Consider the following 106,677-nt stretch of genomic DNA (forward strand, 5'->3'; position numbering starts at 1 on the left):
TCTTCTTCCTTTGCATTTGCCCAAGAAAACACTCCTTATTAAGGAGTAGAAATTAAAGGATTTGGGTTTTCTAACTTAGACGGATTTAGACTTTTAAAGGCTGAGCTCAAGCATGTGAAGATATTTGGTGGGGATTTTTTGGGGTTTGGTTTGTTGGGTTTTTTTCCTTAACTTCAAAGTAGTTTAGAAGCCTTAGATGCAAATCAAAGCCTTGCATGCCCTTCAGTGAACTAGACACGCTTGGCTACACTTGCAGCTGTGCAGCTTTATACTGTTTTTCTGGAAATTAAGTTCTTTTTGTTTTTCTTTCTTAATGAAGGGTCAAAATCCTACTTTTGCTGGCACATCAAAAGGTTTTTGGAACACATGGCACACAGCCCTCTGAATAGATCATTTATATTGCTTAGTGAAATTGGTTTCACAGGGCAACTTCTGCTTGTCTGGGGAGTTCTGCACTGCTAAGGGCTGAAGTAAGTCCTGTGCTGTGTCAGGTCTTGACTGGAAATAGATTAAAACAGCTTCCCTATTTGAAAGTTGCTCTGTTTTGAGGTGTACTGGTATTTGGGGATTTGTTCTTGCTATAGGGCTGCACAGTGCAATGCTGCAGCACATGGAGGGTGCAGATTTGGCCACAGCCAAGTCCTTGTCCTAAAATAGAGGTGAGTGACATGATCTTCATCTTAGTTCAGGCTGCCTGAGAAAGTTCACAGTAGGCAATAGCAAGGAAGATGGGAAAGGTGGTCCCTCTCAAGCATTGTGTAGTCACTGCTGTTTCAGCAACCCTAAGTTCAGGAGTCCTGTTCCCTTCTCTGAAATGGTGGTGTGCAGTTGTTTCCATTGCACTGCAAAGTGGTTGCTCAGCCTCATTCCTGAGCTGTCTGAGCAATGTGCAATCTGTGGCTGTGTCACTGCAAAACCAAGTGCTCTGTGACACTGTTGGAGATGAGAACAAATGCATGTCTGTATGTGCAGCAGGAGCACAAACTGTTTTCCCATGTCCTAGGCTACTGTATTTAAAGACTGGATCAGTCTATGTGGTTAAATTCTTGTTTTACTTCACCCAACACACTTGTTGCTTTCTGCCAAGTATATGGAGGCTGAAAAACATCATTGACCTCTAATTTTCCATTGAAATTACTTTGGCTCCCAATCTATTGTGAGTGATTCTTTCAGCCATCTGGAAACACGAGCTTGTCCAGCAGCATAAAACATACATAACCTCAGCTTCAGAATTCTTTTGTCATTGCCAAATGAAAGCGTCACTGCAGCATTCACTGTAAAATATTTATTGTGAAATGGATAACTGGAGCCTTAATTAGAACTTGAGTATATTGCTCCAGGTGCTTCATATTGCTGAGAAGTTGGACTTGATCATTGTTATCTTCAGGCCCTGAAAGAAATATGTTTCCTTGGCAGGAGGAGGAGGAGGAGGAGTAAAGATGCACCTGAATCATTAACAATAAGTGTGTGTGTGTGTGTATATATATTATATACATATCTATATACAGGAGAGGAGAGCCCAAGCCAACTGCTCCCCTTAGCAATACGACTGAACAGCAAAATGTGGGAGGAGAGGAAAGATTTCAAAGAAATCTCTTTTCAGTAAGGACAGTATGAAGACACCTGCTGAACCCTGGACTGTATAGAAATTCATTGCCACTATCCTGTTCTCCCCTGCCAGTGGAATGGGAGGTTGTTTGGATATGGGCTGTAGGTGATCTTCCTGCTGTCTTCTTGGGTGGAAAAGTCAACTTCACAGATGTTCTTTCTCATCTCATTTCTGGCCCATGAGCCCACTGCAGAGCATTAAACATCTTTCATTATTCCACACTCAGGACTGCGCTGAAGGTCTTGCCTTCGGTTCTCCCTTGCAGGAGAGCTGTTTCTCAAAATAGCAGGGCCCAAAGCAGTAGTTTTTTTACTTTAAGTTTTGTTCCAAACTACGAGCCTTGGCATGAGTTTTGTACTGTAAGGATCTTCCAGAGTGCAATTAAATCTTGCTGGTTGCTTTTGGCTGTTTCCCTCTTCCAGGCAGGACATGGTGTGAATAAGAAACCATGCTTGCCACCTGCTCTGCTGCCACGGTCTAGTAGCACTAACTAGTTGCTCAAGCAACTGGAAAATCACCACCCCACCCCCAGCAGCTGGATCTCCTACAGCAACACTATGGTTTAATTGTTAAATATGCAAAAAAAATCAGTCAAGATTGAATCTATTTCTGCAGGTCTCTGGCAACTCTGTTTTCTCCTAACACATGGATATAATTTAATTTCTGGAGATGCTTCTACACCCTCCCTCCTTCCTTTCAGTTCTGGAAAGGCAGAGCATACATAAGCTCAGTTTGGCCTTGCCATGTAAATGTCTTTGTGGTTGTCAAGTTCTCTTTGGACAAGTTCTCTACTAGAACGCCTCTGTGACTGATCTATAGCATTGCTCAGTGATGCCTCACTTTAAAATAGACCACAGCCTTGCAGTTTGGGTCTGGAGATTTCTTTGCAGAGCAGCACCACCTGCAGTGGGGGTGGCTGGCAGACCCTTCTGTAACCTCCTGCTGCCAAATTCCTGCTGTGTGCAAATTCCTGCAGCGTAAGGGAGGAGAAAGGAGCCAGGAATGAAATTTTTTTTTACAATTTGGAATAAATAAAGACTTCCTCCCTGATTAGAAAAGCAGCTAGAAACATCTAGTCTAAATTGTAGAGGCTGCTTTGTAGGCTCATAAGCTGTTGTGTGTTCTGGTTCATCATCCCTTGGAGAATTTAAATCTTTGCTAAACAGAAGTGATGAGATGCTCAAGGACGTGGCAGGTCTGTTGGAAGCTCATGGTGGAACTTTGTTTCTGTCTGAGGGAGTCAAGACTCAAGAAATCACTAATCCTGCAATGATGTTTAAACTGAATTACATTGAACTACATTGAATTAGCTGCTCCATGGAATGGAAGCCTGTTGCTGCTGAAGACTGGAGGTGCTTTTTAAGCACTCAGGCTGTGCCCTGAGACAGCAATAAACCACATGAAGGTTTTCACCACTGTTTTAGGAGTCTGTAGTGGTTCAAGGAAACTTATGCTCAGTGATAAATCCAGACCTCCTCTCAATAACCAGGAAAGCAATACCCTCCTGTGGCCTGTTGATTTAAGGCTTTGGTTTTGTTACCTGTTTGATGCTAGGGAGTCACTGCAGATGAATATCCACCCACCTCTTCTCTCTCTCTCTTCTTTCCCCATGGACCAAGTTTGGAGCAGGTGCTCCAAGTCACTTCTGTGCAAAGCAGATCACCTCAAAAGGCACTGTGCTGTATGACCTCTGCCTCTCATGGGGTGACTCACCAGCCTCTTGGGTGAATTGCACAGATCCCTGCATGGGTTTACTCAAAGGTCAGCAGCTCTCTGCTCTGTCCAATATGAGTGCTGGCCCATTTCTCCCTCCCTTCCCACTGGGAGATCACCAGTCGTGCCTTTAACCATGTCCTCAACCCTCCCCCCCAGCCTCCTTGTTCTTCAGGAATTTGATGAACAGTGTTCATCTAGCATGAAAAAGAGACAGCTGATTTCCAAAGGCAAAGTCCTTAGTTTCTTTGGCACCAAAAAGTAAAGAAATATTCATTAAGTGGCCTAGTAGAGGCATCAGAAGGGACCTGCTGTCACATATCCTGCTGCAATGCATTGTTAGGACTGGTCTTAAAGGCTGTTAGTTGTCCCAAAGCTGGTCCCTGTGTCGAAAGGGTGAGAAGCCAAATAGTCCTTATAGCTCCCATCAATCAGTTTTTCCGCATTGTTTTTGGCAAACCAGCATTCAACCTCCTGCTGGCCATTGTAGATCCTCCTCTGCTTCCACACCACAGGAATGAGCCGTCCCTTCACCTTCAGGGTATTTGTAAGATTTGGCTTTAACGCTTCAGTGTGATTCTGACCAACCTGCTGATGACTTGCGTTTAGAGATTCCTGAAGAAGTTTAACTTCGTGGTTCAAGAACTGACCTGCAAGGCAAGATAAAATAAGAGTCCATGACTGGCTGATTTGTGCCTGTTGTGGTTTGGTGGTTTGTTTTTTCAGTAGGCTGTGTTTGAGGGTTCTCAGCAAATGGGGTTCTAAAGGGCTTCTCTGCAACAGCAGGATGAATCTAGGTCCTGTGATTCTTTTCTAAATCCCACAAGTGTAGAGGTTAGAATAAACCCCTTTTTTTTTCACTGGTACATTGCCTGAGCTAAAGAGCTTTTTTAGCTGCTAGTAGTAAGTGCCCTTCTGTGGGACATGGTTGCTAGAGGTTAATAACCCATGCAGTGCCCATCAGCAAGCAGGAATATCTAGGCCTGAAGCTCCAGCTTCTCTTCCCTTGCCTTCTTGGGAGCAAGCTCTTTTAGGCCAAACAAGAGTGTGGATTTAGAGATTTGTGCATGAAAGTGGCCTGAATCCAAAACCTCACTCCTGAGGGATCATCTCCCGCTTAACCTGGGGGGACCTGAGAGGCACAGAAACTGTGGCATCAGTCTTGGAGTTCTGGGCCTGTACGTGACCATAAATATCAGTACATCTTGTTGGCTGAAAGAACCCAACCATCTGGTCATTCTCTGAGCCTACCTAAAGCCTAGTTCCTTCAAAATGTAGGGATGGTTCTTATTTCCCTTATGTTTGAAAGAAAGGGGCTACAAGAAGTTGTTCCGGAATATTTGGTTTCTGTCTCTGTACCGGGAGCATCAAGCATGTGTGTTCTAAGAGTAGCTGTATCAAACAATCATAAAAAGAGTAGAAAAGTAAAAAACAGGCACAGCCATATAGCTAGATAGTGGGAGATAGATCATACAGGAAAAGATGGGGAGAAGAGCTGGGGATACTAAAATAGAGAAGCTGTTTGAGAGTGGATGTAAAAGTCTCACCTGGGAACTTAATCCCCACCTTGTTCACCTTGTTCCTTACCCTCTGTCTCTCTTTGGAAGGACCATTTTTGTCTGGTTTACAGCTCTGAACCTGAGAACCTGTTACCTACCCAGTAGCCCGTGGGAGTCAGAAGAGAGGCCTTTGCTGTTGGAGATGTAGAACCCCAGGTGGTTCCTCTGATACGGGGCCGGCTTTTTGTAGCGGTGGATGAGGATGACGAAGCTGATGGTGTCTCGTATCGTCACGGTGACGTTGGAGTTGGCAGAGATGGACACCTCGAGGCTCCTGCTTCTCACAACAGCACTCCGACCACAGGACAGGACAAGCCTTTCCCCGTCATCCAGGATGATCCTTCTGGGTGTGATCTCCAGGTAGGATCTCTCTGGCTTGTTGCTGAGGATGGTGATGGTGCTGAAGTAAGTCCGATGCTTCTTGTGGCCATTGGGTGGTGCAGGAGCTCCAATCAGTTGCCCATTCACAGTGACACCTTGCAGGAAAACAATCAATAAATGAAAGCTGGAACCAAAATAGGTCTGATATCTCAAAACAAAAGCCCTGAGACCAAGAACATGCAGATTCACCACCTCGTGCTCAGTTATTTCACTTACCAGTATTCAGAAGAGCATAACCAGTCTGTTATAAAATTATTACCACATACAGAGCACGTGAATTTACCCAAGCTCAGAAATACTGGCCTTGCCTGGAAACAGGTGCCCCCAGGCCCATTAATCCTAACACAGTGTACACAGTGCTACCAGAAGAACCACTCTTGAGTGATCCAAGGTGCAGATGCCACAGAGTCAAATAAAGCCTTGATGTCCACAGGAAGATTCCCAACCATGATTTTTTTGATTTGCTGTCCATCAGATAGTGTCTCACTTCCCACAGGCCTCTGAACAGCTACTGGACAGTAACAATAAAGGAGGAGGCTTGTTGCTAACCCAAGCCAGACCCAACCCATCAACACTGAGATATCTCCACATCCCCTCATTCCTGGTGGGATCTCTCATTTCTATCTTTAAAGACTCAACTCGCAAGTGCTACAGAGTCTGTTTTCCTCAAGATCATTCTGCATTTGAGCCACAGAAGCATTCAAGCAGTAGCATAAACAATCTGTGAAAGAAGATGAAGGGAAACATTGCCAAGAACTGGATCTTGCTCACTAAGGCAGGCCTGGACACAGAAATATGGAGGTTAGACCATTGCCACACAGAACAGAATTCTTATAACTTTGTTGTGGTGTTTTGTAAAACCAGTCTGTGAATTGTCTCTGGTTTTGACACTCCTTTCTCCCACTGTTGCCCTGCTCAGGACATAATCTGATTATTAGCTGCCCTGCTTAGAATTCCAGATCGGATCAGACCACAATTTGGGCCCCTGAGGATCAGACTGGCTTGGGCAAAGCAGATCCTGAATCATGTGGGTTTTCTTGAGGCTGTCATGACTCAGTAACCAGTTTGGTCATTTCTTTACTGAAGTAGCCTCGGTGCTCGGTGAGTCTGTTCAGGTACTTTGCTCTGTCCTACACCAAGCAGTACTGTAAAGAGCAAACTTTCAATAACAGAGCAATTTTGGTGAATCCAAGTCTTTTATTTGCGTGTTGTGACTTTGTAACTAGAGGACTGATGAAATTGCACCAAAGACACTTTTCCTGATTTCCTGTCCCTTTCTTGCCCGTGAAGCACCTTGGTGCTTAGTCTTACTGCTGGAGAGCTGGCCTTGCACTTCAGGTTTCCCCTACAAGCAACTGCTGGACTTGGCTGCTTACCAGATTCCTTGTGATCAGAGACCAGCCGGAGAATGTCCCCTGGTTCTCCGTCAATATTGAAGCAGACAGAGAACTTGCTGGAGGGAAAGTCAATGACAAAGTGAGGGTCTCCATCCGCTGAGAAAGACATGGAAAAAATGTGAGAGGCTTACACAGAACTGCAACATCCAAGATCGTAACAAGACTGCTTTTTCAAGTGTGTTTGTCCCTGTTTTTTTCCAAGACCTCCTGGTTTGTTGTTTTTAGAGGGTCAGATGGAGTTTGCCAGGAAATGCCAAGTTTCGCTTTGTTGTTCCCAAAGATTGTTTTGTTTTGTTTCTCACAGAAGAGGTTGGTTTTTAAATGAAAACTCAAACCCCAAAACAATCTGGATGAAAATCAGCATACTTTCTTCCTGGAATATAATTTCAGTGATTTATGGGAGTTATCATGCAGGTGTTTTTAACTCCTCTTCTCTGTGTTTTCTTGGCAGGCTACATCCCTCACAGCATGAAAATTTTCTAACTGAAGACTGATGGGTGCACCTCACACTGAACCCTCCCAGCCCTCAATATCAGATTAGAGCAGTTGACAGCAGATATTGATCCCACAATCGTAATTTTTCAACAATCCTTCACCCCTCATCAACTACCATATAGGTGTCATTAATAAAGCAAGACAAAAACCTTATTTTTTAAACTAAACTTGACCTTATCAAGTGAAATTCAAGTAAAAATTCTTGATCTGGACTTCTTCTTCAATGTTTAATGTATGAAAAGAATGTAAAGTAGAGGTGCAGAACCAAGAGGAAAATAATAATATACTATAGGATATTCTTTTTTTTCCCCCTTCAGCAACATTTTTTATGTCTCAGCAACATTACTTTATAAAATGTTTTTGACTAGATCTAGTACAAAGGGAATGTGTTTCCTGTTCTCCCCTAATCTACAGAAATCTCAGACATGAGGATCAGTTGTTGCAGATCATCTGCCTTGCTATGTTTGTTCGGTCTCCTTCTCATTACTGATCCTCTCTGTATTTTGTTTTTGTTTTCATTTTCCTCCCTTCCCTGTTGGTCTAGCAAACAGGATTTTGGCTGTTCCTTGGGATGGTTATGCTACAGTGACATGCATCTGAGGTTTCCGTAAGTCGACCACTATTATTTTGCACTATTAAAGGCATAGAAACAAGCACTGACCTGAAGTTTTGGAAATTTTAATTCTTTGTTTATCTTGTACTTGTTTATCTTGCTCTCTGCGTATACCTAGAAGTGGGGGAAGGAAGGCTGTTATGATTATTTTTTCAGCAGCAAAAGGAGTCATAGTATAAAAGTGTTTTCAAAATATTAAATCAGGGACATTATGGGGCATTTAAGCTTCATTTAGAACACCAATTTTTCTTCAATAGTTTCTAGAGCAGCAAGTGCTTCAAGGGGGTGAGTCAGGTGCCTAAAAGGTTTACTTAAGTTTACCCAGCTCACAATTAGCAAAATTGATATGAAAATCTCAGCTTTACCCCTCAGTTCATTGGCGAGGATCATCCCTGTGCCAAAGTCAGCCATGAGACATCGCCTATGCAAAAAGATTTCTTACCAGCACAAGGGTATTTTTCTCTCGTACCTGGTGGTGCTCTGTGTCCCTGCAAGCTCTGCAGCTTCTCCCCGATTCCATCAGTAGAAGGCCTGATAAACTCCTCCTGAGGTGGTTCTGAATGGAGTCCAGCCTCTCTCATCTTCAGCACGGTGAAGGGAGTAACAAAATTGTAAGCCAGGGCCAGGGATTTGGCTTTCTCCATCAAATGGTCTTTTTCCTGACTGTCATCACTCTTCAACCGCGAGTTAAGCAATTCCTTGATGGTGAGGTAACTCCACGCCCTCTCGATGTAATTTTTGTCACCCTTGCCATCTTCCAGGCCGGGGACACCTCTGATGTCATTCCTGCTCGGCAGGTCAATGGCCACGTCTGTTTTGAGGAGGATGTACTTCTTGGAGTTGCTGGCAGTCACCTGCACGTGGAGCTTGTCTGAGGTGCGGTTGATGAGTTTGCCGGCGATTATAATCTCAGAGCCATTGAAGTAGTTGGGGAAGAAGTTCTGGGTGACCTGCTCCACATCATCTTCAGGGTAATCAACACGGATGTCAGAGAGGAGAGGTGTTCCTATTTCGTCATAGAACCTTAAACCAAGACACATTTCTCACTGTCAGTACCATTCATCCAAGTGTATAAACACACTCCTGTACATGGCCAAGGATGCTGTCAGGTTATCTACTATGGCTCCTAAGACACTCAGGGGCAGTTAGAGCTACCAGACATCAAATTTAACTATCACATCCACTGTAACTGGGCCCAGAGAAACAGGGGAGTCTCCACCCTTAGAGATTTTCAAAAATCTTTGTCTGAGTGGAGAGAGACCTCAGAAACCTCACCTAAATTTGAAGTTAGCTCTTCTCTGAGCAGGAGGTTGGATTACAGGATATCCAGAGGTTCCTTTCAAATAAAATTATTCTCCGCCTCATTTTAGTTTTCAGTGTTCCTTAGGCATCTAAACAAAATCTCCTAAGTATGCTCAGAAGGATCTCAGCATGGCCTGGCAGTCACTTCCCTTCCACTATGATTCCAGGTCTCTGCAGAGGTATTTGTGACCACTTCAGTTTGCTTAAGAAGACTTGTCCATTGAAAGTAACTTCTTGGCTCATGAAGCTCACAGAAAGCACCCCAGTTATTAAAAAATGCACTTCGAAGAGATGCTGTTACCCACAATTTTTTAGTGATATTATGTTTGGTATGCCAGAGCCAGAAACTGTAAGACCAAAATGTTAAGTCCCCCAAAGCTGGAGAGACTCTAAAGCTTCTGTATCTCTGGAAGACCCCACTAATGCCATATTTTCCATTTAAGCGCCAGACTGCTCATCTCTTGGCAAGTCATTTGAGTTTAATTTGGTAAATAAACAAAGAATTGGCCTCGGCCCTTTTTTTAGTTCAAGCTGCATTTATTTTACACATCTGGTTAAACAGATTGTCTGGAAGCTAAAGTCACACTTTGTGCTTTATTCTCTCTCCAAGGGAACCCAGAGCCTGAATTGCTTGACTTTGTTTTAAAGTCTGTCTGAGAACTCGGTGTCTTTCATGCAGAGACATCACCAGATTTAAAAACACAAGTGAATTAAACCCGAGAACTCTCTGAGAAGTGTCTTCCGGGTTGTAACAAATGGTGGAGAGATACAACCTGTCTCACAGTAAAATTCAAGGAAGTATCTGTATAAAAATACAATTCACTGGCCACAAAAATCAGAAATTACGTTGGCACCCATGGAGCTTTTCCCTCCAACAGAGGTTTGAATTGGCCTCCAGCAGTGACTGTGCTTTTATGTATAAACTTGGCACCTGATGCCAAATGGCTCTGCCATCACTGAGCTTAATAAACAGTGAGCTGTTTATCAGATAGAAGTGTTTGAACAAGTACCTTCTATGCTGGGTTACCGCAGCCCAGTCAATCAGAAACTCCTTTATTTGACAGGGAATGCCACTTGCTATCCAAAATACATGTTCTGAGGAGGAAATCACATGGCTGGAGTGGCAGATGGATCTACAGAATTCGGTTTAAAACGAACCCTTGTCCACACATAACCACCAGAGAAAGCAAAGCTCTAGTGGAAGCTGCGTGGTCTCATTGCTCCAGATGAATTAGGCACAAGATAGGACAGAGGTCTCTGCTCTGTGTCTGGGTTTGGTTTCTGAAGTTCAAAACACTAACAGTTTGGGAGTGAAAGCCAAACATTTTTGTTTGGAAGTGCTGACACACTGCCTGACATTTTAGTCAGAGCTGTGGTTCAGGTATCTTTCTGCTGTTCCTCACAGGGGTCTCCCCTTGGACTACAGCTCCCTGATCACAGAAGAGGAGCACAATCTCTGGTCCTGCTGGATAATGAGAATTACAGGAAACTTAGAAGGAGTTGGGTCATAAAGAATGAGGGAATTAAGTGACTTTATGATCATCCCAGGAATGACCTTTATGTGTTGTTCAAAGCTGAATATTTTGGAGTTCGGGTAAAAGGTTATAATTTTCAAATAATAAATAAATAATTTTCTGCCCTAAGTTGGGATCTTCATTCCTGATCCACTTCATGCTGTTTATGTTGTCAGTTTGAAGTGAGCAATGCAACCTTTCCTCCAACCATCTACCTGTGGAGAATTGGCCCTCATGCCTCTTGTCTCTCCAGGTTTACATACCCAAAACAATGATCTGAATTAAGGAAACAAATGCCTTGTTCTCAGGGGCTGGGAAGCTCCAGTACAACTGAGGGGATGTGCTAGGAAGGAGACAATTTCTCGGTAGGCATCCTCACTATCTGAGCATAATCAACCTCTCCCTAACAGAGTTGAGCCTGAGGGAAACTCTCATTTCTTGCTATGCCTCCTAAGGGGATTTTCCATCCCAAAACCCTTGCCAGAGGACTCAATGCAGATATAAGCTCAGAGAGAGCACAACAAACCCTTTGAGGTGGCTGGCTGCATCCTCATCCTCCTGGAAATGCCTCGTCATTCCGCAGTTCTCCAGTGCCATCCTCTCCAGCAGCTTGTGGTCCACGTCGTTGCCAATGCCGATGGTGAAGAGGCAGAATCTATCACGGACGGCGTCCTTGGTGTTGCTGAGGATTTTGGATGACTGTGTTTCCCCAACAGTTGGCCTCCCATCCGTGAGGAAGATGATCAGAGAGACACTCCTGGCATCGATGTCGTTCTGAGCAATGTAGTCATTGAGCAGCTTTGCACCAGTCTGGAGAGCTCCATTAATATTAGTCCCTAGGAAGGCACCAAAATTTTTAGGTCATTTCTCCTTCTAAGAGTGGTGAGAATAATTTTCCTAAGCTCCCTTTATTGTGGTGACAGCATCTCTGTACATCAGGATGTTTCTCTTCTCCACATGAGATTGCACTACCCCTTTAATTCAGCTCAGCTCTGTTACTCAGCACCAGTTTGGAACAGCTGTTTATGGTCTTATGAATTGAAATATGAATTTCAATTCATCATGTGAAATCACTGTATCCTTGAATGCTCAGTGTACAGAAACCAGCCATGGTAAACAGAGTCACAGCACATCTCGTGCCTGGCTGGTACAAACAAATATGGTTAAACTTAATTATGGGATTCTCCCAGATGACATCTGAACTAGGAAAACAAGTTCTTCTTGCTTTGTCTGAAGGGCACAATATTTGGAGACAGGGAAAATGCCTTCAAACGGGAAAAAAAGTGGTTGGGTTTGTTCTTCGCACCCCAGGGGATACAAAGTTTAAAGGAAAGAGAAATGGCTTGGTTAGCTGAGGAGTGTGTTTGCACAAAACAACTGGCTAGCGGAGAATAGAGCTGCCTGAAGTGGGGAGGGAGGGACAAAACAGAAAGTAAATGAGGAAACAGATGTATATTAGAAGAATAGCCATGAAAATGATCCAAGCCTACTGTGTATTCAAAAAAAAGCAAGAAAAATGAGTACAGTATCCCTTTCCTCCATGTATTTCTTGTGCGAGTCAATTGGTTGTGGGAGCTTTGCAGGTGAAATGGATTAAAAGCCAAAAAACAACAGACTCCTGGGAGTCAAGAAGGGGAAATCTAGAAAGGTTATTAGCAAGGCTATGCCAGCAGGTCTGACCATGCAAGACATACCTGGAATCTTAGTGTGCACAGCCCCAGTGACTGCAGAAACGGGAAAGGGGCAAAGACTTCTGAAAAGTCCTCAAAATCCTGACTGCATCTTTTGCAAAATGGTTTTGAACCAAAAATCTGCACCTGAGTATCCTAACACTCGCTCAGTCCCCATCCAGATCCAAAATTTCAGGAAGAATTTTTTCCCCAAACCAAAACCATTCCATGTAGCAGAGAGTGTCATTTCAAACTCAGTCATATCACAGAGCTGTCAAGCACTGAAAACTGCCTTTTGCCACATGATCAGGTATTTAGCAGCAGTATTTCCCCCCCCCATTTCTCTGGCATATAAGTACACAGGAGTGTAACCACACCACGTTCAGTGTGAGTGTGATCTGCGAGCTCAAGTGTGTTCATGTTCACTGGGAGATACCTGAGCAACAGCACCTTTATAGGGAAAATGCAGAGTTAGCCAAAACTAAAGTACCACTGGCCTGTGGTGGAGAATCACTGCACCTTCCTGTTGAACCAGAGTTAATCATTTCCCTTTACTTTTGTTCTCTGGCAGGTTCGTGGGCAAACTCAGCTGGTTCCTGCACAGCTCTTTTGGCACTTCAGGAGTAAAAGGCTTTGTTCTCTGAGTTTAGTCCCACTCTTGGTAATTGTTTAACTGGGCAGGTCCCTCGACCGCTTCCTAAACTCTTCCTCTCACAACACAAACAGCACGGCCAACCATCCTGTTTGCCACGTTTTTCCATCAGAGGGTTTCCTTTGCTAGGAGTGGTCACTGCTCAGGGTCAGCCATCAGAAGGCCCTGCCTGACCTCCAGCCAGGTGGGACTGCTGGCACAGGGAAGGGTTGTTTGATTACAAACCTCATTATAGTTTTTTTATGCTACTGTCCATAGCCTCGCAGGAGACCTCGGAATCAAATTAAAAATCATGCCTGCACTCTGCCACTGTTCTGGGATCTTCTCCTCTTCCCTCAGGCAACAAGACACAAGCAAAATGGGACAAGAAATTCTTAAACGTCACTTTGGCTGCTCCTTGGTAGAGACAAGAGGACAGTACTAGGTGAGACACTAAGTATTGCAGAAGGCAATTCCACAGTCCCTGCTGGGTACTCCGTCCCGGGAGTTTCCAGCCCTGACAAAACCGTGTGCCTGATTTTACACAGGCTTTCAGAAACTGCACAAGTACTGGCCCTGTGTATCCTTCACCAGGATATGGGGTTTTTTTCCTGTGTCCTCAAGAGATAACCTTGGAAGCTTTCCCAATTCAAGGGTCTCATCAGATAAAAAAAGAGAATGGAATCCACTTGGCTTTAATAAGTATATAGAATCATAGAATAATTTGGGTTGGAAGGTCATTTAGTCCCACACCCCTGCAGTGGCAAGATCTGAGGAAACCTTCCCACCATGTGCATTAATAAAGAGCACATAACCTCTGTCACATAACCCTGAGTGGAGGTGCAGAAGGGACACCCTTGTCCTATGACCTAAATCCCAATGTCTGTTTATTACTCCATGCTACAGGACCACACTGACCACTCTCCGTTCTCTTGTAGCTAATGGATAACAACATTAATCCTGTTCATATCTGGATCTTACCTCCAGTAGGTGACATGTTATGAATGTACTTTTTGGCATCTCTGATGTTGTTTGGAGTAACCGGCACCAGCCGGTCCTGCTGCCAAACCTTTATCCGGTTGGAAAAGCCAATGATGTTGAAGTGGTCTTCAGGCCTTAGGTCCTGGAGGATTGTGAAGAGAGCTTCTTTTGTCTAGAAAGAGAAAGAAAAGAGACCAGTAGACACAACTGTCAGTGTTTTAGTGGGCAGGAAGTGAATTTTAAGACGTTTACTGAACTTACAGATATTTCTACGCTGCCAGTTGAATGGTGAAGGAAACTGGGATGTCCTTCCCTGTCTCAAGGCCTGATATCTGTGGTGCCAGATGCTTGGCCAATATGAGATGAAAGAACACTTGCCCAAAAGGTCTTGCACAGCTGTGAGGCACATCTAGACCTAACTAAGCTTTAAAATCACTCATGACAATTAGGATAAAAGCTCCCAGTGACTGGGACAACCACGTTCTGTATTAAGGGATAATGACTAATAACAAAAACTCCTTAGAGCTTGTCTAAAGTCCTCTAGAGTTGCAGTAAGCTGCAAGTGGCATATAGTTAAAACAGGTTGCTTATAAGTTGAAATATCTCTAAATATGTCAAGGATGTACATGCTCTGTTCATAATTAGGGTACTGATCGCTATATACGTACTCTAATAAATAGTTTCAGCAATTAATAAATGTTTAAGGTAATATATTCAGATGAATTAGATAGAAAAAGAAGCCCTGACTAGGCATTGCAGATTCTACCTAAGCCAAGAGGAAAAGTGCAGAGTTCTCCAGTTCTCCCCAGTGTAACCAGCTCTGATTCAGCAGCCATGCAGCTGTGTTCACATGGAGACAGACCTCAGCTTAGTAAGACTGAGAGAAGATGCCCAAAAGCAGTCTCTGTCCATGCAAACATGCCCTATATTTGGATGCAAAACACATGGGAGGCATATGAGGCAATATCTGTAAGTAGAGGGATCAGCAGATTCTCGGCTCAGCCCCTTCTTGGCCACCATTAAGCCTTTTGAATTCCAAGGAAAGCTCTGCAGGAAATAATATGGTGGGCTCACCAGCATTTAAAGTTTTCTCTCATGCCTGTCAGGAAAATATGTGAAGGGCTTGTCCAGAAAAAATAGAAAACTAATCAGCAGTGCTGGAAATCAGATATTTCTAAGCCTGATGTTTCTATGTAAAGACAGTTTGGAAAGGAACTCAAAGGTCCAATCAGGCTGTGTCATCAGCATCCCTCTGGATTCTGCATGGAAGATGATGATGCAATGATGCAACTGCAAACAAACCTAATCCTCACAGCTGGTGACTTGGATTCCAGTCCCTCTGAAGTTAAGGGGAATATTTCCCATAGCTTCAAACATTCTGGAGCCAGGTCTGGAGTCCCTCCCTGCCTGTTTCTGTCCTCTGTACAAACCATTTTCCTCCGTAGGGATCTAAGGATTCATCCCTCCATTTGCTTAGCTGGAACATCCCTCCACGTCCCACTGCCCTTTCACAGATCAGGATACTAAAGCAAATGCTGGTGGAAGTGGCTCCTTCAAAGAGAAGGAGAAAAGCCCACTAGATTCACATCATGAGGTGCACCAAACAAACCTTCACAAAGATGAATACCTGCCCCAAAAATGGGTGCTGTCTCCAGTCTAACAGTCCAGGGAGAGCTGGCTAAGATGAGCTAAATAGCAGTTATTTGAAAAAGAAGGGAAAGTTTTATGCCCTCTCACCTCCTCTCTTAAAACAGCCTTTGTGTTGTAAAAATGCATCAGATAATACACAAACATCACCTTTCAGAGGGACCTTCAAACACTCACAGTCCCATTTTACAAAGAGAAAAAGCAAGGCACATATTACTTTAGTAATTGTGTCAAGGTCAAAAATTGAGGGCTTTCCAAAACTTGGGGTTTCCAGCTCTCAGTGCAGTCAGCCAAACCACCTCATACATGCGTAGAAAGGCAAAGCAGCAATCACACAGTGGAGGAAAGGACTCTTGGATTTATTCCATGATAACAAGTTTAGGCCATGCATTTGTCCCTCAAAAAATGGATTAAAGCAGAAGGTGAAAATGGAGAACCTTCTATCCTGTGTGAGTATGATCAGGCCTCCATGCCAACTTCTGCTGAAGGAAATTTGGGCAGGGCATTAAAGCAAGGAACAATGAGACCACAACAGCTCCCTACGTACAACACCCCCCCTCTTCTCCCACCAAGGGAGGTAAAGGAGAGAAACAGAGGTGCTTGGAAGCAATGATTTAGAAGAAAACCCCCCAAATCTCATTATCTATATTACAGCTCTGATTCTAATTAACACTGCTTGACCTTTCCCATTACAAAAACCCTCTTTTCTGCTTTTTTTGCAATTCTGTCAAATTGCACTTTTCTCAAAGGGATTTATTGAGCCCAAAAAGCTCTGCTGTTTATGAGAACAAGGCAAGAAGAAAAATAATCTTGCTTTGGCCTACTTGCAGAGAGGCTGCATCTCACGTCCCTGGTACTCACAAATTCCTTTTGACATGCTTGCCTGTGTTCAGCCAAAAGAAAATGAAAAGAAATGGTGAAACAACACAGAGCAGCAGCATAGTTTGATGTACACAGCATCCAAGCTAGAATTGCAAACAGGATCAGGAGGGAACTGTAGCAGACATTCCTAGAAACCCCAGCACTTCCACATACCCTCATACAGGGGCCAAATGTGGGGCTGGGACCACCTCTCTCTCCCCTTCTTTCATTCTCTCTTTCCTTTTCGTCTCATTTTTGTCACAGTTAAGTCACCTCCATAGAGTTTGTGTCAGTTTTTCCCTGGAAAAACTTCTGTCATATTTCAATGGACATGCACTGACAGCCTGGATTCTGGCATCTCTATCCTCTGCTTGCCTCAGCAACTTCAATAAAAAAATCTTTAAATTTATGTAATATACACACAAACATATGTACAAGTATGTGTGTGCACACATGGTTTTGCTCCAAAGCAAACAGAGTGAGGGAGGCCATATGGTTCATTCTTCTGTAGTTTTTACTTCATCCCCAGTAAAAATAAAGGGTGGGATTCAGCTTTCCCAACTCAGCCATCAGAAAGCTGGGCATCACATCTAATCCTGCTGTAGGCAGGGGAATTCACCTCCAGGGAATAATCCATCCCATCTGTTTTGGACAGGTTTTAGGATGGGCTGAGTCACTGTCTGGAAGTGTTGATCTCCCAGCATTGCCTCCAAGAACCTGAGTGGCTCAACACAGAGAAGGTGGGACTCGTCTCAAGACCTAATCCTGCCCACTTCTGAGCATTATATTGCTCACTGGACCCAAAAGGAGCTGAACTGGCTTGCCAGCTGTCTCAGAGTGCTTTGAATTCCCTGGCTCCTCCTGTTTCCCTCTCTCCTCCCAGCCCTTAAGGACTCCCAGGTATATCCTAAAGACTGCAGTCCTCACAGGGTGGTAACATCACACTTTGCTACCAATATTGCTCACCCACAGATGGTTTATGAGAGAGACGTGACTTCCCTTGGGAGTGCTGGATATGATTCAGGAGCTGGCAGGCAAAATTGACTTTTAATAAGGAGAATATCTTGGTAAAAGTGCACTGCTTGAAATCCTTAAGTTTGCAGCCATGACTGATTGCAGTGTCCAGCCCTCTCCTCCTGCCTCCACCAGACCCCAGCCTAGGATTTGCAAAGCTCTTCGTGCAGAGTGTGCCTGGCAGCAGCTCCAGTCAGGACACAGCAGCAGGTTTCTCGTTCTGGCCTTGTAAGGCCACAGCTGGAATTTCTCCTGGCTCTGAGGAGGCAAGGGCTGAGGCTGCTGTGGGATTCCCAAGCTACTCCGCTGACGATGGGGTCCTTGCACTTCCACTCCCCCCTGGCCCCAGTGAGTCATCCCACTGAAACTCCTGTCAAAGAAGCAGAAAATTAACCATTTCTTCCCTGCTGTGGGCCAGGTTGTTCCTCCACGGCTGTGCATATGACACTGGTTCATTTTGGAGATAAGCTGGGTACAGATCTAACCCAAGTACGCTGAGGAAAACAAGTTTAGGGGTCTAGTGCCCTTGTGCCAGGTGCTGCAAGGGGAAATACTTCTCCAAAGGAGTTTGCCTGCAGGGTGGAGCAAGGATTAAAAAAGAAGATGGTAAGAAGTAACAATACAGAACTGCTGAATAAAAAATCCATTTTTGCCAGTTGGGGATGGTTTGTAGCAGTCAGAGTCAAGTTTTAAATGAGGATTTAAAAGAGGATGACTTGATGGGGCAAGATTCCTGTGTTTCCCTCAAATTAGCACGGATGAAATTGAGTTAAGAGGTGGAGACTGAGTTGCCGCTGCATTTGAGCTGAGAAACCAGGCTGGTGAATGAGCTGTCAGCTCGGCTGGGATCTAGGGAGAGAAACAACCACCTCCAGGGCTACAAAATATCATCCCAAAACCTGGAGCAGAACAACCTGCCCCTGGGGACAGGTGATGATCACAGTTCATGTCTGTGCTTCATGGATGAAGAGAAGCTGAAGATCAGCTCACACTACCTAAACAACTGATGTGCAAACAGTGTCTATTCAAGCCTACAAGGTCAGAGACAAGCCAGCTCCCAGTCACCACGATGGGCTTTGTTGTCACCTCCACACCAACACCTGGACATGGAACACAACTGCTGCTTTTCTGCATCACAGCCAAGAAGATTTGGGATTGTACAACCCTCATCAAGAGCAGGAAGAGCAGAACTCCCTCAGCTACACTCTGGTTTGTCTGTGATTTGTCGCATTTGTACCTGGCCCTTGGAGTTAGCTCTGACAGACCTCACTTTGCTTGAACAGAAAGCACGAGAAGTTACACACTACCATGGGAGAGCTGAGAGCCTTCAGCCCTTTTTTGAGTCAAAGATCTGCCTCAGAGACATCTGGGATGATGTCAGACCGTCTGGGCACCTTTTAGGAGGAATCTGAGTCCTGGTGACATTTCTCTCACAGTCTCTTGTTTGTTTGGGGAGCAGGGTGAGGGTGAAGCCTGGATACCCTGAAAGCTGTGCAGCTCAAAGGGAGACAATATGTGGTTGTTAGAGGCTGTGGCACTGCCAGACATTGGCCCTGCTACGAAGCAAGGGGAGGATTCAAACACCTCATTAAAATGCATATCCCAGGCCCACATATTCACACTTTCCATTGCCTGGGAGCACTTGTGAGTGCTTCATCCATCCGCCCTCGCAACAGCTGGGTAGAGAGACATCAGCACCAGTGGCACAGCCCTTTCCAGCTTCAGCCAGCACCAGGGAGCCACGAGGGCTTGAGATCAGCCAGCCTAAAGAGCATGGCCAGCAGAGAGGAAAGCATTCCCAGCCATAGCCTTTGGAAAACAGTACCCATCGACTCAAAGAGATGCTTGAGCACAGCCTGCAGGTAGCAGACCTGGGACCTCCTGCATCCGTACGCTGAATGATCCCACAACAAGAGGACAAATTTCAGCAGCCTTTTCTTTGTGCTTCCAGATCCTCTGTGGGAGACCATATTTGACAAGAAAGGAGCTAAGGCACAAGACGTAAGCTCAAAGGGAATTAGGAATTCATAGATCTGTCCAGTTACTTGTCTGAGAGTGCAACAGTGCAGGGAAGGGCTCAGAAACAGGATCTCCTACAGCAAGAAGGAGAAGAGTACAAGTGATTATATTGCTTGGCAAAACACTGCAAGGAAGCACAGGGAGAAAAAAATAGAAGACCTCCTTCCTCCCCTTCAAGATCCTTTGTGTTTTGGTTCATATCTTTCCCTTTCCGAACATGCACAGGTATCTGATAGAGGTCCAGAGCTGTTTTTATCTAAGCTACAACAGCCATATTTCATCAAATCTTCCCCTGGTATGTCAGAGGGAGTAGTATTGTGGCTTAAGGAAAGGCAGGTATCACAGTCACACCTGAAATGGTGCTGCCATGGTCAGACTAGGTACTGCTGTAGATTTGGTTTGGGTCCAGAGCCGAGGGGAAGGCAGTGGGAGCACCAGTGCCATGTTACAGGGAGCAGCCAAGGTACAGAGAGAGCAAAGGTTTGAGCAGTGTCATTCCTCCTGAGGTTTGAAGCCACATTGTGTGAGTTTTGCTTTCCTCTATGTCCCACTTTCCTCTCTGCCCACACGATGCAGGTCACATGTCAGTTGCCAGTAACAGAGACTTTTGTACCCAAAAGAGGGTGTAACGCAGAAGTGTGTCCTTGGATTGTTTTACCTTCCCTCATCCCCCTCTCAGAGAGGACAGTTTGCCCTTTCTTCCTCTGCAGGGAAGGTTGTGCAGTTCAGGGAACTGCAACTACCCCTCTCCCTGTCAATGTATCTTTGTGCTTTCTCCCTGGAAGACACAAATAGCGTAACCAAGGAAAACTCCTTTGCAATTCTGGACAACAAGCATTTTGTTTTACACTGAAACTGGCCTGTGATGGGAGAAAGCTTGAATGTAGAGCTCTGGACAATAAAGATCTGTCTCCAGTCCATGGCCCAGTCTCTCATGCCTGAACATCACAGATCCCTTGCTAATAACCTGAACATTGCTGATTCCCTATATGGCCTTGGGAAAAGTTGCTTTGTAGTTTCCCAGTCTGCAAAAGAAATACTCCATCATTTAGAAGAATGTTTCTATTGCCTTTTCTGAAAGAGATTTTCCACTTAACATTGAGTAAAACAGCTCCACATTTGTCCAGAACACTTAAGCACTGAGTTTCTGCTCAGTGGAACATAGAAGTGTCTTTAAGGGTGTGATCAGCTGGGGTAACTCACTTCTCTAGCACCTAACAGCAGGGTGAGGATAATACATGAAAAACTGATCTGATGATCAAAAGTTGATCTGATTTCTCAGAAACCAGAGTTCCACAAGCCTGGGGCAGAGTAGATGCTCAGTCTTTGCAATCTCACTGCAGCACTGAGTGTTATATAAAATAAATGCCTACACAAAGATTTAATGAGGTATGTTCTAATCAGCAAAAAACATTGTTACTTCAAATCCCTATCAGCAGTGCAGTATGGATTACAGCTGGAGCAGTAAACATTGCTGTACACTAAATAAGTCAAAGGGAAAAGCCTAAGGGCTGTCCCAGAGTGCTACACTGAAATAACCCCACTGGAAACAATGGGGCTGCCCAGGCAGACAGCCAGCCTGACACAGCAGTGTCTGAAGGCCACATTCTTGTCTTGTGCTGTGCTTTTAAGTGGAATCAGATCCCATATTATGCCAGTCGGACACTCAAACCCCCACCCCATCAGCATGACAAAAAATTTCCATGGAGCTGGCAGCAAGAAGGTCGGCACCAAGGGAAAAGTGCCCCGTGCCCTCAATGCAGAGCTTGACATCTCTCCCTCTGCCCATCCTCAGAAGATGGAGTTAGTCCCAGGGCACAGAAACTGTTCCAGCAACTGGGGAGTTTCATTCTCTGTCACACAAATCAGCCCCAACACAGTGCTGGGAAGAGTTGACATGCCCAAGAGCTGCCCACAGCACATCCCCTCAGTTTCAGCAATCACTGGCTGCTGTGTTACACAGCAGGAAATGAGCTGAGACACAGGTCACTGTGCCCTTTACATTGATTATCCTCCATTCCTCATCACATACTCACTCTCACAGAGTGGGTGTCTCAACAGCCAAAAGCCTGCCAGGTTGGAAGCTTTTTATCCCCTACTTTTACAAGAGCATCCTGGTAATGGGACAAAGGAGAATGACTCTAAACTGAAAGAGGGCAGGGTTAGATTGGACATAAGGAATAAATTCTTCCCTGTGAGGGTGGTGAGGTTGCCCAGAGAAGCTGTGGCTGCCACATCCCTGGAAGTGTTCAAGACCAGGTGGATGGGGCTTGGAGCAACCTTGTCTAATGGAAGGTGTCCCTGCCCATGGCAGGGGGTTCAGGGGGTTTGAAATTAAATGGTCTTTAAGGTCCCTTCCAATCAAACCATTCTAGGATTCTAAGATCTCTGGTGAATGGGGGATGGTGATGATGGTTTGTTGCTTGGAGCAAAGACCCAGCATTTTTGCTCAGATTTAACACTAAGCAATGCAAGAGCATAAGTTGTTCCTTTAAAAAACAAATATGCCAGTGGTCTGCAACAGGACTCTCACAGTCTTCCAACACCTGCTCCCCTTCGAATTTTCCCTATTTCCAAACCCCCTGAGCATCTCCACTCCCTTCTGCACATCTTTGCCTCCAACACTTCCCCTGCCCGCTTCCATCCTAAGCCACTGCCTCAGACATGAGAAGAATCCAATTCTTTGTCCAAAACCCTGCAGAGAAGAGAGCAGATGTTTTGGAGATGACGTCACTACATCAGGGTAACTATCCAAGCAAAAGCTCTCTCCTCATGACACAATACCGTATCCCTCATTCCTAAGGGACCTCGAATTACATCACGTGGACCTCAGAGTCAGAAGTGCCTGTGAACACTGTTTGATGGCTTCATACAGCAATATATCATGGGAGACCTCACTCCAGCAGGCTTCTACACAAGGTCCCACAAGCTCTTCTGAGCTTCAGATGCTCTCCACAGTCAGAAACAGACTGTCCCAGTTGAGTAATGTGTAGGACACACCCTGCTTTGGGGTGAAGGGGTATTTGCTTGGAAATAGCAGTGTTGCTGCAAGCAGTGTTAATCTATTAGCTTAAGTCTTGGCAAAGAACTGGTGTCTTTTAGACTTGGGGGATCTTTGTACAGCTGTAAGTCCAGACATGAGCTTGCCAGCTAAGGAGACAAGACACTGCAAAGAGACAAGCACAGACAAAGAAAATAACCTACCTAAATTCAAATAACAGATCCATGATGAAAACACAAATACCAGCCAGGTCTGGCTTCCAGGTGTTGCACCCGCAACCGGGAAAAAAAACTAATTCCAGCTTGGAGAGGACTACTAAAGAAAGATCTTTCACTTCACAGGCTTTTATTCATTTGCCAGAGCCTTGAGGATACCAACAGGCTTTAATGGCTCTGCCCAGCCCCACCTGAGGCCTCCACTCACACTCCTGCCCATTTAAGCTCCAGCCTGAGCCCTCAGTCTCTCTGAGTCTGAGACCAGGAGCTGTGCTGTAGCTGTCTCTAACTGTTACAGCTCTGCCTGGCCATAGACCTCAATGATCCTGACCCATGGACTGACTTCCCAGCTTGATTTAGCCCCTTACCTGTCTGATTATCACTTGGCTGTGTGTGACACTTCCACAGCATCTGTTTTCAGTTCACCCTTTGATGAACTCAGCAAAGGTCCAATTGAAATCTTTGGGAGAGCTCTCAGTGGCTTCACGGGTTTCCAGTTCGAGCAGCATTTCCACTCCAACTTCTTCACTTGCCTTTTGCAGCTTATTTACTCTGAACCCAATTAAGGGACTTGCTATTTATAGGTGGGCTGGATCTTTCTGGGAAATTCTGTCTCTGCTTTTACTGCCTCAGCCTGGAGCAGATCAGCTGGGGTGTGTTCGCTGTTAGTCCTGAGAGCAGAAGCAGGTGCTCCTTGTCCTGAATACCCAAGGGCATCTTGCTCTGAAGGTTACTGGTTTCTCTGTATGACTCTGTCATTATTTAATAGTTTTAGGATCAGACAGATTATTTTGCTGCATGACAAGTACTTACTCTTCTCTGGGATTTTGAGTTATTAAAGTCTATATGGATCTGACATCTTATTTACTGTAGTAGTTCTTATATTCCATATTCACATCTCCAGAGAGGACTGATATAATGCTGTTGTTGTGTATTCCTAAGTAGGAAGCAGCTGCATGGAGTTGGTGCTGGAAACACTTTGCATTCTCTCAGGTTGTTGCTCTCCAACAGAAGTGGAAAAGCTGACAAAACTTTCCTCTTCACAGTAGCTTTAAACTCTCTAAAGGCTGTAATTAGAATTAGCATTTTTTCCGAAGTTCCCTGGTGATTTAAGGTAGTTCTCCTGGGCAGCAGTCATTATTTGGGCTAATAGTCAACAGCCAGCTTTGCAGCAACCAGCACAAGTCAGTGGAGTGAGTTTGGAAGGAAAATATCGAGTGTTCATGTGCTTGTCTGCTCCCTCACCACCCTCAGAGTACTGGGGGGGGAGGTGTCAGTGTGCTGAGACACAGAGGTTTGGGGATATGTGTTTATAAGACACCTGGGCATTCAGAATGGCTCAGGTACTGTGAGTGATTCAAGGTACAGTGTCCCTTGGATGGACACAGGCGAATAAAGTGAAGCACGTGCAAATCCCCCGCAGGTCCCAGTTTCAGCTGAGTTCCTCCCCGAGCAATTAACCTCAGAGAAAATTACAGTCTGGCAAGGCACCATTGACAAGTTGCCAGGCTTGAGGTGTAGCCAACTGCTCAACTGAGTGTGTGGCATTTATTGCCTGTGGGAAAGGTGAAGTGAAATGAATCCATGGTTGAAACCACTGTGTGTTACTATATGCCTGCAAAGTACCTGCAAATCCATCCTCTTGTGGACACATTCATAGCTTGGAACATGCTAGTTTTATAATACTGCATTGCAGGTGAAAAAGGTCCTTTTTCACCATGTTTAGTAAAGCTGGGCATAGTCATGGTAATCACAAGGTGGTGAACCTATAACTGGCCCCTCTTTCTCCTGATTATACCAATGTAAAAATGCTATGTCCTCTTCTACCTGGCCAAATGTACCATAAAATCAGCAGGGCAGACTGTTCAAAGGGCAAATCATTTTGCTTCTCAGTAAACCCTGCAGATATAACCTGTTCCCCAGGCTCCCTTGGCTGTTGAAAGCAACTATTCCACACAGAGCTTGTTGTCTCCTTGCAAATGAAGGAACAAAGCTCACGGGGATAAAACCAGTATTTTCCTTGACAGTGGGACAGCTGTTATGATGTACAAAGCCTTGAACACGTGAAGAATGTTTTTATCATCATGCTAGGGAGTTTTCTCTTCCTGAACTTTATTCCCTGCCAGTGCAAGAAGGTGACTGTCACAAGGGCCCAGATTCTCAGTGGGCTTTGACTGCTGCAACACCTCTGAGTCTGCTGGACATCACCAGAGTTCAGAGGCTGTGAAACTGAGGAGAAAAATCTTCCCTTAAAAGCTGATATATCAGTGATGTGAGTGGGATGCCTCAAGGGTCTTAATCATGGAAACCAATCTCACACTGGGTTGAGATGTGGGAGGGGGCTAGGACTAGGGAATTGGATTTTTGGGACTCTCAAACCATGACATCCATAGAATCCTTAAAGTTAGAAACAACCTCTAAGATCATCAGGTACAAACATTAATCCACCACTGCCAAGTTCACCACTAAACCATGTCCCCAAGTGCCACGTCCACGTGTTTTTTGAACACCTCCAATGATTTGATTCAAGTTGATCAACCAGTCTCACTGTATGTGTTTGCAGCTGGGTCTGGACATCTGATGCTTCAAACACTGAGATATCTTAGGGAGAAAGGGATGGCACAAAGAGGCAAAAATTCATGTTGGAAAAGGAAAAATCTTGAGAGAGGAAATGAGAAATGACTCACAATTAGATTGTGGGAACTGCAGGATGCCTGAAATCCTGGCCACACTTGAGTCACTTTGCCATTTATTTCATGAAGGCAGGTGACAGAGGAGTACAAAATCTCCTCAAGTTACTACAGAACAGGGTGCCAAGCAGAAGTTTCTTATCCTTGCTTATACAACCCTAAAAACTGTCCTTTGCCATAGTCACTGCAGCTGACCTGAAGGAGCAGTTGATACAATTACTGACTGTATTTTTAGCTGATCTTGCATGTGACTCAGTAGAGAGAAATGAGGAAAGACAGTCCCATGGGAATTCCCAGCTCTCCACACACCACTATAGATCACCACAGCTGTGAGAGTCCAAGAGAAAAGACAAAAAGGAGGCATTTCCTCTGCTCAGATGTATCCTGCCACCAGGGAATGTTTCTGTAATTTAATAAACATCTTAATAATAACAAAAATAGGGTAAAAAGAACACTGAGCAGACACAGACCATGGCTGCAACTAATTGTGCTTTCCTAGAGTACCAAAAGAGCTTTATTTTTCAGCCAGTCCTCCATTTTGGTATTTTCTTGATTAATCTGTGAGGTTTTTATGATTTGGGTCATAACTCCATAGAGTTCTATTTTTTGGAGCAGTTGGAATCAGAGGAATGTAAGTGCTTCCTGCACCATAATGTACTACTGGTTCTCCATAGAAAGTGTATACTGAGATAACAGGCAAGAAGTTGGGTACATCCTCATCAAAGGTTCTGAATAGACACTTCTGGCTCAAGAGGAACCTCTTTGTAGCTAACCTACCTGAGATTCATGCATGTTTAGCACTAGGAGCTGGCTAGGCTACCAAGTAGACCTTCAAGGGTTAATGGCCACGTTGTTTCTAGTAGGTGTAATGAAAAGAAACACTAATATGTTCAGGAGAAGAATAAAAGCTTTCACAGTGCAAGGATAATCTGCTGACCCAAGGCACTACTTGTGTTGCTCACGAAAGCACCAAAGCCCTTCGGAGTCTTAATCTCCCTGGTTCAGCTCTGGATCACTGACTGCTTTCAGCATGAAGGACTGGGTGCATTTGTGCAAGTGTCTGTCTATTCTGAGAGGCAAGGTGGACATTTTGCAGCAGAAGGATAACAAAAAGCCAAGAGGCAGGCTCTGTCCATGGGACTTTGTACAGATTCAGAGGCATCTTGATTCAAGACCTCACTCAGCAGAAGACTAGACATGTTTAACAACTCTCTGCTACTGCAGTCACTCCAGAAGATAATTAGGATCCACAGAATCCATATTCCATTTTATCTCACAGTGGAGATAATTTGATTTAATAGGGGACAATTAAATTAAGATTTGTGATCACCAGTGAAAACAGATAGTAAAGTTTTTAGCAGAGACAGAAAGGCATATGTACCCCCCATGTCCTGTTCAAAGGCAGAGAAGTGTCAGAGATTGACCATGGTCTGTGTTTGTCAAAGACATTTGTGCTAGTGTTGGTGGCCAAAAAAACCCAACAAACAAAGTTCACAAATAACCACACTTTCCAGAAATATCACCATGTTCCAGGGGGGCAACCAAGGAACCTCCCATACCTGGAGGTGCTCAAGACAGTCTGGATGGGGCTCTGAGCAACCTGGTCTAGTGGAAGGTATCCCTGCCCATGGCAGAGGGTTGGAACTGGATGATCTTTAAGGTCCCTTCCAACCCAAACCATTCTGTGATTCTGTGATTCTATGAACCTTAATGAACAATTAAAGCTCCTTAACTGGTCAAGATACAAGTACAAACCCTTGATCTTCAGCTATTTGTACAGTTAAAACATCATACTGTCCAAACGAGTGAAACTGCCCCATACTGGAGTCAGTCTGTGTGGAAAGTGTCACTTTCCACTGTCATCAATTAGGTGATACAAGAAAGAAGAAGATAAAAATGTGACCATCAACCAGAAAGAAGACCACTAACTTCTCCTTATCTCATGCCTGTGGGACAGGTCTTCAAATTGAAGGAAATAATACTAACCCAACTAGGACTCTTCTCCTTTTCTGCACAAGATACTCAAGATGGAAACTGGAGTAACCTCTGAAGGTGAGTGTAGCCCTGAGATACATCTGTCCATTCCGAATGGAATTGAAGAATTAATTCATCTCTGCTTCTGTTTTACACTGACAATACTGTGTTGAGAGACAGATAGTGTATTCCCCCAGGCATGGTGCCCTTCCAAGCCAACTACCTGGCTCCTGAAACTGGAGATTCTTTTCATCTGTCCAACTCAAAGAACTGAAGAAACAAAAACATTGAGGCACCAGCCTGAACCCTCCACGTTAAAGGTCAGTTTTAAGCATTGGTGGTGAGCCCTTCAGCTTGGTGTGTTGGCTCATGTTCAGATCTGTGCCCTGCAATAATATCTGAGATCTGTGCTGGAAGAGTCAAATTCTCAAATAGGACAAATTCACTTTTCTTTCAGCAGAACCCTTTGAGTTGTACAATGCTAAGGGTTTTGCCAAGCTGATTTGAAGACAGCAATGTCTACTCTCTGCTGTTAGGTTGGATACTAAATAGTCTACTAAATGCACTTTGCTGGGAATTCTCACTAATCTGCATCTCCTCCATCTGCTCAGAACAGAAGGTTGCCCAGGACAACCTTATCTGTAGCATCCTAGCTCAGTTTTGTCAGCACTGACCTTTAAGAGTGATTCAATCTTCTGCACTTCTTGTTCCCATCCCATTCCCTCTACCATGATCATTTCCCATTGCAGGCAAATCGTCTCACCTCGAGGTGTCCATTCGGAGCCACCTCTCACCTCAGACACAGCAAACATTTTGCAGAAGGAAAACAGTGAGACAAAGTCTGAACCAACCTTTGCAACCTCACAGCCAAACAGTCCATAATAAACACAAGGACCTCACCTGTTTCAGCTTTGTTCCCACCATGGAAGCACTGCTGTCGAGCACAAACACAACGTTCTTGGGCAGAGGAGGGAGATCTGTGGGGGCGAAGTAGTGCACGAAATACCCATTAAGAATCTGTGGAAGAGCAAGGAAGTCGGGAATCAAAGGCAGATCACAATGCAATGTTCCACACACATCATTATGGGATATTTGGCTGGGCCAAATGCAATAAGGATATAACATATGTAGGCAGAGATCAGAGCCACAATATGCACTTGGGGAACTGGCCTTGTATCCAGATATATACAGCCTATTTCTACTGAGAAACTGAGAAGCAGATACAAAAAAGAAACTCAATTAAATAGATACCTGTGATTTTTTAAATCCATCTTGTGGCTGCTGATTGACTGGTTTTATTTTGAGTAGTTCTTACAAGACGGAGAAGTAGCTTTCACTTAGAAAACATTTTCTAGGAATTTGGAGCATGCAAGACAATTGGACTATCTCAGGTATAGTTAATAAAACAGAAAAGATGAGTCCTGTATACAGTACCTGAACATCCCCAACACTCAGCTCCCTGTTGACATCATATCTAATTATGAAGTCTCCCAAAATTCCGTTTCGGGCTATCCTGGTTTGCTCGACAACACTGGGATTGAAAGTAACTTTAGCTAAAGTTTTGGTGTGTCCAACTACAGTAGAAGGAGGAGGAGACACATCACCTGTTGAGATAAAATTACAATATTAAAGGTTTTCCCATTGTCTCAGAGATGTCAAAGCACAGCACACGTGGTATTGCCATGGAGTCAGGTCAACCAGGACAGTTACATGCTGAGATTAAATATTCAGCTCACCAGTGATAAAACAAGAACCTAATAATCTCTCTTCTCTAATTCTAAACTGAAAACAGCATTGCAGTGCCATCAGGGGTATAAATGTTTAGGCAAAATTCCTGTGCTCAGTTCTGTTTGGAGGTCACTGAACTCAAGGGTCAGACATTTTCTGTATGGCTGTTCATGGCTTTCTGTAAATAATGAACACACAGCTTCAGACACGTACGTGCTGTTCATTCCAGCCAACTCCAGACATCCAGAATGCAGGTCCTACACCTGAGATCCTGCCAGTCAGCACAAGTATGATTCATTTGACCTGCTTAAACATTTCCTCCAGGATTAGATTAATCACGCTGCAGATTTCTCCCTATTGATTATAAAGAGTTCTTGAGGTGGCATGTTCAGATGTACTGTGGGCATGTGAGGTGGGATTGATCTGACTGATCCCTTATGTGTAATGTCTACATTTTAACAAGTCATCTTAGCTGCCTTTATGTTCAACAAAAGTTATCATTATAGTTGCCACAATTTCTCAGATTGAGATAAAATCCAGCACATGCTAGTGCGGTCACCCAAACTGCATCCCTGAGGTGTAACTCTCCCTAATCTCCAAAAACCCTTCCTGAGCCAATGAAAAGGGATGTGCCTGGCAGAGGACATCTCAGACAAAGACAATAATTTAGGTCTGAGTCACCCTGCAGGAAACCTCTCCTTGTCTTGTTAGATGTGTTCATTTTCTAAAGCTGAGGGATGTGGAGATTCCTTGTTGTGTCTTTGTGCAGGCAAAATCTTGCCTTACTCTCTTTTGGTGTGCCAACTGTTCATTCCCTCTGAACTCCATTGTGACCCTTATATGACACTGGCCAAAAGTCAGATTTGGCCCTGAACTTCCCCAGATTTTGAGTTCTTTCCCCCTTAACCCAACTAGGAATTGAAAGCACCAAAATAGATTCTCAGCTGATGTTGTTCTTGGGTGCTTCAGCTCTCACAGTGACTATTCCAACACTCCTCCGAGGCACAGAAATTCTATTATATCTGCTCATGTGCTGGTTAGAATTGGTGGGAATGAGCTGCTTAGTTGTGAGGGGAGGTCTCAAATCTTTGCCAAAGGGGGCCCAAGAAGTCTGTAGTAAGGCAGGGAAAATAGGGGATGGGTGAGATTCAGTTCCAGTTTAGGTGTTCACAATGCAAATACCTACATCTAAGCTTATTTTCTAGGCTCCCACTATGCAAGTAAAGATCAGGTCAAGAGTGTCAGAGATTAGGGTATGATACATCTGGCCAGACAAATACGTATGCTTTAGGATAATTTTAATTACGTGCTATAGCTCATTAACAATTGTGATCCCAATGACAAGGTACAGGCAGCTCCTCTCCAGGGGTTTCTATAATTCTGTTTACATAATGAGAAGTACCCTTTGTAAAGGGCTTTGAGCAGTATTAGGGAAAGGCAATGTGACATCTGTATGCAACAGTGAACACAACCTCACATCCAGATCCCCACAGTGATTTACAAAATCAGAAATGTGTGATTATGACCATTTAACAAGCAGAAAAATGAGGCGTGGAGTGGTTACCTAACTCACCAGACTTCCCACAGGTCAAAGGCCATGGAAATGCCAGGACTAGAGTTCTTGAGGGTTTACAAAATGATTAGTCAAATCTGTGACTTTTACTCTAAAGTTCTATGTACAATCTAGGCTCCTCTGGGCAAAGGAATGAAAGCAAGATTCATAAATCAATAGCACTCTAGGATGTTACTTCAATTATGACTTGGCTTTACTTTTATGGCTGTCCTGTGAGTGCATTTGAACAGACAAGGCACAAGACTGTACCAGTGAGATAGGGAAGGGTTTTATCATAGACCCAATTTTACACAAGTAAATTGTAGTTGGAGCACCTGGAATATGAAACAAACTCCCCAACAAAAGACTTGACCAAGGAGACTGAATGACAGATATTACTTAATTTCAGTAAAGTTAAGAATTGACTCTGCATCATTTCTCCTACTGTGTCAATTCCAATCCATCCATCCTGATGGAAACAGAGATACCCGTCCAATACATTGAAATCACTTAAGGACACTAGTGTTGGATCTTAAAGGGGGCTTATAAAATGATTATGAAGAACTTTGACATTTTTTCTAAAACCTGTGTCCAGTTCAGATTTCTCCTGACACAGAAAAGTCATAAATCAATATCTCTATAAGATTTTACCTCTGTCTTGATTTGATTTTACTGTTATAGCTGCCCTTTGGTCTCATAAATCAAGAGATCCAATATGTTTTTAATACACAGTGCATCAGATCTGCTTGTATTGGCCTCCCTGGATTTTCCATCTGTCTCCTATCGCTTCCAAAATCCCATTTAACTGCCAGTGTGTGAGAAATGCCCAGACTTCATATAAATGGCTTAACAGTTCATTTATATTTTCTGATCTGAGGGTTTCACGTTATTTCTCCTCAGCTGCTGAAAGGAAAACTTTGTTGTGGGTTAGGCTGCTTGGCTGTATCACGGCAGGGTCAGTGAGAGTCAGTCCCATGCTGGAAACAGAAGCTCCCTTCTTATTCCTACTGCAAATACACATCTGTGGCCTTTGGACAGCTCTTCTGTGTTTCTCTGCCACAAGTACAATGATGGGTGAGGACAATTTGCTGTGCCACAACAGCGTGAGTTCCAGTCTTACCATTTCTATGGACCATCAGAAATTAGATGAGTTTGGTAGCAACTCCATGGCTCAGTTTCCCCTCTGTTAAATAGGCATAATCACATTTATCCAGTGATCACAATTATAATCACATGTATCCAGTTTTGTAAAGCAATGTGGAATCTGGATGGATCATGTGGATCACATTGCACCCTTTTATTACTCCTTGAAACACTCCATGGAGGTGATAAATACCATCCCTTGTAATACAGGCAGTGCTTTAGGAATCTTTGGAGAGGAATTTTCCAAGGCTGCCTCATTTAGCCATTGCAAGTGAGAAGACTTGCTGAGGAATCTCTCCCATCTTCTCTTCATATCCACTCATCTCCACCCCCAGGAGAGAGATCAAAAACCAAAAAACGGTATGCTAGAAAGAGTCCAAAATATATTTATACATACATATATACATACATATGTATATGTACACACACACACACACACACACACATATATAATTAATTTTTTTTTTCCTGTGTAATAACAGAAATCATGTCTGGAAGGCAAATTATCTAATTCATCCCATGTTCCCAGACTGAATCCCTTCCTACTTAGTTTTATGTCACGGTCAGGAAACACTCTAGACCTCCAGTAACGGAAACTCAGTGCCTGCCCTTGCCAGTCCATTCCAGAGCTTCACTTTGTTCACTGATAGACATTTTCAATGTCTAACTTACATTTTTCCTTCTGGATTATAAACCCATGACTTCTTACTGACATAGAAAGCACAATAACCTTTTCCTCCTTGCAGCAGCCTTTTATATATTTGAATACAGTTCTTATGTCTTCCCCAGGTTTCTTTTTTAGGCAGTACTTGATAGCTGGATCACAAATACTCTCCTCTGTTTATTGGCCTTGTTCTTCTTAAACAAGTGACAGAGAGAGGAAAATTATGAGATATTTCAGAGTCCAGAGCATGGATGAGCTCCAAAGACTTGAGCTGATCTGTGCTCACACTGAAGTAGTTAGTAGGGCCTTCAGACAAACTTTCCACCAAATTCAGCTAAAGAAGTAAGCAGAGCAGGAAAAAACATTTTTCATAGGAAACTCTCGTCCTCACAGGATGAACAGTTAAATCTAAATTATTTTGGAGACTGGCAGGATCAGGATTAGAACTCAAATGCAAAGTTCATTCTCTGCTAACAGATGGAAATTTCCAGATAGCTGTGATAAGAAACAAAAACTTTTCTGAGACCTTTAACTTTGGAAAGAAACAGTCATTCTCGAGCAGCCCAGTGTCTCCTGCCCGAGTCCATGACTAGTTCTCCCACTGCTACACGGGAGGAAAAGGATGAGGACAGCATCCCTGAGAATGCTGAGTAGGACATCACTCAGAAAACGGCTCTGTTCTGAGGTCACCAGAGAAGGTCAGGATCATTGGCCTCAATGCCTCCTGTTTTGGGGTTTGTGTGTGACAGAAGATGACACCTGCAACATGCCAAAAGATCCTTTTCCAAAACTCACATGCCTAATACCTTCCTTTGGGAAAAATACGAATCCCAGATGGAGCCATGTGCGCTTGAGTTTCTGTCAAAGGAAATATCCTAGAAAGACCTGTCATCACTTTGTTTTCTCTCCATATTCAGAGAGAACTTATGCAGGACTTTCCAAGAACCCCTGTTAAGAGCAGAGCACAGCTTTACTTTTCATATATCCCTGGAATTCTGTGGAGCCAATCATTGTATCTTTTGCCCCTACAACCAAAACCAGGCAGAATTGGGCTATTTTTTTCCACTATGCTTCCTGTATGGTGCATTGGCTCTATGGATAGCTTGTGGAAAGCACCACAGATGTAAGAAGATTGGTCTGTGAAATAAAGGCAGATCAGTCATTACTCCACTTTTGGTCATCTAAACAATTGTTATTACTTTTTCATTAGTTTTTCTAACAACAGTTATGACCACAACAAGTTGTCATTTCAGTTATGAACATCCATCACTGCTGGTGCTCATCATTTGATGAGTCCAAAGCCAAACTTATTTGATTTTTAACTTAATTTGCCTATCCTACACCGGATCCTCAGGACCTGTACTCAGAACCAGCATAATAAAAAGCATTTCTTACCCAGGTCAGTCAGAGTCAAATGTACCTAAATGACTTGGGAAAGCTGCATCCCATCCTAAATAGTGGCTTCACATTGGTTTGAACATATTACTCAAAATGTCATTTAACTGATGGCTGATGGCTCAATACATTTTTCACCCAGTACTCTCAAGGTAATTTATTAATACTTATCAAAATCTCATATTTTATCGTTAAATGTGAGATAAGAGAGACATGTTTGTAGACATAGGAAGTTGAGGAAGAGAGTTTTCATGACATATTCAAACTCAAACCAGTCAGGCAGCACCATTTTCCAATGTTCAGGCCTCCATTCCTTATTTGGTCTTTTTTTTTTTAAGTCACAGCCTCTAAATTTGGGCACCACAGGTAACACAGCATAACAGCTTTTGATGTGGCATCTTTTGCTGGCCACCTGCTTATTAGATTGCTTCCATGCTCTCCAATCAAGGGGCACAGAATTTTTTTAAGCCACAGGAATTCAAGAAGAGACCAGACAATGTCTTTTTCCTCATTTACTCACAGTTTGCAGCCTGTCTGCCAAGCAGCCACTCTTTAAATATAAGACCTGCAGTTCACCTTTATGCAATTTGTCTTTCACTTCAGAACCCACAACCTTCCCTGGAGGTCTCACTGGATGAGCAAGGATTTGGAGGGAGGATCTAATGACTCAGGTGGTTTGCTTTTTGGATCCAGCTTGAGAGATGACAGCTGGTTGGAATACAGTGGACTTCCAAGTAAAATGCTTCTTGCCTTGGCCTTGCCCTCCCTGAGTGTGTTCTTGTGGTTTCCATTTGTGTTCAGAAAGAAAGGAAGTTCCTGTTGTCTGCTCCAAGTGCAATTGAACTTGTTGGCCAGAAGACATCACAAGCAATAAATCCCTCCTATCCGAAACAATCTATCCTTCTCTGTGACCTATATGAGACCCTTCTGACATCCTCTGCCAATTCTTTTTTCGGTCTGGCTGCTGGTAATGTCCTCTTCTCCTCCTCATGTATTCTTAAATCATAAAGAAGCTCAGCCAACCTACCAAATCCATTAACCCTGTACACTCTGAGTGGCACTCCCTGAGCACTGGTGAAGGCTTGAGCTGGCAGACACACAACCCACTCCTGACTGCCCATGGTGGATCCCAAAAAAATGCTTTCAGCATTTCAATGGCTTCTATAGCAGTGATTTCACCAACAGCTCAGGGTGATTCCAGACAGAAAGGACCTGTAATTGAAATCTGAGCACGGATAAAGCACAGGGAATCTCAGCTTCAGCTGCATTGCCCATCCTGCAATGGGACATCTGTTTTACATACATTTTACTGGCTAGGGAGAATCCTAGAGCGTGGGCCCATTTTTGTAGGAACTGTTTGAAATCTGAAGCACGGTGCCAAGAAGGATCAGTGCTCCTGGATTGCCATTTGGACAGCAGGTTACGTGAGTTTTCCCTGTATGTCATTTCCATACAGGAATTTCCATACAGCACTGGACCAACAGCTTGTCTGCTCTGTTTAGTTCTGTCTCTAACCTTGATCAATGCCAGATGTTTTGCAGGAAACCACATTCCACAGTGCAGTCTGATATTCCCTGATAGGTGAAAAAGGCTCCCTGGCCCTCCTGATGAGGAGCAGGGCGCATTCATCACACGGCACGTGGATGTACGACACAGAGGTTAATTGAGGCTTGACCTGAAGTTAGTCCAAGTCACTGAGAGCCTTGATTTCAATGTGATTTGGATTAAATCAGTAGGTTCCCACTGAGCAGCCAGTTTAACTCCAATTCATATGCTTTAGAATCCTCACCTGGCAGGCATGAACAGCTCCTCTGATTTTGCTGGTGCTGCATCACTTGGAGTAACTGAGGATCAAGGCCAACAACACTCTACATCCTGCTTCCAGACTCACTCTCTTTTTTTGGTGTTTTTTGTCAACATGTAGCAATCACAATATCCTGTGTCCCTCACTGTTGGTTTACACCAGAAAAATTACCTTTACACCGTCTGAATAGTGAGCAGGGACAGTTGGGGGTAAGAGGAGATACTCAGATCACCCTGAGTGCTTTGGCAAAACATGGATTTTCCTCTTCGAACTTCCCATATTCTAAAGTGCAGGATTTCCTATCTGCCTTGGCATGGATGGATGGAAAAAACAATTCACTTAAAATAAACAGTTCCCAGGAGATGTGGAGCCAGAGAAGGGACTGCCCCAATGCTGAGCACAAGGCCTGAAGGCCCAGTTCAAAGCTCTTAAAAGACAATAGCAAAAAAAAAGTCCTATTGAGATGAATGGGATCAGCCCTGTATTCATTAAGCTTCAAAGTTCTCACATGCTTGTGCACAGATACCACACAGACACAATCATCCACAGAAAATAGATTCAGCTCTGCCAGGCCACTCCTTGCGAAGTGATTAGGGCCCCACAAGTAACAAAACTATGGGCTATAAAATCTCTCCTTACCTTCAGCTTTCCCATTGCCTTTCTGCTTGCTGTTTCGGAGGGGAGGCACTTCCAGTGAAACTATTCCTGAGTTCTCCAGGATGTTCACCTCCACTCGCAACCTCCCCACCAGCTGCTGGGGCCGGATGCTCACCGTGTACTCGTATTTTCCCAGTCTTCTTTGCAAAAGTTCTTCGTAGTGCAGTACAAACCTGGCCTGCATCTTGCGAGGAATGAACACAGAAGCTCTGAATGTCTCGTAGCCATTCTCCCTGGAAGGAAAATCCAAAGACACCTTCACAGCCCATACACGTGACACATTACATCCTCCAGTGAATGACGAATTTTGTTGGTTCAATAATAATATTTCTTCTCACTGAACATGTGAAACCATCAAGAAAGAAAACATTGTAATGCTTCACAAAGATTTGGGCATGTATGAGGCTTCCACAGACGGAAAGGTCTTAAAAGACAAGATGACTTCCTATGGGGAGGACTATGACTGATATATATAAAAGGTAGAAAGGCCAGAGGAAAGGTTGTCTCTTTCACAGAATATCTGAGTTGGAAGGGATGCACAAGGATCATCAAGTCCAGCTCTTAAGTGCATTCACCTCCCATGCAGGGATCAAATCCACAACGTTGGTGTTATTATCACTATGCTCTAACCAACTGAGATTTGCAAGACCTATATTTCATAGAATTACAGAATATTTTGAGTGGGAAGGGAACTTTAAAAATCATCTAGTTCAACCCTCCTGCAATGAGTAGGAACATCTTCAAGCAGATCACATTGCTCATAGTTCCATCCAACCTGTCCTTGACTGTTTCCAGGGATGGGGCATCCACCACCTCTCTGGGAAACCTGTTTTTTTAATGTATTAATGCATTTAATTCTTGACTTTGCCACTGCTAACACACTGCTTTTAAGATAGCAAGGCATAAATGAATCCTTCTTCCCTAATATTGTGGTTTATAGCTACAAACTCAATGGGGAGAAATAGGACCCTTAAGAAAATTCCAGCAGTGGACATTTCTCTAAAAGAATTCTTCCAGCTGACCAGAGTGTGCCAGCAAGTTTCCCAGCATAAAACTGTCATCTTTCTGTTCTTTAGTGGTGCAACCATGACTGGTAGTAATTGCCTATACAAGAGGGTGCAACAGGGCAGGACAAGAGAAATCTAGTGTTTACTCTTCTCTCTTTCAGGTTCTGCCAGTCTCTGTCTGGATACTGAGACAGCATCCTTTGGTAAAGGTTCAGGACAGATTTTTCCTACCACAATTTTTTCTAGTCACTCTTTGAAACCATATTAAATTTAGCATCTACAAAATTTCCAGTTGCGAGAAACACAATTTATGGGAGGAATACTTTAATTTGTATGGTTTGAACCTGTCATCCACTCAATTGAGTTTCTCTAGTTTTTCTATGGAAGAGAGAAAATAAAGATTCCTTAATTTTTTTTTCTACGTGTTACTCATTAGTAACAGATCTCTCTCTCCCTCTCCACAGCTAAACGTTTTTCTGATCTGAAAATCATGGCCTATTTAGCTGTTTCTGAATATGTGCTGATGTTGGAATAGTGCTACTATCCCAGATAACTGGGAATAATGCAGGATTTTCCAGAGCAGCAAAATCCAAAAATCTCTTTGCGAGACGTTTGGGGGAATTTGGGCACCTGGGAAAACAGCCCACAGTGCTGCTGATGTGTGTTCAGGTGAACACACAGGCTTTTGGATCCCTAAAGGGATGGGGTTTTCTGCCAGTGCTTGGCTGAGAGGACTAAACACAGTCAAGCACTGAGAACAGGGCAAGTAAACACAACTGCAAAGGGCTTCCTGTGGTTCTACCACTGACTCACTTCATGGTATTGAAATTGTAACTCATGGAATTTCTGTGTGCTCCCTCCTGCTTAAGCCATAACCACCAGTAGGGATTGCAATGGCCACATCCAGCTTATTCTGGGTTTTGGGGGATGGATGCCAACAGGTTGGCAAGGGCTACCTGGAACAGTGACCCAGATGTCTTACTGGAATGCAAATATCACTAACTTATTTTATAATTAGTGGGCAGCCCAGGGCCTGTTGAGCTCTCCTGAGCACCAGGGTCTCCCCCTGGGTAGGAGAGACCTCCTAAGGTTACTCCTCAAGGCTGAGAGTACCCTTGTTGCAAGAGATTCTTGGTAAGTGATTAATTGCATCCCAAACTTTGAAATCTTAAGTGTTGTAAAGGACTGATTGCACATTTATAATCCTTTAGACATAAATCACTGACCAAGTCTGGGACTAGGAGTGGATCTGGCCACACCTGGGCTCCTCTCTGAGAAGGAGTTCAGAAAGAAAAGGAGTTCTTTCTGAACTTCATGGTTCAATGGGAGGATCTCCCTGACAGTTCTGTCTGACCCTGCTCTCTATGCAGTAAATAATCAAGTGTACCTTGCCACTGAGTCTTGTTGAACCACCATCACATTTATCATTGAACTTTGTTAACTTACTGCTTTATATAAATAAGGTGCATTGTTGCTTCTATCTTGAAGCAAAGCGGGTGACTCCATCCACGACAGCACCTTCATTTTCCTGCCTGCCATTCAGGAAGTAACAAGAAATCCTTCCCTCAGTAGAACATCCTGGAGCATCTTGGAGGTGAAAATGTTGTGTGACAGGGTGAGAAAAGGCCATGTGCAGTTTTACATGACTTGGAGTGTGGGAATGACAGCAGGCGGTGCAGATAACATTCTGTTTAGCTGCCTCTCCCTATAAATCCACGCATGGGGATGCCAAAGCAGCCAAGACAGATGGCAGGAGAGTATATAACTTTCCAGAACACAGCCAAATGCGCAACACTTACCTTCCATCTGTGGGGCTGGAAGGTTTCTTATCCCTTGTTTTGTCATCACTGCTGTTTTTCTTTTCTTTCCCTGTGACCTCTCCATAGTAAGTCTTGTTTCCGATGCTCCTGGAGAGACCAGAGGTGTCAGCATGATCACTCTGCACCCAGGTACAGTGACAGCTCTACAGATTGCTGTAGATGAGTTCACAGACTGTGCACAGTGAACAGTCTAAGTGTGCTGCTGGTGTAACTCTCCTGGAGTCACTCGAGTCGCTGAGTCAGAAGCTGACTTAGAAGTTCCCTGGCTGGTAATACCAGCACAGTACATTTTTAGCCCAGGAGTTTACCTCTAAAATGCCAGTCTGGTAGGTAATCTCTGAAGCGTAAGGATGCAGCAGAAAGCAAAACAATTGCCAAGAATCCCAACAAGAACTTTTTATGTCTGTTCTGGGATCCACCATCTGTGTGAAGGCACATGGAGATATTCAGGATGGCTGCTCTCAAGAAGCTGCCTCCCTGACTAAGTGTTTCTCCCTTGGAATGAGTTACAGAGCAATGCAATCCACAAGGAAACAACCCTTAACATATATTTTGTGTGGCCAACAGCAAAAGTCTGTTATTCCTCCTACTCAGTCCAAAAGCCTCTCTAAAAGAATGAGTCTCCTATCTGCTATGGTCAGATCTGAAGCTGTGGCTTCAATATCTACCCACAGAGAGGATCTGAGCATGACCAAACCAAACACATTTTTGATACAAGAGCTTAATTTATTCCTTAATAAGTCATTTCAGTATGAACTTGGTTGCCCTCTACATGACTTATTATCCACAGAGAATTCCTGGCACCTCCAGCAGCCGATGAACCTGTTTGATGGTTGGAGTTGATTCCTGCTCCACTGACACTGTAGAGTAACGAACAATGGAACAAGAAGTTTCTTAGGCACCAGAGTCAGTCAGGCAAGATAAATATTATGTGCCAGTGTTGCTGAAACTTTAGCTTGAAAGGTTTCTGTGGTCTTGGAGAGATTTTTCTGGTTCAGATCAGAGACAGAGGAGGAGAAGGAATTTGTTAAAAGACACTCAGATGGGAAATAGAATAGCTTCCTTCCACATTTACACTGAGGACTTGAATTTAGTATCCTGTAATCCAAGGGACTTACTCTGTGCTTTGGGGCCATGCCCAATCTCAGGTGGAGTATAAAGTGTGTGTGTGTTTCTATTTTCCCCAAAGAAATGCAAAAAGGCCTTGATACAGTCCTGCTGAAGACTTGCTAGCTTTGGAAATCCCAGAGAACCATCTGTGGGATGGGAGAACCATTGCCCACCCAGCTGCCAGCATTACTTACTCACATGGTAAAGTTGGAGATGAAGGCTGCAGCTGGGATCTGCATCTCAAACACTGCTTCCCGTGCCTCGGATCCGCTGTTCACCATCGTGCAGGACACCGTGGTGAAGGCATAGCGGGAAATTATCGTGGATCTCACGTTGAACTCAGACATCCGAGGCCTGGTTTCCTGTGGAGATCAAAAGGTTAGCACTGGCAGCTGGATAACACACCCCTTCAGTGTTTCAATGGATTTAATGCTTAATATGCTCAAGCAAATTTCCACCCTATGAATATTAGACACCTCTGCGAAAACCAGTTGACAACAGGCAAGGTGGGCTTGCCCTCAGCATTTCAGATGAGCTTTAAAAGGTAAACCAGGGACATGGCACTGCCTTTGTTCATGCACAGAGGCCACAGTCGGTTTCCAATGCTTGGGAAGATTCTGAGAGCTCTGATTATGCCAGCCTGTATGTTGTGAAACACACTGATAAAATCCATCTGTGTCCTAAACTGCAGCCTTCAACTCTGACTGTGTGAGAGGAATAGGATTAGTCCCTTATGGCCTGGGAAGAAAAGACCAAAATATATTCCCATGGGGTCCAGAACTGTGTCACAGAACCTGGCCTCTGTACTGTGCACAAGAGCAGATGGAAGGTTTCCTGAAAGGCTGAGATCACTGTGTGTGAAGCAGCATCTTCAAATTCATACGGTCAGATCCATAAGTTGTGTAAGCAGAAAAACTTCTGTCAGTGGAGTCAACTGAGTCCTCCTCTGCTGAGAATCCATGCTGGAAGTCTCAGCCAATAGATGGAAGAGACTTAATAAAAAACACTGACACTGTGACATCTCAAGCAAAGTATTTTAAGCTTTTTAGCCCACACTGGATTCCTTCCAGCAGAGAAGCAGCAAAGACAGCAATGAATGACACACGATGTAGCAATGGAAGCTAAAAGCCAATTTCTGCTTCTTGGGAATGTGTTTTTGTGCACAAGTCTAGGGTTGGAGCATTTCTCCAGTCTAATGTGTTTTTTCTGACAGCAACATCTCCATGGAGCTCAAATGTTTTCTTCCTGGAAGACTTCAGTGTATTTGACTGTAAGCAGCCCTTACAAAAAAAACCCCTGTGCGTTGACTTAAACAATCAAAGACCAAACCTCCAAAAGCAGAAGGGAGCTAAAGGGTAAAATACACTGCAAATACAGAGGAACTTCACTTAGACAAATACAGAGAGACTCTTCCTACTGAGGTTGATAAAAAGTCATAGTCACGTAAGACTTGTGAGGACAAGAATGTACTCTTCAGCTGCATGGCCAGACCTTTTTTCAGAACAAAAATAATTTTGGCAAATGGCTCAAGAAAGGGAGCAAGTGTTTGTATGAGTATGAAACAAGCACATTTCTTCAGTAGCTGATGGCATCAGAAGTGATTGAGCATCCAATTAACCAAGCCGCCGGGCTAGTGAATTCCAGGCAAATGGAAGAATGAGGATCCACTGGAAACAAACACAAATCTGCCAGCAGACTTGGCATAAAGCCCCTCCTGCCTACACTTTCAAGGCTTGGAAAGACTGAAAAACGTGTCTCAGATGAACCCAATCATGATGGATATCTTTAACAGCTGGAGAACGTGTGATGAGCTCTGTGTCCACGATCATCCTGCTCAGCTCACATGGAGCACACCGACAAGAGATTAGGACTTCCAGGGTGGGATTTGTCTCACTGATTTCAGGCAGCTCAGCGTGATACATCTAGACTGGAACACCCCTGCTCAGATCTAATGTCCCACCCTCAGGCCATTGGTGGCTTTTACTCAATTGCTGATGATTAGAACTAGATCCTGCTGTTCTTAGGACGTTCCCTGATGTTATAGGCATGGTTTTCCACCCTCATTATCCTGAAGCTGGAGAGGATGGGGAGTTTTGATTGGAAGTAGGCTTGTAGGAATGTTTTCACATACAGTGAGGTGATGCTTCATTCAGTCTTCTACACCCCTAATTGCCTGTGGCATAGCAAGAGATACAGAGGATTTAATAACAGTAGAAATAGGAAGAATCTGAAAGTACAGTAAATTCTTTGGTTTCAGGCCTTCTGCATCCACTCCTGTGTGCTGCAGTCAGTCATAAGCTGTGGGTTCAGACATGGATGACAGCTCAGCAGCAAAAGAAGATCAAGACCTTTGCCTTTCACTTGAGATACAAGGGGCTCTGCAGTGACATGTTTGGCACTGTGAATGCACTTAAACTGCAGAAAGTCTTTTGAATGTGGCAGAGAACATGAACTTGCCCTTGTTATGACAACAGCACGAGAATGGTTCTGTTGGGTGAGAACAAAAGCAGTGCTAACCCTGTAGCCTGTCACTGGCAGAGACCAACAGTATGTGCTTAGAGTATAAAATCAGCTCAACCTGCACTAATTCTACTCAGAAATATTCTCTCTGTTTTCAGTAATCTGTGGTTGAAGGAACTCCTGGGTCAAGGGTGATATTTTTGTGCTTTATAAACCTTTGTGGATTTTTTTCTATTATTTTACACGGCTGCTTTTTCAATCCATGTAAAATTTTAGCATCTGCAACATCTTGTAGCAAGGAGTTCCACAGCTTAAGAATATTTTATATGAAAACCTGCATCATTTAGAGTTTTTTTGCTAAATCTACTCTTTGCTGGCTTCAGCTGATCTCTGTCATAGAATCACAGAATGGTTAGAGTTGGAAGCGACCTCAAAGACCATCTTATTCCAACCCCCCTGCCAGGGGCACAGGCACCTTCCACTAGAGCAGGCTGCTCAAAGCCCCATCCAGCCTGGCCTTGAACTCTTCCAGGGATGGGGCATGTCTCTATCCCACTGAACAACTCCAGTTCTGACACCCTCACAGACTGAGGAGTGGCAAAAGCAAATGAAATGAACACCCTTCCCTTTTCCTGGTGGACAGGAGTTGCTGTTAGAGGGATCAAATGCTGAATAAGGGCATCACATACAACTGAGGATGAGAGATCTGGTTCATCTTCCCATCCCTGCAAGGGATCTGCTATTCCTTGTATATAGAGAATATAAACGGTGGGGGCAGAGGCAGCTTCCAAACAGGTTGCTCAGTCAGGCTTGGCGGGCAGCCCAAGTTCCACTCTGCGATTCCTGTGCATTCCCTGGAGCTCTTGCACAATACATCAGTGTCTGATGCTCTGACTTACAGCTGTGCAAATGCCTGTTTGTTTTCTGCCCTTTTTATCAAGGCCTTCAGAAGATGAGAGGCAGCACAAAGGAAAAAAAAGGCAAAACAAACCATTTGTTTAATATTATTACTACTGTGATTTATCATCCCTATTAAAAATAAAGTGAAGGAATGCCAAGGCAGCAGATTCACTGCTATGAGGCAGGTTGGCTGGATGCTTTATGGAGGTGTCCTGGTTATTATGATGAAATGGGAGCTGAAATTTTTTTGCCAAACAAATTGTTTTATGCTTGTTTACATCAAATATTTGGAAAGACAGAAAAGAGCTGAAGATAAATGAAACCCATTCCATAATTTTGCCTTTATCAGTTGCTTTCATCAAAACAAACTGCCTGTGTCTCAGATTAGAAGTAATAAACTGGTAATAAGTCTGAGAGGTGTTCTCCTCTAGGCTGCTGATTCTAATCTGTCAAAGATCAAAGGGACTAGAAGCTATTAAGGTGATGGTTGTTCAGTGTGAAATGAGTTTCACCAATTCTCAACTGGGAGGTCCCTAGAAAAGCCAGAAAAATAACTGGCTGTGAACAGTAATTCCACTGACTGCCTAACTACAGCTAACTCTTAGATTCCCATGCTGAAAGAAGGATATTGGCTTCCTTGTTTTCTTCCTTTCCTCAATAGATTTTGACGAACAGCAGAGATCTCCAAATTTCAAAGCAAACTCTGCCTTTCTCTTGAAATTCGGTGAGATTTCATCAGGCTTCTGTTCACTGTGCGGTTAAGGTTTGTAACATCAGATGTTCTTTCTCCAAGTGTGAGGGTGAGAAGACAGATTGGGAAGCATTAGAAGAACCTGTAGCTGTTGCATTGATCAAAATGAAAAGATTTCTTTTGCCTCTTAGAATCTCATTCTACCGGTTCTACCATCACCCGCTGACATCCTGGGCACAGGGATGCACACACAGACACATACAGGGAAAGTGTGATTGCCCTGAGGTAAAATAAAGACAGGGTGTGATACCTACCAGCCTCTGCAGGAATTTGGCCTGTCTTGGGACACGGCGAGCGACCTGCAAAGAGTTAAGGGAGTTAGTGGAGCCTTCTCAGCTTACAGCAGACATGGCACTTGTTTGAACCCAGACACGGGTGTGTGCGACTGATCACCCATGGCCAGGTTCAAATGCTCCTCTGGTTAAAATTAAAACCTGAGTCTCTTCCACATTAACAGACACATTGATCAAAGCTCAAGCAGTGGAATGCAGCTCTCTCAGGCAAGGAGGTACGGGGTGTTTTGAAAATGGTACTTGGCAAGAGACCTCCTATATGTGATGACAGGAACCTCAGCCTTTAGCCCTGGTCCTAGGTGATGTGTCTCAGCTCTGGAAGTGTATTCCCTTATGGCTTCCTATGGAGTCACACAAAGCCTCTGTGTCTTTGCCCCTTTGCATGGTATATGGCACACTTCAATCCCTGGAAGTATTGAAGGCCAGGCTGGATGGGGCTCTGAGCAACCTGCTTCAGGAGAAGGTGTCCCTGCCCATGGGAAGGGTTTGGAACTAAATGATCTTTAAGGTCCCTTCCAACCCAAATCATTCCATGATTCTATGATTAGTTTAAATTAATGTTAAAGCTTCAGTTGTATTAATATTACCTCAAGAGCAGATCTGTTGCCTTAATAGTCTCCACAGGTGCTGTGGATTTATTATGCAGTGACAGAAAAGCACTCTTTATGTGCAAAAAGGGAATAAAGATATTTAAACTGAGACACAGACCTTATTATGAAATGAAGTACTTCACTTATGACAGTACAATCATACTCACTGCATCACCCTTCACAACTCCTCTGACTTCCCTGCACATGGTGTCTCAGCTCAGCAACATCTCCAAATCAAATCTCTCCCCAAAGCAGAGAGTACAAGTCTCTTGTCAATGAGGGAAGCCAAGTGCCTTCTTAAAATGTCAGTGGAACTCCAGAGAGCAGAGGAATGCGATGATATCTTTTTACCTGATTTGCCCTTTCTGTTGATTTACACTGAAATAACATCAGCCCTTGCCAAAGAGATGATTTTATGTCTGTTTATATCATGCCTTGAAAAGCTCAGGAAAGCCCAATGGGGAAATTAAAGTCTCATCCACTAGAATCCTTATTATTTCCTGCTGCATTATTTAAGCCAACATCTTGTAAAATTAGAACCAAGGGAAAACAGCTCCCTTGGGAAATTGTCAATGGAGAGGAGAATTATCTGCACTTTAAATTTTGGAAGAAACTTTCTGTCTGGGTCTGTTATATCAGGGAAGTAAAGCCCCTCGGGACCCTGTTGTGCCAGGCTGCAGAGTCTCCATCACCGTAGGTTCTTCAGAACAAGCCAGATAAATGTCTGTGAAGTCGGTCCTGCTTGGAGCAGGGGCAGGGATGAAGAGCCAATAGTCCTCAGTACTCTTTTACTAAAGGTTTACCTTTTGAAACAAATCCACCTTTTTCTGCATGGCATGGTCACAGTAATATTTAATGACTAATTGGTGAAACTGAAACCTTGGTTACTGGTTTTATCTTTGCCCACCACACACCCGTTTTGTTTGCTTGCTTATTTGCACAAGAAGGCTTTGTATGACTTGGTCCCTTCAAGAGGTACCTTCTAAAGTCTTGGGGATAACAAACGGACATCAGTGAGGAGCTAAGGAGCCCCAGATAGCAGTATCCTGTTTGGATAGGGCTTCATGACTGCTGCCAAAGCACTGGTGCAGGGTTTATGATCAGTCCATCGGACTATGCTAATCAGGCAGCTTCACTAACATCATCTAACTGGAACAATTTCCGAATTACCATCAACCTTTAGCTTTACAGCCTTCCAAAACATTCATTAATGACAAGTAATTGCTAGTAGTGACCCCATAACTTGTTGCCATCTGCTAGTCCTAGCATAGTATATGTAATACAAGCTGTGCAGTGGATTTGCTTATAGTGTAGTATCTTGACCTAGGGGAGTACCTGCCTGTTCTTAACCTGGCTCAGGTGTTCAGTGAAGACAGACAGATGCCTTCTTCTAGACCTGGCTGTCCCAGGGGACTAGATCACCACTATCACTGCTGTTCTGGTGGGAGTTACTGCTGCCCTTGCTCTGCCAGCAACATAGCTCCTGCGAAAACAAGGAGCCTCAAGCCACATCAGCCACGTTATTTCAACACTGTGAGCCAGTCGTTGAGCTTTGCAACTGATTTTCCCCCTAAAGGAGGTATGTGAGTGTTTCCAGGTCCCACTCCACTGGCAGCACACTGGTGGAGATATTCCCTCACCCACTTGGATGGGTGGGTCTGTAAGACAATGCTGGTTTGTGGCTGAATTCCCCAAAAAGGAATATGTGTTCATAGTAATCAGGATTTACAACAAAGTTGCTCAGGTCCTTGTAGTGGAGAGAGGTGAACATTTCTGGGGAGAGATTCTTCCCATTCCAGGTGGGACGAGCAACTGAATAACCAACTCTGAGACAGGTACAGGTGTATATATATGGAAAGTCTCACTCTTCCCACTTTTCCCTACTGCATGGCAGAAGATGCCAAATACAGAGAAATACTGACACTTTAAACACATTGGAGTATCCCACCTGACCTCCAGCAAGGCACAGGTATTCCACAGGTCCTGTCAGACCCACATGGGTGTCTCAGATGCTACAGAGCCTCTCTCAGATCTGATCAAATTTGGATAACAGATTGATGCTTTAAGTGACCCAAAGTCATGAGTGGTATCTGTTACAGACCTGAAGGATGTGAACACAGACCTGAAGCTCAGCCTTTTATAGAATCATAGAATGGTTTGTATTGAAAGGGATTGTAATGTCATCTAGTTCCAAGCCACCTACTATGGGCAGGGACACCTTCCACTAGAAATGGATCACAGCCTCCCAAACCACCACCCAAACTCTCTTGCTAACTTGCAAAAAGTTCATTGCCCTTTCAGCACCATTTCCTCAGAAAATCTAAGCCACAGAATAACACAACATAGCAGCCCTCACTTGCAGAATAATGGATTTGTTTTCATTGTCAATAAGTATTTTAGAAGCTGAAATTTGTACGATTTGTTTCATCCAGCGCGAGTTAAAAATCCAGTACAGTAAAACCATAGGCAGAAAAACTTTCCTTCGAGCCTGAAATACTCTGAATTACTCAGACTGGCGTGTGGCCAGGACACTGCGTTAACTCCCTTGTCCCTGTGAAATGCCTCGTTAGCACAGCCGTGGGGATGTCGGAGTGAGCTGTGGCACCCACTGCGGGAGGGTGATCTCCTGGTTTAGCACCTCCAGCACCTCCGACAACTTCCATGCTCCTTAAGAGCAGCCTCCCACGGAGCTGAGACGCAGGGACAGGTGGAATAAATGTGTTTTTATCAGATTGCCCTACATCTCGACGCTGATGGTTAAGAAGGGACAAGCCAAGCCCCGGCCACCTGCTGCTCCCGAACAACCACCGCCTTAAAACCTACCTGCTCCACGATGCTGGAGTCTGCCAGCAGCTGCTCCTCCAGATACCTGGCCATCAGCTCCGAGTCGGGCTGCCCCGCCGAGGTGGGGAAGCCCCAGCAGAGCCACAGCCAAAGGATCATGTTGGAGGGGAGCGCCGGGGGCTCCTGCCCCGCAGGTGAGAGGAGAAGCCCCGCTGCTGCCGCTGCTGCGCTGCCGGACCGGCTGCGGGGAGGCTGACAGGACACAACGACCCACCCTCTTCTCCTCCTTCCCGGCTCGGGACCGGCCCCTTTTCCACTTAGGGCGCTGCAGGGAATCCTTTCAGGGTTTCTATCCCTCAGCCAGGGATCCTGTGGGAAGGAGGCACCGCCGTGCCCCTCTCGATGCTACTCTCACCCATCTTGCCCCATGCAGCGGAAAGGGGCGATGCTGGGGCTCCCTGAGGTGCTGCCACTTGTCATTTTGGCACCAGCAGCAACCCATGGTGGCCCTCAGCAAGGGGAAGGCTAAGGGGACATTTCCTACACCTGGCTGGGTGCTGAGGAAGGGACAAGGTGGTGCCCAGTGCCTCCAACCCACCCCCTTAGGGAGCACAACCACAGGATGTGCTTCAAGGCTGGGGCTTTCCCAAGGGGTGGCAAAACCCTCTATGAAGGAAAAGCTTCTCCTACTCCCCATCTGGAGAGCGCTGGTTGGTTCGGGAAAGCTGCTCCAAGGGCAGGGCAGAGCCCTCTCCACACCCTCACCTTGGCACCCTACTGGGTATCCAGGTGCCTCCCCTTGGGAAAGATGGCCAAGAGCCCTATGTTCGCCCCTCTTTCTTTCCTATGCGAACTCCATTTCTCAGCTGAGCAAAGCTGGGGTGCTTTTTCAGGTCCTGCTCTTCTTCTCTCCATTTCCCAGAGCCTTCTTTTCCCAGAGCCTTCTTTTCCCAGAGCCTTCTTTTCCCAGAGCCTTCTTCTCCCAGACTAACCCTGGGGTGAAGGTGGAACCTGCAGGGGAGGCTGGGTTCTACCTGGCAGCTGCCAGGGACATTCCTGCCAGCTGGCACTGACTGGGCACTGTGTCATCCCCAGGCATTTAGAAACTTGTATCTGCAGCATCCACCTCACCCTAAATTTGCTACTTTGTTTATCTATGCCAGCAGTAACTTCTCAAATCCAGCAGAACCAAATTTCCTCTCTTTTGGTTTGATTGCCTTTTTTTTTTTTTTTTTTTTTTTATATTTGACAGGTGCAAGGTACTGCACGCACAAACCTGGCATGACTTAACCACTGTATTTTCTTTTTCCTTTCCAGCTCTGACTCATCAGGGACTGAAGCTGTTGTGGTTCATCTCCCAACCATGGCAGTGACAGTCCAATGAGTGGCTCAATGTCTCTGTGGCCCTGCTGTCCTCCAAATCTAGCATGCGTTTTGGAGGAGTAGGAATGTGCTTGCCCCCCTTGCAGAAGGGATGAGGGAAGCTGAAGATGGAGCCAAGGGAATGGCAGCACGGTCAACACCTTGGAAACTCCGTGTCAGCAAATTGATGGCTCAGACTTAGGCTGAGCCTAAGTGACACCGTGTTCACACGCAAGCCCCTTCTGGCATTGCCAGTAGGAGGGAAACAGTCAAGGGCCTGGCCAGTCCCTTTCCCACTGGGACCAGTCCACCACTTGCAGGTACAAAGGCCTCTGGAGTAGCCACATCCCCAGTGGGAGCTGCTAAGCAGCACTGCAGAAATGATAAAGGACTGATGTGGCTGGAGAAGAGGAGATGGTGGGAGAAAGCCAGAGAGAGGTGGTGGCAGGATACTTCAGGCCTCCAGAGACACCCTAAATGTTACTCTATTGTCCTGATCCCTGCCAGGAGACAACTGAGGCACTATCTTCATCTCCTCAGCATTTCAAAGTGAGATGGAAGAGGTCTCAACCATCCTCTGGGGAATCAGTGAAGACTCAAAGCTGGTTCAGGTTGAGGCCTTTTTTAAGGACATCTAAAAAATGGTTTGAAGTATTTTTCATCTGGTTCCAGTTTGTTTCAGCTCCTGCATTCTTGTCTGGCTCAGAGAGAGAAGAGCACTGGAACAGCATGGCAAGTAGGGCTGCAGCCTCCTGTGCCCTCACTGGTGACATTAGGTTGGGCTGCTCCTTGGCCTGCCCTGTCCATGTTTCACTACCCTGGGACACAGATGAATAAGAATCTTGCAGTGTATGCTTAGAAATGCTGGAAACAGGCATTTAAACCATGATTTTCCTACTGTTCTGGAAAACCTAGAGGAAACCAAGGTACCTCTGTAAAAGCAAGTCAAAACTAGCCCTAAAAGTAACATTAGTTTCTGACCAGTTTGAAATAACCATTGCACAGTCAAGAGGCATTTGGAATAACATCCAAATTTTACCAGCTGTTCCTCTTTGCCTCCTGACCAGCATTCAGCTACTCTGCTTCTCCCGCTGCACAGGTGAGGAGCTGAGGGCTGGAGTGAACCAAAACAGTGAGACCATGTGAAGATGCTGTGATAGAGCTGATCCTGAGCACACCTGGAGAAAGGAGGATGTTCAAGCCAGAACAGGATCCTCGAGCAGGTACGGGATAACCAACGGGCATGAGAGAGAGAGCTGGGAAAGGCACTGCCCTTCCTGAAGGGATTAGGAGCAGCCAATACTGCTTATGTTCCCCTCAGCAAGGGCACGTGAGGACACAACACGTAGCTAAGTAAGACTGAGGTGTGTTTTAATGTGAGTTTTGGTGAGTGAACATTCAGCCTGGGGTCTTGATTGTTCACATTATCCCCTCTTCTGCCTCCTTGGAATACAGCCTCCTGATTTCGGGGGCAAATATGGCAGGCACTGTGCTGGGGATGCCCCTGGAGTCCAGGACAAGCAGTTATTCAAGTGTGTTCACATCAGACATGTTTGAGGCTGACTTTTGCCGATTTAGCAGGATGAACAGCTGTTCTTTGGATGGGGGGGCTCAGCAAATCAAATTGCCTGGCAGGCCTGGGGCCAGCACGAGCAGAGACACCAGGGAGAGGCATGATCCAACAGCTGGGCTTCCACACACATTTCCCCTGGAACAGATCATGTTAAATCAAGGAATCTCTCTGAGTTGACACACAAACACAGGTGATGCTGACCTCATGGAGGGGCAGCTATGTTAAATGTCCAACTAGAAATATCTGAACCATGAACTAAATCTACCCAAAGCACTAACAAACTACAATTTTGTGACATTCAAAGCCAGCAACTGGATAAAGAAATTGGCAAGAATCCCAAAGGGTAAAACAGGTGCAGTCTTAGATAAATGTCCACAGGTAAAATTAATTACCATGGAGTTCAGGGAATTGCGTTCCATATTTTTCTTCAGGTCTGAATCTAAGCAATCTCCACTGAAACATCTGGATAGGGCCTGATGGTCCCCAGTTCTGACGCTACTGAACGGTGCCTGTTTTCCTGAAAGAATCATAGAATGGTTTGGGTTGGAAGAGTAAAGATTATTTACTTCCAACCCCCCTGCCATAAGCAGGGATGCCACCCAGTAGATGAGGGTGCTCAGGACCCCATCCAACCTGGGCTTGCACACTTTCAGGGATGGGGCATCCACAGCTTCTCTGGCCAACCCGTGCCAGTGCCTCACCACCCTCTGCATAAAGAATTTCTTCCCAATATCTAATCTAAATCTCTCCTGTTTTAGTTTAAAACCATTCCCCCTTGTCCTGTCACTTTCTGCCCATGTAAAAAGTCAGTCTGCCTCTTTTTTATAAGTTCCCTCTAAATACTGAAAGGCTGCAATAAGGTCTCCCCAGAGCCTTTTCTTCTCCAGGTTGAACATTCCCAGCTCTCCCAACCTCTGTCCATAGCAGAGGGGCTCCAGCCCTTGCAGCATCTTTGTGGCCTTCTTTGGACTTGCTCCAACAGGTCCACATTTTCCTTGTGCTGAGGACTTTAAACTTGGATGCAGTACTCCAGGTAGGGTCCCACAAGGGCAGAGAAGAGTATAAAGGTATTTTCTGGAGTCCCAGTGGCTGCTGATCTCCTGTTGCCATTAATTGTGTACACCTTGGCCCAGCAGAGCATTCCAGAACTTCCAAATCTGGTGTTATTCTGGTGAAAAATTCCCAAAGTCTCTGACAAAGGTGCCTTGGTGATGGGGATGTCTGACTCTGTCTGGGGGACACCTTGAAGAGGTCACCAGAGCAGACAGGCAGGTTACTGAGTACTTGGTACATCTCTGATGAGGGGCAGTACAAAGAGAAGAAAGTTGAAACAAGAAACCCTTTTCTCTATGTCCATATACCATTTCTCACACTGACTGGTGTGTGGTGGGATGAATGTCAGGGCAGCAGCACCCTGGAAAAGTGTGTTGCCTTGCAGGTACTGCCTGTTCTTACCTGGATCACTGGAAATTTCCAGATATGAAATTTAAGATGGGAAAGCGAAGCTGGCTATCTCATAAGACACAGAAATGGTGACATTTCTCCTTGGGTGCAAGGCAAGTTAACACAATTTAATTATTATGAAGGACAGAAATGCCCAACAGTAACTCCAGGTGGTTCAGGGAGGACAGTGCATGAAAAATCCCAGAGGAATCCCAGTCATGAGTGGACAGTTCATGAAACAACCCAATGGACACATAGCACAAAACATCCTACTGAGCTCCTGTTCTCCCCGCAAAATTCTGAGGAGGTTTACAGAAACTGATGGTAAAGGCTCTGAGCATCCTCAGTTCTTATATTTTCTGTACCGTCTTGGGAAATTTCATCTTTTTGGACTCTTTTGAACAGTATATTTGAGCAGTTCGTGCCATCTAGTGGTCACACTGATTTCCCAATCTTGGAATTTTTACAGAAAAAAAAATAAAACCATACATAGTGGTTGTGGAGGACTGAAATAAAGGATTACAAAATCAATTTTTAAAACAAACTTTGTTCTAAAGGGACTTTTTCATCTCTTCAGAGCATCAGTGCTTTCCTTCCTCATCCAGGGGCCCAGATAACTCCAGAACAGCTTCAAGTTTCTGATGAGAAAGACTGGTCACTCTAAACTAAGGACATATGTGTGAACAGAACTCAGCTTACACACAAAATTCAAGCTATACGAGATGTCATCAACACAGCAAAGACTGGGTGTTCCCTCCTGCTGCTCCTGCAGCCCTTTCATAGCCAAAGCTCCCATGGCACTCATGGAGGGTTTTCCTGAGTTAGTTTTAAGGTGTTAACTCAAATACTGCTGGATTGTGTCACAAATAGTGTAACCAGCTGGACGAGGGATTGTCTCCCTGTACTTGGCAGTGGTGAAGCCGCAGCTTGAATCTTGTGTTAAGTTTTGGGTCCCTCATGACAAGAAAGTCATTGAGGTGCTGGAGCAAGTCCAGAGAAGCGAACGGAGCTGGGAAAGGGTCTGGAGCACAAGTCTGATGAGGAGCAGCTGAGGGGGCTGGGGGGGCTCAACGTGGAGAAAAGGAGGCTGAGGGAGGACCTTCTCAGTTTCTACAACTCCCTGACAGGATAGTGGAGCCAGATGGAGGTCTATCTCTTCTCCCGAGTAAAAAAATGATAGGATGAGAGGAAATGGCTCCAAGTTGCACCAGAGGAGGTTTAGGCTGAATAATATGGAAAATTTCTTCACCAAAAGTGGGGTCAAGCACTGTAACAAGCTGCCCAGGAACCTCCCTGAAGGTAACTAAAAAACATGTAGATGTGGCAGCTGGGGACATAGTTTAGTGGTGGCCCTGGCAGTGCTGGGTTGATGGTTGGACTCAATGACCTTAGAGGTCTTTTACAACCTAATTGATTCTATGGTTCTAAAATGAGTGTCATTCAAAGGCTGTGTGCTAGTTTGAATTCAGCCTACAGGCTCCTAAGTTTCCTGGCAAAACTGGAGCTATGTCGTCTCCAAGTTCAAGCTCCAGGATTGCTCAAATAAATTGTGGGAGAGAGCAAATAAGGACTAATTATTCAATACCTCTTCCGGCATAACATCTGTGAAACAGTATATGGAGCTATCATAAATATAAAATAATAAAATTTTGTCTGCTGTTTTGTCCCTGGGTTCACATAGTAATTCAATCTTTTCCTTTGAAGTTGCTCAGATGTCTGCAAATATCCTTTTTCCCTGGAAGAATGGAAGAGACAGCCATGCCCTCTTGCCAGAAGCCTGCTTCCTCCCTTCTTTCTCCCCTTTGCTTTGCTGTCTTATTTTGTCCCATCTCTTGAAGCACCCAAAGAGCCAGAGAGGCCAAAAAACAGTTTCAAAAGCTTTCAGGGGCTTTGGCACGCCCAGGGTACAACGTGCATCTGAAAATATCATCAGATGTTTTCACATGCTAATTTTGAAAAACTAGAACTGTTCCATCAGCAGCCACGATGCTTTCACAGCAGAATGGAAAAAAAAAGGGTGTTTGTGTGGGTCGGGATCCAACCCAAAGGTCCCTGCCAACCCCTGTGGGTTGGCTGGGTGGGAGGACCCCTGGAGAAGCACAGCGTTGCTGCCTCCATCGTGCTGAGAACCAGTCTGCACCTCGCTTACTACAAACAAACAAGCCAAGAGAGACTCCTTGCTGAGATCTTTTGAAGTTTTGGATGCCCCAAGGTCTGTGCCTAGCAGGAAGTTAGTCAAACATCACGGGAAGCTACAAAAGCAAGGAGCAAGCCTATCCAGGCCAGAGCTGTTATCGAGGGCAGGGGCGACTGAAGACACTATTTGGATAACCCTTGCTCAGGCACCACTGCTCGGACTTGTGTTGCAAGGCAAATATTTACCTATGGCCTAAACAAAGTCAGAACTTTGTTCAAAATACTGCATAACTTGAGCTGTTTCCTTGAACTTGTCTCAGAGAAGGGAAGGACTTGTGTCTGGTACCTGCGCAGGCCGTTCTTAGGAGACAAACTGGAGGAAAATGAAGGATCTGATCTGCTTCCTGGTTTTGTTCCTCGTTTCTGGAGTAGGAAGCTTTGATCTTGTCATCGACGAAATCCCAGATGTGAGTATTCAAAGGCAGGGCCTAGATCTTCCTTCCTTGCTGAAGTCCAGATGGAAGCAGCAGTGGGAGCAGAAGTCACTGCTTCGCCTCTCTGCTTGTGCCTCATGAATTCTCCTCTACTTTTATCTGTAACTGGGATTGTTCTGATAATTGATTTTCACCTACCATTCATAGTGTTGCTTTTTTAATATTACTGAAGTGTATGAGCACAACTCCAACTTTCTTTTCAAGCGGGTTTCATATTTTTACTCCAATGTTACCTTTAAACATGCAACTGCGCTTCTATAATCAGACCTTCAGCATATTTTATATCCTGTTTCCATGGAATAAATAGAAAAAAAACACCTAGACAGCTTTGTGGACAGGGTGTCCTGTATGGACCACTATGAACTTCAGCAAAGGTTCATATGGAATTGAGTTTTTGTTAACAGTAATTCAAATATGAAGACCCTATTGACTGTACATTCCTCAGCAGAGGGATGAGATAGTTTATAGAAGAGCTTAATTGGGTTAATACAATGATGAACAGAATTAGTTATTAGCTTTGACTCCGAAACTGAGTCCAAACCTAAACCCCTGGACTCAAGTGAACTTAGATTTGGGTATCTACACCAATTTCCATGTTGCTGTGTTACATTATTTCTGTGAAGTCAGCAAGGATGATGTGAAGCTTTCTTTTCCTTTGCAGGACTAATAAAAATCCCTAGTGAGCTGGGATATATTATTTTTCTTTCTTCTTACAGCACTTTTCATGACACAGCAACATTTTTTTTTCAGAGTTTTTAATTCTGAGGAAAAATATTCCAGACCTGCAGTCCTTTCTAACCATAGATGCCATATCAGTTTAACATCAATGTGCTTAGACAATTTAAGTTAATTTTGTGGAAACCTTTGTGTGTATATTATCATGTAAGTTGGAAAGGAACTAATGTACTGGAACTTACTTTATTGCCATAAATTAAACTCACAACAAAATTTAATTAAGAGTATTGCTGTGGTGTAAGACCTGCACTTCTAATTGAATCAGAACAGTTTTGCATTTGGAAAAGATCTGATGTTCTTTTGCTGTCAACAGGATAAGTTTAGTTCTTAGGTGTATTAGTGTAAAACCAGAGACAATTTCTACTGGTCTGAGCAGAAATTCTCAGAAGTCCTCTGAACTTGTTGATTTAAGCTAGATCAGAGTCTGAAATGCTGTAGTCACCATGGCTAGACCCATCCTAACAGTAATCATCTGCCTCTTGCTCTTTATGGTCATTTCATGTTAAATATTACTCCTCGTTTTAGAAGGAAAGGCCATAAAATGATGGTAAAGGTCATGATCTCATCAGAATTTATAGAGCTGGTTGGCTTCTGAGGGAAGTTGAATGTGTGAGGTTGAAGGATTTTGTCTGAGATGGTTTGTGCATCTGCTCCTCACTTGCACCAAGGGGAGGTTAATTCCCTTTGGAACTCTACTAAAGAGCTAATCAATAATAAATCAAGTGATAAGTCAAACACCAAGGCTGCAGCAACAACTTTTTCTTTCTTCCTCTTTTTCCTTTAGGAAGTGGAAAACTTGATTGACCTAGAAATTGATGGATTTCCTTCAAGCTCCAAGACGAGAAATGGCAGGTACCAGGTACAGTACCCAGAAATGCTCCCAGAAAAGAGAATCAAGAATACCTGGGAGCTCCTTCCAGGAGGCTTGTTCCATGTCAAGGGTTGTGAGTGTGCAATCAGGTGGGACCAGCAGGTCCTTATAGGCATTGAGACTTCCATATCTCTTGTTGGAACTGCTACTATTCTTTAAGCACAGCAAGGCTTTGTTTCATACCTGTTCCTAAGGAACATAGTTCAGAGGATAAGCAATGGAGATGCTCGTCTAACTTCATGTGTGGTGAAAATCCCATTGATACTGGTGAGGCTTTTCCATGAGAAAACAGAGAAGGACTTCAGACACTGGCAGCAGAGACTGAAACCTTTCACTCCCATGGATACTAAGTTCATTCCTATTTAACTCTGGTAAAAAATGTGACACTGTGCTCCAGTGCAACATAGTGTCACCTGGGTGATGAGCTGGTGGAGACTGAGACCAGGAAAGAAAATTTGTTTCCAGCCCACTGATGGGATGCAGATCATTATAGTCTGTTAGTTTGGGAAACAGAAACATTTGAAACAGCATTGCAGGACTTTTCCCGTGTTTTACACAGTAGAAATTAATGATAATAATCATGAAATCAGTTGTTTGAAGGTATTAACTTTTATTACACTGCATGAAAGAAATGATGATCAGAGTGGACCTCCAGCTCTGGTGCTGCCTTTCTTTAGCTTGTTCAATATAGGGAAAACAAAAGATCCTCTTGAGTGAAGTTGGATTTCCCAGAATCTTTGAAGTTACACACAGGCAAACCTGATTCTTCTTTATGCTGAGGCTTTTCCAAAGGAGCTTCACACAGAGTGTAAATGGAACTTATTGACACCTGAAGACCCCAATTACAGTGGCAGAAAGTGGCAGACTTTAACATGAATATGAGCCAAGCCCACTCACATATGCCAGGCCAGTATTTAAGTAATTTAATCATGATCCAAGGAGAAATCCTCTCTAGCTGCACTTCTTCAGGGTGTCATCTCTTCCCAACATGTCTGTATTAATACCATATGCATTATGTTGCATCTTTTCCCAAAAATTCCAGATACACACAGGTATAGACATATGCATGCAGTAATTTGCAATTCTACTGGTGGTTTTATTACATCAGTTACTGCTTATATTCCCATATAGAACTAAGATCTCATCTACCTTTATATTAGTTGAGTCACAATAAAATATAATCAATGAGATTAAATTGAACTATGCAAAAAATATCTTGAGACATCAGCTCTTGACCAACAACAAGCACACAGTTATTTACTGTTTATCACTAGAAGAAGATTGTCTCCCAAATTTTTGTTTCATAATTATGTTTTTCTACAATGAGGTAGACTCAGTAAAGTCACTAGCCCATGGGCAACAGGACAAGAGAGCTCCTCTGCAGACCCTATTGATTATCTGTAAATAGACAGAATAAGTTTTTAGGTCCAGATCAGGTATTCTGGTGAAAAATATTTGTTCCTGAGTAATTCCAAAAATGCTGTGTCTCAGGTGTGTGGATGGTCCTCGTGACCACAGCAGCAGAGTGTCCCATGGGCTGGATGCAGGTGACCTTGTGAACCTCTATGTGGTGGTGCAGAGGTGTTATCTCTGTTGTAGAGATAGATAATGGAGCTTGTGTCTAGACTGTGAGGCAGGATGTTCTTCCCCTGTGTTGGTCCTGATATCTGGCTGTTGAGAGCCAGGTGAAATCACACCTATTTCCTCAGTGCTCTGCCTGCCTGGTTTCCTCCCCAAGAGAACCAGCACAGGAAGGAAAAATGAAGAGAGAGGTTGGAATCACAGAACGGTTTGGGTTGGAAGGGGCCTTAAAAACCATCTAGTTCCAAGTCCTCTGCCATAGGCAGGGACACCTTCCACTATACCAGATTGCTTGGAGTCCCAGCCAGCCTGACCTTGAACACTTCCAGATCTCATCTTCCTTTTAGTTTCTTAAGTTAATTTCTGTCTAATGCAGCAGAATATCTCTGAATCTGCTTTCCTTATTTTACCAGGTAGCTGCAATATTCATGCCCAGTGATTTGAGCAACGATCAGTGTGAGGGGCTAAATACCCATAAGCCTGCACAGGTGTCAGGAGAAGACAATTCCCAGTACCTGAAGACAGGGTATCTGTCAGACCAGATCCTTCAGACGGTTCCTGAGGAACTTGTTGTCTCCATCCTAATTAGCAATTTGAGACACACTAGATATGGCACAAGATCCTCTTTTTGTCCAGTGCCATCATCAGCAGGTCTGGATGTGGTTTAGATGGTCAGCCATGAATCCTCACACCAGAAGTAGCACGAATTTCATGTGCCACAGAGGCCCATGTTCTCAGCAACAACATCAGCACTCGGATTTGAGGTGTTGGTATCTTCAAGGCCAGGTTGGATGGGGCTTGGGGCAACCTAGTCTAGTGAAAGGTGTCCCTCCCTTCCAACCCACATTATTCTGTGACTCTGTGTTTCTATAATTCTAGGATTCAGGGACCTGAAGATGTAGGGTACAGCTCTGTCCTCCTGACCTGTTGGAGTGGCTGCCCTCTGCAGCCTCTGAGATCCTAAGGGGTATGGTTGGCCCACCCCATGTCTGGCCTCTAACAACAGCTGTGGGAGTCACCATGTGAGCAAGTGATAAACTCCTGTCTCCATCAGCACCTCCCTCTTCTCTTCCACCCATCAAAAACAATCAGGAAGGAAACCTGGACATCTTGAAAGCTTTAAGCACCATTCCTAAAGCGGGTCAGGAACCCTAAGCTGAGAACTGGAAAGGTACCCCAATAAATAAAATCCTCTCTGTACTAAGGTCTTAACCTTCATCTTTTCAAAATTAAATTTGTTTCAGTTAAGGTTGGTTTAATCTTAATTTGTATTCCATCTGGTGATGCTCCCTATGCCAATAGTATGTGTGGGGAAATACATACCATGAGCAGTCACTCTTCATGGTCTGGTTCTTTATCAGATGTGAAGGTCCATCACACCGTACAGGGAAGTTTATGGGGTGTTAGGATGGACTGAGCAAGAATCAGTCCATTGGGCTTTGCAGAGGGTTTTGAGAGCCATAAACTTCCAGATCTTGAAATCCCAGTCTGAATGGTTCAGGTAGAGCTTGTATAGCTAGAAAATAAAAACCTGCATTTGTTCTCAGGCAGGTGGAAGTCATGTCTCTCTATCTGGCTTTAAAGGATCCTTAAAATCTTCTCCTTAAAATGATCTTATTATGACATCATCATTTCTTATACTGCACAAGATTTCTCTAGAAACACTATATTAATTAGCATCAGGTGAACTTAACAACTGTAGGTCAAGCTTTATGTGCACCATGTGACTAATGCCATTTCCATGAGCATCTGCTGTTGAGATCTGTATATTTTGGTATGTTTTTATAATTTAGCCATAGGCACCTGAACTAGTCTCCCTAAGTTTTTGTTGCAGTCTGTGGAGCTGAATGGCTCAGCTCTGTTGCCTGCAGGTATGGATCTGTGTCCAAGACACCTTGCTGGGTGTCAGATATCATGGAAAACCTACAGGAGCCTCGTGATCTGCTGGATCTCAAGATGACAGCCAGGACAGTGTCTTTGGGTACTGCCAGCAGCACTGGGTGCCCACTCCTCTAATCCCTACAGCCAGCATGGTTTGGGGTAGGACTCATTCAACCAAACCAGAGCATTTATTTTCAGATGAGGGATATCACACCATCGACCTTGAAAAGCTGAGCTTGCCTAATTGTGATGATAACATCAATGTAGATCTCTGCATCAAACGATTGCATCTCCCCCTAGAACTCGGTGAGCCAAATCCCACCCCAGGACTGTTTGTGTGAGGTTTTTTTAGGGAATTAAACAGAATTATTCAAATGGCCACAAGATGTCACCACCTCTTCATAGAAATTTCCAAACGGAACGATTCATTAGGTAGGGGGAAAGAACACAACCATTAATGGGCAATTTCAGATCTTCTAAGCAGTGCATACATAACTAACTTTCATATGGACAAGAATATAAATGTAATATCAATTATACAAAAAGTTTTGTAATACATACACGTTGTGTATAATACATAAATATTCTATAATATAAGTGAAAATGAGTTAAAATTATCTAGAGTTTAAGGTTTTTCCACTTTTCCTAAAAAAAAAAAAAAAAAAAAAAAAAAAAAGAATTTTTCTGTTAATAGATCAGGTGTCGGAGGATGACTTTCTGCCAGTATATTTTGCTTTCAGGAAGAACGTTTTTGTTCTCTGTTTTCTATAAAAAAAAAATAAAATAAAAGACAGAGGAAGAGAGATGTCCTGGTTTTGAGAGGCTCTGAGTCACAGCTGGGAGATTGCGTGTTCCAACATTTCATGTATAAATGCATAAAATAAGACAAAAGGAATATTGACACTAAATCAGAGAACTCAAACCAATTCTCATTCATGTCCAGAGAAGGGTAATTAAACTGGGGAAGGGTCTGAAGCACAAGTCGGATGAGGAGCAGCTGAGGCAGTTGGAGGTGTTCAATCTGGAGAAAAGGAGGCTCAGGAGGGACCTTCTCACTCTCTATAACTCCCTGACAGGAGCTTGTAGCCAGATGGGGGTCAGTCCCTTCTCCCGGGTAGTAAGTGACAAGACAAGAGGAAACAGCCTCGAGTTACACCAAGGGAGGATTAGATTGGATATTAAAGAAAATTTCTTAACTGAAAAGGTTGTCAAGCACTGGAGCAGGCTTCCCATGGAAGTGGTGGAATCACTGTCTCTGGAAGTATTCAAAAAAGTGTGCAGATGTGGTGCTTAGAGACATGGTTCGTTGGTGGACCTGGGAGCGTTCGGTTAATGGTTGGACTCGCTTATCTCAGAGGTCTTTTTCAGCCTTAACGATTCTGTGATTCTCTGTGATTCCGCAATTCATGTTCTTAGAAAACAGCTTTTAGACACTCTGATCCCTGTTTTGAAACAGCCAGTCTGTGTTCTCGGTTTTGCTAAAATACCTCCTCCATCTTTTCCTTTTCCAGAGAAGCACATCCGACTGGGGGTATGTTGGAGATCTGGTGAGTTCTTTTCTTCCTCTGCGGAAAATAATACGGAACAAAGTGATTTTCTAGTTAACCATTTTTTTGGAAATCAATCCTTCTGTTTGTTCAGTTCCTTGTTTTTAGTGCCAGTTGGGTATTAACCTATTTTCTTTAAACAGAGCACTGTTTGCACAATGATGTTGATACATCTGCTCTTGGAGGGAGAAGGGTATGGTAAATATGAAGAAATAAGCATCAAAAGTGATTAGACAATGTCTTAATAGACCAGTTTAATACTGTTCTCCCACTGCTGTGATTTAACCATTTACAACACTAGGTCAGTAACCAATGCTTCAGGTATCCTTTGTTTAGGACTTTTGTTGAAAATGTGAGCTCTCTCCTTCTCAATATATGATGTTGAGGATTACTGCATAGCTTTCCATGCTGCATTGCATCAATAGAGTGATTCCAAGGACTGGTTGCATGGTGAAAAGCAAGGAACATTCCCTCTTTCAGCTGGAGTGTTATAATGAACTATATTCACATGAGTATCCTGCCACAATTGCCAGGTAAAATATGGAGATATCTGGAACTTGAACTCATGTCCCACCTAGCTGCCATTTTTAACAGCAATTAAAAAATAGGTACTGAGACTATAGTAAAAAAAGGTTGATATTGCCCTTAAGGGCATTTTTTCTATTGATGTCCTAAATTTATAGAGTAATTTTATCAATTGCAGGTGGAGGACGACGACAAGATAGGTCTGTACAGCTACAAAGTTCAATCCACCATAACATCTCGGTTGGCCAACACAATGATCCAAGCCAAAATGGTGAATAATGCAAAACGGCCCCAGCCCATAGTGTTTGATGTGCAAGTCCCCAAAGGAGCTTTTATTGACAACTTTACTATGTAAGTAGTGGGCAGGTATCAGCCTTGTGCTCTGGCAGCGTTCAGTGGGGCGGGAAGGAAGTATTTGCAAAAGCAAAACACCTCACTATTTTACTGGTTCATTGTAATTTTAGCAGGCCTTCTCAAAGAAAAAAGGCTCATGTCATCAGTCTGTTTGTCTGTCCAGCTCTTCCTCCCCAGTAATTGTTGGGCCGTTGGGCAATATCAATAAAATTGGACAAGAAGTCTCAAATGGAATAAGCTTCCACATGTCTTGTGCAAGTTGGCATCAGAACAAATGAGAGACTCCCAAATTAGAGCCTTCACTGAACAGAAACTATCCTGGTTCATTATCAATTCAGAGAGGCAGCAGCCAGCTTGCTGGTCGGAGACGTGTCCTGATCCATGTTCCAAACCAGCCATGGCACCAGTAACTTCCTGCCCTGCCCAAAGCATGGGGAAAGTGTGAAGGAGGTGGAGGAGAACAGATCATCCTCAGAGCACAATAGTGCTCTGAAATAAAAAAAAAAAAAAAGCAGGTAGGGAAAAAGATAGAGATCTAGTGAAAATCAGATTTCATTACTTTGAGGTTAAATAAGAACCTTCTTATTTCATTTCCCACCAGCTTAGATTTCACTGATGTGAAGTGAAGAAACAGTCGATTGTAAAGTTGTTTTTTTTCAATCTGACTGTGCTTCTCTCTCCTAGGGATATCAATGGGATAACATTTACCAGCCATATTCGAGAAAAATCTGAAGCCAGAAGAATGTACTCCCAAGCAAAAGCCAAAGGCAAAGCTGCTGGAATAGTCAGGTATAAACACTTTGGCATATGGATTTTGTACTGGACTTGTTCACAGGAGAACTGAGGTGATCCATCCCAGGAGGAGATAGATGAGGGGGGATCCTGGGAAGGAAAATTCTTACTTAGAGCAGCTCTGATATTTAATTGTCATGGAATTAAACTGTCTGCTTCCATCTTGCTAAAACATACCTTGCTAAGAGACCACTGCAGCTCCCTGATATAGGCCACAGTTAGAATCAGACTCAGCAAATGCATCAATCTAAACCAAAATGCAGAGAAGCTTTCTTTCTCCTTGTATTTCCTCGAAATAACCCCACAGCTGACTTTTCAGGAGCAATGCCTTGGATATGGAAAACTTCCAAACTGAAGTGAATGTGCCCCCGGGAATGAAGATCCAGTTCCAGCTTCACTATCACGAAATGATTCGAAGGAGACTAAGCTCCTACGAGCACCTCATCTCTGTGAAGCCAGGACGCCTGGCCAAGCACATGGAGGTAAAGCAGAGCTGGTGTGTGGAGGCAGAACCCCACAGGTGAACCCTTGCTGAGAAAGCAGCCATGGCTCCTATGAGCCCCATAGCAGGACACTTCGTCTGTAGATCAGGGAGATGTCCCTCCCCGTGGCAGGGGGGTTGGAACTAAATGATCTTTAAGGTCCATTCCAACTCGATTCTATGACTCTAAGAGAAATCATCTTCTGGTCGTGGAGGGACAGTCTTTCAGAGATCATCAGCTCTCATAGGACAACGTCTCATGAAGTTGGGATTATTGTGAAAAGCACAGTTCCAAATAAATATCAATATTGTTTGTTTTCCTTCAGTCAAGGCAAGTTCACACAAGCACATATATATGACAAAGCTTGTTTGCAAGTGGTTCTGATGTGAGTCAGTCATGATTCAGGAGATGCCCAGATGTGCTAGTGGGAGAGGAGGCAGGACACATTTGCTCCTCACTAGACTGGGTTGCCCAAAGCCCCATCCAATCTGACCTTGAACACTCCCTGGGATGGGGCACCCCCAATGTTCCAGTATCTCACCACCCCCACAGTAAAGAATTTCTTTTGTATAACTAACCTAAATTTCCCCTCTTTCAGTTTGAACCCATTACTCCGTGTCCTGCCACTACAGTTCCTGATGGGGAATCCCTCTTCGACTTCCCTGTAGCCCCTTCAGATTCTGGAAGGTTGTTGTGAGGTCTCCACAAAACCTTCTCTTCTCCAGGCTAAACAGCCCCAACTTTTTCAGCCTGCCTTCATAGGGCAGGTGCTCCAGTTTCATTATCAATTTCATGGCCCTCCTCTGGACTTGCTCCAGCAGTTCCATGTCCTTCTTGTGTTGGGGGCACAGAACTTATGTGCAGTATTGTTACTTATTCTTACTCGGTTTTAATCTTACCCTCTTTCTTACACTCATCCAGAGGTCTCCTCTGTCCTCCATCAACAGACACAGGATGCAGGGCTTGTTGCACAATTCCATCTGACCATTCTTTGTTCCCATTTCATAAATGTTTTCTTCAGCTTTCCATGATTTCAGCACAAACTGTATACCAAAGTTTGCTGCTCACATTTCCTTGGTGCAGGCTGTGATCTGCTTCAAGCTGTCCAAAGGCCTGAGTTAGTCCTGCTGAAAAGGATGTGTTCTGCCTCCTGGTTGTCTTATTAACTATTCAGAAACACAACCAGAAAAAAGGCCTTATCTCAGGCTGACAGGATAAAAAAATCTATTTTCGAAATCACCTTGGCCATCCGAACAAAAGAAAAAGTACTCTCTGCACTGTCAATAGCATGAGTAGACGGGGAGACAACTCATCACAGAGAGTTCCTACTAGCTTCCTAACCCAAAGTAGCACTGAGGCAGAGCCACTTTGTGCTTCCTTTGTGCCTTTTCCCCCAGATTCTTTCTGTTCTTTGGACACTTTCGTTTTACCTTTCCTCCATGGTCAATATTAAGCACTGTGTGGATCCCCGCCATGAATGGGGTTGGCCCTACTGGAACATTCTCAAGGGGAACCCACCCCCTCGCTGGAGTTTGTCTGTGGAGAGTTCCCAAGATCCTGGTTCCACACTGGCACTGCTCCGTGCTGAATGTCCTCCTTTCCTGCCTTTAGGTGGACGTTCGCATTATTGAGCCGCAGGGACTTCGCTATGTCCACGTTCCCAACTCACTTGGAGATCATTTTGATGGAATCACCACCATCTCCAAGGGAGAGAAAAAGGTAACCAGTCACAGGCTGGAAATAGCATGAAAGCTTCAATTTTCCACTTGGCCCTACGCGGTCCTGGCATTTTTATTTTGTACCTGCTGGGAGCATGCAAAAATATGGCAAAAGTCTGTCTTTACTTCCATAATTATCTTCCAGGTAGTATTGTTTCTTGGTATACAGGCTCAAATTTATGTCTCTTTCACCCACATTCACAGTTTAGCAAATTATTTCAGAGGTACTATAGGGCTATATTATGTCTTACCTTCTCAGGAAATTTCAAGTTATCCAGTTAAAACAGAGGAAAAAAACCCATAAAGTCTGTGTGACTAAAACATGTGACTAATTAAAATGTTTCCTAGTGCTCAATTTACAGAAAAAAGAGCTCTTGTTTTTTTTGGGGGCAAAAAAATCTATTAAAAACAGTTAAAATCTATTAAAAATATTGATAAAATGACGGATAGTTTCAACCAGGAAAATGTTAAATAAGTCGATGCGTTGCTTACTAGAAATGGTTTGCACAGCTCTAATTGAAATATTTGCTGCTCTAGACTGGTCATGTTATTTGCATCATAGTTGCTACTACTGAATCAACATGTCCAGGCAAACCTTGGTGCTGTTTTTCTCTGGAGTCCATTTTCCGCTTAAACTGAGAGTGCAAATAATGAAAACAGAAAAGCGTTCAGCGAAATTCAGGTGTTTCACGAAGAGCTGGACTCTTCGTGTTTTCGATCGTCCACCTTTCGCACATCACCTGATTGACTGATGATCTCTTCTCATTTCAAGGCTCATGTTTCCTTCAAGCCAACGATGGCCCAACAACGAAAATGCCCCACGTGCTCATCCACAGCAGTGGACGGAAACTTTGTGGTGCAATACGACGTGAACAGAGAAACCACGGGTGGGGAACTGGAAGTGAGTGTTGCTGTCCCACTGGGGAGAGAGATCTGGGAGTACAAGAATTGCCGTCATTAAGTAAATTGTGCTAAACTTCATCCTTCGGGAGAATAAGCACGAGAACAAGCTCTGTATCCAATTAAAAGAACAGAGAGATTTTTAGTGGGCAGAATGGATTTACTTAATTTATGACTAAGAGATGGGCTTACGTATAGTCAGGAGCAGACTCCTGTCATGTCCAAAATCCAGTGTCTTTATACATAACAGCACTCTGGTGATTTAATGTTGAATCAGAGTCATTGGATGTTGTACCAATACATCACAGGGAGACAACCAGAACATCACTATTTTTATGTTAACATGAAGCTGAGTTATGAGGTTGAATTATTACAGGCAGAACAGTCTTTTTTTAAAATGTTTTTCATTTCTCCCTGTGCTAGTGCATGGCAGTTGTCTGAGAATCAGACTTTAATTCATGAGAAGTAAAGACTGTGGAGTATAAATGGTGTAAGGCTGCAGAGACTTGCAGAGCTGAAAGTTAGAATTGGCCAATAAAGAAGAATAGTAAAAGAAAATAGGGAAATAATTGGCTCATTAAGAAAATAAGAATTTTCTACTCTCCTGTTGTCTTGAGTGTCCTGAAATCTTTTCTATAGCTCACTTCACTGTGATATTTTTATTTTATTTTGCAGATTTTTAATGGATATTTCATTCACTTCTTTGCTCCAGAAAATCTTGATCCACTGCCCAAAAACATTTTATTTGTAATAGATGTCAGTGGCTCAATGTGGGGACTGAAAATGAAACAAGTAAGTGTTTGACTTCTATTGCAAAATGAGCCTCCTGCCAACTTTTCCCATGTGCTTTACTGTGCAATCCTGTAACACACTGGCACACAAAATACCAGCTTAATTCTTTACTCTTTACTCCACTGAAAATCTCAGTGAACCTGGAGAATATTCGGTGAATCAAAGACTCCACAATTTTACTCTTTATTTGTAATACACCTTCTATGTTGCAAGGAAGAGGTGGTGCCATCATAATACAGATTTTAGCTCCAAATTAAAATTTTAATTGACATCACAAAACATTTTGCAAAGGTTCTGACCCCTTTTTCTCTAATCTTCCCTATTGAATCTTGGGAAAGTCTCAGTGGGGGTACTACATCCCTGCTTTCAAAATGTGGACAAATTGTTGACAACCCTCTGAAGAGCAGTAAGAATTCTTTAGACAACATAACCCATAGAGGGGGAAAGAAATATGAAAAATAAAAACCTTTAATCTGCAAAGGGAAATACTTGGAGATACATAATCAGCCTCCAAACATGCAAACAATTGTTCTAAAAGGGAAAATCATCAACTGACAATCATGCCCACCCAGGGTAAAATAAGATGGAATCAGATGGATTTACAGCAGGAGAGATTTGTATTATATGTTAGGAAAAACCCTGTAGTTCTGAAAGAGGAGTTCAGGAGATTGCATATCATGTGTCACTGAAGGGTTTTAAGGACTGACTAGACAAACATTAGCCAGGGATGATCCAGGTATATTTGAATTTGCTTTGGAGCACGATAGTGAGTCTTGGCAGATTGCTTCCGTGGGGAAATCAGTGCTGCAAAACTGGGATACAGGTTAATTGTCACTTGTTTAAATCACACATCTTCAAAAAGATGTTACCCAGCCTGAAACAACTGCATTGCAGACAGAGCTAAAACTCCTGAGCTGATCTGAGCAGTTGCTCTCTCCAGAACCTCCAGTGCTGTTCCCTCTCACTTCAGTCAGGGTTACCAGAAGTTTAGCAAGGCTGGGTTGAGTCACATGAGCCTAATCTTCCTAATTGCATTTTTCCTGTGTTTGTTTGGTGGAAAGTCCAACTTTATGCAAGAAGTGTAAAAAAAAAGGGAGATATTTGGACAGCAAATTCCATTTTGGATTTCAGTGCTCACATGGCTATTCCTCAGAGGCAACCATTTGCCTGCAGTCACGAGTTAAGAAGATGCTTTTAGCAACAGGAAATACAAACTTACCTTCTCTCAAATTTCTCCTCAGACCATCGAGGCCATGAAGGCAATCCTGAGTGAGCTCCGTGCTGCTGATCAGTTCTCCCTCATCGACTTCAACCACAACGTCCGATGCTGGAGAGACAATCTGGTCTCAGCCACCCCAGCGCAGGTTGAAGATGCCAAGAAGTACATCCAGACAATCCATCCCAATGGGGGTATGGGGTTTTGATTGCAAGGTGCTCGTGGAAGTTAGAGATCACAGGAATGGGTGCCTCAGGCAGCCTTCAGATTGGTAGAGTATTCCTAACAAAAAGTCTGATTCCCAAGGTAGGAAAAGCATGCCTTGGGATTAAATGAGAGCAAGAATTGCATTTTATTGTGCTAGGGGTTGGGATGGCATTTCCTTTTACTGAAAGAGGTAGGGCAGATAGACCACAGACCATAGAACAGCTGCCTACCTCCACCCTCATAGATCCCAAAGTTCTTTGAAAGGTCAAGTCCATCCCATGCCTTTGTAAAGCACATCCTAAGTAGCCCAGCTCCAGGTTCCCCACTGGCTCTAAATTGTAGACTAGACCCTGACTGATGGAGATCCATGTGGTAGCAAAGAAACAAAGGGCGATTGATATGTTAGAAACCACAGAAGCACCTGAGAATGGTCACGTGGGAATTAGGGCTTCTCCCCCCAAAATGGTGGGGTCAGTAGCCCAACTGAAGTGCACCTCAGTTTGGTAACAAACAGGAGTAGTTGGAAGTTTTCACTGGTAACATGAAGTTACAGACTTGTCCAAAATCACATCTGTGTTGGGAACAGAAAACCATGCTCTCTGACTTTGTTACTCTTTAAGAATCAAGAGGTAAGCTTAGACACCTGTTCCCATCCGGAAAAGCCATTTTCAATGCAGCATTTTATTGTCGTCTCTGGATTCACTGATTTTTTTCTTTCTTGACAAAGAAAATACCTATTCTCTGACTGTTCAGCCATCAGATTCCTGTTACCCTCACACTAATTTCTTCCTCTGCCCCTTCCGTGCCACAAATCAAACCTTTAGATAAACTCGGCAAACATACACCTCTTCTTGTCCAAGGAATGGGCTGATGGCCAGAAAAGTTTGTTTTCTTCATGCTCTCATTCAATCACCTGCCTGCAAACCCACTAACTCTCCCCACCGCAAATACTTTCCAACACCTCAAACGTTCCCGCCGGAATTAGTGAGGGGGAATGGGAGGGCCCACATGAAGATGACAGCCTGGGATGATACAGGGAGCCAGAGTGCAGGCAGGTGTACCATAAGCATTACAGAGGAGGGGTTTTGCTGCCTTGATCTCAGGTCTTGTCCGTGTTAATTCCACTATAATCTTAGAACTGATCTGGACTCAGCAAGAATCAAACTCGTTTTCTTCACTCTGTCTTTGACAGGCACAAATATCAACGAAGCTCTTCTCCGAGCCACTTTCATCCTGAATGAAGCCCAAAATTTAGGCATGTTGGACCCTAACTCAGTCTCCATGATCGTTTTGGTGTCTGACGGAGACCCGACAGTAGGTAAGGATCCTGCTTTGGGTGGGAAGAAAGGTTGGTGGGATTTGCCTGAGAAAATGCATCAGGTACCAAAAAAAAAGAGTCCAAACAGATTGTCTTCGGTGAAAACAATTTGTTGATCTCCATCCAGGAGAAGCTCAAATGTTGCTGCAGGCACTGCAAAATGGAAATTTGGCATTGTTGTCTAGATTTCCCTAATATTAAGAGAGAGCCAGAGACACTGGAAGAGCACGAATGTGCTCACCTTGAAGGAGACTCCTCTCTTGCTCAGGGCAATGTCCCCCTCTCTGTGTCTCCAAGGTGAGCTGAAGCTGACGACGATCCAGAAGAATGTGAAGCAGAGCATAAAGGATGAATTCTCTCTCTTCTGCCTCGGGATTGGGTTTGATGTGGATTACGATTTCCTGCAGAGAATCGCAACTGACAACCGTGGCATGGCCCAGAGGATTTTTGGAAATCAGGAGACTTCTGCCCAAATGAAGGTGTGTTTCTGACCCACCGCCTCTGAAATTCCCCTGTCCTGTTCACAGCTGTGGAGCTGGGTAATTTCACTGTAAAGAGGGTCACAAAAAGCATAATTTCTCCTGGAGAGTCCTGCAAGATGTCAATTGTATTTCAGCTTAAGTGCTCCTAGTTACGGTTACTGTAGTATCTATAGTACATCCTTTACTTCATTGTAGGATTAATATTTTATAAAACAACTTTAACTATTAAAAAAAATATTTTTCTGAATTAAAATTAAGGCCTGGATTTTACTTTAGGCCATTTCAGCACTAATAAAAGGCCTGGATATAAACACAAAATGACAATCCAGGCCTTACCAGTGTAAGAAAAAGCTCAATTCAAGGAGGCTCTGGCTCCAAGTCTGTGAGCAACAACTGCTGCTGACCAAACTCTGACATCCTTATACTGTTACTATCCAGTGATTTCAACATGTATACAGGCTTCTCATACTTCCTTCCCACAGAGGTGTGCCAGGACACACTACCTGGTGTTCTGCCAAACAGAACAGCCCTGAGAGTGCAGTCCCTGTGTATGAGACAGCCCCCACCCACAGCACTGCATGGGTACCTCTTTTCCCTCTCTGGTCCCATGTGCTAGGCCCAAATGTGCACACATCCCAGTTCATATCAGTCAGGTACAACAGGGGCAGAAAGGGGTACACAGTCTACAGCACAGAAGTGAGTAAAAAGGAGATATAGGTCTATATTTTGACAAGAATTAGATGGGAAGCAGTTGTGTGTCTTACCTAAGAGCTGACCAACCTGAGAGTGGATTCAGGCCCATATACACCTGTGCTCAAGCCTTTTAGGTCTAGGAAAAGCACAGCCCATGAGCTTCTGATCATCCTTTGACTTTCACAAGACTTGGACTAGATATTCTTGCTGTACCCCCTTACAAGTGTACTAAGGTGTAAGTATGAAGAAGTCTGCAATCTCTGAGACAAGGAGAGTCCCTCTTGCTCATTAGGGCTCCAGGTTTTGTCACCTGCTGTCCTTTCAGTAAGAGTGGCATGTGTGGGAGGGTCACTTTAGGTACAACAAACTCACTTCTCTGTCTCCTTCCATCTCAGAATTTCTACAACCAGGTCTCCACCCCACTCCTGAAGAAGATTCAGTTCAACTACCCCCAGGAGTCAGTGTCAGACGTCACCCAGAGCAGCTTCCACAACTACTTTGGTGGCTCAGAGATTGTAGTGGCTGGGAAGGTGGACTCGGAAAACCTTCAGCACTTGGAGAGCGTCGTCACAGCGACTGCAGTGAGTGAAGGTGTCCCTGGGATACCTGCTCGGAGAATTTGGGGAGGTTCACTCACTCATGTGTACAGGCTCCCTGCTGAAGGTTATTGCCAGTGGAGTGGGTTTTTCCACTTAGGTTTTGAGCGGGAGTGTGAGAAAACTCATGGGGGGTTTGTCCAACAGTGTTTCACAAAAACTTCAAGTACAGCCAGGAATAGTCAAGACCTGCAGCCTGCCAGAGGAACTTCCTTCTGATTTTTGTACCATCAAGATTCAAACCAGACTAAGACTATGGATTTTCCTTCATGCTTTGTAAAGATGTGGGGAAGATCCCCTAAGGCAGCTCCTTTCATGCCTGAACCTCCCACTATTGGGGAGTTCAAGCTGATGGATCTACAAATGTCTGAAGTCCTAGCACTGCCCTTTGGTGTTCTGCCTGGATGAGACTTTCCCCATGTTTTCAGGGCTGCTCTTCCAGGTGGACTGGGATGGAGTGGGAATTTTACTATATCCAGATTCTTCTTTCTGAGGAGGAGCTGAAATATCTGCACTCATACGGAGCTTAGGAGTTGTCATTTGTTAGTTGCAGAGAAAAAAAATAAAGCATCTTCAACATTCTTTCCCGCCAAAACACAGTGCAGTCCAAGGGTCTGTGGGAGAAAGTAGAGTTTGGTTCCTGTTCCTCAGTGGAATTGGATGTGAAAAAGCCTGAGGGGAGGATTACAAAGCTCTGTTAAGAGCCTCTACTTTTGGCACGTGGTAGTACCCTCTTTGGATACTGTTAACAGCTTCCTAAACTACTTAATCCACTGTCACAAAAGTGTCTTTAACAGAAGACTGTTACATCTCCCCTCCCCATGGCAGCCAAGCCAATGGCTCTGGGACTTTCTCACCTAGAAGTGTCCATGGGCAGAGCCAGAATGGGTCCTTAACCCCAACCATGCTAAGAGGGGAGCTCAAAAGCACCTCATTCTCCTGGCTCACCTGTCCTTACCTTTATCTCTCATTGGCTGCATAGGCAAACGCAGAGCTGGTCATGGAAACCCTGAAAGATGTTGAGGAACTGGATGGGTTCATGAAGAAAGACAGATACGCCGATCCCGAGTTCACCAGGAAGCTGTGGGCCTATCTGACTGTCAACCAGATGATGGCAGAGAGGTGAGGAGAGGTGTGGTCAAACAGACCTGGCTGTGGGGCTGAGGAATTGATTACAGAGCCTGAGTGAAAGCCACGAAGCAGTTCAGTATCAATCTCCTCTGAAGCAGAAACAAGTCTCCTACTGAGACCAGCAGATGGACTGGGCTTCTTTGAGCCCAAGCCAAAGCCCACAGAAGCCAAAAACAGTCTCCTTATGCAGAGTGCATGCACACAAGCCCTTAGCCTTTCCCTCTCACACCACCTCCCAGTTTGGCTCTATGACAACTCCATGGTGGAATTGCCATAGCAGCTGCCCTCTGGAGCTGCTAACCATGCCTTCTGCTTCTTTTTCCACCCAGAAACGCAGCCCCCACTGCAGCTTTGAAGAGGAACATCACCAAATCCATCCTACAGATGTCTCTGGACCATCATATCGTCACCCCCTTCACAGCCATGCTGATAGAGAATGCCGAAAAGGATGAGATAATGCTGGCAGACCAACCCAAAGACCCCAGGAAGGGCTGCTGCTCAGGTCAGTGTCTCACTCTGCACATTACTGTGTTACTCATTTTGGCTTTGTTCTCCTGGCGTTGGAAGAACAGCTGTGTTCATTGTTCACACCAGGTGTTTCCACTTAAAGGATAATCTGTATTTTCAGTGAAAACTGACCAAATCTTCAGCCACTTTGAGAGTATCTTGCTACACAGGTGCTCCTTGGAGCCATTGGCTTCAGTGAGGACTGACTGTGCAGTGATGATTTTTCCAATAAGTGCACAATTTCACAGATTGAACATCTTCTCACTGGGACAGACACCTCTAGTTCCCTGCCCTGAAGCTGTAGAATTGACTTAACCATATTTTATCACCACTTTTAAACTTTGGAAGCTTCCTAAATTGTTTTCAATCAGTCACAAGCTGTCATGGAACCTGAGTTGCTGTAACAACTGAGTCCCTCATTAATTAAACTTCTGGATTTAAATCCATTATTTCCATAAATGTTCCAAAGACCTTGTTATTTACAGCAACCTTACATCCAGCCAAATGATGTGGAGCTGGCTTGTTCTAGTATTATACACCAGAGTCAATCTCACAGCAGTAGCTCTTGACATCCCTGGATGTCCAGCGCATCCAGAGTCATCCCTGCACAGCCATGTGCTTCCAATGAAACTCAACAGCAGCTGTTTTGCACCTTCATCAGTCAGCGATTTGGAAAAGCACAGCTGTGGCTGTCGGGAAAACACCACCAGTGTTACAGAACCACTGAGAGTAGGAGATTAACCCCTCGAACAACTGATTCTGTTGATTTAAAACCTTATTCATAAATGTGAGAATTCATAGTTGGTTGTGAAGGAAGGAAATAACCCACATTACACCAACAGACAGCATCATCCATCTGGCATTTCACACTGAACAGGATTGTCACTGAAATTCCGAGCACATGTCCTGCATGCTCAGCTCTCGTGCTTCTGGATAACTATAAAAATGTTCTGGCTCAATTACATGGGGTTCTTATGTCTGTCAATTGTTATATTTAGATTCATTTACTGTTCTTGTCTACAGCTGAGACCAAAAGAGAAATTAAGTGTTACTTATACTGCCTACTCCAGCTGACAGCCACCAAACAGTCCAGCCCAGAAATAGCATGTATTGCATTCACATGTAATCAACTCATTATACATGGCACCAGCTGACTAATTCAGAGCATAATTATCTTGATTTAGATGATACAGAGGATTTAAGTGATTTTAATAGGAGATCTCATGTCTCTGTGTTTAATGGAATAGTCAAAACTTCACAGCACTGAAAGCAGGGTCAAGGCATCCATGGATTTCAGGGGCAGTGGGACAAGACTCTTGAACCTTAGCAGAGGGTAGAGCTTGTAAAAATAATATCAAAGTAAATCTGTGCTAAGGGTTGTGCAACACATGGGCTGTACCAAAAAGTTGACATGTGTAAGGCATGGAATGGGTAATCTGAAATAGAATTTACTGTCAGTTGTTATACAACTCCAACTGGAGCAGCACTGTGTGTCTTCACGGACAGAGACTGTGTTTTACAGTGAAATCTCTCACTTTTCAAAGGATTGACAAGACAGACTTGTTGCAAAACTGGACTGTCAATGGGACAGCTTCTCCACACATAAGAGTCTGTGAAATTAATATGACCTGGGAACTCAGAAGTTTTTTGTCCACTTTTTCGTTCCTGTCCTATCTGGATTGACTTCACACGTAACTGCCTGTGTAAAAGCAGCCTCTGGTCTGAATTAGGGATACAAGGAAGAAGATGCTGACAGAGATTTAGAAGATTCAGCTGTGCACTTTTTTGTCCTTCTGTTGTCCTTCAGCTCTTGTTTCCCCTTATTCCTCTTCACAGCAGTCAATATCAGCCAAGATGTCAAAACAAATTGATCATTTAAGATCATGTTGCTTTATGAACTAAGTGGGAGAGACTGGACACTTTCTCCTGCTTCCATCATGGCAAAGGGAGATAGAGTTCAAGTAGAAGGGAATAGAAAGGATGTTATATTAAATCCTTACACTTTGCAACCTTTATGTATGTGGGACATCCCAGGGCATGCAGGAAGAGTCCTACTTTTTGTCAGGCACCTCAAACTCAGGCCCCAAGCCAGCAAAGCTTTTACCACACGCTAAATTTTTAAAAGTCAGCTTTTTATTTGGCAAAACACTTAGGCCCTTACACTGGGGGCTTTGATAAAGGGAGGGCTGCTCACATAAATAAGGATTAAAAAGTCAGGCTCCATTTTTCACCGATAGCTTATGGTTTGTTCAGCTGCCCTGGTAAGTCATAATCCACTGGTGGAGATACTGGAGTAAATCCATCTTGGCTTCATTACACAAATCTGTCTGTTGTAAATGGTGTGGAAACCTGCTTTACATTGATATAAAGACATCAGGCTCTGATCTACTGCAATGTTCTGAAAATTACGCTATTAATATGTCAGCACTTACAGAACCCTAATTATGGCTGTCATCTGACAGGTACTCTAGGATTAACTCCAAATGCACCTAATAACAACAAAGGTATTCCAGCCTGGGCCAATGTCACAGCTGTGCCAGTCAGCTACATGCCTGAGCAAAGGAGTCCTCCTGTGTCCTCTCTGAGCATCAACAGAGGTAAATATACAATATTTCTCCTCAAAGAAACACCAGACAGCAACACCCATCACCTAACAACTCATCACCATCACTGAAAGTGTTCCAGGCCACATTGGACAGTGATTTGAGCAATCTGGTCTAGTGGAAGGTGTTTCTGCCCCTGGCAGGCAGGTCTTTCAGGTCTCTTCCAAACCAAGCTTTTTCTTTATAAAATCAAGCTTTTTCTCTATAAAATATGCAGCAATTTTGGCTTTGAATTGATGAACCTGTAAAAAATACACTGTCAGTTGCAAGGATGAAACTATTTTGGATCCTAATAGTACCTAAAGCATCTCAGTGACCCCATGTGCTGCTGTATGCTTCCCTGAGGCTGGGGCTGCTCCCTCAGCTTAACTTCAGCTTCTCTGCAGTAGCAAAGCCAGTGTACAGTTACTGCCATTGTAAAATGACAGATGAAAGCTATTGTAAAGTTACTGCTGTTGTAAATGACAGATGAGTGTTCTGTGTTAGATAAAAATCTCCGAGTGCACTGATGACTGATGGATCCTGTTAATTCTTGGGCCTTTGCCACAGTTTAGTGCCTACTTAAACAAGCCAGCTGTGAGAACCACTGCCTATAAACACGGTGTAACTGCAATAACTCTGTGTGAAATGTGTGTATTTACGTAGTGATCAAACAAAGAGCTCTCAAACTCCTTCTCGCACAGCTCAAGGGTTAAACTGAGAGTTTAGATAGTGAAGAAAGTGCTTGGAAAAGAAGATGAGCAAGGCAACATTACCTGTCCAACTTATCCGAGCATTTTGCACTGGGAGTTCTTTTTGTTCCTTGAAATGTTGATCAGAACAGGCCTTGGCATCAAGTTGAGGAAGACCAAGCAGTTGGTGAGAATAAGGAAAAATGTTTGAGGGCTTTATTCAAGAGACTCTATATATTCAAAATATTCAAGACATTCAAAAGCTCCTTGGAGGGTACCTACTCCACTGCTTCCTGTGAAGACATTCTTGGTCAAGGGTCTGGGATCTGTTTAGTCCACTAGGAAGAGTTAAATACTTCCAAAAGACGAGGGAAACCAGCAAATCAAAGGAAACTGGCCTGTTTCACTGTGTGTCTGAGTGGTGACAGGGAGATGTAGGTAGGCAGGGTGTATCTTTACCCAGCATCAAAATGATGATGTGGACTTGTAACATGTCTAAGAGCTTCTTAATTTGAGAAATGGATGTCCTGGGAGCATGTCATTTCTGGAAACAGGATGGTCATGGGGGGGCTGGATACTAGTTTTGAACAGACCTGTCACCCAAAACCTGCTTTTTGTGCCCTAGGTCCTATCCTGGACCTAGACCTCAAAGACATGTGCCTGTCTGGTGTCTAACTGGGTCCTTGGTCCCACCTGGAGGCTGGCTTCCATCATGGAGAAATAAAATTCTGCTTCTAAAACTCCAGGTTGAGCCTTCCCTTTAACAGGGAAAATATATGAGGAGGAAATGTCTGAGGGGCTTTTGTCAGGAGCATCTATGACCTTCCTTAGCTACTTTAGGAGTGGAAAGGTCCTTTGTCCTCCTGTGAGGAATCCCAAAAAGTGCTTCAAAATCCCCTGAGCAAAGTGTCTCAGCCTCTGTGTCCCTCCCCTGGCCAGGTGCTGACCTGCTTCTCACACCTGTCTGCTTTCTGTGTTTCAGTTGACAACGACCCACATTTTATCATCCACCTGCCCAAGAGCCAAAGGAACATCTGCTTCAATATCAACTCAGAGCCTGGGAAGATCCTAAACTTGGTTTCTGATCCTGGTACTGGTAAGGGAGTAAAACATGTTTTATTTTACCGCACAGATTTCTTGTCTTGGGTCTGAAAGATATTCTGAGGGGGCAGGGGAATTGTCTACAGGGGGGACTGTGCTGACAGGAGTGTGGTCAGAGGCTCTGGTTATTTTCTTCCATATCTGGAGTTTGAGCTTTGCAGTACAAGAAAGATGCTGACAAACTGGATCAAATTAAGTGGTGCCAACCAAGGTGATTACGGGGCTGGAGCAGAGGGCACAGAGGGAGAGGCTGAGGCAGCTGAATTTGATAAAGCTTGTGAAAAGAAGAGCCACGGGGAGTCTTGTTGCTGTTCTCAACCACCTAAGGAGAAGGTGGAGCATGGCACATCTCCAAGATGCACAGCTAAAGGATAAGAGGCTACAGAAATGAGCTGCAACAGGTGAAATTCAGAGTAGGAGTGAGGATGGCCAAACACTGGGAAAGGAGCCAAAATCATAGAATCATTTAGTTTGGAAAAGACCATAAAGATCATTGAGTCTAACCATTAACCCAACACTGTCATGTTCATCGCTGAACCATGTTCCCAAGTGCCACATGCACATGTTTTTTGAACATTTCCAGGGATGGTGACTCCAACATTTCCCTAGGAAACCTATTCCAATACCTGACCACCCTTTCAGTGAAGAAATTTTTTCTAATATCCAATTTAAACCTTCCCCGGCACAACTTTAGCCTGTTTGCTCTTGTCCTATATGAAAAGCAATGAGCATATGGGGGCAGGTGAAGCTAGGCTGGATTTTGGTACCATTCCTCCACTGCCCTTTCTGCTCCATGCTTTTCATAGAGTGAGGGACTGAAGGGCTTATGAATCAGCTCATACTCCCAGCAAGACCTAACAGCAATTCCCACCAGATTATTTTGCTAAGGCGTGAACAGTAGCATCAGGAGGCGGTTTAATAAATAATTCTCTTCTCTTAGCTGGCAAAATGAGAAAAACATGGAGTCAGAGGAGTTCCTGTTTCTGTTGATCCCATGGTGCTTCCTCTTGAGATCAGAACTCCAGGTCTCTAGGCAGTGCTCCAAGATTCAAGATTCCTCCTCTTCTGTTCACAGGAGTTGCGGTCAATGGGCAGCTCGTCGGGGCCAAGAAAATGGAGAATAAGAAACTCAACACATACTTTGGCAAAATTGGTTTTTATTTCAAAAACAAAGGACTGAAAGTGGAGATCACCACAGAAACTATAACGCTGAAAGATGGATCTCATGCCATCACACTGACCTGGTCTGACACGGGGCACATCATTAGGAAACAGTAAGTTGAGCAGTAGTTTTTACCTGCTCCCACAAGCCCATAAAGCTATTTGAGATACCTTCAGGGTTCCTGCCATGACATGACTCACAACACCAGGAGACCTTCACCTGCAGATTAACAGTGTTGGACATGTTGGACACCCTACAACACTGTTTAGGTGATGGGATCACCTCCAAAATCTCCATTCATTGTAGCAAGAGCTTAAATTTGTAGGGCAAGATTTGGTTGCTTAAACACTGGCATGAAGTGTCTGTCCTATTAGGCACTGTCCTGCCAGACCTCTGGGTACCAGTCTAAAGGCTCTGATGGATTCTCTGGCATATCTGCCACCTCTGTGTGGGTGTTCTGGATACCTGAGAGCATCTCAAGGGGTCTGAGAGCCTTTGTTTGAGCAGCTGAACTGAGCCTGTCCTTTGGTTCCTCTCTGCCAGGCTTCTCGTTTCTGTGAAGAAGGAAAGCAACGTTACCATCACTGTGGGGCAGGAGATGTCCTTCATGGTTCTGCTGCACCGTGTGTGGAAGAAACACCCAGTGAATGTTGATTTCCTGGGAATCTACATTCCCCCTGAAAACCAGTTCTCTTCTTCAGCCCATGGGCTGATAGGTAAGGGCTGGGGGTCGGGTAATGGGAGCAGCAGTGCACTAGGAAGGGGTTTTTCTAGGTCTTTGAGTGGATTTCAAAATCCTGAGTTGGAAGGGACCCATAAGGATAACTGAGTCCAACTCTTGCACAGGACAAACCCAAGAATCACACCACGTGCCTGACAGCATTGTCCAAATGCAGGCTTGGTGCCATACCCCTTCCTTGAGAAGCTTATTCCGGTGCCCAGCCACCCTCTGCACGAAGAACCTTTTCCTAATGTCCAAGCTAAACCTCTCCTGGCACATCTTCATGCCGTTAATTTGTTGGTGTCTGTATCCCAGTGGGGAAGATGTGAAAATTATTCAAGAAGAGAATGGGGAAAATTTCAATGTCCTGAAATGCCCAAGGACACTGTAGAACATCAGGGACCAGGAGATTATTCTTTGTCCCAGGTGGAGAGGATGTTTTCAGAACAGACCTAACTAGACTTGGTGACACTGTGACAGGGCTTTCCCCATCTGGCTAAACTGCTGCGAGCTGAAAATAAAAAGACTTAAACAAACCCCTCAAACCTTCCTTCTGAGAAGATTTCTGTGCAAACACCTGTAATTCAGCTCTCCCCTGAATGACAGCCCTTTCTGGCAGTGGCATAAAACAAAAGCATAGGCTCAGTTCATAGGGAAAATCAGCCCTATAAGCCATGGACCCACTCAAGGCTCCTTTTAAAGTGTGGGAATCCTGAGGAGCAGAGGAGATTGTTTTCCCAAATAGTCTTTGCAGCTCCAGTCTGCTTTCTTAGAACAAGTGTGTTGGCTCAGCAGCAGAGCTCTTTATTCTCCTGGTGTGGGTGATCCCATAGCACTGGAGACACAGTGCCCTGTGATCCATGAGGGGTTTTCCTGCTGGAACTAGTCTGATTTTCCAAAAAGGCCCAGCAGCAGCTGACATGGAGCCTCAAAGATCTCAAATTAAAAAGGTCCTAAAGCCTTAAAAGATCAGGATGCACAAAGAGCTTTAAACCTCTCTCTGATCAGGTCAGTTTGCCTCTGAACCAGAAGTGTCCATCCACCACCAAACACCTGGGCAACCTCCAGAGAAACCACAAGCCATTATGGAAGTGAAGGGCAACAAGTTCACTGTCACCAGGTAGGAATCACGTGCTTTATTGCTCTCTAAATCTGCTTTTTAAGGATGTCAGTCTGCAGGCTTATTGAGTCTCAAGGATCTTGGGGGGAAAATCCCTGTTTTCTCTCTGCTAATAATCTGGGTTTAGCAGTTGTTAAGACACTTGAAACAAGTTGGTTCTTTCATATTTCACAGATTCATTAAGATTGGAAAAGCCCTCTAAGATCATCAAGTCCAACTGTTAACCCAACACAGGTCTGCCACTAAAATCATGTCTCTAAGCACCACAGCTACATGTTTTTTTGAACACTTCCCTGTGCAGCCTGTTCCAGTGATTGACAACGCTTTCAGTGAAGAAATTTTTCCTAATAGCTGGTCTAAACCTCCCCCGGTGCAGTTTGAGACCGTTTCCTCTTGTCCTATTGCTTATTACCTGGGAGAAGAGCCTGATCCCCACCTGGCTCCACCCTCCTGTCAGGGAGTTGTAGAGATCAGGAGGGTCCCCTCAAGCCTCCTGTTCTCCTGGTTGAGACCCCCCCACCTCTCTCAGCTGCTCCTCACAGGATTTGTGCTCCAGACCCTTCCCCAGCTCCATTGCCCTTCTCTGGACATGCTCCAGCACCGAAATGTCTTTCTTGGAGTGAGGGGCCCAAAACAGAACACAAGATTTGAGCATGAACTGTTCTGTCCTTAGAGCTGCCCAGCACCTGACTTTGGACAGTCTGTCTGTGTATAAGTGCCTGGAATCCCCACAAGGCCCACGAGGTCATAGAACTGTAAAATTAATTGCCTTCTGTGGCTGTTTCCACTTTTTGCTGGTGGAAGACACACAATTCACCACTTAGGCTGAACAGTGCCATGACTGAGCAGGATTATCAATGTCTTCTTGCCTCCTTGCCATGCTGTGACTCTCATTTTGGGTGTCCTCTCCCTCCCAGGGGTGTGCAGAAGGACTACAGGACAGACCGTGTGCTTGGGACCGACGTGCCGTGCTGGTTTGTGCACAACAGCGGGAAAGGGTTCATAGACGGCCACTACAGAGATTACCTCGTCCCCCACCTCTACAGCTTCATGAAGAGACCCTGAATGCTCCACCACAAAGCCAGTTTAGCACAAAAAAAGTCTTATCTGCTCCTTCATGCCCAAACAACTCCTCTGAACAGCAGCTGTCAGCCTGTCATGCCACATCGACTGGAGGCGACTCCACCACTGTTTGCTTTGTAACTGCTCAGTGTTTCAAAGCCCTGTAACTCCCTTTTCTGCTAAGAAATGAAATCTGTAATAAAGTGACGTGCTGGGTTGTAGGAGGTGTCTTGCTCTTGGTGTTGTACGACTTAATGGGTTGTAAACTCCACTAAAAATTTCAAGTGTTCTGTAAAATCCATTTCATAGCGGAGCTGTAACAGTGTTGTGGCTCCTGGAGTGTGGGTAACACTCAACCAGGTTTAATAGTTATTTAATACTTTAATTTAAGCAGGTTTAATATACCTTTGTGTTTTCAGACTGCTGGGAAAATATAAGTTCATACCATGCTAGACTGGGCAAAAAGGAAGTGCATGAAGTAAAGGAAATGTGAAAGAAAAGGAACATGGGTTCTGGAATGGGTATCATGGGGAGGCTCCTGGATTTAAGGATGAGTTAACCAGTGGTGAAAAAACTGATGCTGCTATATTGCAGAAAAATTATTTAGACCAGTTAGACAGCCTCCAGCCTGTTTTTTGTGAGAATTTCAAGACGAGAACAGAGTTCATGCACAGATACAAATCCATGAAAGCAGAAAATGTTCAGACTATAAAAATAATCATCAATACTAAAAGTTTTCCTTCTGGTGGGCTTCGCTGCCAGAGGATCGCTTGTTCTTCAGGAGCATTTAGCAATGAATGAGATCAGTAGTGGAACAAATATGCCTGTCTGTGTACTGAGAGCTGGATTTAAAACTCTTCTTTTCTGGTAACCTTAGAAAAAAACATTGGCCATATCCTTTTCAGCAGCCCTAATCCAGGAAAGGGACTCAAGCAGTCTCCTTGCCCTTCTGAACTTTGGTTTCCTTCACTTAGGCACTCTAAGCTGGCATGGGATCTTTGTTGCAGCTGTGTCAGGAGTGAGAGAATCAATACGGTTTTAAAGTCTCTTCAAAGTTACTCTCAGAACTGTCAGCAACTTCTTACAAACCATTTATCACTTCTTTGAACTCATCCATCAGCTTTGGCCTCTCCAACATCCCATAGCAGCCAGTGCCCCAGTTTAACAAGGCTCTAGGTGAGGAGAGGAAAAACCCCTGTGTTTTTAAATCCCCAAATCAGTAATTCCACCATTTCCTAGCCTGTATGTGAACACAGTGAGTAACCATTCTCTGATCTTCTCCACACAATTTATGACTTGTCTACTATATTCACTCTGTCAGGTTCCAGAATGTCAAGTGTAATTATTTTCAGTGATACAGAAGCTCTCCTGTTCATCATTCTCCTACACATCTCCTCTCCCTCAGTACCTGTCTTTTGAGAAAGGGCAGAGCTGTTCACACAGGTTGTACAAAGAGCCTGAATTTACAGACAAGTGTATTTTCTGCCTCCAGTTCTCATAACTCTCCATTCTTCATGCCCAGGAACCCTGAAAAGCCACCTGATGTCCTGTGTGAGGTTGGTTTGGGCTACTTCAGACAGCAGCTGTTTCATTAAACTTCTGCAGACTTCCAGTTTCCCGTAGGGTCCCCTGGAAACCACACATCAACAAGACAGTGACCTTCCGAGGCAAGGAAAGGGAAGAGGTTCCAGAGTCACACAACCTTCAGACTGGACCTTCAGGTGATGGGTTTTATTTTGTTCAGGACAACCTGCATCTTTTTTTCACCCAAATAATGTGGTGCACCAACTGTGCACTTTGCTGTGCTCCTTGGTGGATTTAAACCAAGAGCTGCCTCATGCATTTGAAAGGCTGATAAGAAAGACACTGGCCTAAGAAAAGGTTTATGTTTATTCCTGAAGTGCCTTAAAAATTAAACATTGTATAAAATGTGACTTTTTAAAAAAATAAAACAAGTAATGTTGTATCATTTAGCACAAGTAATGTTACTCATGTAGCAGAGCAACAGTAGAAGCATGAACAAAGGAAAAGGCTCTGGAAAACCAGGAGAGCAACCATCAGCTCCTACATGCACACGCTTTACCTGGCATCCTAGAAACCCCACAAGTAACATCCATGGAGTAACTCCATACAGAGTTCATATGGACATAAACTGCATATTAATATTATCAGGAACCCTGACAAACATGTTGGAGCAATGACTTGCATTCCACTACCACCCGTGTGCTAATCAAAAATAAACTGGTGACAGCACTTAACAAACCAGACCATTCTCTCAGCATCCAGGGAATAATCTCTTGCAGCAGTGGTACCTTCCTGCTATTCTCCCAATCCCTTCCCTTGTTCCTACAGCCAGAGCTCCGTTTTGGCTGTGGATTGAGAAGGGTGTTGTTTAAACTCCACTGGCTCCGACACACTCTGCCTACCTGTAGCTAATTCTCTCTTCTGGACCTGCTCACAGACTTCAGTAAATAAAATACTCCAGCTTGCAGCTCTCTCCTATATTTTACAACAGGAAATTGAAGTAAATATTATAACTTTGATAGAGAATCAGATGAAAAATCTCCACTGATAATATTTCCACAAACATTTCATGTAACAAATCCATAGCTATCTTTAAATAGATCAAGTTTGCTTCTGTTAATTTCTATATACAATATAAATACACACACAATTAAAACCCTGACATGGTAGAGTCTTGTGTCTGCCTGAAAGATGTCAGAAAGATGGTTTTGGGAACCAAAATCTTCTCTGATCCATGATTAGCACCTCAGGCGAGCTTGGAAACATCTTCATACTGGATATCTTCGACCCGGCGTCCTTTTAAAGGTCCCTGGAGAATGACAGAGTAGAAGAAATAAGGTCACAATATAAAATTATTTGATTCTTGAATTCTCAATGGAGAATTTATAGTAAGAGAGCTAAAGGGGATCTGTCCAAGACACAATATTCCCTGTTCCATTATTTTCAACCTGACCAGAGAATGTGACAGGGCCCTGACACTGTCCCAGAAATCCTTTCACTTTCAGGACAGTTTTTGTGTCAGTTAAAGTCCTTGCAATTTTGGGGCAAACATTATCAGCTGTTTTGAATTAATTCACTGCTATGAATTTATAAGTAGTAAAAGATTTAATTTTGAATACAAACTTATATATAAAGAAACCTAAAAAACTGTTCTCCCTACAATCAGTGAGAAAATCCTCACAGACTTCACTGGTTTCCAGGAGTAGTTTCACCCATTTTTAATTTACATTTCAGAGTTCATGAAGGAAGAGGAAACATCAACACCTACAAGCGTCAGAGCTACAGAAAAATAACCTTTGCTTTCTGAGACCAACATTAACATGATCCTTAGGTCCAATCAAAGCTCCTTCTATCATTGGGGCATCTGCGCAGTCTTTTCCCAAGCAAATTCTCCAGAATCCAATCTGGGTTGAGTTTCTGCAGCCCTTCTTTGAATGGGATCTAACAGAGTCTCCCTCTTGCAAAGGTATGTCTAAGAAGTTTGACTTTTGAGCCTCTCTGCTTTATCAATGAGTTTAAACATTTGTTTTGCAGAGGGGAACAAAGAAGGAGCCACACAGACATGATCACATGGCCTGAGTTTAGCTCAGAGAAAAGTGATACATAAAAAACCCCAAACAAACAAACAAGCCTGAAACAAAAAACCCAAACATAATTGCTAACCATGAACAAGACAACAACTCAGCACACAAAGCCCCATGTTCAGGCTGGAAAAGGCAGGAGAAGATTCACCTCCTGTTTGCATATTTCACATTTTTTACCTTCTCACAAAATAGTACAACAGCCATGTTCAAAATAAACATACAAAATATTTTCCAAGTCTCTTTCAAGTTCAAAATTTGCTAAAATCAGCATCCTGGCATCTTTTTAAAGGCAAACAGCAGAGAATTAGTCTGTGATGGGGGATATGTGGCTGTTTTCCTACTGGTTGGGAATAGGTGGGGGGTGACCACAGCACTTTGCACACCATTAATCCCACCTGTAAAACAGGATTAAGGATAACATGGTTCTTTGTAAAAGCTCTCCATGTACAGATGGAAAGATCTACACAAATGAGAGCTTGCAGTGTTTGATACTTACAGAGTCAATGGTTATTGTCACTGAGAACCTCTTTTCATTGATGGATTCCAAGATGCCTTCATTTCCCCTGTACCCACCATTTAATACCATCACTTTCTTGCCTGAAATAAAAATAGGAAAAGAGTTACACAACTTCTTCTATGTGTTGTGTCCAACTCCACTGACAGCTGAGAGAGAGGTTTCTCCCAGCAGCTTCAGGAAGCAACACCAGTTTTGTCTCACAGCCTCCCCATTTCCAAAGGGCACCTCAGTGTGAATCCCAAAATCCTAAATCCTGTTTTCATGTATGCTGACAGTGCTCTGCTTACTGCTGCCCTCAGATGCTCCACACAAGCAGTAGTGTGTACCGACCGAAGAAACACCAGTGACCCAGACAGGAGGCGAGGTCAGCTTTGCCAAGTGCTGTTATTCCTCAGATGCTCCACACAAGCAGTAGTGTGTACCGACCGAAGAAACACCAGTGACCCAGACAGGAGGCGAGGTCAGCTTTGCCAAGTATCCACTGTTATTCCAGGCATGACTTTGGAGGGAAGTTACAGGATAAACATGACCAAGGGCTCTGCAGGGTTCCCAGATGTTCTTCCTGGCAGCTGAAGAGAGATGCTTTCATCTCTTCAACTGAACTGCTGGTCTTCTCAGAAAAGACTCCAATTCTGACAGAAAAGGACTGCGAAGACTGGAAGTGATCTTTAAAGGTTGTCTACTCCAACCCCTCTGCAATGATCTGAGACATCTTCAATGAGACCAGGTTGCTCAGAGCCCCCTCCAACCTGGCCTTGAATGTCTCCAGGGATGGAGCATCCATAGCTTCCCTGGGTAACCTGTTGCAGGGTTTCACCACCCTCATCTTAAAAAAATTCATCCTTATACCTAGCCTAAATCTACTCTCTTTTAGTTTAAAGCCATTACCATTTGGCCACTGTCCTGTTGCTACAGGCCCTGCTAAAAAGTTTGTTCCCATCTTTCTTATAATCTCCCTTTAAGTACGGGAAGGGCCTCTAAGGTCTTCCCAGAGCCTTCTCTTTTCCAGGTTGAACAACCCCAGCTCTCTCAGCCTGTCTTCTCAGGAGAGGTTATGGTACTTTCAGGTGGGGGAATTTTAATTAGGCTGAGAACACAAGCAAACAACCGTACCTGGTGCAGGTATTACAGTTTCTAGATGTGTCTGATCAAGCTTCAGTTTGTCTCCAGAGTCAATCACCTTCACGACCGCTGTGTATTTGTCAATCACTTCCTGTTGTGAAAGCCAGAGGCCAGTCAGAGAAATAAAACATTTTTCTCTAAATTTACATTTCAAAGTTAACAAACTTGGCATCACGAGTCTGCAATTCTTCATTGTCAACAGCAGCAGGGCCTTCTGAGCTGTGCCAAAAGCCTCCAGCTTCTATAAACTGCTGATTGGCTCCACCCTGAAGTCAAGGCCAGATTAAAAGGGCTCCTCTTGAGCATCAATGCCTGGTCTAATTGGTCACTAATTCTGTAAGCCCTGTCTGAAGGTATTATCAAATTTTGGGTCAGCTACCTTAGCTAGTCTCTTAAAGATGGAGAGTAAAATAGAAGCTTCTTTTCCCCATGGGAGGCTAAGCTGGCTTGAAACTACACTGGGATCCTATCTCTTAATAAGGCAAAATGTTACTGATCATCCCCATGCCTGGCATAAACCCTGTTCCACTTCTCCTATCCAGAGCTCAGTGGAAGCCATTGGGACACACAAGTGCTCCAAGATGTCCACCCAAGAAGCTGTAATTTTCAGCTCTGTGCCCTCTAGTCAATCATTCAAAACACATCTGGGTGTAATTTTTGGGGCTCTTGCCAGAGACTGTTGAGCCTTGGACTACCTAATACACATCATTTCACTGGCAGTGGCTAAAAGAAAGGCAAGATTACCAGCCTGGAGATTCTGCATGCAAATGAGATCCTGCAAAGCTTAAATATCAGTGCAAAAGTGACTAGTTTCAGCCTAAAATCGAACTGCACTGCTCTTGGTTGGATGTGTCAATAGGGACAAACCACACAGGACAAAACAACACTTAAAAAAGAATCTCTGAGAAAATGACATTAAACCAATTCAGAGATTCCCTCCCTGCCCAGAATAAGTCCTAATACAGGTAAGGTGACATTTCAGCCCCTAACAGTGTTGACTTCAGGCTGAACAACCTGCACAGTGAAACAAAATTTCCGAAGTCACAGCAGAAAAGCCAAACTATCTTACCTTAACAACTGCCTTCTTCTTGTGATACTTCTCTCCAAGCTTTTTTGTTACAATTTTTACAATGATTTCCTGAGACATTTGAAAGGAGAGAAAAAATAAAATTAAATGCCAAAATATACAAACAACTCCACAGTCTAAACTAATTGTAAGTTCCAGTTGCTCTGAGTCCAAGCCCAGACTGAGTAGCTCAGTGTAGGAAGCAGGGTTAGTAACGATGTGGCTCTCAGGAATCTGTCTTTATTCTCAAATTATTGTCTCAAAGTAGCATCTCTCAAGACTTTTTTGGGGTTTTTTTTACAATTACAATTACACTTGAATTCAGGATATAAAGTGACACACCACAATGGGTCAAGAGCAGGAAAGGGAAAAGAAGAGTGATTTTAGTTTGGAATCTGCTTTTGGATCTCTACACAAATCAATAGTGGCTTTAGAGATGCAGAATTGACTGTATTTGCTCTAATAATAATTTTTAAGACACTTACAGGCTGCAACCAGTAGTCTCTTCGAGCTGTTCTCTTCTTCTCCTCTTCAAGCTACAGAACAACAACAAATAATCACCATTTACTTCCTCATTCCACTGCAGCTTTCCCAGGCCTTTCAAAAGCTGAACCAATTCTCCAGCCCCACATCAAGTGGGGAATAAAAAAAATCCCCAAACCCTAAATAAGGGTAAGTTAGTGTGTACTTGCTGCATAAAAATCAATCTCGTGACAGCCAGGAACCCTTGATAAAATGATGGTGATTCATTTTTTTTTTTGGTCAAGTGTTTCTAGATATTTTCTTCTCTTGCAAAATCTGTATTCTTTTACTTCCAATACCACAGTCGTCTGGGGAACAGGCACAGCTGAGCAGCAGAAACCAATTCTCATGGGGAAATGAAATTATTTTGCCTGGTAAGATGTGAAAGTCTGAATTTCACATGCACTGAAGGGCTGAGGTCACTTCAAAGGGACACCCTGCTAAAGTGGACACTGCCATAGGCATGGGGACACACAGACACAGATTCTACATGGTTATTACCTCCATGATCTCATCCAGTGCAGATTTCTTCTTCTTCTCTTTGGGCTGACTAGAGCTATGAGCTGATTCTTTTCTTTTAACTGCCCCCTCCACCATCTGCAGTGCATTCTGTCCAAGGACACTGCTGGAAGAGTAAGATGGTGTTTTCACAGCAGATCTTACAATCTTTCCTCTACCAAGACACATTTGAAGAACTGGTTGTGCAAAAAGGCCTAATCTGCCTAATTTCATTTGTGCCAGTCACCTTCCAGACCCTGCATGATCAGTTCCTCTAGAACTGATCTCCTCGGGGTGCAAACTCCATGTCCAGTCAGGGTTACTGCTGGCAGTCCAGCAGAATGGACACAACTTAATGATCAGCTCACCACTGCACAAGCAAAGAGTTGATTGAGAAGTTGAGTTCAATGGAGAAGACAGAAGCCAGTCTGTAAATAAGGTTTTCAAATTTGAAAGGACAAGTGTGTGGCTTTAGAGAAGTCACCTGGACAGAGGAACTCTGAGACATGGCAGATGTCTAGAACTCCCTTCAGACAGAGACACTGAACCCATCTGGCAATGGGAGAAAACACATGGGAATCTGTAGAAACAAATGTTACCTTCACCATCATATTCAAAATAGGCAAACAGCCTAAAAGTCAGGAAAGAAAAGAACAACCAGCACAAAAAGTTACATATCGGGGAACATCCAGGTAAAGTGAGAACTGCCTACATGCAGCTTGAGTTCAGCCATTTTTATAAAAAACATTTGAATGCAGTAAAAAAAATTAGGTGTTATCTCATGCTGAAAGATGAAGGTGGCTGTTGTGAGGTGACAGTAATGCAATATTAATATGGCCTTAGGACAAAATTGCATGTTCTGCCTGTGGTGAGAATGTTGGAGGTACTACCAAGGGAGGATACCCAGTGGGAATGAAGATACAGAAATCGCAGTAGAAGCAACTTTGAGAGAAAAATTGTATTTCAGAGCAAGTCTGGATAAACAGCAGCGTTTGAGAAGAAACAGCACATTAAATTACAAACCAAATAGCAAGTACTTAAAATAACATTTCATAAAGGGTAACATACAATTAAAACTTAACAGCTGCAGTGCCTATATTTAAGAAGACAAACATATCTAGCTATGAGGTAACTAAGAGATTCCTGAGTGTAGATAGTAAAACAAATCTTATTTAATATATTTATTAAGGATCCTGGGACAAAGAGTCAAGAGACCAACAACATTTTGGTGTTTGGGTGTGTCAACAATATGGAGGACTCGAGGAAGAGTCTGACACCAAACGGGATTGGTTTATCTTGAAAACCATGTTTTGAAAACCACAGCATTCAACAGCACATTATGTAAGCTCAGGTACTTTGGAAAAGTTTACTCTGATTGCCTTCTCTCTATTGAGAGCTGTTAAGAACAACAAAAGCAGAAAGGGGTCTGGTTACAAGCACAGGTGACAGTTACTAGTGTGGAGCAGCCATGAAAGAGTCAAATGCAATGAAAGTATCAAGACTGCCAAGCATCAGTGCCTAGAATAAGCCATGGTGATGTTCCATTGGCTGTATGCACAAATTCAGTCAGATCTCCTGTTCAAGATCCACTGAAGCTGGAACAAGGACAAGGAAGGGATATTCAGGGGGTGAGAGGAATGGGGAGATGAGCAGTGTGCAGGCCTGGTTGTACAGCACAGTGAAGGCTGACAGGCCAAAACTTTTCTCTACAAATACACTGAGAAAGCAAACACCAGAGAGAAAAAGAACTATTAATTTTAAAGGCACATATCAACATGACAGCACCTGGTATAAACTGACCATGAACATTCACCTGGGAACATTTACCTGGGAACTTACAAACAAGGTCCAAATTATCAGAGCAAACAGCTTCTGAAAGATCCTCCCCTGGGATTGCAGGGCTGGGGAGATCCCAACTGTGCACAGTGGAGGCTGCTCAGTGTGCTGACACTGGTACACTTGCAGCACTGCAGACAGGAGTCAGTGACCTTGACAGTGGCTTCTGCTCATTCTTAAATTAGAATTACTTCTAATCTCACTTGTCCAATAGATGAGTTAAGCAGGGATTTGACGAGGTAAGTTACTGAGGGAACAAAGAAAGCCCAGGGCTCCCAGTCTGCTGAAGGGCAGTGGGCATCAGGAGCTGTACCCACAGTGGCAGTGGAAACGCCCAGCTTCTTGTCAGCCACAGGGACAAGGGAAGAAATGCCTCCCCTCTTACTTCCCTCCTCAGAAAGGCTCCAACCCCACCCAACTACCTGTATCCTCATGCTCTCCAAACTCCACCACCCACCAACTATGATCTTGTGGTTCCATTTCTGCACCACACTCGGGAAATACAAGTGCCAGGTTTCCACAGCTTGAGCTGTGAGCACAGAAGGTGGGAAGCAGGGAAGTCCTCCTGCATACTATGCTGGGGAACTGGATATCAAGCTGACCTCCACTGCTCCTCAGGAACAGCCAACAGCTGCAGAACACACCTGTCCACTGACACAGGGAAGCAGCTTCCGTACATGACTCTGAAGTGATGCCTGAATCACCACTTTGCCATGAAATGCTTATCCTAATTTTGCTTCCACACTACCATTACAAAATTTACAGACAAGTATCTCTCGTATGCTATGAATAAATTAGACTACTTGATACGTGATTTCACATTTGGCCAAATTTTAGCTCACTGAAACTATTCAAGGGAGTGTCTGCATTAAGTTTCACTCACCCTAATCACAATTTAGTGCTCAGGGATAATTCACAAGTTTTCCTCAAAGCCTGAAATCTGGATCTATTGTTGCAAAGAACTGCTTTACTGTCTCATTTTCTGCCTGGCACATATCCCATCAGATACCTTATCTAAGAGGTGAGTGTGATGAGAGGAAAGCTTTCCTTTTACCTGAAACACATTTAATTACAATATTGCCTCACACGAAAAGATGTATGATCATCCAACAGTTCCACAGACTGCCATAAGTCAGTATTATTTGCATTATTGATCCCTTTTGTCCCGCATTGCTTGTGGTTATATGATGACAATTAAATTCAACAGCTTTAGAAGGATTTATTTCAGGTAGATTCAGCTGCTTAAACGATGACCAGGAAGAATTTTCTCCAATTAGACAAGGCAATTAAACCTTTTAGGAATCAAAATTAACAAGTCAGGAATACCCATTCATAAAAGGCAGCTGGGACCAGATAGCATCACTTCAAGTGCTTTGGCTGGATCCCTTTTCCATCCTCCCTTGGAAGAACCTGTACCTGCCTTATACTTTACAGGCATCTGCCATGAACCACATGAATTCAAGAAGGCTCCTCACAGCACACATTTAAGATACACCAATTCACCCATTTCAAATACAGAAGGAACCATGAAGTCATTTACTATCCAATTCTGAAAAACAAGGCAGGATGAGATAAGAATCCAAATATTTCAGGATGAGACACATCTTCCTGCCCACACAAATATCATTGTCATGGAAGTGCTTTGCAACAATAAGAGTTCCCTTAAATTCTTTTCTCACCTTGCTTTAGAAGATGCTGCGATTGAAGTACTTGCTCCTTTGTTTAAATTAAATGTAACTAAAAAATAAAAAGACATTACTCTATTTCTATCTTTAAAAATAACTGCATTGAAGGATGTTACAATTTTTAATATCTGCAAATAGAAAAGATCATAAATTTGAAAATGTTTACTAATCTGTATTTTGGTTCAGCTTTTAAAATAAATTAAAACTTATACAAAAGAATACTCTGCATTTCCAAGTTCCTCTTTATAACTGATCTCAAAGCACTTTATTAGGCACTAAACAGGCCTCATCTCGCTTGAATCACAAAATCACCTTCAGTAGGTTCTAGAAAATTACATCTATCAAAATCTGATTACCTTTTTCTTCTTCATTTTCTCTGTTCAGTTCAGTATAGACAGGCATTTCCTACCAAAAAAATACAAAATACATTTCAAGATTCAAACAGAAAACTGAGCCCAGATATAATTTCTGGTGATCATTGATTAGCTCAGTGTTAAAAATTACTGCAAGGTTATCACAAGTAACTGTAATATTCAATCTGGCTTGATTCATAAAAGATTGTAAATCGAAACCATTACAGGCTCCTGTGCAAAATTCACTAATTAACACCCCTACAGAGATGCTGCCTAAACTTGCTCAACTCCAGGATGAAAGGAAAGTGGCCTTGCTGTAGCAGTCTTCTCTATCTGAACCAGCATGATCTGCCTGGTTTCTGGATAGACTGATGACTCCAAGAAGGAAATTCTGATATCTTTCCAAATTTTTAGCACTGGAGGCTCAGACCATTTAAATTTCAATTAGTTTTAAATTAAGAAGCACATAATTGTATACAATTAAATGTGATTTAAATGTACCTATCAATACCTAGGATCAAATTTGAGGTTCCAGCCCTGGGCAACAACATGTATGGAGGTCATGGAATGATGCCAAATAAACATCTCTCAAATAACCTCACCAGCACTATCAAAATAGAACTTTTCACTGCGTGAATTTGATTATGCCAGATTCCCCTGGTTGTTTATCTCAACCTCCCCAGTGTACAAGGTACTTGTTATCTGCAGCCCTCGAACTTGTGAAATACCAAAAATGAAAACACGTCATGCTGGTTACTGGAGTGTTTGCTCTCCCTTCCTAAATTCAAGAGTGGCTTCTGAACCACTAATCATGTGAAGAACAGTAATTATTACTCCTTTAGTACTAAAGCAAGCTGGGTACAAAGTAACTCCAAGTTAGGAAGCAAAGGAAATACCAGAGGAAGGATCCCAGCAGCACCGAATTCCCCATTAACTTAACCATGAGGAGTTTTGAGCAGAAGGTTCACACACAGTGCAATTTTCCTTACCAGTTCTTTCCCCTCCAAACCTCTTCTAACTTGTTGTTCGATGAACTTAGCAGTTTTTTCTTCATCATCAAGGTCCTGTTTCTTCTTCCTCTCTTGCTCTTGTTGCCTACGAATAGTCTCAGGGTCCCTGTCGATGTACTGAATGTACCAGCCTTTGGGAGTCTCATCAACCTTGCAAAGACCTAGAAAGTCAACACAAGATAAGATTAATTCCTACAATATCAAGATCATTTCAGTCCATGTTCACCATAACAATGCAGATACTTTACCAGAGACAATATACCCCTCACTGGACTGCAAAAATTGACTTTGAATTATCTGTACTATGTGTTTCTGCCCTCCAGCTACCCAGATCTATTTGGAAATAAGCCAGAGTTGTCATAAAGTGGATGAAGTGTTTTACAATACTTTCCTTATTGAAGAAAATATTTCCTGCCCACTGAAAACACACATCTCTCATGTATAAACAACACATACTAATAGCATCATACTAAAGGAAATGTTCCAGTGCTGCGTTATTGTTACTGACTCTGGCTAGACTGACTTTCCAAACACTCCATGACCCGTGGATGTATCCTGTAGGACAGGGGCAACCAGAGCCAAAGTAAACTTTCTGTCACCCCACAGTGCCATTTAATCTCCCTTCCTTCCACTGAGCACAGAACTGCAGAGCTCAAGCTTTAACCCTTCCATGAGGCCAGCAATGAAAATGACTGCTTGCTTCTTGTCACCTCAAATATGGAAGGATTCTGCAGCCATAAGGAGTGTTCTAGGTTTTCTTTCTAAATGGCAAATGTTGGAAGTTGATTTAGAATTTAGCAGTACCTCCAGCAAATACTGACCAGCAGATGAAACAAGGAAAGACGCACAACTGACGTACTTATCAACATGGTTAGCAAAGAAAAACATTTGGAAATCTGTTAATGTATATACAGGAACAGAGAGGAAGAAAGAAAAAGGAAACAGAACTAATATAAATATTTACTGATCAATAATCAGCAATTCAATTACCCAATAATTTTAAGACTTCCCAGTCCCACTCACCTTCTCTCCCTAGCCATTTTGTGAAGTCAGTCAGTGTCTCCCACTGTGTGGCATTCATGTGGATGTGTTCTCGATGGCTGATGTATTCATTGTACACAATATTATTGTGGACTCTCTTTGTTCCTGAAATACGGAATTATCGTTATTAAATACAAGTGTGGAACCCAGGACAAACCAACCAAAATGTCTTGTACTGAACCAACAAAAGACATTAAAAACAAAGAGCAAAATATTTACCAAATCGCCTCCTAAGCAGTTCTAGGAAATCATTTCGGAATTCCCTTGGGGGGATAAAAAGAAAGGATTTTAGCAAAACTTAAACAATTATGAAGCAATTTTCTGCTGTCATTAACAAATAAACATCTGCATTATAAACCTGACTATTCTTTTGAGCTGAGCATGATGAAATTCAGCCACATTTCCCTTTTTCAGTAAAGGAGCATTAAATGCAGGATGTGTGCACAGAGAAACACAATATGGTACATGCACACACACGAAATCTCCAAGAGGATAACAGCTTCCCAAAGGGATAAAATGGAGCAAAGGAATCTCTACACTTCCTACTAATTGCCGGTATTTCGTTACCAGGCATCTTCCCAGGCTGACTGACACGGAACACAGGGCAGGACAAAGGGCAGATGGGGCAGATGGATCACTCATCTCCCTGCTAATTCCAGGGCTGGAGCACAAAGCCTCACTTCAGGCTCGTGCTGAAGACAACTCCAGTCATCCCAGCTGTCATGTAGGTCAGCTGGACAAAGGACTGGGAGAAGCTGTGGGATGTCAGTCACACCCCTGACTTGTTGTCTCTCTGTTATGGCTCCTTTAGCTCATGTTTAGTGTGGCAGTCACTCAGATGGGGCACAAAGGTGACATATTTGTAATACAGAGCAACTTTAAACAGGATTCAGACACGAGATAAAACTATCAAATTTGATTAAACACCATGGCTCCCCGAAATCTCTTACCTAAGTTCAAAAGTGGCATTCTCTAAATTTTCAAATTGCCATTAAAAAAAGAGCTGACACTAAAATGTATCACAATAGAGTGTCTCCAATGGGACATTTTTTGGCCTTAGAGGTGTAGCTGTGCAGATTTGACACAGGAACAAAGACCTGGGTAAGAATATACAGAAAACTTACTCAGAGAAGTAATCCATGAACTGCTGAGGATTTTCAGAAGCCAGCAGCAATTGCCTCTGGTGGGACTCAGACATGCAATGACATTTGAAGCCATTCTATAAAGTAAAAATAAATCCTTTGCATGTCTTTGTCTCAATTTGCAACACAGCTGAAGAAAATATTAAAAATAATGTTTTATGAGTGAAATTTCTTGGAGGGTCCACAGAAAACACCTTAACTCAGCCTCAGCCTAGTGTGGGGTGGTTGTTCCTCCTGACCAGATAAGCCCTTACAAAAACATCAGCTTGTGAAGTAGTGAAGCTTTTTTTTTGCTTGTAGTCACTGGGAAGAGAACAGGATTTGAGATTTTTGGGTAAAAAGGAGAGAGGCACAGGAACAGCTGAAGAATGATAGAATTAAACATCCACAGGATGCTCTACTTCCCTATGGCACATTAGAGAGGCTATTTATGGAGAACGGAAAACTAAAATGCAATCCTCAAAGATGGGTCAGGGCCAACAGGCTTTCTCCAAAGTGGATGAGGACTTCTCCCACTGGGGATCCCAACAGGATCGTCCCACGACCAGCAACTGGGAACCCGCCACGTCCCACCAATCTGCCCCCAAGAGACTGTGATCCGTACAAGAGGGACTGAGGTCCCCCAAAGGAGAATAAGGGTCCTCTCCAGTGCTCCCCCAGAGCGCATCAGGGCTCCCCGTGCCCCAGAAAGGGAAGCCAGGATGCTCCCTAGAAGGATCACACTCCACAGATGGGATCAGAGCACCCACAAGGCAACTGGGGACATTTCCAAAGGGAACCTGAGCCAGCCCTGTACCCCCCTCACTCCACTGGGAAACAAGGGAACCCACACGAAGGTCATGAGGCCCCACAATTCCTAAGGGAACTGCAGCCTCCTAGAAGGGGATCAGGAACTCCTACAAGGGCAATCGCAGCTCTCCCAGTGTCCTCAATAGCATTAGGGACATTTACAAGGGAGACTGACAGGACAAGGGGGAATGGCTTTAAACTGAGAGAGGGTGGGGTTAGGTCGGATATTAGATAGAAATTCCTCCCTGTGAGGGTGGTGAGGCGCTGGCACAGGTTGCCCAGAGGAGCTGTGGATGCCCCATCCTTGGAAGTGTTCAAGGCCAGGCTGGACGGGACTTGGAGCAACCTGGTCTAGTGGAAGGTGACCCTGCCCGTGGCAAGGAGTGGAACGAGATTATCTTTAAAGTCCCTCCCAGCCCAAACCATCCTGTGATTCCATAAGATCGGAGCCGCCAGGAGGGCTGGAGGACCCCAACCGAGGGGTATCCCTGTTGTATTCCCAGGAGAACCGCCCCCCTCAAGGGGACTGCGGGTCCTTATTAAGGAGCCGGAGCCGCCCGTGCCTCTCACGAAGGAGCGGCGCACCCGCAGTTACCTCATCGCGGCACTGCTTCTGGCACATCTGGCAGTACCAGCGCAGCTTCTGCAACCCCTTGGACTTGATGCGGTTGGCGATCGCCTTGGGGCTGAGGAAATCCGACTTCCCCATGACGCCGACCCCGATCCCGGCCCCTCTCCCTTTCCCTCTCCCGATCCCACCGCCCCGGAAATGGCGGCGGTGCCCTGGAAGCGGATCGCGGCGGGGCGGCGCAGGCGCGGTGCGGGCGCGCTGACCTTCAGCGGGGCTGTGGTGGAGGCGCCGCCATGTTCGTCCGGGGCGCCGCGGTCGTGCTGTTCCAGCCGCAATGGTACCGGGACGGGCTGGTTCGGGCGCGGTGGGCACGGGGGGGCTCGTCCCGCTGGTCGGGGAGGCTCTGAGGGTGAGGGGGTGACGGCCCTCTCGGCTGTGGGGCGCCCCGGGACGGCGGGGTTGCGGCCCTGGGCAGCCCGTGAGGGGCTGTGGGCTCTGGGTGGGGGTGGCAGAGCTGAGACCGGGAGATGAGTGCAGGGATGGAGGATGAGATTCAGGGATGGAGGGTCCGTCCGCCGTGGGTGGGGGGCGAGGGGGAGCTCGGCGGGGGTGGGTAGTTGGGACAGGCAAGAGTTAAAGGACGGGTCTGTGCACGGCAGGAGACGCAGCTCTGCTCAATTTGCCCTTCCGATGCCCCCGTTTGTCTCCTGTCATTACCCAAGGGATGGATAATTAATTAATTAAATCTCCTCCTGTGCTGGGCACGGGTGAGGCCACACCTCGAGGGCTGTGTCCAGTTCGGGGCCCCTCAGTTCAGGAAGGACATTGAGGTGCTGGAGCGAGTCCAGAGAAGGGCAGTGGAGCTGGGGAAGGGTCTGGAGCACACGTCGGATGAGGAGCAGCCGAGGGAACTGGGGCTGTTTAGCCTGGAGAAAAGGAGTCTCAGGGGTGACCTTATCACTCTTTACAACTCCCTGACAGGAGGGTGCAGCCAGGTGGGGGTTGGTCTCTTCTCCCGGGGAACAAGTGACAGGATGAGAGGACATAGTCTTAACCTGCACCAGGGGAGGCTCAGTTTGGACACTGAGAGGAATTGCTTCACAGAAAGGGTGATTAAATTTTGGAATGGACTGCCCGGGGAGGTGGTGGACTCTCCATCCCTGGAGGTGTTTAAGGAAAGACCGGACGTGGCACTCAGTGCCGTGATCTATTTGACCTGATGTTGTTCAGTCATAGGTTGGGCTTGATGATCTTGGAGGTCTTTTCCAACCTCATTGATTCTGTGATTCTGTGAAATTGTATAGATGGGGGAAGGAGGAAGGTGTGCATACAAACCACAGGTCAGAATGGCTTGTCCCAGCCACAGATGCTTTTTAAGAGACAGAATATCTTGACTTTACAGCTCTGTGAAAGGGACCTGCCCTTGACAGGTGTTGGTTTGCAGGAGAACTAGTGAATTACCCTAATTTCTCCTGCATTCCTTTCTAGGGGCCAAGTCAGGAATATGGCAACGCTAAAAGACAGTAAGTACAGGTTTTGTTTGCTTTTCAGAGAGGGAAAATGTTGCAGGAAAATCATATGTTAAAATACAATTTTGATTAGCTTCTCTTGGGTAAATTGACTGTGATACACCATAACATTGGTATGTGGCCTCCAGCCCTTCTGCTGAAGAAGTGTCCTTCAGAAAAGGCATTGTTTAAGGTGGTTTTGGCACTAATTTAGATGTCATTTCATAGTTTTACTCGAACGTATTTTAAAAATAATTTTATCATATGTGCTAAATCAGATTTTTTCTCACCTTTGAGAATTAATTTAGTTTCTTTTATGCTTATTTCCTTGTGCTTTTATGCAGCATTTGGGGAAAAAAGGTTGGCTGAATGGTTTAGTTTGATAATGGCTTCCGTAAGCCATTGCTCACAGATTTTTATGCAGGGATATTGCCTTGGAATTGTGCTTGTCTGTAGGATGACCTGTTTTGTTTTCTTTTTACATCAGTGTTTTTATGACTCTTATTTTGCCACAACCTAAAGGGGGAAGGAAATTAACTCTGTATCTTCATACCATGGGGTCCACTTTTTGTTTCTTCCTTCCCCTTGTCATCTGGGAAAGATGACAATATACCTCAAATGATGTGTTTGTGAAACAGGTAGATGTGGAAGCAAAGAGATAGTAAACAGACTTTATGCTGGGCTAAATATTAAATAAATCCTGTATCTAGAGGAAAAAACATCTCTATTATAAAGATGAATTTGTGTTAGCCACATTCCTCCTCTTACTGCTTTCTCACTGCAAATACTGAGGGCTTTGGTGAGGTTTGTTTGTGCACTGTTTGTTTATTTATTTTTTTTTTCTTTGAGGAACATGGTGAAATATTTTTGGATGGCTGTTGCTGGCATTTTATTGTTTATTTTTTGAGTCATTATGCCCAGAACAGCCCGTGACCTTCCACTCTTAACTTTGTAGTCACCAGGCGTTTGAAGTCCATCAAGAACATCCAGAAAATCACCAAGTCCATGAAGATGGTTTCTGCAGCCAAATATGCACGAGCTGAGAGGGAGCTGAAGCCTGCAAGGGTCTATGGAACAGGAGCTCTGGGTGAGAGAAAGCTCTTGCACTGTGGGATGTGGGAGCAGAAAAGGAGGTTTTCATGGTGGTGATAAAATGCTGAGACTTTTTAACCTTCCAGTAGTTCATTTCCAAAAGAATTTGCATCTCTAGGCCACCTTTAGTATTCCATAAAAGTAGTTTATGGAAAGTGGTTCAATTTTAAGAGTTCTAATCTGCAATTCATCATGATTTCCAATTGCTTTTTTAACTTTGTGTGGTGGCGTGGTTGTTTTTATTAGTCATAAAAGCACCACAGCTCAGAACTTCCAGACTGAATCTGTCTGTTAATGGAATTGTGTCAAATCTCCGTAGCACCTACAGCTACTGCCACACCCTCTTGTGAACTCTTGTGCTGCACTTGGTTCTGGGGCACTGGACTGGCACCGTGAACTTCACTGTGTGATGACATTGGTTGTATGACATCTGGTCAGAGAAGGGGCTGGCTTTGAGTTGTTTCTTGCTCACCTCTGGTCTGATCATGTGCAAATTTGAATAACTGTGAGGGAGGTAAAATTTATCTAGCTAAGATTTGCAGCCCCTTTAGAGCTGGTTTTAGTTAGAATAATGCAGAGGTGTTTTTTGAGATTTATTTGCCTCTTGGCACCCTTGAAAAACTTGACCATCCTTTTTGTTTTTTCTAGCTCTTTATGAGAAAGCAGAAATAAAGGCACCTGAGGACAAGAAGAAGCATCTCCTTATTGGTGTGTCCTCTGACCGAGGCCTGTGTGGTGCTATCCATACATCCATTGCTAAAACCTTGAAAAATGAGATTACCAACCTCTCAAATGCTGGGAAAGAAGTTATGGTGGTTGGAGTAGGTGACAAGATCAGAGGTCTGCTTCAGAGGTAAAAACTGAAACCATAGAAGGGTTTATTCTGGGGTTTTGATTTTTTTCTGTGGTAGAAGTTTCAAGACTGCTTAGAAAACTCTGTTGGCATTGGCAGGAAATTGCTTTATGGGAACTGTACTAAATTCAAGTTCTTTTAAAATAAATCTGCAAATATCCTAAAAGGGGTTTAGATCATCTGGATATTTGTGAAACTGCTGCACAGCACTATTATATTTTTGAAATAAATGTCTGGCAACTGGCACTGTTACAAGTGTGTGTTTTAATAAGCTATCATAATTTAACTGAAAAATGGCGAAATGTCTCTCAGACCCTAATTCAATAAAATATTTAGTTCTGAACATTCCTAATTTACAGTAGTAAGTCAGACTTGCTACCTTGTTGTACTTTAGAGCATCCACACCTGTTCTAACACAGGTCTGTTGTTGTTGCAGGACACATGCCAACTATTTCCTGCTGACATTCAAAGAAGTGGGACGGAGACCTCCAAGCTTTGGAGATGCTTCAGTCATTGCTTTAGAGCTGTTGAACTCTGGGTATGAGTTCGATGAAGGCTCTGTCATCTACAATCGCTTCAGGTGAGATTGTCCTGAGACTGCACTGGAAAAATATTGGGTCGAAAGCTTTAAACAGCACATTGGCCCAGTGAAGTGATATGAAAACTGACTGTGACTTGTCATCTTCACTTCTTGGTTTTGTTGTGTGTGATGAACTGTTGGTTTCCTTTTTTTTTTTTTCTAATAGCTGTAGTTGGAATTCCCTTTTGACTTGTGTGGTGGGTGCTGTTATATTTACAGTCAGCGTGTCATAATATCCATGTGGCATCCAAGATCTCTTCGTGAGGATTATCACAGAATTTTGTGGCATTGGAAGACCAGAAGTTGTCTGTTCCAGTTTGATTTTAAGCACTCAATTTAGATTTAGTTGAACTGAAGCCAACTATGCTGTTTTTGGGCAGGTCTGTCATCTCCTACAAGACCGATGAAAAACCAATCTTCTCCTTTGAAACTGTTGCTGGTTCTGGTAAGTAGGGAGCTAGAAACCACCAGTTATGTGCAGTAATTAATCACAGAAAAAGTGCTCTGAACATGGGAATATGGTATTAAAACACCTTATCGCAGTGCATGTATCATATTTTTAACAGATGGTTTTATCTTGGCCAAGATCAGTCCAAGGCTGACTTACCAAGGTGCTGCAGGACAGGGAGGTTAAAAAGAAAGGTCATATGAATTCTGCTTTGAAATTCTGTCTCAAGCAAGAATTGTGCATCTGTAAACTCCGTCAGTTCCAATATTTTCAGCACTGAACAACCTAAGTTTGGAGTGACTTTGCATCACTCAGTAAAAATACCCCAGAACGTTTCTGCAGCATTGTATGGGAAGATTAAAAATAATACGGCAATAATGTATTTTATCCTGGCCAGAATCTGACCTTCCTAATGTTAAATAGAATTAAAACACATAAAATACTTAGCAAAATTATAAATAGCAGAGAGATTGTGATAATACACATAATATGTGGAGAAAATCCCTCTGTGCTGCCCTAACTATTGAAACAGCCCAGCCTAGTAGTCTTCCCCGTGATAGTGTGTTATTTTGCTGGAAGTAGCTTGGATTTCTCTGAGTTTGCTCTTTCATCATTTGCAGAAAGCCTAAGTATCTATGATGACATTGATGCTGATGTGCTGAGGAACTACCAGGAATTCACACTAGCAAACATCCTCTACTACTCCCTGAAGGAATCCACCACCAGTGAGCAGAGCGCCAGGATGACCGCGATGGACAACGCCAGCAAGAATGCCTGTAAGTCACTCCCTGGGTTTCCCAGGACTTCAGTAGTGCAGCAGGAAAGTACTGCCCTCCCTTTGTGTAATCCCTTGCTTTCAAAATGATAATTCTTAATTCTATTTTGAGTCTTGGTTTTTTGAGCCAGTTCGACTTGGATTCTTTTCTGAATGCATGAACTGTGTTTAGTCCCTGGAAAGAGGGATTGCTGTCAATTACATGAGAAACAAGCCTAGGTAACTGGAAGTGAAATAACAGATCATTTAATAGGAATATAAAATACTAAACTAATCTTGTAATGGCCAGATATTCTTTGTGCTCCCCTCATGTGACTGCTCTGAGGATTTCCTGAATTTTTATAAACCTGTAACTACTTGTGAGCCAATGTAATTCGTACTGCACCGATTTAAGGGTGAGGAGGTGGAAACAATGGTTAAATACTTTACCACCTGTCATGCAGCAACTTGAGAATATACAAGTATTCCTTGGCAGGGTACTGGTGGCTGAGTGAAGCTGATGTGATGTGCCATTGGGCTACCTGGAACTGTAGGTATGGCTCTCTGCTGACTGCCTTAGCTTGAGAGAAAGGGGTGGTTACTTCTGTGCTTAAAAATAATTGGAAAAAAAAAATAATTGAGAAAAATCTGTCTCCTTTTGCAGAACAACAGTAACTTGAAAGAAATACCAATGGAGTTAATTGACTGTGAAATCTAATTTCAAAGCAAATGATGCATGTTTATGTTACGTTACAATGAGCTATGTCATACCCTGGTATTTACGAGTCTGCCAGCTGTTCTGCAGATGTTTGACTCTGGTGCCTCAAGCCAACTTCTCAGGTTACTAGACTGTCTACAGGTAGTGTTACCTGTAGGGGAAAAATGTCAAGTGCACTAAGCCCCTTGATCATTTGCAAGGGTTTACAAGACTATTTGATATTCTGTTCATACAGCTTCTCTTTATCTGTGTTTGAATACTTATTATGTGTTTAAATTCCAATCCTAATTTTTTCTAGCCGAGATGATTGACAAGCTGACCTTGACGTTCAACCGCACCCGTCAAGCCGTCATCACCAAGGAGCTTATTGAGATCATCTCTGGTGCTGCTGCTCTGTGAGTACCTGTGTGGATGTGAAATTGGACCTGTTGCAGTCATGTGGTGCTTGTGTGCCAGAAAATAGGGAGGATTAGGGCACATAGGTCCTGAAACCAAAGGGAAGGCATTCCATGGCATGGCTCCCAAGCTTTTCAGCTTGCGCAGTTCTACTAACAAGAGCGAAGTTTGGCAGTTTTTTCTGAACAGACAGAGTTAAAAAGCTGGTGAAACAGATCTTCAGCCTCAACACACATCCTTGTCTGGACAGGGTGGGGTTTTCCTCCTTTTTGACTTTCAGTGGATTTCCCCCCTCCTCAGTTCTACCTGAATGTTTCCTACTTTGCCTGCTCAAACGGCCCAGTAGTGTTGGGTGGGGGAGAGCAACTGAAATGCTTTTGGATAAATCAAGTGTTCAGAAGCTGAGAGTTTGGAGGGTGGGTTTGGAAGGAGGAGGGAATTTCTGGGGTCTTTTGCTTCCAAATGTGTATTTTACTTAAGTTCAATGTTTTGCTTATTTCCCTGAAACTGAAGTTTTGTAGAGGTGTGTGCTGTGGGTTACAAACCGGTGGGTTTAAACCAGGGTTTGTAACTGCACGTAGCTCATGTGTGTTACTGCAACAGTTAAAAGTTGGTGCTCTGTATGGAAATACCTGTGTCAATATCCTGTGTGTTTGCAGAATGTCTGGAATATGTATCATGTAGCAGTTACATGCTGTATTGTGCTCCTCACAATACATTTGTGGTCATAAAGCCGTGCATAGTTTTGCCTGAATTTGCATGAGTTGCTTCCTAACCTGCCTGTTCTGTTTTTTCTCGTAACACCATAACCAGGGATTAATCGGAAAAAGCGGTTCAGCCAAATCCAAGAGGTAAAGTTATGACATGGAAACTTCGTTGTGTCTTAAAATTAAGAATTAACACAGAAAATCTGAAGTCAAGTGAGGAAGTCGAAGTTCAGTGGTTTTGGTCAGAAACTTTTCTTCTTGAAGAGCTGAGAAACTGCACATTTCTAGTTTGAATCTGTCTGGATAAAGAGTTCTTAATTTTCACTAATTTTAAGGAAAATATGTCCATAGTAGCATGCACCCACATTTGATATAATTTTCTGTGGGTTTTTTTTCTGGATTATTTGACTCATTTGCAATTACTGTTTGAATTTTTGTGTAGTGCCCTGACCTTATGCAATGACTTAAAAATATCCATATGTAAGATGTTCCTAAAGAGGTTTATGTAGCAAAATGAACGTATTATATTCAAAATTTAAAATGGAAGGAAAAATATATTTGTTAAATAGTTTGGGGGAGAGTTAAGGCATATTAATGAGTTGAAGTATTCAAATTGGAGTAGATTAACAGTTTTAAATACATGAATAAATAAAAGGGTTTTAATTTGCTTCAATTTTCCTTACAGGTGAGGAGGAGCTCTTCTGAGCCTGTGGTTTAGCCTGCCTGTGTCTGTGTTAACAAGACTGCTTTGTTAACTTGTGAAGAAGTGGTAAAGCTCCAGAAATCTGTAAATTCTTACAATAAACGAACTCCATGAAACAGATCCTCTTGGTTGTCTGTGGAGCAAACGCTCTTGGTGTCTGAATATCTGGGTTGGACTTCGGTGTGCTCTGAGATTTCAGTTTCAGAAGGTTGTGAGATACATCTTGTAATGTATCTGGCATGCAGAACATGTAACTGGCTGTTCCTTTGGAAGAGTGGAAGAGATTTCCTGTCTCCACCGTGTGTTTGAATGTGCTGGTTTGTCATTGTAGTGTGGGCTGAAGGAGGAGGCTGGAATAACCTCTGCATTGCACAGGTGGAACAGATCTCTCATTGGATACTGTGTTCCTACTATTTCTAGATGGTAATTTTCTAAAATGAACTGATCTGATTAGGTGAATCATTTCAGGGATTAATTGGAATACACACTGTATATTCATGGTCAGTGTGTGTATAGAAATATATATCTCAGAAGATTGGAGCACCTCTGCTTTGGAGACAGACTGAGACACTTGGGGTTGTTCAACCTGGAGAAGAAAAGGGTCTGAGGGGACCTTAGAGCCTCTTGCAGTGCCTAAGGGGGCTCCAAGAGAGCTGGAGAGGGACTTAGGACAAGGGCCTGGAGGGACAGGACAAGGGGAAATGGCTTTAAATTGACAGAGGGCAGGGTTAGATTTTATACTGGGAAGAAATTCTTGACTGTGAGAGTGATGATGCACTGGCACAGGTTGCCCAGAGAGGCTGGTACTGGTCCCAGGATGGATCCTTAAGGGACACCAGTCGACTGATGCCCTTCAGAACATGGAACTGTTGATCAAACCATGAGCTTCAGGAGTTTGTTCCTGGTCCAGCTCCTGCTCTTCTGGCTGCAGATGTGAGATGTGACTAACACAACAGACTGGGCTCTTCACTGACTGATCAACACGCTACTACTGGTCTAATAAATGAGAGTTAATTTGTGAACAAATCTAATACTAGACTGCTATTATTTACAATTTTGTCCTGCACACTGATTAGTTACACAGAATTACTGAGTTACAGTTGAGCACTTGTGCTACTTGTATCTACACAATCACCATTAGGAAACAGCTCTGCTGCTCCTCATTGCACCTCCCACACCACTCGGTTACTGTTACTTTTGTTTCTGGATCCTTTTTGCCACTATAGATTCATCCTTTCCCATCTTGTTAGTTTGTTTTATTTTTCCCCCAATTAAATAACTCACCCAGAAACACCTTTTCCTCATTGCTGCCAATTTGGCCACATCTGTTCCCAAACCTGATGTTTCTACTGCCCAGGCAATCTTGGCCTTAAATGTAGTTCTTACATACCTGTCTGCATACAGGTGACCTTGCAAACACCTTTCAAGTGTCTCTGGA

At 43.8% G+C, this 106,677-nt stretch overlaps 4 protein-coding genes across 5 annotated transcripts; 2 read left to right on the forward strand and 2 right to left on the reverse strand.

Annotated features, from left to right (window-relative positions):
• Positions 1-1,270: 1,270 nt before the first annotated feature.
• Positions 1,271-48,186, reverse strand: ITIH5 (inter-alpha-trypsin inhibitor heavy chain 5). The gene is made up of 14 exons (XM_027739953.2): positions 47,984-48,186; positions 44,532-44,576; positions 40,365-40,528; positions 39,036-39,143; positions 36,212-36,462; positions 28,721-28,890; positions 28,187-28,303; positions 13,866-14,037; positions 11,110-11,419; positions 8,237-8,790; positions 7,816-7,881; positions 6,639-6,755; positions 4,980-5,357; positions 1,271-3,972 (listed from the first exon to the last, which is right to left on the reverse strand). The coding sequence occupies exons 1-14, from the start codon at positions 48,101-48,103 to the stop codon at positions 3,674-3,676; spliced, it is 2,871 nt and encodes a 956-aa protein (XP_027595754.1). The 5' UTR covers positions 48,104-48,186; the 3' UTR covers positions 1,271-3,673.
• Positions 48,187-54,522: 6,336 nt separating this feature from the next.
• On the forward strand, positions 54,523-81,941 carry ITIH2 (inter-alpha-trypsin inhibitor heavy chain 2). The gene is made up of 21 exons (XM_027739932.2): positions 54,523-54,925; positions 56,472-56,546; positions 61,532-61,567; positions 62,271-62,443; positions 63,131-63,235; positions 63,558-63,720; positions 65,332-65,439; positions 66,211-66,339; positions 67,014-67,130; positions 68,372-68,540; positions 69,746-69,871; positions 70,169-70,350; positions 71,442-71,627; positions 72,625-72,764; positions 73,103-73,275; positions 75,743-75,877; positions 77,537-77,650; positions 78,731-78,929; positions 79,361-79,533; positions 80,547-80,658; positions 81,576-81,941. The coding sequence occupies exons 1-21, from the start codon at positions 54,842-54,844 to the stop codon at positions 81,721-81,723; spliced, it is 2,847 nt and encodes a 948-aa protein (XP_027595733.1). The 5' UTR covers positions 54,523-54,841; the 3' UTR covers positions 81,724-81,941.
• A 1,651-nt stretch (positions 81,942-83,592) lies between these two features.
• On the reverse strand, positions 83,593-97,655 carry KIN (Kin17 DNA and RNA binding protein). 2 transcript variants are annotated; one of them, XM_027739934.2, is made up of 13 exons: positions 97,505-97,655; positions 96,103-96,197; positions 95,198-95,241; positions 94,961-95,083; positions 93,917-94,098; positions 92,931-92,979; positions 92,569-92,626; positions 89,057-89,177; positions 88,519-88,569; positions 88,037-88,105; positions 86,959-87,058; positions 85,825-85,925; positions 83,593-84,553 (listed from the first exon to the last, which is right to left on the reverse strand). In XM_027739934.2, exons 1-13 carry the CDS (start codon positions 97,616-97,618, stop codon positions 84,491-84,493), a joined length of 1,170 nt encoding a protein of 389 aa, XP_027595735.1. In that variant the 5' UTR covers positions 97,619-97,655; the 3' UTR covers positions 83,593-84,490. The 2 variants fall into 2 exon arrangements, with proteins under 2 accessions (XP_027595735.1, XP_027595734.1); XM_027739933.2 differs by having other exon boundaries at positions 89,057-89,180.
• Positions 97,656-97,734: 79 nt separating this feature from the next.
• Positions 97,735-105,359, forward strand: ATP5F1C (ATP synthase F1 subunit gamma). Its single transcript, XM_027739935.2, has 10 exons — positions 97,735-97,817; positions 98,969-99,003; positions 99,944-100,075; positions 100,729-100,933; positions 101,370-101,513; positions 101,894-101,958; positions 102,582-102,737; positions 103,732-103,828; positions 104,643-104,680; positions 105,222-105,359. Exons 1-9 carry the CDS (start codon positions 97,774-97,776, stop codon positions 104,647-104,649), a joined length of 885 nt encoding a protein of 294 aa, XP_027595736.2. The 5' UTR covers positions 97,735-97,773; the 3' UTR covers positions 104,650-104,680; positions 105,222-105,359.
• Positions 105,360-106,677: the final 1,318 nt, after the last annotated feature.

The sequence above is a fragment of the Pipra filicauda genome, unplaced genomic scaffold, assembly GCF_003945595.2.
Source record: "Pipra filicauda isolate LSUMZ 115617 unplaced genomic scaffold, ASM394559v2 scaffold311_size1313980_pilon, whole genome shotgun sequence".
Taxonomy (NCBI): domain Eukaryota; kingdom Metazoa; phylum Chordata; class Aves; order Passeriformes; family Pipridae; genus Pipra; species Pipra filicauda.

Coding starts and splice junctions, on each gene's coding strand:
- ITIH5 (XM_027739953.2), bottom strand. CDS start 48,103: ATGATCCTTTGGCTGTGGCTCTGCTGGGGCTTCCCCACCTCGGCGGGG. Junction 7,882..8,236: donor GGGACACAGAGCACCACCAG/GTACGAGAGAAA, acceptor CCCCACTTCTAG/GTATACGCAGAGAGCAAGAT. Junction 5,358..6,638: donor CTCTGATCACAAGGAATCTG/GTAAGCAGCCAA, acceptor TTTTCCTGCAAG/GTGTCACTGTGAATGGGCAA.
- ITIH2 (XM_027739932.2), top strand. CDS start 54,842: ATGAAGGATCTGATCTGCTTCCTGGTTTTGTTCCTCGTTTCTGGAGTA. Junction 61,568..62,270: donor GGGGGTATGTTGGAGATCTG/GTGAGTTCTTTT, acceptor TATCAATTGCAG/GTGGAGGACGACGACAAGAT. Junction 70,351..71,441: donor AGACTTCTGCCCAAATGAAG/GTGTGTTTCTGA, acceptor CTTCCATCTCAG/AATTTCTACAACCAGGTCTC.
- KIN (XM_027739933.2), bottom strand. CDS start 97,618: ATGGGGAAGTCGGATTTCCTCAGCCCCAAGGCGATCGCCAACCGCATC. Junction 95,084..95,197: donor ACTGCTTAGGAGGCGATTTG/GTAAATATTTTG, acceptor TCCGTATTTCAG/GAACAAAGAGAGTCCACAAT. Junction 88,106..88,518: donor GAGACTACTGGTTGCAGCCT/GTAAGTGTCTTA, acceptor CAAATGTCTCAG/GAAATCATTGTAAAAATTGT.
- ATP5F1C (XM_027739935.2), top strand. CDS start 97,774: ATGTTCGTCCGGGGCGCCGCGGTCGTGCTGTTCCAGCCGCAATG. Junction 97,818..98,968: donor GTGCTGTTCCAGCCGCAATG/GTACCGGGACGG, acceptor ATTCCTTTCTAG/GGGCCAAGTCAGGAATATGG. Junction 101,959..102,581: donor TGAAACTGTTGCTGGTTCTG/GTAAGTAGGGAG, acceptor CATCATTTGCAG/AAAGCCTAAGTATCTATGAT.